This window comes from Ammospiza nelsoni, chromosome 1 (genome assembly GCF_027579445.1).
Source record: "Ammospiza nelsoni isolate bAmmNel1 chromosome 1, bAmmNel1.pri, whole genome shotgun sequence".
Lineage (NCBI taxonomy): Eukaryota > Metazoa > Chordata > Aves > Passeriformes > Passerellidae > Ammospiza > Ammospiza nelsoni.
The window spans coordinates 119174651-119317814 of record NC_080633.1 but is presented as its reverse complement, the minus strand read 5'-3'; the positions used below and the strand labels follow the sequence as shown (position 1 = coordinate 119317814).

The 143164-nt window shown below is 42.9% G+C and overlaps 3 protein-coding genes and 10 non-coding genes across 13 annotated transcripts; 9 read left to right on the top strand and 4 right to left on the bottom strand.

Moving 5' to 3' along the window:
* Positions 1 to 9317: 9317 nt before the first annotated feature.
* On the top strand, positions 9318 to 10715 carry CRH (corticotropin releasing hormone). Its single transcript, XM_059477246.1, has 2 exons — positions 9318 to 9550; positions 10066 to 10715. The coding sequence occupies exon 2, from the start codon at positions 10081 to 10083 to the stop codon at positions 10609 to 10611; it is 531 nt and encodes a 176-aa protein (XP_059333229.1). The 5' UTR covers positions 9318 to 9550; positions 10066 to 10080; the 3' UTR covers positions 10612 to 10715.
* Positions 10679 to 48148, bottom strand: TRIM55 (tripartite motif containing 55). The gene is made up of 10 exons (XM_059477233.1): positions 47847 to 48148; positions 47272 to 47444; positions 38826 to 38991; positions 37005 to 37100; positions 32911 to 33144; positions 31821 to 31843; positions 31604 to 31728; positions 30590 to 30819; positions 28454 to 28741; positions 10679 to 13210 (listed from the first exon to the last, which is right to left on the bottom strand). Exons 1-10 carry the CDS (start codon positions 48033 to 48035, stop codon positions 13091 to 13093), a joined length of 1644 nt encoding a protein of 547 aa, XP_059333216.1. The 5' UTR covers positions 48036 to 48148; the 3' UTR covers positions 10679 to 13090.
* Positions 48149 to 61874: 13726 nt separating this feature from the next.
* TRNAR-ACG (transfer RNA arginine (anticodon ACG)) lies at positions 61875 to 61947 on the top strand. The gene has a single exon. It is a non-coding gene; the product is annotated as a tRNA-Arg (tRNA).
* Positions 61948 to 65502: 3555 nt separating this feature from the next.
* On the bottom strand, positions 65503 to 65596 carry TRNAY-GUA (transfer RNA tyrosine (anticodon GUA)). The gene is made up of 2 exons: positions 65560 to 65596; positions 65503 to 65538 (listed from the first exon to the last, which is right to left on the bottom strand). It is a non-coding gene; the product is annotated as a tRNA-Tyr (tRNA).
* Positions 65597 to 67386: 1790 nt separating this feature from the next.
* On the bottom strand, positions 67387 to 67459 carry TRNAR-ACG (transfer RNA arginine (anticodon ACG)). Its single transcript has one exon. It is a non-coding gene; the product is annotated as a tRNA-Arg (tRNA).
* A 246-nt stretch (positions 67460 to 67705) lies between these two features.
* Positions 67706 to 67796, top strand: TRNAY-GUA (transfer RNA tyrosine (anticodon GUA)). Its single transcript is given in 2 exon segments — positions 67706 to 67742; positions 67761 to 67796. It is a non-coding gene; the product is annotated as a tRNA-Tyr (tRNA).
* A 4874-nt stretch (positions 67797 to 72670) lies between these two features.
* DNAJC5B (DnaJ heat shock protein family (Hsp40) member C5 beta) lies at positions 72671 to 101806 on the bottom strand. The gene is made up of 4 exons (XM_059483727.1): positions 101700 to 101806; positions 82776 to 82989; positions 78344 to 78518; positions 72671 to 72765 (listed from the first exon to the last, which is right to left on the bottom strand). The coding sequence occupies exons 1-4, from the start codon at positions 101804 to 101806 to the stop codon at positions 72671 to 72673; spliced, it is 591 nt and encodes a 196-aa protein (XP_059339710.1).
* On the top strand, positions 87453 to 87541 carry TRNAY-GUA (transfer RNA tyrosine (anticodon GUA)). The gene is given in 2 exon segments: positions 87453 to 87489; positions 87506 to 87541. It is a non-coding gene; the product is annotated as a tRNA-Tyr (tRNA).
* TRNAY-GUA (transfer RNA tyrosine (anticodon GUA)) lies at positions 91151 to 91239 on the top strand. Its single transcript is given in 2 exon segments — positions 91151 to 91187; positions 91204 to 91239. It is a non-coding gene; the product is annotated as a tRNA-Tyr (tRNA).
* Positions 95057 to 95145, top strand: TRNAY-GUA (transfer RNA tyrosine (anticodon GUA)). The gene is given in 2 exon segments: positions 95057 to 95093; positions 95110 to 95145. It is a non-coding gene; the product is annotated as a tRNA-Tyr (tRNA).
* TRNAA-AGC (transfer RNA alanine (anticodon AGC)) lies at positions 95461 to 95533 on the top strand. The gene has a single exon. It is a non-coding gene; the product is annotated as a tRNA-Ala (tRNA).
* TRNAY-GUA (transfer RNA tyrosine (anticodon GUA)) lies at positions 97286 to 97374 on the top strand. The gene is given in 2 exon segments: positions 97286 to 97322; positions 97339 to 97374. It is a non-coding gene; the product is annotated as a tRNA-Tyr (tRNA).
* On the top strand, positions 98465 to 98553 carry TRNAY-GUA (transfer RNA tyrosine (anticodon GUA)). The gene is given in 2 exon segments: positions 98465 to 98501; positions 98518 to 98553. It is a non-coding gene; the product is annotated as a tRNA-Tyr (tRNA).
* Positions 101807 to 143164: the final 41358 nt, after the last annotated feature.

Below are 143164 nucleotides of genomic sequence, written 5' to 3'. Positions count from 1 at the left end.
TCTCAGAGTAGATAAATGCCTTCTTTCCTTGCTGCCTGGAAGACCTCCTTGAGTGTTTCCTGGATCTAAATAGAGCTCTGCTGGAAATGTTGGTTGGTTATGAATCTCTCAATGTTGCTTCATGTTCATTTCTTCAATTTGAGATTTATTCATTAATAGAAATAGCAAAAGGATCCAGAGAGAAATCCTGCCTTTTAGGCACAATCACTGTAGTGGTGAAATTGGAGGGTATCTGGAGTCAGAGATATGTGCCTACTGCATTGTTCCTGCTGACATGATAAGCACATGATGGTGCAGTTCAATCACCTGTTGCCATTTAGGAGCCAGTTCATTCACTGATGCCCTTCTTTTCCAGTTCACCAGTTTCTTCTTACTGACATCTCCTTCCCATTGCTATTCTGCAACAGTCAGCCAGCCTCCATCACACAGCTCTGCCAAAAGCTCTGCCAAGACAAATAGGAGGAGAGTGTGTGCTTTTCACTTTGAGGCCAAAAAAAGTTTAATTACAGTCAGTGTCAAAGCCCTAGATTTCAGGATGCAAAATTTCATCCCCTCTGAGTCAAAACCAGAACCTTTTCCCATTCAGGATCACTAATACTGATAGGGCAAGCAAGAAACTGAGATGTACTCCCTACACAATGCCCAGGGATCCTTTTCCTTCCCCTAGCAGCAGAGAGACCCTTCTCACTCTCAAGCCTGAGAGCAATCCTGACTGAGCTCCAAGTGCTTTTGTGACAACCCTTTTACTGCATGTGTTTCCAGGTCCCTCAGAGTCCAAATCTCATGGCAGAGGCATTGCTGAGCCCTTGTCCTGGGGTGGCATCCCTTGGAGAGTCAGATGAGCTGTCTGGTTGAGCCACCAATTTTTCAAATCTTCCCCAGGGACAAGATACTCATAGAAAACTGAAGAGAGGCAACCTTAGGGAGTTTATTATTATTATTCATGCTGCTGTCTTACAGCAACACTCAAAGGTCAATGGCACTCACTGTTAACACCTTAAATTTGGCTCCTCTAAAATTATTTTTCACACAGCTTTCAGGGAAGGAACTGGAAAAGCCTTATAGGGACATTCCCAACCTTTGCATGCCCATATATGTGGCTGACTCAAAAGATACACTGTCAGCTCAAGTATTGCCTAAAATTAGACTTTATTTACTGATTACTCTTCTGATGTTATTTTTTAAGTTTAAAAAAGCTTTGGCTCCTCTGCTAGCATCTATCTTCTCCCATTTGAAAGCATCCTAGGAGGAGCTGTGGACCTGAGGCCAACTGTTGTGAAGAGGCAACTGTGACTCTCCACTTCAGTAGCTAGCTCAAAGATTTCATCCTTTCTCTGTCTTTTACAATGAGTTAGGCCATGACAGAGATGGGTGTTGGAGAGCTCTTGGCATTTACCCAGGTAGTCTTAGCCAAGTTTCAGTTTTACTGGTGATGCCAGGGCATGCACAGCAGCTGAGCCTCTGCTGCTCCAAACCCATGCACCTGCTCTTGCACAGACACGTGAGGAGCCACCAGCCTTCAGCAGGGCTCTCACATGAGATGTGACTGCTTTGTCAGAGCAGAGGGAAACAAACTTGGATAGTGCAAGCATCTCTGTGCCCATTGCCTGGGCTGGGCTTGCCTGTAACACAACCCATCCTGCAGCTTTGCTTGAATGCAGCATTCAAATGTGTCCTGGTGCTGGTTCTAGCCCAGTCTGTGGGCTTGGTTCTGGGTAGTGTTGGACTAGCTCAGAACAGAAGGCATTTCAGTGATAAACAAAATCAGTTGTATACGGCTATTCATTAACTTCAGTGGTAGGATTTGCAAAACAGTTCAAGATCTGTTTCTTATCAAGCAGCCTGATACCAGGCCTGATGTCAGGCCACTGGTATTCTGGTGCAGAAGAAGTCAAAAACTTAGTGCTTAGGAATATTAATAATCTATCCTACTAGATTTTCATATCCACAAGGATGGAACAGAAGGGTTCTTCATGACATCCCCAGGCCAAAGATACACCTGCTTCTAAGATTCTTGGAAAGCACTGGTTGTAAAGGGGCAACTACAATACCTCATTGCTACATGACTTTGCTCTTCCAGTATCAGGAGTTAAGAATAAAGGCAGTAAAGGCAGTATTTCCCTTCAGACTAAAATTTTCCTGTGATCCTGACAAAATAATATATGGTGGTGTGTGTGTGGCAGTGCCATCCATAGCCCCTGCTACAACATCTGTAATGATGAAAAAGCAGACAGAAACCACCAGTAAATAAATTGATTAAGTGCATGCTTTGCAATTACAGCAACCCACAGTGATATGGGGAGTGGCTGAAAAATGTGGAAATTTTGTCTGGTGGAAACTCATGATTTCTTCACTTATTGGCTGGCAGGATTTGTGTTTTTATTCTCTACTTTGATTCCTTCACCCAGTCTTTCATCTTGGCTGTATCCAAACCTACTCCAGACACTGCAGACACTGACTTAGGAGGACCAGACAAAAAATCCTGCCAAAATCCTAAGAGTAAACTGTAGTTTTGTTTTAGCATTGTCTTCTCCTAAAAATGTTTTCAAATAAAAACCACTGTTTCTCTGGCTTAGAGAAATGTTTGTTGATCCTGTACACCAGAGATGCTGATGAAAACCAACTTCATGTACCCAGCTAATTTAATACTACTATTTACTATAATGTACTGCTTGAATTGCAGTAGCACTTAGGATTCCTAGTCACAGACTAGAGCACTGCTGTGCTAGACACCAGGCAGGCATGGTACAAAGAGGAAAGTCTCTTCCCTGAAGAATTTGCAGTCTCTGGCATGAGTGTGGTCATTACAAAGACAACAATCTTTTTTTCCAAGAAACGCCTCATCTTGTTCATTATCCCTTGCAATTAGTCTCATGGGGCTCCACTTCCAGCAACATGCACCTGTTAAGTGCAGCCTAGTCAGAGCTTAGAGAGACTTGATTCCTCTATTTTTTAATGAACAACAAATGGTGCATTAGAGATGTTTGCTACTTCAAATATTCAGACATCTGAATTTCTAATTGTTTAGCATTAGTCATAACTTAAGTAGGACAGAGCAGGTTCTATATATAGCTCGTTGCCCAGCCATTCAGGATAGATAGTGTGTTTGTATTTCTTCCCATATTTCCTCTCTTGAAAGGAGTGAGAATGCAGTTGCAACATCTCAAGTACTCCAAATTGTTCTGCCCTCATCTCCTTTTCCCCCAGATATTGAGACTGTTTTCCAAATAATAACATTTTTAAAAAAGATTAATTCTCACTCAGTTCTTCTGGTGTTTATCTGGGGATTCTCAGCCCTGATGATATAGCTGGATGATGTCTTTAAGCTTGAAGTTTGGTGGTTTTTTATTTTTTTTTAAGCAACAGTTGAAGTCATAGCAAGATTCCAGGGCAGGAGTTGCCCTTGGTATCACAGAAGTCCTTTAATTTCACTGATCATTTTCCCCCTCTAGTCAGTTTTCATTTTTCAGTCTCATTCCCATGCTGTACATACTCTTACATGTGAATATATCATGTGTTTTACATTGCTGCATCCAGCTCTGGGGTCCTCAGCACAGGAAAGATGTGGATCTGTTGCAGTGAGTCCAGAGGAGGACCTTTAAAAGGTCCCTTCCAAGGCAAACTATTCTGTGATTCTGTGATTATGAAGGAAATCCTGGCTCACAACAAGCACATATGGTGGATGTTTTGCAACTGAATGAGGGTTTCACTTCCTGAAAATTCAAACTCCAGCATTTGTTCCATTACCCTCTTCTCCAACAGTGGGTTGGCCATTGAAAAGAACATAGATTCAGAAGTTTGCTCAACTCTCTTCTGCCTGGATGCTGGAGAAAATGCCACAACAGTTCAGTTGTACTCAAATATTTATCTTGAAATGCTGAAATATTTCTCTTGAAGGGCTCAGATCCATCACCCCAGCTGCGTGGTTCCCCCATGCTCATGACATGGCTCCAACATCAGAGCAAGATGCACTAAACCTTGCTGTTGACACTACTGGCTGATTAGTGAGAGCCCTGGTGCTGCACATAATAAGATCAAGGCAGGTCCTTGGTATTAGTGGGGTGTTTGAAGGCTGAAGCCATTTCTAGCCCAGTGGTCTTTCCCATAGGAACATCCCAGCTGGGCAGACAGACTCTCATCTGCTCCTGGCCATTTGTGGACAGTTCTTCACAGAGTTCCTGGAACAAGCCTGCCAACAGCCATCCATAATATGGACACAGCACTGTGGGCTCCCCTCTGTGCCCCCCTCCCAGCCCCACGTTCAGGGGCAGTTCTGGGCTCTAACCTCCCAGGACAGAGATGTTCCTGGGGAGAGGCTCTGTGGAATTCCCTCCCTGCCCTTCCCTGAAGGTCCACCCTGGTTTCCTCTCCTTTCCTGTGCCCAGTGCCCTCCCCTGGCTCAGCTCCCCTGTTTTGCTCACTGCAGCCATACCTTGCTGCCCATCGTGTCTCTGTGTCCATACCTCTGCCCCTCTGAACTGAAGTGAACCTGGCTATCCCAGTGGCTTGCTCCAGATGCAAACCCAAATCCTTGTCCTTGCCTCACTCTGCACCAAGGATAGACAGACAAACTGGGCACTCAGCTAGCCAGCAGAATTTCTTTCATGGCCAAATGTACACCAAGACAACCAGGAACACCAGTTGCTTGGATGTGTCTGTTGATGGATTTCCTCGTTGCTACCAATAAGTGTGAGATTAGCTCCTGCAGCATGATCACTCACAGCACAGAGGGCTCGTGCACGTGCCTGTGCAGCCTTCTCCAGCCCTTATTTGAGAGCAAGAATAGCAGCTGACAAGTCTTGTGAGGTAAATATAAAGGTCAGCTGTTGCCTCCCTGGATGAGGGCTGTCAGGAGGAGAGAGGCACAGCACTTTCCTGCCTGCTTGCTTCTCACAGCTCCTGCAAGTCCCTTCCCTGCTCAGAAGAAGAGAGCAATGCTGTGAGGCCTCCAGAAGTGCTTTTTGGTTCTTCCAAGAGGGGATGGGAGCAGCTCCTCCCCGTGTGACCCTCGCTGGTGGGAATATCCCCCAGAACAGGCAGGGCTTGGGGCAAAGGGAAGGCTCTGGGTGGGCAGTAGGGCCATGTCTGGGATTCCTGAGCAGTGCACGCTGCCCCTGCTCAACTGGGGCTCAGCCATCCCTGCCAGTCCACCCTGTGTGAGCTGCTGGGCACGGCTGTGCTCCTCCCAGACATGGTGGAACCAAGAGGATATTCCTGAGGAATGTTTCCCTCTGCTGGGATCCCCAAACCCATAAAGTTATGTCTTGTGAGCAGATATCTAGGATCAAGAGTATGAATATGAAGTTGTAAATGAAAATAGTCCTCTGGTTGAGCGAATGAGCTTGGTCTCAGATAATGCAAGATTCACTCCCGCTTCTTACACAATTCCTGGAGAGATACCTGATAAATTTCTTCACCCTCTAATGCTGTTTTCCCCCACTGGAAAGTTTGGGAATTTAAGGTGCTTTACTCTCTCTCTCTCACAGGACTGTAGGATAACCTGGTACAAGTTATAGGTGGAGCTCTGCTGTAAGACTGAGGTGCACCACAGAAAATCTCTGTGACAGGAGCATGTGATTTCCTTCCCAGAGCAAGGTGATTGAAAAATGAAAGAGAAATTAAAAGTGAAGGAGAGAATTTTGAAGACTTCTGGGGTCAGAAGCAAGGGCAGATACCTGAAATCCTTATCAGTTTAATTCTTCATCCTGATCTACAACACACTTTTTTGTATTTAATTGATTTATTTAGATTGATTTTTATAACTCACTTTAATTGAGGTTCTCTATGATTATTCTAGAAAACTCAGTCTGCTGTGGAATGATAGGCAAATGTATTTTGTTCTTAAAGTGACTTATCACCCTCAGGCAGAGTAAGATACCCTGAATTTTTCTTTTCTTTTTCTCTCACTTGTCCTAGAATCCATAATATTTATAACTATCAGACACAGATTTCTTTGTATCCAGACTACCAAAAGATGAAATGGAAGTGTGATGTACACATGATTGCTGGCATCTCAGATGAGCTGAGTTCACTTGAAACAGTCAGACTGTAAGAATGCATGTCTGATCACAGGGATCAGGAATGAAGGGCTACTGTGAGATGTGGAAATGTTTGCTGAACTCACCAATGCAAAAATCCTTACTGCCTTCTGACAAAGTGGTAATGAAACCCTGCACTGTGGTAGAAAGTTGATCTGCATCTAGCGTGTGTCCTTCCACGTTTGTAGCTGGACATCCTCAGAAATACCTGGGGTAAGAGCCATACCCTCAGTTTAACATCAGCCCTCTGCATTGCCATACTTAGCGCTGCTGATCTCTCTGCTGTGGTCAGTCCCTGAGGAGGGGATTCTTCTCACATCACACTGCTGTCTGAGAATCCTGTGGCCAGGCAAGGTGGCTGTCTGCACTCCCTTTATAGACAAGGGAGCAAGGTGAATGTCCCCAGGAGCCTGAAGGTGCTCTGTTGCAGTGGGTGCATCATGCTCTGGGCATGCTTTTGCTTCCCCTGAGCTACCTCAGAGCAGCTGTAATTGCTTTTCAGGAGGTGCCTGGGTTTGAGATCACCAAGGCTAAAGGGCAAGAGCACTCAACCCAAGTCAGAGGAGAGGAAATGGGCCTCAATAGTGCTTTTTATTTTGAGACAATGTTATTTTGTGATTCACTAAAATTTCTGTTTGCTCCTGATGTTTGCAGAGTGAGTCAAATATGAACACTTTTCCTATGAAGGGTATGCTAATCTCAAACTATAACACTAAACAAAAATCTCTAATCCAGATGTACCTGTTATCCTCCTTGCCTTCCTTTTTCACCCCTCTGGTGAGAAGCCAAGATTTCTTCTGTGGCAATCTCCTTCAGGAGTGACAGCTGACATTTCACTCAGAAGCTAGTGACTCTGGAGAAAGGACTTTTATATTCCTAGGCAGTCAGTTCTGCATTTGAAGTGCTGAGGGAAGGGCTTTTTGGTTTATGTACCTGTGATATTTTATATTCCTCATTATCAAGACATCCGACTGTCTCACAGTGTTCCCTGCATTGCTGCAAGCCCTCTCACACATCACTCAGGATCTATGAGCAAACTGGGGCAATAAGACCATGTTGGCTTAGAAACAAGCTTGTGTGAGACATTGCAGACCATGCTCAGAGCCAGGAGGGAGGAAAAAAATGGAGGAGAAGAATCTGGCAGGTTGTACAGGTCTTGTGAAAACTTGAGAACCCCAGCCTGATTCTAGCTTGCATTTGCTATACCTGGATTTTCTCAAGGGACAAAAGTGTCTGCCTAAAGAGACCTAAATAATATTGTAAATTATTAAAAACATAACATAACCTGTGCCATTTCTCACGGGCATCAATCTTTTGAAGAAGAGCAGCTCTGTCTTATGCAGATCTCATGCCTAACACAAAAAAATAATTGATCAAAATTCTTCTTTCTTTACCTTTATGGTCACATTATTTTAAGAGGCTTTTGTGTTTTTAAAGAGTCTGTTAAACCTAAAAATGGAGACGCTGTGATAAAACCCACCCCAGAGCACATCTGAAGGGTTTGAGTTTAATACGTACCTCTCACATTTTCCTTCAATTGATTGAACTTAGCTCCTGTTTCTTTGAACCTCTTGTTCTCACTGAAAGCCATGCTGACATGCTCTAAAAGCATACAAATAACTGCTGCTGTGACTAGCTACACAATATATTCTGTTCTGTAATACACATTTCAGTTCATGAATGCCTGAGCAAAAAGTGGTAATGAAGAGCTAAATGTCTGGTACTACTACTTGTTTTTCCATTTGTTTCTTCATGATGCACAAGATCTGATTCTTTGGCACTTTGCAAAAAGTGCATCCGAGGCTGGAGCTTGGTATAACTAAAATTGAAGTCTAGAGCATCCCTAAGGAGATGCTCAGAATTGGGCTGTGGCCAACCTCATACATTAAGTGGTTTTAACTTTGGTATTTTATTAAAGAAATGGAGTTCAGATGTATCACTTTGCATCAATAGCATGTGATCACCTGTTCTGTCCCAATTCCCCATTATGATGGGACACACTCAAGTGTGTGACCCCAGGAGTTTATTGTCTAGACAAGATAAAATGAATAGGGTTTCTGTAAAGTTCTCCAATTTAAAGGGAAGGATATGACTGATGTTTCAACTGAGGCAGCGGAGAAGGAGGACTGAGAGACATTGGCAAAGATAATGGGATACAAAAATGGAAGAACACACATTACACATGGAATGGATGTTGGGCAGAAGTTATTTCTATAGGCAGCACTTCCTCTTGAAGAGATCAGAGGGCAAGAAACCCAGGTGGAGACATTGATGTAATATGGCCTGGAGCCTGAAGACATACTGGTCATGGGAGAACACTTGGAAAAAGCTCCACGTGGGGTTAGGACAGGCTGGAGGGGAAGGCCTCAGCTGAGGAGGGCAGACAGGGAAAGCACCCGGCCATGGCGTCGAAGAGGTGGGGAAGATCAGCCGGTGGAGTGGAGAAGGGGAGCAAAGAGCAGGTGCTGTCTCCCCGCAGGCAGTGCGAAGGCAGTGGAGAGGAGCCCGGCCGGCGGGAGCGGTGCGGCAGCGGCAGCGGGCCCGGGCGGAGCAGGCGGCGCTGCCGGCGGTGCCGGGGCAGGAGGAGCTCAGCGCCCCGGGGCGACGCTCCCTGTCCGGGCAGGTGCTCCCCGGCGGCCCTGGCGGCTCTCCCGGCCTTCCCCGCCAGCCCGGGGCCTCTCCGCCCCCTCTCCCTCCGGCGGGGTCCCTGGCAGCTCCGGTGCCAGCGCTGCCCCGGGTCCCCCCGCCACCGGCGCCTGCTGTGCCTCAGCCCCTTCCCCGCGGGCTCGGTGCGCCCCTGCGCCTGCCCGTCCCGCGCTGCCCGGCCCGGGCCGACCCGGGAGCGGAGAGGAGACGGGAGCCACGCAAAACACGGGCCCCGAGGAGCCTCCCGCGCCCACCCGCCACAGCCGCCCCGTGCGGGCGGGCTCGGAGGCGGCGGAGGCCGGGGGGCCGGGAAGGAGCGGGGAAGGAGACGGAGCTAGCCCGGGACAGCAGCCCCGGTGCCGCTCGGGCCGGGTCCCTCCCCGCGGGCCGGCCCGTGAGTGGAAAGTTTCCCCGGAGTGACCTCTCATAGTACGCGCCCGCTAGGAAATCTCATTCAAGTATTTTTGTCAATGGGGTGGGGGGGGCATCCTGCTCCCCGGCCCCCGGCCCGGCTGACGTCACTGCAGAGGCGATAAATATCTGTTGATATAATTGGACGTGAGATTTGGGGTTGCGATAGCGAAACTCGGCCCATCGCCGCTCCGACGGGCCCCCATGATTTATTCAGCAGTAGATCGGGGCACGCAATCGGGCTGTCAGGGAGAGCGTCAGCTTATTAGGCAAGTTCTGCGTGATTCCAGGAGAGGGTCTAAGCTATAAAAATCCCGCGCCCCGGCTCTGATTAGTACCAAATCTGATCCCAAGTTCGCCAGGAGCCGGCTCCGAGGGAGAGCGAGAGGAAGGGACGCCGGGCACCGCCGAGTCCCGCCGCCGCCCGCCCTGCCCTGACGCCGCCGCCGCCCCAGGTAGGTGCGCGGCCGCGCCCGGGCGCGCAGCGGATGCGCTGCCCTGCGCTGAGCGCCGAGTCCCGCGGGATGCGGGGACCTGTCCTGGCCGCACAGGGAGCGGGGAGGTGGGGAACGGGCGCTGGAGCCCCACAGCTCGTGGGGAGAGCCGCTCCGCCACGGGCACCCCACGCTCCCCCGCGCCCCGGGTGGGGGAAGAGGAGCGGGTCGCGAACACGGGTGGAAGCTCCGCAGGGGCTCAGCCCAGCCTGATTCCCGGGAGCCGCTGCCGGGGCAGAGCGGAGCCGCCCCGCGGGGCTGTTCCGCGGGGTTCTGCGGGGAGCGGCCGCCTCGACGGCGCGGGCGGACGGGCCGGGCTGTGCGGGGAGCCGAGGGGCGCGGAGCGGCGCGGAGCAGCGAGTTTCAGCACCGGGACAGCGGCGGCGGGGACGCCCCCTGCCCGGCCGCCCGCTGCCCTCCCCGCCGCTGCGGCTCGGCTTTGTAACCCAACCCCCGTCCCTCGTCTGCCCCCGCAGGTTTGGGCCCCGATCATGAAGATCCCGCTGCTGGTCTCCACGGGAATCCTGCTGGTCGCCCTCCTGCCCTGCCAGGAGTGCAGAGCTCTCAGCAAGAGCCCGGCACCCGCCCCTGGGGCTCTGCACCAGCCAGATTTCTTCCAGCAGCAGCAGCAGCAGCGACAGCAGCAGCAAACTCTGCCCGTCCTGCTCCGCATGGGAGAAGAGTATTTCCTGCGCCTGGGCAACCTTCACAAGAGACCCCTTGGCTCTTTCTCCGCCTCCTCCAGCAGCACCAGCCACCTACAGCCCGAAGCCTCCGCCAGCAACTTTTTCCGGGCGGCGGTTCAACAGCTGCAGCAGCTGCCCGAGCGCTCGCCGGGGAACCGAGAGGACGGCGAAGCCGAGGGTGAGGCGGTGGAGAGGGAGAAGCGATCCGAGGAGCCCCCTATTTCTCTGGATCTGACTTTCCACCTCCTGAGAGAAGTCTTGGAGATGGCCCGAGCCGAGCAGTTAGCGCAGCAAGCTCACAGCAACAGGAAACTGATGGAGATAATCGGGAAGTGAAACGGCCCCTCCCCGCCTTGCCAAAGAGATTCCGCAGTTAGCACAAGAATAATTACACCGTCCGATGTACCATAGTGCTGCTCTGATGTCATCTCTTTATTTTTATATAGCTTTAAACCTAGAAGGGCGTACTCCGAACAGCCTCTGTCCCTTGACTAGCATGCACAACCGTGTACCAAGTGCAGAAACACGAGTGTCGTTTGTAACCTCCCTTACCTTTATTTATTTCTCCATTTCCCAGTTATTCTAGTGCCATCGCTACGTAGGGATGTGTGAGCATTGGAAGAAACGGTGCCAAGAAGACAGAAAACTTTTCTGTTAGGGGGCAGGGAGGTGGGAGGGGGAATCTCTGTAAGCTACTTTCAATCCACTTTTTTTTCCTGTAAACATTTTCACAATAAAACATCTTTTCAGCGCTCGGTCGATTTGGTTGTGTAAGAGAATGTTTAATATTTATATTTTTAATAAAAGCTGCAAAGTAAAGATGCCTTGATAGACTTTCTTGCCTAGACGCCTGAGGGCTGCTCCGCCTCCCTCGGCGCTAACCGGGGCGGGGGGGCATCCATGGACACCCAGAGCCGCGGGGAGCCCTGGATGTCCCTCGGGGATGTAGCTCCGTCTCCGCGGGCTCTCCCGCAGGCGCGCCCCGACGCCGCCGGCCCCGCAAGGGGTTCGCTCCGCCGCCGCCCTGGGCACAGGCTGCTCCCGGGAGTGGGAGGGCAGATCGGTGCCCCCGGAGCTGCCGAATCCCAGCTCTGCAGCCCCCCGAGGGGGCTCCCTGGCTCCTGCCGCTGTGGCCGGGATCGGGCGGTGGGAAAGCGGTGAGGCGCTCCCGCATCTCTTTTGCGTTTTCGCACCCTCCCCGCACCCCAAAAGGGCAGGTTCCTCCCTGCTCCGGCTTCCCCCGTCCCGACGGCCGTGCCCGAGCGGGGTCCCTCCCAGGGACTTCTAGGGAAGCTGCAGTGGGTGTGGAGAAACTTCCCGGGAGGAGCTGGGGGAAATCTCCAGGACGACTGGGAGAAAATAGTAAATCCCTCACCCCGAACCAAATCCCAGGGAAAAGCTGCTCCAGCAGCCGGAGGCGATGCGGTGGCGGGGCTGGGCGGCGCTCGCTCCGGGCTGTGCGAGCTCCAAAGCTTTGCGGAGCTCGCCTGTGCAGCCTCCGAAACTCTCGCAGAGAGTTTTCCAGGGAACGTTCTCCATGGAAAACAGAAACCAGCGAGGGTCGGTAGCAACGGGTGTCCGGGACAGGGGCTGACCCCACACAGCCTGCTGACCAGTCTGCACTGCCAGCTCACCAGCCCTGCTGGGGCACAGCGCAGCCTTACGGCCCCACACAGGCCCCTGCCAAAACAGGCAGTGAGGGATTTGGATTTGGGGATTTGGGAAAGATCCACACGTAACCCTAGTGCAGAGCTTGACACCTGGTCCCCTATGGCACCAAGCACTCCCGGCAGCTGCCAATCTCTTAAACACTGCTGAGTGTTGACACCCTACTCTCAGTGAGAAAAAACACAGTGTTGCCTTCAGTACAACTTGTAGAGCCTCTTTTAAGACACAAATTTGATTTCATTTGATGGCTCAACATCCGCAATGCACATGGAACACGACAGTCAGCATCTACCTTTACTATAGCAAGCACAGGGGCTTCAAATTAAACCTTGAGTGAGTACCTGTGGCCACCTTATTGCACCCTGGTTCCATGTAAGAACATGTCCCCTTCTGTACACACCAATGGCTGAGAGGACATGGGCACAGGTTACAGCGCCCCACATACTCAGAGATGTGTGGAGGTCCTGGCCAGTGCTTTTTGTAAGTGTCTCTTCCTCACTCCTGCCATTGGGAATCTTCCTTACAATTGTGTTTCTGCAAGCGTCATCTGTTGTGGTTTAGTAGGAAGAGCAAGTGCAAAGGAAGAAATGGCAGCTTCCTCCTTCCCTCCCGTGTTCAGCCTCCGCAGCCTGGGAGGCACCAGTGCTGTTAGACACAACTCTGACTTGGGGCTGCCAAGGACATGATAGTGTCACTGAAGTCACCAGCACTGACAAGCGGGGACGCAGGAGGATACTGAGGAGAAACTCTGTTTTGGCAAAGGATGCTACTAGAGAATATCATACCAGTATTTTAGCTAAGAACATTGGTGAAGTGTTTACACCTACATGGGGACGTGCCAACAAGTGAGTTACAAAACACTAGCAGTGCTCAGCCTAAAGCTGTAGTGATGCTTCTTCCCCCTTGGAAGTGAGAAAATATTGGAAAACACTCTGACTACAATACATAGAATAATCTGTCCCCATGCTCCCCTCCCTCTCAGGTCTGTCAGTTCAAGGGTATGGTGTGGACGTCAGCTGAGTTCCCAGGAATGAAACCTGCTCGGATGCCCCTTCCCAGGCCGGTTTCTTTGCTGACTGCAGCCAGGCTGCCTGCGCTCACGGTCCTTCTGAGGAGAAGCACACCAGAAGCCAGCCAGAGTGAGTCATCACTCATTCAGGGAGTTCAGCCACGAGAAGGAGAAGACATGACGAGCCGGCTCGTCACCCCTCTCACTGCTCACGGGAGCTTCCTCCACTCGTCCTTGAGGGTATGGCTCAGAACCAGTCTGCAAAGGAAGGAGAGGCTGATAAATGGAAGAGGAAAATGTGAATTGCATTAAAATCCCTAAGGCATCGCAACATGCAGGGAAACAGAATGAAGTGGGACAGAAGGGAAAAGGCAGGGAGCATGGAAATTTGGGAAGCTAAGACAAGACTTCTAACACCAAAGAAGTCAGAGGCACTTTTGCCATGACAATGTCTGAGGAAGGATTATGCTGGGTGAGTGTGTTGCATATGTGCAAAGGGCTTAGTCCTGATTTGGACCTCTGGAATATTATTGCACTGAAGGTGATAAATGCCTGTTCAGAAGTGATCCTGAGCCAGCTTGGCTTGTGTAGCTGGGCCTCCAGATTGATGTGAACCAGAGCCAAATGTTATTGCCAGTGCATTGCCACTCAAAATGATACTTGTTCTGCTGTTATGAAATCTGCCTTGGAAGTGTTTTCTTTTTATTTTTTCCCTTAAAATCTTCTAATATTTATTTCACTTCAATTTGACTCAGATGAGAAACAGGAAATAGATAATACAGAGATATAAACTTCAGTTTATATCCCTCTTTTTTTGCATAGGTATCCTACACTTACAGTAGAAGAAGGAATCTGGACATGTATACTGTAGCTGCTAATAAAAGGAATTTCTAAAATTAGTTGAGTATTTAACAGACCAGTGTAATAGGCAGAAATATTTTACTAATTCCAGATCCCTTTGGCAAAGAATGAAGACCGCTTTGTGATAGGATCAGAAATCCTATCAAAGATAAATAAAAATGTGTGATTTGCTAGGTCCTTGTGTCTTCATCATTAAAACCACAATTTAACTTGCAATACACAGGATTTTTTCCCCTTGTATTCCTAGATGCACACATATGTTATTGTGCATTCCTAAAATTAAACCAGCCACGCTGCCAGTCTTCTTTGTGTAGCTTACTTCTTTTTTAGCTTACTTTGGAAACCTCAGCATGATGTCAGGTGAACTATTTGATGTCAACATACTACTCAATAGAGGGAAAATGACAAAGTAGTGTCCTCTGAATTCCAACATCTCAGTCATTTATAGAATTGTCCTAAACCAGAAAGTTACTTAAGCAGTGTTGCTAATAGACACATCCAGCAACAGACATTGAAGCGGGGATGCTTTTGAGGAACTAAAGCATGGGATGGATGATTTTACTAAGCATTTTTGTAAGTACTTACTGTTAAAGTGTACTACAATAGAGTAAGTAAGAACTAGTGGTGTGTTAAGCATAAATTAGCTGTTGGGCTTCATTCCAGTTACTACCTATTTCAGTGTCATCAACAAACAAGACAGCATGAAGGTATGAAAATAAATAGATCCCTGTTTCTTTATTTATATCTAATTACAGTTCACAGTGCCATTTTTATCAATATCCTTGATTACTCTAAATTAAAACAGCCCTATTAATTTCAATGAAATATTATCTGAGAAACTGTTCTACTATTTGAAATGTGGACCAATCTTTGACTTAGATTCATATTTTCAAAGCAAGGCACTCATGGCGACTTACTGCAAAACCCAAACAGGCACCTTGCAGATGAAAATAGCTTTTGCTTACTAACTTTATGATGTATTTTATGGAGACCACAAGCATGGTGAAAACATGGGAGAAACAACTGTCTACTTGAATGCAAAAGCCCATTTCCAGCAATGCTGCTGAGAAGGGCTGTCTCCCAGGCTCATGCAAAAGCATGGCAAAGAATTGGGCCCAGGAGGCCAGATCTTCAGCTGAAGGCAGGTAACTAATTGAGGCCTGATTATAGGAGATCTGCCTCTCAGCCCTGGAAAGTGCTGATTGCAAATCTTTCAACCTGACTACAGTAAATACATGGCTCTGAATTATAAGGCATTGGTGCTGTCTTCATCTTGGTAGATGCAGGAGCGTAGGTGGTTTATTAGTCTTTTGTGATGCTGAAAACTTTGCCTTTGTTTTTGGAAGGGCAGTCAGAGTGCCTGGACTAGCTAAGAGTAATTTTGAATCTGGCTGTACAATTTTGTCCAAGCCCTCAGCAGTGTGTGTAGGCAGGCATGGTCCTCACTTCTCACCCTGTAAAAGAATAGGACTGCCAAGAGGTTTAAAACATAATTCCTGCTTTTTTTTTTTTTTTTTTTAAATTTTAATCCACACTGGTACCTTGCCATAAAGGAAGGCTTCATTTAGCACTTTCACTTGCTATTCCAACCAGCCACTATCCACAAATTTACAGTAAATCAAGACTAACTTTGAAGCAAAGAACTATCTACAAGTTTAAAGTTATGTTGAGTGTTTCATAGGATTTGGACCCAATATATAAGAAGAAATAAAGCACAATGCAATGACTTAGACTGGTAAGCTGACTGCATAACCCTGTTAACCAGCACTGCTGCTACTGCATTTCAAGCAAAACAATCTTTGTCTGCATCACTGCCAAAACTGTATTTCATAATGTGTTAACTCCTTCATATTTTGCTGCGATGACATCTTCCTGTGTCAGCAAAACAATGTTAGAACTCCAACACATTCCCACTGGGTTTGGCTGGGTGAAGCATTTGCTCCCTGCACCTTGCTGCGCTCAGCAGGCTGCTAGTCTGCAATACCTCCATGTGCCTTTCCAAAACCAATAATTTTCCATCACGCCCAGCTAGGAGTGAAGCAAGCACAAAACTGACAGTAGGGACATTACTTGGCTTTTAGGCTTGTGTTTTCACACCTGTGACACTTCAGTGTTTGTCTCTGAATCACACAGTGATTCTGTGCTCTGTTCTCTTCGTGTAAAACAAGAAAACATCAAAAGGCGCCAAGAGGAACTTTGTCCATATTATTAAGTCCATTCTTCCCTTCCAACAGCAGCTGACACGACTCAGAGTTATACAGTGTGCTAGAATTGTCCAAGAACAAAGATTTCAGCTGTAGATTTTACAGAAAAAGACCTGGTTTGAACCAGGCTGTGATTGTGAAAGACAGTGCAGAAGCAGGTCATTGGGATTGAGGCATTTGACCGCTCTGTAAATCCTTGTAATCTCATGCTGGATTATCTCACTCTCCCTGTTACTGCAACCCTACTCTGCTCCCAGAGTAAAGCTCAGTGCTGAGCATGGCACAACCCTTGCCACATGCCTTTAAGACAGTCCAGATTCAACACTTCATTGTGTCTGTCCATTGCTATTAGGTAACTTGTCAAGCTTCTACCTGAGCTTTATCTTTGCCTTGGCGATCTCCTGGGTAGGACTTGTTTTTCACATTACTAGAATAACAAGTCCCAACCCTTTGGGTCCCTAAAAGTAATAAGGAATAACTAAAGGGTTTACCTCAGATTACATTCATCACATTAGGCCAATGCTGAGAGAGTGCTGAATACTTACACTTTGATTTATGTTTTCCCTTGTGGTGTCGAGTGACATCAGATGGTGCTTTGAATAAGCACCAGGAATTTTCACCAGGCCAGCTCATGAAGTGGGGAGTGAAGTATACCATGCATGACTGATGGCTGGTTTTGTTTTTCCCATAAGCAAAGTCCAGGCTGGAGTTTACATGCCAGTTCTATGGAGGTGCTGAGCAACCACAACTCCCACTGAGCAGCCATTCAGCACTCCTCAGCATCTGGCATGCTAGAATTTGCATGAATAAACGGTATAAGGATCTCAGAGTTGGGCCTGATGAGTCGTTTCAAAGTTGCAAATATTCAGCATCTTTCAGTATTTGCTTCCTTAAGCAGGACTCTACGTAAATCTGTATTAGGTTCTTGTAAAAAAGGGTGTGGAGATGAGGAAAGAGGTCAGTGGGATGGTCTGTCATAACATTTTCATTTATTAGGTTCCAGCAGTTATCTAGTTTATGCTAGGAGAAAATATGTAGTTTAGGCCTTTTATATATTTGAAATACAGTGAAGTCTACACATTGATTTCTGCTTTACCAGCACTAACCTCAGCAGCCTTTAGGTACAAAGGCTGGGAACTGTATTGACAAACTTTAGTCATCCAGAAACAAGATATCCACTCAAGCAAACTCTGTTCATCCCCTCTAATGGGAGTGATCAGAGAAAGGCACAACCAGAGGGTGATTTGTCCCATGTTCAAAGAAATGGATTGCTCTCTGGAGATACCTGTTTCACTCTAGTGACTCCACACACACTCTGGGTGACTGGGTTAGACTACATCTGGCTTTTAAGCAATTATACAACAAAGATTCCAGCCAAGTATTTCAGGATATTAAAACACTCCGTGATAGGAATTCAGAACTTTGACTGCAGTATTATTTTATGAGATCACAAACTCCTAAATTTAGGAAGTCAGAAGGAAAGGTGAAGGGCTGAAAGGCTTCATAATCTACTTTAATGTAGATGGATGAGGCAGTTGGAAACAACCTATGTGAATGTTTTCTGGATCAACAATGCCACCCAAAACAGGTTCTGCTCCTTGGGTCCCCATTCACCTCTTCCTGCTTTGGTTCCATGGTTCACTGTCCTTTGAAGGGCTGTACTAAGAATGGGAATGTCACTGGAACAACATCTTTTTTTTTTTTTTTTTTTTTTCCTTTTTTTGAGGTGAAGGAAGATATTTTTAAACCTGGATCATTTGAATGATTTGATTTCAGCACTGCCCAACAAACAGCTGCCTCAGCACAAATGCCCTGTAAGTGGTGGCATCTGGGAAGCAATAAGAGGCAGGGCCATTTGGCAAAAAACTCCTGAATCACCTTTTCTGCCAGAGGAAAAACTGGATCCACACCCTTAGAGGCACATGCACTACCCAGTGCCTTTGCTGCCTTCTCTTTATCCAGCAGGAGAGCAAGGGTGTGTATTTGTTAGAAAGTGTGGGTCTTGGAGAGAGAAGCAGTGAAAATACAGGTTTCTTGCTTCCAGGGTTTCTGTAGCCTCAGAAAATGAGCTAGAAATTAAATTTAATTCCCATTTTTAGCTGGCTTGTTTAGAAACAACCCCCAATGTTGACAAGAACAGGCATGATTAAAAAATGCTAGCTGGTTGCAAAGCAATCACAGAATCTGTAGGCTATGTTTGTCTGCCTCAAATGTCAAGTGTTGCACTGCTGGCACTCAACACTTCCAGGCAGCGGAAACAAAGGGAGCACAACAGGTTATTTTTAAATAGTTTAAACTTTAGTTCAAGCATTTTGTTTTCATATTTTTATGCAGTCTAGCTCCTTCAGCATAACACCTGGCAGCTGTCACGTAAATCACAACAATATTGTTTCAAAGCTAAGGGGCTGCTTATTTTGCATGGATCTTTTTTATCAGTGGGAATCAACAGAGCATTCTCCAAACTATTTGTTACAATTACCTGCCACAGAAATACATAAGGTAGCAGTCAAAATTATATGCACAGACAAGCTCCATCAGACACAGAATTAGACATACCACTCTCTTAATAGTGGTCAGTAATGAATTTTAAAAGTCCATTGGGAGTAAATGACTTTCTTCAATAGATCATCACTATATTACAATTAACATTATATGGACAATGTCTAATGTAGAGTCTCTTACATAATGATCTCAAAGTGATAAAACATATTTCAGAGGAAAACAGCCCAACTGGCTTATTTTGGTATAGGTTCCATGCATCTCCCACGGGACATGGAGGTCCACACACTTGAACCTGTGGTGGAAACTGCATTAGAGCATGGTGTGGGAGAGCAGCTTTCTTCTCAGCATTACTTGGGACAAATAACATACAGTTCCCCTATAAAAGTCACCTATTTTTTTCATAACTCAAGGAAGAAAAGGAAGAAATAACATACTTGTGTAATATTTGACCCATTGCTGCACCTCATTGATCCAACTTTTTATTGAGAGTAATTAACAACATATTTGCATGAAATCTAGTCCTCCTACTGGGCAGGAAAATGAAGGAAAGCCAAGTGGAGAGTCTTAAATACACATGAATATTAAGGCTGCATGATCAGAACAGTCTGTCCTGCATTTATCCACACCATTCTTCATTCCTCTACGAGTGAAGGTTTTTTGGGACCTCCTGATCAATAAGCCTTTACCATTTCTGCTCACTTGCAGCCCTGCTGGAGAGCTGTCTAGCAAAGGAAGGATCCTATTGAGAGGCTGCAGGAGTAAGTGCTGGTCACGTACTACACACTGGTCACCAGCGCCAGGAAGCTACTCATGAATACCAGCTCTTCCCTCTTCCTCCTACTGCTGCTTTGTCACACAAATAGATAGGAATTCAGATTAACAAGTTTAATGTGAAGTAAAGACCTTCCAAGAACTTCTCCATGGCAGTAACCAATCTAATCCGTGTTGTAGAAACTTTGCTAAATAGCTTTCAGGGAGAAGTGGAAAAATAGTAGTGGTTTAACGTCCTGTCTGTCTCTGTCAGGCAGTCTTTCCTTTGACTAACGTGGACTTTGGTATTTCAAAGCTTTTTCTCCTTCTGCAAATGGTACTTTTGGAAATCCAATGAATGACACAGTGATAGTTCAGGCTGTGATTCACCCTGGAGCTCCATTTGTGGGATCAGATAACAGAGCCAGCATAGCTTTGAGGTGTGTAGACACACACATCCCATGCTTGGAGGCTCATCCCAGGCTGCTCACATTGTGAGTAACTGACTGCCCTAGGCTCTCCTAAGCCTGCAGGCGGTGAGAGTGGTGTTTGTGAGCTGTGGGCACAGTACAGCTTCTCTGAGAGGAAAAAAAAAGTGGAGATTAGGGACAAAAACCCAGATTGTCAGCTAAAGCAACCTGTTGCCATTCCTTAAAGCCACCACATAACAGAAGAAGAAAGTCTTGGCCACAGTTACAACATTTTTTTCCCTCATCAGCTGTTGCTGCTACCACTTTTTCTTTGTGTGCTCATTTTTCCACGTCTCCAGTTGCCTGAATCTGCTCCTTACTGCAACCACAGCAACTGAAGCTGTTATCCAAGCTATGACTCTGCTCCAAAACCCCAGAATTGCTCAGTGAGTAGCACTGCAATTGCCCAGATGGGTGTCTGTCATGTCAAATCTCACTTTGTAATCTCTGCTTGCCCTTTAGCAGTGCTGGCCTGCTTGCACAGCACTCAGCCAAGTGATGAGTGAGATATTAAATCAAGTTTCCTTCTGTCCATCTCACACTGTTCCCAGGTGAAGTCCAAGGAGCTGTGATAAATTCTGCTCATGGAGCTTTGGATTCAGTCACAGTTATTGACCAGGTATTGACAGGGCATGGAGTACAGATTGCAGTTACTGTCACCAGAGGCAAGCTTGGAACTGACCTGCATGTGGGCAGGCACCAGCTCAATTTTTCTTTAAAAAGAAATTTATTTATTTTATAAAATTAAATTTTGAATTTGTACATAAATATAAAAATGAATGTATTTTAAAAACAAATATTTTGCCAGATGTTGAAGAGGCTCATCAGCACTAATGGGGGAAATGACAGCTATATTTTCTTGGTAAGGCATTTTGTAATAGAATAAGTCACAGAGCAAGTGTTTCATCATGAACAAAAACCACTTCTGTGAACAGAAGTGCTGAGCCAGGAGTGCTCTGAGTGACTGATCTGTATTTCGATCACCACCTTCAATGGCTGAGACAGGCAGATTTTATAGGGTGCTTTCTAAATTGAAAAGAGCAGTAAGAAATTCAGATCACTTATCCCCCAGGACTGTGAGCTCCTCATTCTCTGCTCAGTCAAAGGCATGATGTCTCTGTTTGAACATGGTTTGAACATTTCAGCACCTCTTGGCTGGCAGCCAGGGATAACAGGTTTTTTTAATTAGTCACTGGCCTCTTACTTAATGACCGGAGGATTATTGCAAAGATGCCAGGAATATATATCACCTGCAAAGAGATACAAGATTGAATCATCACTCTTTGATATGTCTGTCTCCCCATTTTCCATTTAATTTTGGTTGCACATGGTCTTTATCTCCATTTTAGTCCCCCTGGTCTTTATCTCCATTTTAAAAGCCCAGCAGGTGGGCACTGCAGGGTGCTGCAGCCCAGCCCCTGCCTGCTCACAAGCCTGGAAACCCTGCAAGGGGAAGGATACCCTTCCCAAACATAGGGGTTCAGGCCCAGTTAACTAATTGCCACCACTGGGATTTTCAATCATCTGGGCTGGAATTTCAATGTTGATCTGTCTCTAATGCTTACAGGATACCAGTGCTGCATTCCAGAGGTGAGTGAGTGCTGCACTGAAAGGCCTGGCCCGTCTCAAGGCAGTAAGATAACTATGCAAATATCCCAAAAGCAGATGGTTTGTGTAGTTGTGACATACATCTACCACAATGTGATGTAAACCAGTAAATGTGATGTAAACCAGTTCATCCATGATTAAAAAATATTTTTTGTTTACATTCTATTTTCCTTTCCAAACTCCTTAACAATGAGCAGAACAGGTGATGCTTGGAGGAGGAGGCTGAATGGAGGTAGAATTCAGTATTTAAATGAGCTAGTCACAGAAAGACAATGTCTAGGTGAGCCTGGCTTTGTATTAATTTCAACAGGAAAAATAATTTTGTCCAAACTGTCATTGTGGAGATCCTTTTACTAGTAATAGACTGAAAAAAATGAAATATCCATAAATCAGATGGTATCTATGACTCACCAGACAAACAGCAGAGCAGACTATTTGAGGGAAAACTTCAGGTGAAGTATTTGCCACTCATATTAATTATGAGAAACTGTTGTCTGAAATCTGGTCTTAATGCATTGCCCTCACGACTCATCACTGCTGTCTCTGAATCACCCAGATAATTCTCAAAATTAAGGGAGAGGGAGGTGTTAAAAGAGGAACAGTCAAGACTTTGCTGATCTCCTCCGCATGTATTGCCAAACTAAGGGGAAAAAAATTCACCTGAAGTACAAAGTCAAGAAAGAAAATGGAAATTTACAGGCAAAATTTGCCACCAACTGAACATCAGCCTGAACGGCCACAGATGTAGCTGCTATCACTGAGTCCCAACTCACTGAGTCAAGCTACAGAGAAGCAAAGGCAGAATTTCCTGATTGTTAACTAAGTTTCTTGCATCTAATGTTTGTTCAGGTACAGGAATGCTCCCCTCCCCACCCCCCCCCCAGTGAAATTTAAGAGATGTTTAGGAAGAAGATTGAAACAGAGTTTGATTTGGGCTTCTACACCAGCTGATTCAAGGGTCTCCTACAAAAAGCTCAGCTTCATGGAGGACAGATGACTCATTTTCATTCAGTCAAACCTTGCAGATATTTTCTAATGGTACAGGAATAAACTCATCAATTTTCCACCTAAGGAAAGGTAAAGTACAGATATATAAAGACCTAGATAGCAAATATCAAGTTGATTTTTGCTGCCTGCAGTCCTGGATCTTTCATTAGCACTTAACACACTTGTTGCAGGGAGCAGAGAGCCTTTGCAGCAGCAGCTGGTGTCTTGGAAGAGAGCTACCTGGGCCATGCCTGTGGCTGATGCTAACAAACTTCTTGTTCTGCTCTGGGGGAAACTGTGGGAAGGTGTGTTGGGGATGGAGACCCTTTCTTAGCCCCATTCCTGCAAGATCCAGCCTCACAAGACTGCCTTCTCTTGAGCAAGAAATCCCTCTTGGGACAGCTGGCTTGACGTGGGTGCTTGTCTTCCTCACCTGAGCACATTGGCAAGACTGGGTCTCCAATTTGGTGAAGAGAACATTTCTTATTTGTGTTCTGCTGCCATGCTTGTGGAAACACTCCAGAGCAGCACTGTGCTGAAACGTGGGACCATGCCTTTTATACCTTGATGGAAAAGTGGAGGTATGTGAACAAAGAGCACAGTGCAGTCTCTTGGCCTTATTTTGGTTTTCAATGGTCTTATTTTGTCCATGTTGTCTGCACATTGACATGACAACCAATCAGCTAAAACTTAGCCATATACTGACTTCTCTGATGTGATTTAAAGATGTTTCTTGGGGAAAAAAAAAAAAAAAGAAGGATCACCAGCTGAAATTAAAGTATTCAGCAGCAGGGCAAAGAGAGCTACAGTACATGAATACAGAGAAGACTGTCCTTATGGTAATTCTGGCAGATGGCATAAGGTTGCAAGAAAGTAATAGAAAATTTTAAAACTAATGAAACAAGATTAGCATAGGCCATTCCATTAGTATTTCTCCTCCAAAACAGTTCAGTCCTGATTATATTTTATATCCTCGTGGAATTAAAGAACTGTACTTGCTGCCTGCGGAGGGAAATTAGATCAGGCTACTGTTTGTGGATGATTAACTTGCATTTCATTTCAGACTAAATGTATATACACTGGAGTCCTTTGGAGCCACAGACAGACTCTTTTCTTTTCTGAATTTGAGCAACGGGATGCAGGGTCCAGTACTTCATTTTAGCTGAAATAAAATGGGTAACCACACACAGAGCCAAACCAAGACTTTAATGAATGCTCACAAATTTATATGGTTTCACTCCATGAGAGATGTTGCCGACAAAATATGATCAGGGAAAGTTGTGAGACTCTGTTTCTCCCTGCTGTCTGTGTCACCCAGCACTAATGCATCCCTCCCCATGGAGCCAAGGCAGTTCATTGATGCCATTCCTGCTCCCCATGCTGTAATCATTTGCTGCTGGTTGTCACCTCCTGAGGCTCAGATCTCCCCAGCTTCAGACACCGGGCAGGGGCAGCTGGGCTGGGAGCAATGTCACCTCACACTCAGCAGGCAGGTGGGACAGGTGCCAAGGGACAAGCAGCAGCTGCTGCTGAACTTGCTCTGACTGGAGATGCCTCTCTTTCTCTGTCAGAGGCAGAAGCAGCCCGTGGTGACCACACTGCTGACTTAGGCACTCCCCAAAGGAGGATGAAGCTGTCTGATGCAGAGTTACCTATTTTGTTCCTGCTGAATAATCTTCTTTTGGCCTTTCTTACACCAAACAATCTGCACACCTGTGGGCTGTGGCTCTTGTTGCCTTATCTCTGCTCTCACACTCTGGAGGAAATTTAGAGATGCATCAATACAATTTCTTAGAGTGACATGACCCTTAAATAAAGTAAATGTTGGGAATTAATAGGGGAACTGATCTCTTTTTGCTGCTGAAAAACAATGAAAACCCTATTGGTGCATTCTGTTAAAAGAGCCTGAAAATAAATTATATGCTGCTCTTATCATGAGAGTCATGCAGGTTTATATTATTATTATAAATAATTATACAGTTATTCAAAGTAATTTTGTTATTTGGCTTTTGGGGCTTATCACACAAAGGAACAAGGGCAGTGACCTGATCTTTCATATGAAAAATGAAGACACATAAACTGTCTAACCAGACACCTCACTATGCATGGAGAATAAAACCATTTTTATGCAAATAGAATCTGAGACCAAAATGTCTTTTTCCTTCACCTCCTTTCTACTTCATTATTAAATAAATCATAAAGATGTCACTAGAGACCACACAGAAAGAGGTCTCGAATAGTAGAAATAAGAGCTTTCTGCCTTTATCTATTTTCAATTTTAAAAGGTATTCTGAATTTAAAAAATAGGGAGAGGGGGAAAAAAGCATGCCTGATTTCCCAGGAATAAAAACAACCTCTATGTCCTTTAGTAATAAAACAAGTTTTCAAAACCAAGCACAAGTAAATGAAGATTAAACTATGATCCATGAACTTAATTGAGATTCACATTGTCCAATGCCCTTCAAATTCAAATTACTACCAGACAGTGAATATTTTTGGCTAATTTATGCAACTAAAGTGTAGATGATAACTTCTTCCCTCTCCCTTTTAATTATTTTAATTGAGAGATATTCTTCAGTCATAGTGCTGGAAGTTCTGCACACAAAAGCTGAATAATAATTTGTCACTTTTCATAGATGCTCCATATCATGTACAATGCTGAGACCACAGTGCAGAAAGTGAGCAGGGAAAACCAATCATCTTTGTGTTGAAGAATAGATTAACACTGAATTTGTCTGCCATTTGAGCAAATACCCAAAGCTAACTACAGCTGGTTTGAGTCAGGTTTTTGGTTTTCAGTAAACAACATTGAATATCCTGTTATAATACAGAATTCTCTGTAGATCAGTCATATCACACTGAAAATTGAACACACATGTATGTCTTACCTAAGGGGGGCACAAATTTGGAGCTGGAAGATAGTCATGGATATTGTCTACCAAAAACGGGGTTACTCCAGAAGAGATGTTAAGGAATAGTTAAGGTTTAGATTACAGAGTTTGTATTTGGGACAACTTCATGTGGTAGTGAAGTTCTTAGTCCTTGACCTTGTGGATATTTCAGATCTTAATGTGACCTAAGGAAAAAAAGCCTTTGTCTAGATTGGGTGGGATTCCTGTAAATGCTGCATTTCAGGGCCATGATTGGTGCTCCATGCTCACTGGGAATGTGGGAGAGATAGCTTTGAATGGCAGTGGGACGTGAAGGGAATGTGGGGTGTGCTGTGTGAGCTGGGGTGTGAGGAGACCCTTTCCACTATGTCCATGGGGACCTCTGGAGAGTGGGGCTCGAGCCATCCACCCAGGGGAGCACAGGTGATTTGCTTTCTGTGGTGATCCTGGCAGCAGGATTGTTCAGTGGATTTGTTTTCCTGACCTCAACCCCTCTGATGCCAATTATTACTCTCCAGCTCTTCCTCCCCTACTTGTATGAGTATTCTTCATATCTGTCAATCAACAGATTCTCCATCCTGCTGGTCATCTGAACAGCAACTGAAATACAAGCCCATATATCTGCAAGAGTAAATGTCTCTTTTCACTTTGAACCAGGGAGATGCAATGTTTAACCATGCAGGAGTAAGCTGAAGGGTGGCATTTGTGATGAGGAAGAAATGATTTAGGCAGCTCGTGTTGTGAACTAGCATGATGTTTTTGGATAGGAAGAGAGGGGAAAAGTCCTTTAAAGCTATAGAGGAACATCACCAGATACACTATTTGAGCTGTTAGTTAGTGGTAAAATGAAATATTTCCTACCCATGAAAGTACAAATCATGTATTGAATCAGATTCCAAAGACGATGTAGTATGATAAGAAATGCCAAAAGTGTTATGCAGAATGCTAACTCCTGTGAGAAAATAAGAAGAGTGCTTCACCAGTGTTGTCATCACATGAAGTACTCATTATCACTATGTTCTGTCAAAAAGCTCTGTTTCCACAGCACTTTTCCATGATATACTTTAATTGGAGGAAGGGAGTAAATACAGTGGTGTGAAGAACATCAGCTGAGGTTTAAAAAAAAAAAGGGAATATAGCACTTCGGAGTGGGTTGAGTAAAATCACATGCAGGAAAAATACAAAGTTGAAGTTCACGTAGCTGAAAATTATCACTGCCCCATGACAGCAGTCATTTCCTTTGTGACATAGACACATCTCAGCTCAGATCCTTAAACCTGATCACAGCATCATCTCATGGCATCACTCTCACTCAGACACTCTGCTCTTTCTATTCTTCTGTACATTTCTGCTTCTTGTGCTTTCCTATCTCTTGCTGTGTCTCCAGCCCATTGGCAATCCCATCCTCAGCTGTTTCCCCTGCTCCTGTCTCCCACATCCCCAGAACCATGAGCTACTCTACTCAACATCCTCCTCCTCCTTCCAAAATGCCAGTGTCACCTGTGATCTGGAAAATAGTGAGATGCAGCAACCCCAAACCCACATGCCAACAGGAACTGACATCTTCCTATGTGCCTGTTTTTGCTCCTGGTACTCAATGAAGAAAGCTGGGTACCAGACTGCTGTTGTTTTTCAGACAGCTGCCCACATCAAATTCAAGTTTTGTTCCTTTTCTTCTTGCTGGGGCTGAGGGACACAGACCACACTTAGGCAAGCTCCTAGGGAATTAACCTAGTACAGAACTTACCTACCTATGGTGAGCTTAGGCTGCCTGGTCATCAGTGAAACTAATAAAAGGAAACAGCTCTTAGGAAAGCTAAGAGGAGACAATAAGTTTCACTGTGAATTTCCTTGTTGCCAGCTCATTTTGAGTATACTTAAGAAAACAATGTCAGAGTAGATTTGATAATTTTAAAGTACTTTTTGTTTTAATTCCACTCAAATATTCCCAAATAAAACCCTGACTTGAAAAATAGCCACTGAAATTTAGTGGTCAGATGTTGCTTTTGTTAAGAAAGTCAGCAAAGTCAGCCACCAAATTCAAGTATCACTGACTGAAGCCTCTAGCAGAAATTCCCCTTTTATCATATCTCTGTTAATTCCTTCTCTTAACTTTTTGCCTGGAACATGATTGTTTATCTATTGTCATACAATTGCAGCCTATATAGCTGCTTATGTATGCTATATAGTCTTCTCCAGACTTAAAGGAAACAGCATGAAATACTTAATACCCACTTTTTCTTTCTCTCTCTCACAGACACAGACACACAATCTCCTCTCATTGCACACATATGGGTAATTGCTTTGTTAAAACATGCAGCTAGAACCTGTAAATTACTGTGGTTTGTTTTATAGTGCTGCTCATGGGCTGGTCACCAGACACTGGAGCAGGACCTGGTGTAGTGTGCAAATCCTTGCACAGCTCCCTCAACTCTGTTCCTTGTGTCTTTGGGCCATGTGGAATTTGTATACATGTGCTGAAGGAGGATTATTCAAATTCAGGTTATACCAATTCTAATATTGTCATTTTAAGGAAAACATCCTCCTGTACTCAACACATCAGTATCTGTTATCCCATCATGCTGCTGAGTGTCTAACACTGAACTGAAATGTATTTTCTTCACGCTCTCTTTTAATCGAGTCTCAAGAATCCTTGGAGCAAACCCTCTGCCACAGATCTGAACCCAGGAAACCACACTCCTTACTGAGAGGCAACCAACCACACAGGAAGGCTCTGGGTGTTTGCATAGCTTCATGTTCACATGGGGAAGCACTCCAGGTGCAGCCACAGAGCTGCAGAAGGCAAAGCCAAGCCATAGCTGCTCAACCAGTCACGGTAGGACAGCACATACACGGACTGTCAGCAGGTAATGAGAGTAATCTCATGCACAGGATTTCTCTGCCACTAACACATGCAAATATCTGATGTGCAGAGACATCACTGGCCTCTCCAATAGCTCCTGTGTGTGAGTAATTTGGATAACAGCTGGCACAAGCAAGGTGCACTGGCAGGTAAGCACAAGCAACCGCCAGCATGCTGCTTCGAAGCTACAGTCAGCCTGTCACACATTGAACCATCTATAAATCCAGTTTGTGCTGCTTTCACATGTTTGAAATTGCTCTTATTCTTTAGCATGCAGAGGAGAATGAAGCCACATTTTCCTTAACATTGCTGTTCCCGCCTTGCTGCACGTCCCAGCCCTCTGGGGTGACTTTGGGAGCACTGACCTTGGACGTCGCTGCAGTGGCATTACTTTCCTTACCACTCCCTGCTGCACTCTCCTCGATTGTTGCTGCTGTCGGGGCTTCTGCCTTCTTTGCACTTGTTTCCAGAGAAACAGGAGTCCCTACTTTCCCCAGCCCGCTCACCGGGCTTGAGCTCGGGCTGCTTGGTTGCCGTGACTGGGACTTGTACCAGCTAGGGTAAAACAGGGGATCCGTGGGTTCTGCTGGGGCCGGCACTTGAGTGTCAGACTCGGGAGTCTGTTGAGAACCACTCGGTGTCACAACAACATCCTTAAGCAGGACAGATAAAGAGAAGAACAAGCAGAGCGCACCACGTTACCTTCCTGCTGTAGTCACATTGTTCTGCATGTTGTGTTTGTTAGATAGCACTGCAAGGCATAGGTTTGTCCTACTAATATGATCTGAAAGAATTGCAATCAAAATGCAAAGCAAAGGCAACTATCATTTGAATAACACAGACAACAGAAAGAAAATAAATGAACCCAAAAATACAACAGGAGGGTAGAACTAGCTGGGAAGGGGGTGCTAACTGAGAAAGGAGTGAGCAAGGGGTTCCTCAATTCAGACAAACCCTCAATTCAATCCTAAAAACTTAAATTCTGCATAAGAGTCTCACGAGCCCATACCAGCCATGAATGACAGGTGTAGGTACCTTCAGATGGCTTGTTGTGTTTTAGGCTAAGAATAACACTTTTGCCAAGGAGTCTGTTGATACAAGCAGCAGAATAAAGGGAATACTGGAGACAAGCATTTGCCCACAAGCTTTGCCATCAATGCTGTAAGCCAAGCACTGTTGCTCTGCCAGGAAGAGGAGCAGCCAGATGAACTGCACCTCCACCTGCATCAAGCTCTTGGGGTTTCTGCACACACAGTCTGCTATCACCACTGCATTTCTGCTTTGCCTTTTTACACCAGAAGGCAAAAACTCAAATACAGGTATTCCCCACACCACAACACCCACATACCATGTCTGACTTCATGCCTGACTATCGTAATGGCATTTTACAATTTCTAGAGCAGCATGCTGTACCTTTCTCACCTAAACCTAGAAATTAGAGAATTCTTCTTGGTGGGCAGAACTGCTTATGCCTAGTTCTTGTTTGCATAAAACCCTGCATCAGTCAAGGAGCAGAAGTTTAGTTAAGTGAGCAAATCTTCAAATTTTGATTTAATCAGTAAAGCCTGATTTAAGAGCATCATCACATGACTGGTCAAAACTCACACGTGTGTTTCGATCAAAGAAAGAATGAATCTATTATATTTATTTTCACTTGTTTTAGCTAGGGAGCTTCCTACAATCAAAGAGCCTTTGTGTGCTTTCTTGTTTTCACATAGGCCTTCTCAAATATATTCACAGCAGCCTTTACCCCTCAGCAACTTCACTGAGCAAATTGTCTAAGAGGAGAATTTGTTAAGTTAATGTTTTGCAAGGCAAACTAAAGTAGCACATGAAGCATATTTTTAATGTACATCTTTTAGAATATGCAGCAATTATAGTCTCATTCTAATCAAATTCCCTAACAAAAGTGTTGGCCTAAAATATTCACACCCTGAACCTGTTTGCTGTTGGTTGTAAGAGGCAGTTTCCTCTCCTGTTTGGTGTACGATATTCCTGCATCTAGCTAGACATATCCCAGGGATGATCAGAGCAGAAGGCAGCAAGCGCCATTCACAGAAAACAGATTAGAAGTATAATCTAAAAACTGGTGGTGGAAAGCTTCCTAAATCCAGAGGGAATGCCAAATTCTCTTGGTATAAATATTTTAACAATCATCTCATTTATAACAGTTAGTCTGAGTTAAATCACAGCAAGCAGAACATTCATTGTAATGCACTTAACTCCCAAATGGAGTCTTTTTTATTTATCACTTATGTATCCCCTATATATCTTAATTTATCTAGCAGCTAATTTTTTGCTTATCAAGTGACACATGCACATGTTGAAGTAAAGTTGCATACATGTGTACAAGGGCAATAAATAATTTTGCCCTCCAGTGCATTGACTCCCTTAGCCCTGCTCCTGAGTCATGGTGCCCACAGGACACAGGGGAGCATTTCTGGCTCTGCCAGGTGCACTCAGCAAAGCTGGCAGGGCAGTGGGGCAGCACAGACATTTACCTGACCAGCTGGGGCAGCCAGCACTGTTGCTGGAGTGGGTGCAGCCTGGGGCTCTCCCCCTGCACTCTGTGCTTCAGGGTCCTGCTGAGGTGCCTGTGGTGCTCCCTCTGACTCTTCCTCTTCCACCTCTTCCTCCTCTTCCTCCTCTTCCTCCTCTCCTGATGACTCTGTGTGGACTTGACCCAAGCCTTCGCCATCCTCTGTCTCCTCTTCTTCTTCTCCCTCCTCCTCTGACAGAACATGTGTAAAAGGACAGGATGAGCACCATGAGAAGAGTTCAGCCTTTAGGTAATTAAAAAGCCATTTGCATTTGCATGGCAAAGTCACTGACAATCTTCTGCCTGGCAGAGAGGAACCTGCTCCCACCAGCCTGGACTGGGCACTGCCATGGACCTGCCAGCTTTGGGGCAGGGAAGACACTGAACACACACGCTGGGGAAAGGGAAGACACTGAACACACACGCTGGTTAAAATCTTAAGCTGTCCCTTTCCAGAAATTCCTGTCAATGCAGTTATCCTCATAAGGAATGTGCAGCACAGCCCTGCACATTTTTGGGGAGAGGCTACCTGGGATCTGGCACAATCTGTCATGAGAAAAGTCCTTCTTCCAATTCTAGGTATATGTTTGTTTTAATGCCATTGAAGCTGTGCTCATAATTCTTTACTGGGTCAGTGCTTTGAATGCATGATTGGAAGTCTGAGATACCAACATGCCTAAACCAGACTGTCAAACTTGGTCAAACTGTTGCTTTTGTGCCATCTGACAAATCCTGTGGTCTGCAGTCATGGCTCAGGTTGTTTCCAGAGGAAGGCCTCTAACACTGCATTTTCTTTTTTATAATCTCACTAGTTATCCTAAAAAATGTGCAGGGCCATCCTAGCACTTCAGAGAAATAAACCTAGATTTGATTATAATTGATACAGAATGCTTTGGTTACATTTTGGCATAGAGAGAAATATCTGATTTGAGCTTTCCTACTCAGTATGATCATTTTGGTGAAATAAATTACATACCTCTGTCAAAATCAATTTCTCGTATTATTTTTTCTTCTCTACTGAGGTTCACTGTGAATTGGTTCATATTCTCATACCCATCCTCTATTTTTTCCATTTGGAATCCTTTAGAAGCTTCAGTAATTCTAAAATAGAAGTTGGTTATTGTCACTGGATTTGAAGATAAATTTATAAATTGTGATTATAAAAAACAAGAGTCTCAAGTTTAAATACTTACTTTTGTAGCAATGTTTTGGCATTCTGTAGAAACAAAAAAGAAAAAACTGAATTCATAAATGATTCAATTTTCTCAGAGATTTTATGCATTGTGAAATAATTCTTACAATGTCAGCTTTTAAAAGCACTAATAAGAATTTAATAAGTGACAGCCATGACATCCACGAATGAGATGAAATTTGGATGGTAATTAGCATACAGCTGAGTAAACCTTTTAGTTCTTCAAAGATGTTTTAATTAAAACAGGAATATGATGGGAAACATGTACAGTTGATAGGAATAAACCCCAAAAGGAAATTTTTTTCCTCCTTTTTTTTGGTTGTGTTTGTGGTGAAAAGCATTTGGTCTGTTACCCTCTTTTGGAGACACAAAATTCTATTTGTCTTGGAAGAATATTGTACTCTTCAAAGGCAATTATTTGATGAAAGTAAGTATTGGTTATTTTAATTTGGTTTTGTTTGTGGTTGGTTTGGGTGTTTTGTTTTGTTTTGTTTTCTTTTCTTTTGTAAAAAATGCCCTCCCAGCCTTTAATATAGAGGAATTGTAAAATTGCAGGACTGAAATTCCACACCAATGAATTCATTGGATGGGCTGCTAACGGTTCCCTGCTCACCTCTCTTAAATTTACAGTAAGAAAACAAAAGACAAAAAAATAAATAAAGGTATCAAAATGTAGCTTAGCACACAAATTATTGAAAAGTTAATAATTTTGTCAATTTACAAGTGAAACCTATAATTCTCAGAAGATCATGTACACATGAACATTTTGTCCCACCATGGTATTGGTGGGAAAATAAAGATTACTTGGAAAATGTTTGAATTTCTATTTCTTCCAAGGGGACCAGAAATTCATACACAGGATAGTATATTTTGTTGCAAATAGCAAATACTTGTGTTCTTGATTTGGATACTATTCACAAGAAGAGTAGTTATTTGTCTGAGCTGATTCAGGTGTTTAAAAAAAAATGAGTTCGTATACATGATCACTTGAAGATAAATGAACTCTGAATGGGCCTACAATTGAGAAATACTTAAATAATATATCAATAAACCCATCATTCTTTTTCTGTCTTGATTTATAGACTTTATACCTGCAAAAACACAGCCATTTCTGGTTCTTCCATGAACTGGATTCCTGATTCAACCAGTTTTGAGACAGCTTCCAAGTGATCCGCATACTTCTTCATCAGGGAGCGGACGTGTTCCAGTTTCTCCTCTTGGGTTCTAGTGATTATTTGTGTCATCTCATTTTTTCTTTCTTCCAGTACAGAATAGAGATAATCAAATTTTTCACACAACTGTTCTTTCTGTCGTTTGCAGCATTCCTGTGAATCATTTGGTTTATGTTAAACATGTTATGTTCTTAAAAGGGTTTCTATTTTTACAGTTACTTGGAAGCATTTTCATCAAAGAAATTCCTCTTTCTGAACAGTGCAAAGGATTCTGAATGACCCCAGAGACTTTTATAATTTTCAAAGTCCAAGCTGTTGGAACAAAAGTTTAAAAACTCTTCTCAAACTCTGAGTTTCAAGCCACTGAAAGCCCCCAAACAGGTTATTGTATAACTTGTGAGTCTGATAAAAAAAGTAAAAAGGTATTTATGATGTCTGTAGTGATACATCAAAGTCTGCAGAAAAAGTAAAAGCTCCCACCGTATTAGCAGCTGGGTCCATTTGCGTGAACAGAATGGTTTTAAAAGGAGTGAGCATCTCAAACAGCTCTGGAGAATTTTCTTTTTCTGCCAGAGTACCTGGAACAATCCTGGCTGGGCTTGATTTTCACATACGCCCTCTTAAACTCTATTTGGGCAAGGGGTGTCCATTATGTTCCATTTACTGTGCACTGAATGAGGTAGAGGTTCTGCAAAGAAAATGGGGTGTGACAGAAGCACAAAGACAAGAAGGAGGAATCAGATTCCAACTGGATGTTCAGGCACTGATTTTCACATAGTTCCTTGAGACACTGCTATTGTCCCTCCAAGCAGAGAGCAGCATCTTTCACTAAGCTAGGAGGATGGGTTTGACGACTGCTGCATTGAGCGCTCTCTCACAAGAACAGACTGCACTTGTGAAGGAGGATTTATGGGGAGGAAATGGGGGATAGATTATATATAAAGTCTAAGGTCTACCAAACAGAAGTACTTGAGTCATCTGTGTGCCCCAGGGCATGACTTTATTGTGGTTAGACCTGGTTGTGGATGGTGTTGATTATTTAAATCTCTTTCCTAGGAACTGAGGCTGAATCGATTCCTCATCTTTGTCCCTTGAGGCATAATGCTGAGATTCTGGCAGCACAGGATTATTAACAGCCCCACAGAACTTTAGGTAGTGATAAGACTTATTATTCACAGCACTTGACCAGAGAGAATCCCACTTTTTTCCTTGACTTTCAGCCAGAGCTCATTCCTATAAGTGGTATCATGAGCTCTGCATCAAAGGAGAAAGCCTTTCAAAGATCTGCATTTGGCTAAAATTCACTGTCTGCATGAGGGCAGAGAGGGGATTGAATGCACATCTTGATGCATTAACCCAAGTATCCACCTCTGCTTCCCAATGAGGAGGGCTAGGCTAAACAAGCACTCCTTGCGGGGGGTACAGGCTTGTCCTGCCCTTCTGGGAGTCCTTGTCACTTCCCAGAAATTCCTGATCAGTGCAATTACAGGGTGGGGTTAAGGAAGTTTTCAAACCAAGTGGGTCATGGTTTCTGAGTGTCCTTCTATGTTCAGATCTCAAACAATCTTCTCCCACTCCTCTCCTAGCTTTCTCCCCGAGAGATGTAGTTCAGATCATTTGGAAAACAACCTTAATTTTGAGACAGGTGTGTGCTATCTTTGTCGTTTGACACAGGACAAATGTTAGGGGAAGAAGAGCAAGCAAGCAAGCAAGCTATAGCAGGGTGCTCTGAGAGATCCTTCCCTGTCTTTAAGCACTAATAGATGGTGTTTCCTGCCAGCAGATATTACAGAGTTGTGAATCTCATGAGTAAGAGTGCAAAACAGGTTTCTAACTGCAAATGCTGAAATATTTCTGAAATATTATCTTTCTGCATAAAAAGTTCCCATATGAAGCCTCTGCCTGATGGAATTACTCTAATCAGATTCTGTGTAATGAAAGAGGTTAACAAATACATGACTTCGCATTCTAAAAGGTTCTCAGCCTTTTTGTTTTTTAAAGCACAGCTACATCAAAAAGAAAGGAGTCTCCTTGCTACTGAGCATGAATCTCACTGCTTGTTCCAAAGGACCTGTATTGACTGGCCTATGCCCTTAGCATTTGAAAAAAACACTGTAATTTTCCCTTTGTTATTAGACTCATTTACAGAGCCAAACAGAACCTAATTATTGATTATAGTTTTCCGGTATTTAGCATTTTAAATTCCTTTCTCAATTTTCAGTATAATATGGGAATTAGGTTGACTCTTCAATCAGTTAAAAGCTGTACAAGTACTTTATTGCTTTTCTGGTTTTTAAGGTTGGACAGGAGCAGTGGCTAAATGTAGAACTGTAGACTATTACTTTTTCCAACTAAATGTAAAATGATTTTCTGCTAAAGCGGATATTTATTGTTCTCTACAAAGTGTTAAGCAGAAAGAAGAGACAATCCTGGATTGTGTTATTTCCATGTGTAAACATTTCTGAGTTCCAGCTGTAGTCTCTTGTCTTCAAGGACAAACTGATATTAATTAAGACAAAGCTCTTGCATAGTAGGAAATGTGATTTGCTTGAAATCATGGAAGCGCCAAGGTGAACTCTAAGATCTGTTTTCTGCAATCTTTGTCTTTAAAGGTGAAAAGCCTGATAAAACATCAGAAGGTAAAATGGCTGCATTTTCTTTAGGCTTTGACTTTAAAGGTTAGATTTTAAACTGAGTGGATGACTCTGAGGAAGCTAGTTTCAGAAACTGTTGTATTTTTAAGGTATTTTTAGCACAGTGTTTTCTCCATACTTCAGACTAGGTGTTTGAAGATTTGTTTCTGGTTCAGCTAGTTCAGCTTAAATGAGTGTAAACTTTTGCTTTTGTATAATTCAAATTGCTGCAGTTAACCTACTTGAAAGGCTTATTTCTGTCTGCAAAGTCCTGATAGCAGCCAATTTCATCCTTGCAGTGTGAAGGCTTCCCAGCTACAAAGTTCTGACTGCCATTAATGTGCTCTCTCTTTCACTTGGGCCAATGGATTTGTGTTCTTTAAAACAAACTCAGACATTTTCTGTTCCTTCTTGCTTGGAATTGTGTGCATCAATTGTATAATTGTTTCTTCTTACTAACTAGAATCTGTACATCTTGGATTAACTTATTTTTCCTTACCATTTCTCCTTTCTGCTCCATCTCTGAAGGATCAATATAATTCTAATTGGGCTGAAAGGGATGCTACTCCTTCACTAGATGGTTCATCAAATTCTGATCACAAAATCAATTCATATGAACTCCTTTCAGCCTGTTGTTCTGTGATGCTCAGATTGGTCAAAGTTGATGTTTATATTTGCTTTGCTGATGTAAAGCTCTCAGAGGAAGCGAAAGCCACTTCTGCTATTGAATAACACAAAACTGATTCCAGCTCTTCCAGAGTGAGGCCTTCACCAGAAAGTCCAGTAAGAACCCAAACTCTTCTCTCTCATGAGCAACAAAACAAGACTCCTTAAAGGACACCATATTAAAACACCACTTCTGTGCAGAAGGCAAAGCAACCAAATAGAGAACAAATACTGACAGACCTGTGAAGCATGCTGTGCCTACCCTGTGGCTGAGGCTAAGGCTCTGTTCACAGGACCTGTCAGACTTCAGTCTAACTGGTCTTTTATGTAAAGATCTTAGATGGTCTTAGATGTAAATCTAAGAATCTGATCTTAGATGTTAAATGAGCTGGGAGTTGATGGCATTTTGTGGATCTGCTTTTAACTTCACTGAGGTCCTATTCCACTAAGAATATTGAGCAAGACTTGCTGATATGGATTATCCTTACTCTTTATCCCCCACCATATAGCAAAGGTCAGAGGTGCTGAGCAGGGTATACCCTTTGGTTGGGACAGTACATCTTGGTAATGTACAAAGCCACAAGGAATGGTTTAGTGAAACAATGTGGGAATGCATTTGGGTAAAGTCAGGTCTGTTGAAGAATGATCATTGCCAGAAGTTTAAAAGATGCAACATCACACTGAAATAACAGCATTTAAAGAGGTGGCACCTACCTCAACCGACTTGCAGGTCTCCTCCAGCTGCGTGACAATCCCTTGCATTCTGTCATTGCTCCCCACCAGGACTGCAATGCCATCACTCAGCTCAGACTAGACAGTAAGGGCAGAGCAAGCAGAAGGGTGTCAGGTGCTGTCACAGTTCAGGGTGACACATCTAACAATGGGGAGCAGGGGACAAACAAGCCATACCCAGGATATTACTTTGTCTTTCCACCAGAACTGAGAGAAATTGGAGCTTAATGTGCCCACAAGATACCTGCTTGTGTTTTGACATTTGTTTCCTCCCTCAACACACTATGAAAACAGGGATATTTTGGAATTTTTAATGGAAAAGAAACTGTGGTTTGGAAGAGGGAAGAACTTTCTCCAAGGAAGAAAGTTCTAGGAAGTTCTTCTAGATACTTTTGTCTGAAGTGCTGTTTCAACAGGCCCCAAATATTTCCTTTGGTTTTTTTGAGGGAAAAGACTCTTGAGGGGTTGTTTTTTCAGTGCCTGGCTCTAGCCACACCACTGTGGTATTTCCCTGAGGACTGTAGCTTTTGGCTTTGAAGTAGAGAGGAGGTGACCCATGGACCTGAAGTGGCCAATGTGTTACAGAGTCCCTGGCGTGCAGGCAGTGGGGCTGGGGTTGTGGTGAGAGGGGACAAGAGAAAAGGAGGAGAAGAAGGCAGAGCCTGAGCCACTGGCATGAGGGAAACAAGTGGAGGAAGAAAATAATCCCTGAGTGTGGGGATGGAGATGACTGTGAGGTAACCCTAAGAGAGACAAAGAAGCCAGTCCTAGGGCACTTGGGGAGGGTGATGGGGAGTGCAAGGGGCCCTTGGCACACCACTGTAGTAGCAGAGACAACTGTGTTCGTGGCCTCCACAGCTCTGTACAGGCTCCTCTGAGGCCTTCACAGCTCTGTAAAGCTCCTTTGAAGCATGCATCCTGCAGGCTCCAGGTTATGCCTCTTATCTTGGGCATGACAGCCCCTTTCCATGGGCACTCTGGAAAGGAAGACACAGCTTGCAAATCTCCATGCAAATGAGTGATTGCGGGCTTGGATTCAATCAAAAAAACTTCTCCTTCTTCTCCCACCTCTTTTTGATTGAAAAGGATGTTTTTAACTCCTTTCCTAAAGTAACTCCTCATTTGTAGTTTACATGCACACATGCATCTGTGTGACGAAGTTGGAGGCTGGGATTGCAAACTTGGCCTGTCTGATTGCTTGCCCCACTGGGGCCTTCCAGAAAAATGAGCTGTTTATCTCAGGAGGATAACCCAGTGAGTCAGGTTTTAAATTAACACTGTATTAAAAATAAACAAGTCTTTTATTGGTGACAGCAAGGGCAGAAGATGTTAGGTACATCCTGTGCTGCCAACTATTGAATATTCCTTCATTCACTTGCAGGAGGAGGTTTTTCACTTAACTTTTCTTAAAAATGGCATGCTTAAATGTAAAAGTGTCTGACAGATAACTATTTGATTTGAAATGGTCTGTTCTCTTTCCAGTTCTTAGTGTTGAAAATACCACTTGTTTGTCTCATCTAAAAGAACAGCAAAAAAAGGATTAGGAACTCGAAAGAGAAATCCTCAGCTCCATATCAAAACTGGGATAAATTGTAGTATCTTTTTGTGTGATCTCTCATAAATTTATTTTCCTGTGTTTCTAAACAGTTTCTACAGATTTATAGCAGCCTTTCAGTCACACACACAAGTGGCAAAGGCAACCCCAAACCCTTTTGGAAACTCACAGGAAGGTCATGGGAATACTTTCCTGTTGATGGTCCTGTCAGTTTCTTCAAGTACTTTGAGAAACAAAAAGATATTTACCTTCTGTTGCTGGTAAACACTTGTGAGAGGAGCGACCTGACAGTCTTTGTGGGCACCAAAGATTTTGCACAAGGAGCAGGTGGGCATTTCACAGTTCAAACAATAAATATTAATCCTCTCATCTTCGTGCTCTTCGCACATTGGCTGGTCACACTTCCTTTCAGGTCTGCAAAAGAAAAGATTTGTTGAAAACAAAGATGGTGCTCATGAGTTTCTGATATCACCACTTAGAGTGTTAGCATGAAATATGGTACATTTGTATAGCAGCATCCAAGGCTGACTGAATAGACAGAGTAGACTTAAACCTGCCCCATGGGATGACTAAAGAGACAATGGTATAGCTTAATGGTACAGTTTGATACAGCTCAAATGGCACAACATGATGTGATGATAAGACAGCAACATGACTTCATATGGGGATTCCCATATGAATGAGGAATGTGACTGGGAGTGTGACAGAATGCTTGCTCATATTTAAAAATTCAAATAACCTCACCAAGCCTGGACTCAGACTACTCATGTATTTTAATTAGCATGTTATCTAACATCTGTCTGAAATATGAAACATATGTAATTTCTTTCTGGTTCATCATGCAAATTGCTGTGCACTTGGCTTAATGCAGCAAAGCTGTTATGGGGAAGACTGACTTTAACCAAGAGTTGAAGATGCTGATGAACCTTTAGGCCCTTAACTCTAAATCTCTGCTGCTGAGCTTTGTGAGACCCTGGTCAAGACTGTCAATATCAAACAGCACTGGGTCCTTACAGCCTTTCCATTAGGCCAGCAACCAAAACAAGGTGTCACACAAATTGATTTCAGCCAGGTGGCACATGTCTAACTTTACAGTGTCAAATGTTTTAGCAGTAGTTTATTCATCTGTACCCAGCAGAAAAGGCATGGGCTACACAAGTGTTCTTCTCCTTTGCTAAGCTATGAACTGTTGCCACTTTATAGCTCAGTCTGATCTTCTCTTTACCAAAACCATTTGGCTGTATACACACAAGTCTGCACAACCTGCTATCTTAGGATAATTTAGTTGTAGCTTCTTTCAGATGAGCCACTTAACCAACATTCCCAGTGCAAGTGACAGCTCTGGTCTGGTGTGTGTGGGCAGGGTGGTGCTTTCCTGAGCCCACACTTCAGGCTTAACACCCTGAGCACATCTGTGCAAACACATGAGAGTGTTAGCATGTGGTACAGAAGACAGGGACCAGCAGACTGATGGAAAGAGTGTGTCTGGGATTCAAGCCTTCAAAAGCCACCACTGTTACTGGCGGCTTTTGAATATTAAATATTTTAATATTTAATATTCAATATTAAATATTTTCAGCACAAATCATTATCCCTTTCTGCTACTGCTTAGAAAGAGAACTATGACTTACCTGTAGCAAGTGGAACAATGTCATCAAATAAATCTTTTTTCGTCATTAGAAATGATGGAATTTAATGGAATTACATAGGAACCTTTTTAAAGCCTTTCTACAGAGCTCTGTAGCAAGGAGGCAACCGGCCATTTTATTAAAGCATAAAATGTATGGGAAAAATAATTATTTTATATAACATTACAGTAGAGATTTTCCATACTGTTTGGTAGAATGGATACAGCATTTATTTCTTAATGACAAAGTACAGATTTTCCCTTCTGAAGGGAATGGAATATGATCAGTAAGATGCATTAGAAAAAAAAATCTAGCAAGAAACAAAATGTCTTACACATTTGTGGGGTTTTTTAATTCAAGAGTGCCCTGGGATTTAAATGGTTCATAAGGAAAATGTGATATACCAGAATAAAACAAGACAAACATTTCTGAAGAATGCCTGTATTATTTGGGTCAGATTTCCAGCATTCATTAACATAAGGCACTTTGTCAAATCAAGCATTGTTTCAATGCTAGTCAAAAGAGGTGTGTCTCCTCCATAAAAGATGCTTTACATTGTTTGCAGATTACTGCAAACAGCCCCTAATATATTCATGCCATAGTGCACCAGTGGGAGGGCCCGTGTGAGTGCAATACAATGAATTTCAAAGTGATTAATTAAGCCTGAGATAGCAGCTCTTCCTGCAAATATTTACAAGATCAGAGCCAGAAACTACTAGAATTTTATTGGACACTGGAATGGTGCCACATGCATGAAAGACACAGTACACAGAGCAAAAAGGTGACGGTGTCAAGCAAGTTCAGCCAGCAGCAGCCAACCTTCAAAGGTGCCGCAGAGAGCTCAAAGCAACCTGGCAGAACTCCCTGAACTAGTGGGGCCCTGAAGACAGTGTCAGAAGACTAGAAATAAACAGATTTACAGTCTCCTCCCCAGGCAGTGCAAAAGGAAAGATTTTTAGCACACCACTCCTTGACTTCAGACAGGATCCTCTAGATCTGTGTTGGGGTAGCAAAGGCTGGAACACAATATCTAAGTTTAAAATGGAGATTGCTTCTGAATGGGAGATTAAAGAGTAGCTGATAGGAAAATGACTGCATGACTTTAGTTACAGAAAAGATTAACCACATCTGTGTTGGTCACCAGAGAAATGTCAGGTTGCTGAAATGTCCTGATACCTTTGTGGTCTCATTCTTGGACTCTTCTTTTTGAGATGCTAAGCTTGTGTTTGACTGCCAGAGGCTTATTCTTTCCCACTGAAATTGTGTTTGGACCACACCTGAAGAACTGACTGGGTCCTATTCTGAACTGCCCAGTACATGAAGACACTGCCATACTGAAAGGAGTCCAGAAATGAAGATGATTAAGGGTCTACAGCAGCTCTCCTGTGAGGAAAGGCTGAGAAAGCTGGAACTTTCAGCCTGGATAAAGGAAGGTTAAGGGGAATCTTAACAATGACCTTAAACTTATCAATGCCTTTGGTTATCTAAATACCTGAATGGAGGGTGTTATGAGGATGGAGTCAGGCACTGTTCAATGCCAGGACCAGAGGCAATGGGCACAAACTGAAACATGGGAGGTCCCCTCTGAAGATCATGAAACAATTTTTACTGTGAGAGTAACTGAGCACTGGCACGGGTTGCCCAGGAGGGTTGGGGAGTTTCCATCCTTGAAGATACCCATGAACCATCCTGGGCAACAGACACGGTCCTGGGCAACTGGCTCCAGGTGGCCCTGCTTGAGCAGCAGCTGGTTGGACCAGATGACCTCCAGAGATTCCTTCCAATCTCAACCACTCTGTGACTGTGACTGGGTGAGGCAGTGCAAAGTTGCTGGACACATAAAGAAGCACACTTTAATTAAGGGCATAGTAAGACCTTAGGAAAACTGCTGTTAGAAAGCATGTTTTCTGTAGGATTTTTCAAATCCAAAAAGGCTTCTACTGAAGTGCTGAATCCAGTTATTATAGTGTTTTTACTGAGAATCCTAAGACAGGAAGGGCTGTAGCCCTTTCTGTGGCATCACATCACCTGGTGTTTGCACCTGGTCAGGGGATGGAGAGGATCTGCATGGCTCTATGAGGCACAGCCAGGTCATTAGTAAAGATATGAAACTGCATTTGCCACAGGATCAATCTTGGGCATACAGTGCAAATGACTGGCCTCCACCTGACTTCATGCTGCTCACAACGACCCTTTGAGTTCTGGTAGTACAGCCAGTTTTTGGTCCAGTTCACTTTCCACTTCCCACTGTCCACTCTGTCACAGGAGACGGTGTCTAAAGTCTGGATAAACAGTGTCTACTGCTCTCTTCTCATGCACTGAGTTAGTCATCTCACTGTAAAAGGTTTTCACATTGGTCATGCTGATTTCCTCTTCATAAATGCATGCTGACTATTTCTAATCACTTTCATGTCATTTATATATTTGGAAATGGTTTCCAGGAGGGTTTGCATGAAATACTTTCTAGGGATCAGTGTGCATGACTAGCCTGTAGTTCCCTTGATTCTCCTTCTTGCATTCCTTGAAGATTGGAGGAACATTTGTTTTCCAGTCTACAGGAAACTGTACCAATTACCACTGTCTTTCAAAGATTATTGAAAGCGACCTTGCAATAAGCTCCTTCATCACTTATAGATGCCTCCCATCAGGATGTCCAATTTTTTTTTTTTAAATATTCTCTAACCTGATCCCCCTCCACCAAAGGTGAGTGTTCCTCGCTTGAGAATTTCCCACTGATCTCAGGGCACTATGATTCCATAAAACTCAACAGAATAGTGAAGTCTGAAGGCGAGTACATTGGCCTTTTCTACATCCTGTGTTACATGAGGCCCTGCTCTGTCTAGTAGTGAACTCACACTTTCCCTGATCTTCCTTCTGCTGCTGATGCAGCTGTTGAAGCTCTCATTAGCCTCCATGTCCCTCATCATAATCAGTTCCAGGTAGACCTTGGCTTTTCTAACTTCATCTGCATGTGCTTGGGGAGTGTCTCAAAATCTTGCTGAATCACCTGTCCATCTTCTTTTTGCTTCTTTTTAATTTTTTTTTCTTTAAATCAAGAGCTCTCTCTTAATCAACAGTGGTGTTTTGGCACCATTGCTTGAGTTCCTGTATATGGGGATAGACCATTTTGACCTTGGAGAAAGGTGATCCTTGAAAATCAACCACAATGATGGACTCTCTGAAAAGCAATGAAAAACCCACCAATACCCAGGGTAGAAATGGGGCTTGAAAAATGAGAAGACTGTAGAAGTTCATGTGGACATAAGGATTCCTGGATCTCTGTAACACTATTATCATGGATGCCCAGCCCAAGAAAACTATTGGTGCAGGTGATCTTGGGGCTTTGTCTTGTGGGGAGCTGGAGAAGATCCAGATGATCCCACTCCTCATCTCCTTCACTGCATAGCTTGTGGGGCTCCTCCTCTCTTGGTGACCTTGCTCAGGGAGCAAATTTCCCTGGCCCAGCCTGTCTGAGATCCCCTGCATCCTGGCCTGGAGAGACACATCCTGCCTTGGGAGTTTGGGCTAAGACCCCGGAGGTGTCAGGGACAGACACTTCTGGTGGTGCAGGCTATGGAGCCCTGCAGGACAGCAGCACCATCACAGAGCCCATACAGGCTGCTGTCAGCACAGCCTGGTCCCTGCTGCACACTCTGCTCCACCTGTGCTGGGGGCTGCAGGGACAGCCTGTTCCTCAGGCTCTCCCTGGTAAGTGCAAGGCAGAAAGAGTGCTCGACCCTACCTGATCAGGATTCAGCAGGTAACAAAGCCCAAAGCATCTTTTGATCTGGAATAGCCAGCTGAGATCATTAGAACCTGCCATATTTCACAAAAACTCACAGCCTCCTGTTGCTACCCTTTCCTGGTGACAGCAGGGTTCCTGATGTTCCTCAGATAGTTTAGGTGATCAGCAGCCTACAGATTTTCAAAGACTGGTTTAATATTTAGCCAACTCAGTTTCCACTGTTTTCAGTCCTTTGCTGTCTTTTAAAGCTTTTTGCAAGCCACCTCCTGCTAAAGAATTCTTCCGTTGTGTTGCTAACGCATTCTAAATTGGGCAACAGGCTATGCTGCCATCAGCTGGAATTTGATGAGCAATGGGATAAAAGACCATATGATGTGATACTTAGTAATAGGAGGGGCTGCATATGAGGGCTTAGGCAGACTCTCCCAACCTCAGTCCAGCTCCTGCCCCAGTTTTTATTTTAAAAAAACCCCAATTCCTTAATTCAAATAGAAATTCCAATTACAAAATAATAAATAAAATAAAATCAAGCAACCAAACATTTTGAAATAAGCTAGTCAAATCTTTCTCCCTTTACTCTCCCTTTAAGTTCCATGTGAAATGCAGATGGGAGCTGGCCTCATTCTGGCACATGCAGTTTGAGTGAATTATACCCACAGGAGAACTTGGGAAGAGGTTCCTGAATGGGAAGAGGTTCCTGTCTGGAAATCACATGTGCCAGTTTGAAGGGCTGTCTTGGGAAGAGCAAGGAGGCAAAGATCACATCTCACCCTTCTTCCTATGTATCCCTGCCAGACCCCAGTTGTCACGATGGAAGAAACTGGTATAAAAGGAAGAAGTGGGGAAGACTTGATTTCTCTTGACTTTTTGCTTTCAGTGGGACAGCACTGGGAGAAGCCCTGAAAGATCTGCTCACACTCTCCGAGGAGCCCAAGGAATGTTAGGCAGAGGGAGATAAGCAGCTGAGGCCCACAAAGGGCTGAATAGTTTAGATAATGCTGCTATGCATTGCTGCTACATGTAGCCCTGACAATGACTTTCATTCTAAGGACATACATGAAGGTAAAATAAGCACCTTAACAGATTAAATAAACAAATCTTTTGGACAAATATATAAGCAAATCTATGTTTTTGTGGGTTTTTTTCCTATTCTCCTGTTTTATTCATCATGCATTTTACTTTGTGGAATTTAAAAAAAAATCTACTAAATCTATTCTCACATTTCTACTTAACTGTATTTGTTCCAATTCCCCATGAACTACACAGGAAAGGGGACCTGCCCTTTTTTGTTTGTTTGTTTTGTTTTGGTGTTTGTTTTTTGTTTTGTTTTTGTTTATTAAATGCAACTGTGGGCTGAAAAAAAAAAGCAAAACCAAGGAAGACATGAGGCCACACATGTCCAGCTTATTTGATGAAAAGCAAAGTCCACCCTTGCAGCTTTGTTGATTCATTTCCTCTGAGATTTTCCTGACTAAAATAATGTTTGAGTATCAATGACACACACGGGGGCAGCTGACCTTTACTTGGCATGGAGCGCAAAGGGCAGCAGAAAGGACAATTTTAAGCCAACTTCGTGCTCTCCAGTGCTTTGGAGCTCCAACCTATGCCCAGCTGCCTCAGAGAGATTCAAGCAGTTGAGAGTAGCCAAAGCCATGTCAGGCTCTAAAGCGTTCTCTCTGCTGGTTACTCTCCTTCTCTGCTGGAGGAAGCATCCTCAGCCATCCCAGGGACTGGGTTCTGTTGGTTGTGCCCTCCTGCACCAGTGATGCCATCCCTCTGTCCCTGGGAAATCCAGCTCCTTGTTGTGGTGGGATCAGAAGACTGTCATGGAGCATGGCCAGGATTTCACCTTCCAGGTGAACAAAACACCTTGCCATACAGAACCAACTCTAAGGATCCATGCCGGTGACAAAAACATCTTCCCTGGGTGAGAGCTCCTTGCTTGGCGGTCTTGGGCCAGGTTAACTCCATCATAGAATCACAGAATTATAGAATGGTTGGGGTAGGAAAGGACCTGAGAGATCATGTAGTTCCAATGCCTCTGCCTTGAGCAGGGACGTCTTTCACAAGCCCAGGTGGTGTGAAGTCCCATCCCTCCTGGCCTTAAATGCTGCCAGGAATGGAGCATCCACAACCTCTCTGGGAAACCTGTGCCAGTGCCTCACCACCCTCATAGTGAAGAATTTCTTTCTATATCTAATCTAAACCCACTGTCTTTCAGTTCACAACCTTGTCCTATCACTTCATGCCCTTGTCATAAGTCCCTCTCCAGCTCCCCTGTTGGCCCCCTTTAGGTACTGAAAGGTGCTCTAAGGCCTCCCCAGAGCCTTCTCTTCTCCAGGCTGAACAACTCCAACTCTTTCAGAGGAGAGATGCCCCAGCCCTCTGAGCACCTTTGTACCCCTCCTCTGGACTAACTCCAGCAGGTCCATGTCTTTCTTGTGCTAAGGACTCCAGAGCTGGATGCAGTATCCCAAGTGGGGTCTCATAAGAGCAAAGTTGAGGGAGAGAATTATCTTCTTCACCTTCCCCCCAGCTAAGTTCTCCACAGTGGTACCATGAATCCTACCCATCCCAAGGAAATAAAGATGAGAACACATTTTTTCTGTTTCTGGATCCGTCATACATAAAATGCAAGAAATTACCATTCAGGAGAAATCATCATTACCATTACTTTTTAGAATTGACCATTACCATTACTTTTTAGAATTGACCTATTTCTCTGCTCTAAGGTCTTGATTCTTGTGCACAGCCACACAGCTCTGAAACATATTGTTTACCACTCTTCTTTCTCTTTTATGGACTCATAAATAAGACTTGATTTTATAAGTTCACATCCCAAACTGACAGGAAAAGAGATATTTTTAACAGAATTTTCATTTGGCATTATGATGCAGGGTACCTTCTGTGTGAAATTCAGTTTTTTTTCTGTTTGCACTATCTGTACCTCAAGATTTTCTAATAAGATTTGAAATCCTTTCCCTTCTTTAGCATGAGAACACACAAATAATTGTCTGGACTGTTTTTGCAATAAATGATGTTAACCAAGATACTTTTCCCTTAATCATGTTAGTAGCTGTGCTGACCTCAAGGGCCTTGATTGCATGGGTAAGTGTTGCTCATGTGAATAAATATGGCCCAATCCTTTGCTGTAAGTGGAAGCAGGGAAGCTCAGCATCTATTTGGACACAGTGAGAGCTGACTTCATGGTGCAGCAGACAGTGAAGCATGGCAGCACAATCCCTTTCTGCTTTTCCAAGAGACAAAGCGACTAAATCAGCGTCATGTGTGTCCTCTGAAGGACACGCATTCCCCTGTTACCTTGTGGACTCCTGCTTGTAGATGTCAATGATGTTCTCCACCAGCAGGTTCCTCTGCAGCCCGTAGACGCCGTGTCGGTCCAGGACCACCTCGTGCCTGCAGGAGGGGCAGCGGAAGCGGCCCCCTGACGCCACAGTCGTTCCTCCCCTGGTCGGCAGGTAGGGGTTAGAGGCCTGTTCTCGCCAAGCAGCACAAGGAGAGGAAGGTACGGCCGTAAAAAATCATGAAAGCCTTTTCCAAAAGCACCAAATGGTAGGAAACCATTTGTCACTGTGCCCAATGAGAGGGTAATTACGACATGTCACCCCTGGGAAAGCACCTGGTGGCTGCTGGGCGAGGGGCCAGTCCCTCAGCTCATGCTCGGCCGTGTCACCACAGCCAACAGGTGGCACTTTCACCTGCTGGGAGCTCAGCCCTGGCACCCAGATACATCAACTTTGGCCTGAAATCACTCCCCCACCCTGTCTCACCAACTGTTAATATTGATCCACCAAAACATGTTAAAAAATTTTCTTTCCCATTCATTCCAGCCAGTCCTGCTTGGGAAGCAGAGCTGTCTGTGGGAAGAAACCTACCTGGAAGATGTCACTGGCACATTTCCGACAGAGGTTGTGCTGGCAGGGCAGGATGACCACTGGCTTGGTGAACATCTCCAAACAGATGGGGCAGATCAGCTGTTTCTCCAGGTTGTCCATAGTTTGCTGCTCTTTGGAGAACGACTTGTAGCTCAGGGAGGTGCTCATCCCTAGCTTTTCCCGGGGCATGTGCTCAGGGCCACGGCCTTGTGGAGAGGTTTTGGGGTTAATTTCCCCTGAGATAAGTCCAAGGCTATCTGTGATCAGAGGCTCTCTGTGCTGCTCGGGCCGGAGGACATTGTTTGAGCCAGGGGCCGAGCAGAGCCGGGGCTGTTTTTAGCAGCGCTGCGTCACGAGCTGCCGTCCTGCCGTGCCCATATATGCGCGTGAGAGCAGGACGGGCTGGGACAGGTGACAGCTGCCAGGGAGGGGGGAGAGGCCCTGGCTCTCCTCACTCACACATGGCAGCCTTCACCCCTTGAGGAGTTGTGGGAGTGATAAGCAAAGGCCATCTGCTCCCTTCCCTTATCTTTGCGGGTCAATGGAGACCGAAGGGCTTGCCCCAGCCTGTGCAGCCACATCCTGCAGCCTAATGGACATTCTGTTGTCAGTGGGCAGCCACTGAGGCAGGATGTCATTTTGCCATGTGTTCTGGGGGCTCCAGGATCCTACCTTTCCAAGGTGTGAAGTACATGTGGTTACTGGAGAGGACAATAGGAGTGATGGCTGCTCTGGAGCTTGAACACTTCAGGGTATAAACATCTTGCCACCTTGAAAACCAGACTGTCAGACAATTCAGACTCGTTGTGAATTGTAACATCTGTATTGTCTCACCCTTCTCATGAGACTGAAAGTAGAATAAAAGTTTTTACAAAGCCTCTCAGTTGCCCTATCTCTGGGTCAGAAAAGGGTATAATCCAACACCAGACAAACAAAATTGCCCGCCTATAACTGTGCTTGAGTTTGTTCTGGTAAGATTTTGGTCTCAGGAGCTATAACATAAAAATCCAACGTGATTTTGTGCCATTTGTGCACATTAATTCCATGGGCAGGTTAAATATGCATGAAAACATTTGAATTTTCTGATGAGAAAAAAACAGAAAAAATACAGTATGAAAGGCTTTAATTTGTGCTGCTAGAGGATAGATACTAATGGTATATGCTCTCTCTCTGATAGTTTGATTCAAATAGATTTTAGTTTTGGGCACTGCTGTGTTTATATCTGTTTATTAGACACTGATATCCCTTTCAGCTTGGCACTTGTTCCAGAGTTATTTTTAAAATGACAATTTCCCAGATAATTTGTGACATGTGATGCCTGATCTTAAGGGAAAGCCATCTGTGCTTCTAGTTGCCAATAATTTATCACACAACTGTACAAGCAATAAATATCTCATCTTCAAATTTAAGCCAAAGTCCCCACATTACTGTATAAAATCACTTTGCCACCTTACTGTACATGTAATCAGAATATTTTCTTCTCTTTCAGACAATAACTACAATACTTTCTCAGTTCAGTGTCTTGTAGAAACCTTTAATGTTTATTCTGCCTTATGACTCTACAGGGCTAGCATCTGAAAAATGCAGTCGAGCAGCTGAGTGAGTGCCCCACGCACCCAGGGACAGACCCCCAATTCTAAAGCAGGGCCCTCAGTCTGCATGCAACACCAGTCTGGAAACTGTGCACTTCAGGAAAATATAAAAGTGAAGGTTTTCATTCATTTATGCACAAAAATGAATACTATCCTCTGCATGCAATTGTAATAAAAATCATTAAATTAAATGTATTATTGACTATTTTATTTTCAGTGCCTCACATGCTTCTTAAGTATTTGAGGGAACTCCTGTATTCATTTGCAGCCCACCAAGCTGAAAATTCCCCTGTGTAAACTTACACACATTTGTCAGCAGTCCCATAGAAACAAATCGATTTTTCGAAGTCTTGCATTCATGGGAAATTAGTCACAGCTTAGTTAAACCCACCTGAAATCACACCCTTGCTTCGACTGCCTGGTGTGGACAAGAGCCTGGAGTCCAGTGGGAGAAGCTGCTCTGGCAGCTGAGCTGTGGACAGCTGGGGCTTTTGGCAGGGCTGGCAGGGAGCCCTCCCTGGCAGCAGCAAGAAGATATTTCTCTTCTTTCCCCGCCCTCATAGCTGGGTCAGAGGTGACTTTTGCATCTGGAGGAATCTGAATGCCTCATTCTTGCCCTCCTCCTCTGAGTCAGCTGCCCCTTGCACAGCAAAACCTGCTTCAATAAGGGGCTCTGAATTAGATGAGGAAAGCCATCCTCATCTGGCAGGGCAGGAACTTCCACCTTACTGCACAGGCAGAAACAGAGAAATTCTGGAGGGAAAAGCTAAAGGCTAGAAATGTCAGCACACAAAAACACCTGCATATGCTGATGTAGGGAAGGGGGTGTTCATGGCATGCAAAAAAAGCCATGCTGGCCCTCTGGAGAATGAACCGAGGCACCTCTCAGGGTTTAACATGCCTCTGGGATGTGATTCTGGTGATTTTATACCTACCCATGGTAACCCCCAGAAGCATTCTGTTGTGTGGCTGAGCAGGACATCTGATGCATCTGCAGAGGACATCTGGTGACAACAAGGGGAGGGACAGAGTGCTGCTGGTTTTCCCTTTTCTGTGTGCTGAAGCATGCTGACATGGAACAGGTAACAAACAGCACAACCAAAAAGAGCAGTCAATAAAACAAAGATAAACCCATCTTTTGCAACCAGGCCCGAGCTGAAATATTTTTCTGGCAGGAACATGTAGTACAGACATGTGAGAAATTAGTACAGGCTTTTCCAACAAGGTATTGTGAACCACAGCAATAAATTACAGGTAAAGAAATGCAGAGGTTTGACCACACTTGCAAAGGCAGGAGGAGAAGTGCCAGGAAAGCCACACATTGTATGACCACTCTGCAAGAAGGGGGAAGAGAAGAGCCAAGTCCAAGACACCGAGGAGAAACAGGAAGATCCTGCAGCTGGTCTTCAGCAGGGACCACTTAGGATAAGCTTCAAAGAACTCGCACTGAGGAAGAGCCTGGCACTCTCCTGGCTCTACCTGGCATCCTTGTCCCCCTCCTCTTCCTCTCCTCCCACTTCTGCAGGGGAAGGCCACGAGTACACACTGTTGTCCACCTCTGAAGAGCCATCAAGTCAAGCCATCTCTCAAGGGACAAACAAAGGGCAAGAGGAATTGCTTTAACACTCCTCCTGGACAGAAAATGTGGATGTCTGCCAGCCATCACCAAGAAGAAATAATTTTTTTTTTTTTCAGTATTGCTTTTCTGGGAGTGTTACCTGGCTTTGTTGACATGACCAGAACACTAATTCCTAAATATAGGCTTGCTTTCACAGACATTCCTTCTAACTCCTCTATTTTGCAGCCAAATAACATCTTGTGGTCTGTGGACTAATGGCTGGAACCTGGAAAGCTGGCTGCAAAGCAGTGGGCTTAGGAGAGGGATTTGGAGGAGGAAAGAGAGGTTGAGTGATGTCCAGGTTCAGGTTTCAATGCCATAATGACATCTCTGGGTTTTGCATTCACAGAATTCCCCTCTGCAACCTCTTACCTTGCACCAGAGTTGTGAAGCTCTTGTGTGTTACTCAGAAAATCAGCCCTGTGGCTCTCTCGCATGACTGGAAAACAAAGAGAAAAATCATATTTTGGCCAGAGGATGCTGTCAAAAATATGCTCCCACATGAGTTGTTTCTCCAAGGAGCCTGCAGAGACAAGGTGCTCTCTGCAAGGAGCAGACTCCTTGTCCAGGCATCCTGTCCTGGACATGGTGGGTGGTGAGAAGCATCCTGGTCCCTGTGGTGACAGTTCCTTGGCCTGCTGCCACCCCACCTTCTGCCTGTCCTGGGGCATGAGCGAGCGCCCTGCCACCCAGCCCAGGAGCTGGCACACCTCTACACTGGCAGCTGCCTAAAACAGCTGGGAGCTGCCCATCATTCTCTGGGCATGGATCAACACCCACCCCCACCCCAGCAGCTGCCTCCAGCAGCTCCCCACACTGCTGAGGCTGGTGGGACTCACCTGCAGGCTTCCCACAACAGCCCAGCTGCTGGAAGAGGACAGAGCTGGTGGGTGCCTGAGCATTACAACATCCTAACAAAAATGAGGTGGCCGTCTCCAATTCTGCCTACCCAAATGTGAATCTTAAGGCAAAATTATGATGCATCCTTCCCCTCTTCCCATACTGCTACATCTGCTTGTTGTTCGGGCTGAAAAGATTTGCATTTTTAGCCAAGCATGCCTCGGGGAGGCTAGGGGAGGTTCTCCATCAACCTCACCTTTTGTCTGTGCCCATTTACCCTGCCTGAACAGTCCCAAGCACCAGCATTCCCACCTACAAGCAAGCATGCTGCAGAGGCTCAGATTTCACTTACATTGGCAACAACTTCATGAGCCGACAAGGTAGCTATAAGATGAAGCCCTCCTACCTGTACAAGTGCAAACTGCAAATTCTATTTTGCATTTCATGATTTTATTGTGATCGATATACATGCCATGATAAATACCGAGACTACCCTTGTGTGTGACTCAATTTATGCAGCCAAAGAAAGCCCCTGCAACAGAGACATGCGCTTTCAAAAACACTTGCCTTTGAGACTGACATTTTTTCCATTCAACACACACACACACACATATATATACATATATATATATATATATATCTGTCTTTGTGTACCTCATATGTGATGACAGGCCATATGTGGTCAGTATTTGAAGACCTTCTAAAAACAGTCTGAGGGCTGTTTTCAGATCTCCTGGAAAACAAAGACCAGCACAGGAGATAATGACAGCTTTAGAAAGTTTCTTTTGCACATATGAAATCACAGCAGAAGAGGAAAGCTCAAAGCATTTCCAAGGGTGAGTCACTGGGAGCACATCAAATGTATGGGGCATGAGGCTTCAGGAACCAGCTACAAAGACCAGACAGAGGGAGGATGTCTGCCCTTTTCTTTTTAATAGAGGATGGACACTGCCCTGAGCTGAACTGTGCTCAAAAGCAGCCCTCTCTGGGTATATCCATGCTCAAGAATCTTCTACAGTTTGTAGCAAACCAGGAGAAACATGGGATAAAAGGGTGTATGAATTAGATAATAACTTCTGTTTCAAATGAATCAGTGGTACCAACATCAATTATAGCAGATAAACCTCAGAGATTTGGATTAAAAGACCCTGAAACAGTGAGAATCTGTGGACAAACTGCATCAAGGACTCTTTTCTGCATGCTGCCATTGTTGTGACACCAAGACATGAGGTCACTGCCCCACCTGTCTGCCTGGGAGAAGGAAGATCCTTTGGCTTCCTTCTACCCTCCAGCAGTGCCAGCAAGCCAGAATGAACTTGTCACCCAGCTTTAGGGGACACAGGGAAACAAAGCCCTCCTGAAAGAAAGTCCTGGTTTCCTCAGAGTCCTCAATATCAGGATGAGAAATGGTGCTCAGGCCATACCCTTCAGACAGGCAGGGTGACCCTGTGAGGTGATTAACATGAGGCATTTACCATGTTCCTTGCAGTTATCAGCATTGTTTAAATTCTCAAAATCAGTGAGCCTGGAAAGACCAGATGTAGGATAACAAACATGAGATGAACAGTTCAGCACCTCCCCAAACCACATGCAACTTTACAAACCTGGAGATTCCCAAACCCTTTTCCCCTCCACACATCACTGCAAGAAAGAGATCCATATTTCACAGCCAAGGGATAAAATATGTCTAAAGGACTGGGGGAAGTATTGCATGTGGGAAATAATAGCACTGCACTACTGCCTACCTATAAATAGGTCCTTTCCAGGACTAGGGACAAGTTTCACAGATAACAGGAACAGGCTTGCTTTTCCACACCCCCAAACCTACCCTGCAGTGAAAATGAGACATGAAGAAAGAAAGGGTATAAGTAAAACAAAAGCAGTTAGAAAAAGGGGAGAGCACACCAGTTAGAAAAGTGGGAAAATCCCATTTCCTTTTGAAGAGCAAGTAAGCAAGTACTTTACTGTTTTAACACAACCCTCTGCTTTTCAAATGCACCCCTGACCCTTTCCCTGCTACTTTGTCATTGCAGCATCCCTCGGGAGCCTGTTTGTAAAACATGGCTCGATATCTCCCCTACTAGCAGAGAAGTGGGAATGGTGAATCCTCCCCAGGTACCTGCATTTTGTGGAATAACAGGGATGTTTGATTCTGGAATGCAGGAGGTGGCACAGCAGGGGCAGTGCTAGGGGGCCTCCTAAGCATACCAGAATTTAAGGAAAAGGGAATTGCAGAGCTTTAACAACAGGAATTTTGACTGGATGACAGATTTGTGTTCTGCTCTGGACTTCACAGGCCACAGCACTCCAAACCCCACTGCTGCAGCCCCAGCTCTGTCAGTAGGAAAGGAGAGTGATGTTCAGTAAGAGGGATTTGTGTTTCACGGCACAGATCCAGCTCAGGCTTCCCAGCTGGCACCAGCTTATCACTTCACAGGGATACAGCCCTGTCCCAGTGTCAGGTTTCTCCCTAGCCTTGGTCTGCTTGACATCAGCCACTCTTGATGCTATTTCAGTATGCTCTCCATTGCTCAGCTGGAAGAGAAGAAGACTGCAGATATTTTTTTTCCAGGACAATGCTCAGGTCCATAGTTCAAAGGAGAGACTGATTTTAAGTTTGTACTCAGCACAAACTTTATACCACATCAGAGACCTGCTGAGACTCCGTCCCAGCTCCCCAGGATGGTCTAGGTTATGTTCTCATCCAACCCCATCTTGAGGGTCATTCTTTCAGGACAGAATAAAGATTCAGTGCTTGAAGATAAAGGGTCAAATATTTCCATATTACAGCTAAAGAAAAATATTGTGTGTGGGGGCAGAAAAGTTTTCACACAGCAAGTTGCTACCAGAACCAGGAAAGTGTCTGTTTATCAGGTGGCTGGTGTCAGAGGTAACAAATGTTCTTAGCATATTTGGGGTTTTCTAAAATTCTTTTGTTTTCCTTTTATTTCCTTTTGCTATATGCCCTGCAAATGTTTTCAAGGCATATAGCAAAACCAGCATGACTCTTCATTCCTGAGAACCAATGCCTTTTTTTCCCTTTTGAAAGTCAGATAAGAAGAGAAAGTTTTCCTTTTGGCCATTTTCCAGTCAAGTTCTTCCACCCACTCCTTTAAATGAGATTTTTGTGAGCATAGGGGAGCACAGCAGTTGAGAGAGAGATGCAGGCATTTGCAAGGAAAACAACAGGAAAAGCCTTCAAGCCAGGCACTTTTAGCTATGATCAGAAATGCCATCCACTGTGACATTGTGTTCATTGTACCAAGCAGCAGTTTATTGCATTAATGTCCTTTTGAATTATCACTTCAGAAAGCATCTCAAGCACGCCGGCCCATGTGCACACACGTGGCATTGCATCACCCTCTCCCCACACCAGGCTGTTCCCTTCTGATTCTGGCAAAGTTTAGGGAATGCAAGGGAAGAAAGGGTGCATAGCAAGTCCTTTCACCATAGCATAACTCAGATTTTGTGTGTCTTCTAAAAGGCCTTGACAGAGGTGGCAGCTTTGCAGTAAGATTTGTGTTTTGCCTGCTGACTGAGGATGCACATCTCTCACTGCACAGTTCTACCCTCTGCAGTCAGGATTGGGCAATATGAACTAATAGTTCATGGCAACAGACAGCACCATAATTGTCTGATACGATGATCTGGGTGGAAGACAAAGAGCTGGGGCTGGCTGTCTTCCTCTCCTTCCGAAATTCCCCCACTGATGCAGCCAACAGAGCTTGTCATCAGCCTGGAGGGTGACCCTGCTGTGACCCCAGCCATCAGCACAGGGGGAGGCTGCCCCAGCACTGAATGTAAGGGAAGGTGTGCTGCTGGGAGCTGAACGTGCTCCTTTGTCCCACCACTGTGGTCGCGAAGCTGGGAAAACAGGGCCCACCCCACATTCCCTGTCACTGCACCCTTTGGATCAGGAAAAGACAAGTGGGGGAGAGAACAAGCATATGCAGGACACAGGGAGGGCTGGGATGTGGTGGCAAAGCAGAGCACAGGATGAGTGCCAGAGCTGCTGTGCATTTCCACTGTCACAGCATTTAGAGCTGCACTGCTAATGGAGCCTGCAAACAAGGAGAGGTAGTGTAAAGACAGAGCCTCTGATGGATCTGCTTATTGCAAGTTTTGCTTCCTCATGTCACTTGTGTTGCTTTTTTTATAATGCTGTGGGGTCAGCTCCCTTCATCTCTATCCTGTTGTAGATGTGCAGAAAATCTTACTTCAGATAATCCTCAGGTAAGAGGTGACAAGCTGGAGCAGTACCTGGCCTTGTTCTGATGCTTCTGATAATTCCAAAGCCTGTAATGCAAACATGAGAGTGATGATAATAGATTTATGTAAGAGTAGACTACAAATCACATCTCTTCCAGTTACCCATGTAGTATGGCCTTGGTGCTATTTCCATCCCTAATCAGTGCTATGAAGCACTTCACAACAAGCTGACAGCTTTGCAGCAGCATTGTTTTGTGCACAAAATTTGTATTCAAGGCGCCTTTTGGGCCTTGGTTCCCCATATCCCACAGTGATACAGCTGCTACTTGCCATCATGCTGCTGGGACTGGGGCTGCTGTGAGATCCTGCTGGGAGTTTCTCTCTGGACTGCATCTCTCATCTTTTGATAGCTCAGCTCCCAGGGTAGAGGGCTGCACTGTTTTCAGAGGAAGCCTTAAGTCACTAGCTCTAATTACAGCTCAGAGGAGAGGGGATCTTGGCAGGGTAAGAAGATTTCTACTCATCACTGAACTTCTTGTTGTATCCCTGACACATTGAGGAACCTCAGGAGTCATACTCAGAGCCTTTGTCCCATTCCACTCCAGTGTCCACAGCTGCCTTTGCCAGCCGAGGATGCCTCTGCCATCCCTGACCTTCATCAGAGATATTCGCCAGGGACCTCATTTCTGCAGCCAAAATGGGGCAGGCATGGCTGTTGCTAACCTTCAGCATTCCAGAGAACATGGCAAGGAGCCTGACATGTGCTAGGGGGTCACAGAGTAACAGTTCACTGTCCCCTTCAGCTAGCAATGTCAGCAGGCAATCAGTAACACTGAAATCCCACTTAATCCAGAAGAGATTAATTAAGAATGGAAATAAAACAATTCACCCCTGACAAAACCATTAATATCCATCCAAAATAGATTATATTCATGGAATACTTAAAAAACTATACAGGCTCTTATCCTTGTTGATCTTAATTGGCAAGACCTCTCACCCATCATCAGGTGTGCAGGTGATATTCCTGAGAAGAGGCGATGCTTCCTTAGAAGCCTTCTCTGCATGTACCATCTCAGGTTGCATTCAGTGGGGTACTCCTGGTATGTCAGGTCTCACAACTAGTCCCTTGGGCACCTGAATGTGTCCAGACAAGATGCTTATTCCCAGAACTGAAGCCATGCATTGTTCCCTTTCAGGGAAGTATTTCTCTTTAACAAGCCAGGTGTCATCCTGTCAGGCAGGAAAAAGGTGCCAACTCTCTCATCCTTTCTCTGGTGACTTTTTTACATGTTTCCATGTGAAATGTTTTTTATACCTGACCTCACAAGGTACATGGAGATGGAAATTGAAAAACAGAGCTTCTCAAGGAGCCAATGGGGAGAGCAGGAAACTCCACTTTTCTTCATCTTGGTGTTCTCAATTTTAGCCCTTCCCTCACTTTACAGCTTTCTTAGGGGAGCATGTTCAGCATGTGGGAGGCAGAAAGAGCCTCTGACCCAAGCCTGGTGTTGTCCCCACTCCTCCCTCCACCCCAAATGCTGTAGGAGCCATGCAGGAGGGCAGAAAAGTGTTGAACCTTTTCTTTCCAGTTTAGGGAGCAAACTGTGCTGCCAGCTGGCTAATGGGTATCTCTGCAAGGTCTCTGTGTGAGGCCACTTTGTAAGACTGGCAAGAGAATGTTTGAGGGAAGTGGAAGATGCAAAGGGAAAAAGACACAAGAGGATAAGGAAGGAGACTGTGTGCATGCACAGCTGTAAGTCCTAGGCTCTTGTCTGCATTGAACAGGTCCTTTAAAGGTGATTTCTCATGCCCAGCACAATGCCTCCACCTCCTCTGCTACTTTGTAGCACCACAGCATCCTGTTTCTCATCCTTGCCACATCAACCTTCATCTCCTTTACCCTCTCCCATGAAGGGGTGAACTGTCTGACCCTGTCCCTGAAAAGACAAGTCCCATCAACCAGGGAGCAGCCTCTGCTTGAGCAGGCAAGGACTGCTCCCCTTGCTTCTGTTCCCAGCACTAGCTTGAAGCAACACATCCCCTCCAAACCAAGGCTCACTAGGCTCACACACTTTGCTGTATTCTGGTTTTGCCCACCAGAATAATGACAGCAGGCAGGGCAGAGAAGACATGTTTACATTATTCCAGAAGAAAAAAAAAAAAAAAAGAGAGAAAAAGAAAATAGTGGCATTGAGATATCAAGCCAGTGCTTTTCCCATGACAGCACTCAGGCTTAGCATTGGAGCCAAGGTATTGTTAGCTGGCCAGGTAATGCTAAAGGAATGAAATCATTCTTGTTTTTGCCAAGAAGAAAGACTATCCTGACTCTTGAATAGGGAAGAAGTAGGAAGAATTCTATACCAAATTAGTGAAATTCTCAGGACTAGAAGAATTTGGGGTTTTAGCACAAAAATTTTTAGAATGTGAGAAGTGCTTTGTTCCCCCACAAGGAAAAGTTTCTTGGTCAACACAGCCTGAGGTGTGAGGTGTGAAGGAAAGTAGGTTGTCTGCTCCTTACTGTGTCAGGAGGGCCTGCAGCAAAATGCCTGGATATGAGGGAATAGCCACGCTGATTTAATCTTCAAAGCCAGTAAATGGAGCCTGGTTTTCTCTCATTTCCCCACCTACCTCTTTTATAAGTTTATCTCTCTTGGCAACTGAGTACATGTTTTTATTTTCTTTTTGTCTTAACCTGTCTTGCATTAAGTATGATTTCAGTGTAATTGGAGATTAATGACTTGTTCCTTGCCAAAGGATGTGGTAAAACTCCACGTAGACCTTGGGGCACCTTACCAGCACTCTGAGTTGCCAGCTTGTTCTCCATGATATCCAGAGCATTGTGAAGCAGATATCCACAGCATTGTGTGCAAACATCCACAGCAATGTCCCTTCCTTCAGCTGCAGCCCCCGTGCTCTCCCCTGGACAAGAGTCAGGCAAGGAGAAGTACGGAAGCATTTTAGAAATGTATTGCCCCTTCTCATTTCTAGCTCTTACATGTATTCACTCCCTTATTGGTCCACCAGCCTGATTTCCCAGCTCTGGCTCCAGCTTTCTTTAGGCATTTGGAGTGTTTTTTATGACCAAGGCTTTGTCTCAAACCATTCGTTTCGGCTGCAGCCCTCTCTATGGCTCAAGCAGGGCCCATCTCACTGGGTCCTGCTTTCAGAATTGCCAGACACCAATTGCAGCTGTTTTGGAATGCAGGACATGCTGCATTAGGCAAAATGGAGCAGCCTTGTTTGCTCAGAGAAATTCTGTTGGAACGACATGGAAATCCATGAGACTACCCTTCTCTAACATCATTCTCCATCCCATCACTGCAGGAGGGGTAGCATCCCTGGGATCTCTCAGCTCATGGAAGCCCTCTATCCTGCCTGGCCTGGGTGTGCAGTGGATCATCTCTCTGGCTGCCAACTGCAGGAATAGGTGTGAGTCCAAGATGCCCAAGTAGAAAAAGGCAACACCTCCACCCCTGCAAACTCTTGTTTGCAATTACACCCTTCCTGTTGTTATACACCCACCATCCATTTGTACACACTCACCCCCATTCATTCACTTGGTGGTTTTCCTGGTTAATTCAGGGGAAAATAAAACACATTTGCAAGAGAGAAACTATTTGCAAGTCTTTGCTTATGAAGGATATGCTCCTTCCAGTTTATCACCCTAGCACTAGCCTGCACTAGCCTGAGGCAGTCTGGAAGAATTTGACCTCATCTTCACTACCCACCTTACTTGCACCTCCCAAAGTAAAGTGAGAAAGGACAAAAATGAAGAGAGATTGGACTGAATAACAGGTCTGAAGTGAGCTGTCTGTGGACATAGACAGTGGCTCTACCTCTCATCTACTGAATACACTCCCCACTTCACTCCTTGCTCCCACTCCATGCTCTTTTCTTCATTAGCTCAGCACAACCCTCCTCCTCCAGGCTGCAGTTTGGCAAGCTTCTGCAAGAGGCTGAGCTGCCCTGGCCAGCAGGATAGAGCAGTCTGGGCTTCTCACACAAGGTATGGTCCCCTCATTAGCCCCATCTGAGCTGATTCACTTCACTGACCATTGGAAAATTACCCACTTTGTTGGATTGTCATGGTGATTCAGGTGCCTGGAGTGCCCACACACAACTATAGCTAGATCAAAGCAAGCTCTATACTTCAGAGCAGTGGAGAACAGGGGAGCAGAAGTGGGACCTCTTTACTTTGGACTAAAGAGCTGCCAGACTGGCTCATCCTCCTTTAAAACTTCATCCTCAACTTCCTTATTGTTATCCAGAACATAATTAATACCTTCAGTACCCCAGAAGATAATCCATTACTTGAAGGAGCACTCACAAGCAAGTTAAGCCAAAAGCCATCACTTATCACAGTAGTCAGGCAAAATCACTGCTGCCAGGAATACAGTAGCAGTGCATGTTCAAATAGGGTTGTGGTAATTAACATCTGACTCCAACAGCTCCCAGCATTTTCTGTGGCAGCAGGTTGCATGAATCCCATCCTGCTTCTAAGGAATGGGAAAAAATGCCATTCATGCTCTTTCCCAAGCTCCCTAACGTACAACACTGGTTAACTGTTTTGGTTTGGTTTTCATTGGCCTAATAAAACTAAGGCTGAATATGCAGAGCTTTTTTTCCAGTATCCTGGCTCTCTCTGGTACAAACCTGTTCATAAAAGCCTGAATGGACAACTGTCATGCCAGAACTCAAACATCAAACAAAGGCTACCATGGGAAAGAAGCTGGCAGCTCACTGACATCAAGTTATTATCAGTAGTGGATCAACACATTTGACTGCCACAAGGTAAGCAAAGGGCTCAGAAAAGCAGGCAGCAAGTGTCAACCAGAGGCCCTGAAGCTGAATCCAAAATGTCATAAATCGCCATCTCTTCTTGGAAAAGCAAAATCTATTTTGCATGTGATTGATGAGTAAAAGCTGGAAAACAAGTTCTGTGACCTCGTGGCCTTTGTGGAGCATATCAAGTGACCAAGACCACACAGCCACCTCTGTGAAGCACCAATGTGATGCTCTGTAGGAATTCAGAGGCAAAGCCTGTTCAGACAGTTCAAAGAGCATCACCTCTGGCATCTGAGCTGCAGGAAAAATTTATGGGGTAGAGACCAAGAGTACAGGGCAGGAACCAACGTGTGGACGTGAGTCAGGTGTGTTGTAACAGGAGAGGTACTGGTGTGACAGTGGCGTGAGGGCTGCCTGGAAGATGGGGTGCTGGTGCTGGCTGCCTTCAGAGATGCCCTTATCCCTCGGGGCAGATCAGCTCTGTGTCAGTCCTAGCCCTCTAGGCTCTGTCTGTCTGACCTGGGGTCCTTCCCGGAGGCAGGACCACGGGTGGAGTGAAGGCTGGTCTGCTCCAGAGCTATGGAGACAGCAGATTCCTGCTCCTCCCACCAGCTGGGATTCCTCCTCCAGACACCAGGGGAACAGGCAGGCTCTGCTGGCCCAAATGGCTGCTGGGGGCAGGCAGACAACAAGGGCATGACACATGTGCCAGAATTTGGGAATTGGATGACATTATGATGTTTTTCCTGCTTTCCTTTGAGCATAGATATTGCAGCAGGTGACGCAATGGGACTTATTCTCAGCTTGCACTTTCAAAGTTTCTCCTCACAGTGAATCAATATCAGGTACGGAGCTTGGACACGGCTATTAGGATTTCCACTGTGCAACCTCTGCATTTTGATGGTGCTGGGCATCAGAAAGGGCGACCCCGTGTCCCTTTGGGAGATTATAGCACCACCCTCATGCACAATCAAGAACAGCTGGGGGCCAGTGGCGCAATGGATAACGCGTCTGACTACGGATCAGAAGATTGTAGGTTCGACTCCTACCTGGCTCGTTATTTTCAGTTTTACATTCTTTGTCGCCTTCCTAACCCCAGTCTTACCCTAGCTTCCCACACAATCACCTCTGTGCATAAGTGGAGGGAAAACGGCAAAACTTGAGTAATTAAAAACAAACCAAAACAATCTCAACAACCAAGCAGTTCAAAAGCTGGAGAGGTGATTTTGTGTTCATTTACTTTGATACCCAGACATCCTGCTCATTCTACTTGGGAATTTTTGATTGGGTCAACTCCACCACCAAACAGACTTATTTTTGAAAAGATAATTTATTACATGGAACTTTCCCAACCCCAATGGGAACTTTCAATATTTACATCTATTCCCAGCATCTTCCAGTTTTCCACTGTCACACTCCAGCCTGGCTGACCCTGGCAGATGCTCATTTATCCATTTATCCATGCTCATTCCTCCTGCTGAAACGGGGCAGAGGAATGCGCCAAGGAGATAAAAATAATGTCTAAGTGCCCAGGATGTGAGCTGAGAGAGCTGCTGATAGCTGGGTAACCCTGAAATCCCACTTAGATCAGGCGAAGACTACCTAAGGAAGTGTTCTTGTACTTAGGGTACAAAAAGAAGTATGTGTTTACAATATTCAAAATACATACACTGACAAAGAGCTCCTCAATAAAGGAATAATAAAGTTTCAAGTACTAACAAAATCAGGAAAGTGCTCTCTTATTTCCAGTGGTTTCCTACCTTTGCAATCAGCAGAACATCTTCTCTATGAGTGTGCCACATATCTCAAACTGCATCCATCAGCAAGCACCTTGTTACAGAGGAACATTTTCACCAACTCTCCTTTGAAGTCCTTCAGGCAGACTGAAACTTTTTACCCTCATACTCCTATGAGATTTATTATGTTTTCCCTTTCTCCAGTAAAAGTGACAACTTTTGTTTGAAATACAAACAAACCTTTTCCTACAAGACAGGTCCTGAAAATTTCCTTTCTGTAGCAGCAGGTGTCCCCCCTGTACCCATCAGGCTATTTAAAATCCCCTCATCCCTTGATTGCCGGAAGTGCCCTACTCTGGTAACCAACCCAGTGTATCAGAGTGAAATGTTGTATGATTGGGGTTCTTATAATCTTTGGCATCTTCCATTATTAAGTGATAGAAATGATTGAATAGACTGTATACACAGAGCTCATTATTGGCCCTTGCTGGAGACCAGATACAAAAATATTTATACACTTGCAGGTGACTGTCAGTATTAACTTGCACCTAAATAAGTATTTCACAAGTTACACTATTAAGCAAGCACTGAATAGTTTGCTACTGTAGTGAAAAGCATTTAGTACCTTTAGATCCATGAGCGTGTCCTAGAAGAATGGGAAGCTGAGCCAAACAGTCTCATGAATGTAACAGGCTGTAGCTTAAGAGACAGAATAGGTGCTTTGCATAAAGGAAGTTCTGAGACCAGGACATTTTGTGAGGGTTTTTGGTTTTGTTCTTTTTCTTTCCTGGCTTTCATTATCCCTCAGGAGTATTACACTCTTACACAGAAATGCATGTCAATACTTTCTGAGTGGGTGGGAGAGAAAAAAATATCTTAGAGGTGGAGACAGAGGGAGAAAGGAGATGATCCCTTTTCTTGAAGAAAGTATGTGTGTGCTTTTATTTTGGAAGCGATCCTTTAGAAGTGAAAAGAGTTGCCACTGAATCAGTGAAAAGGAACAAAGGAGTTTAGAGACGTATATACAGGAAGGGGTGAATCTTGGGAAGAAAATAAATCTCTGGCCCTAAACAGAGTCTGTCCCACACCAGGGAACGGCACAGGGATGTGCTTTTGGACTGTGGATTCAGATTTGACTGCTAGTGAGTATGAAGTTGTGGGGATAACCGACAGCTAAGGAAATAGACATGTTTCCTCAATTTGTGCTCACTGAGATGCCTCTGCTCCCTAAAAGGCAAGTTTTCATGCCTGGTTTCCTCATGGGACAGCTCCTGAGAGGGATACACTGCACCATGCTGGAGAAGAAGGGAAGAAAAGGTTGTTGTTGGTGTCTGTGTGCATGTCCGCACGCATGCACAAAAGCACACTAATTAATGAAGGGGTATCTGGGGCCAGGGATGTAAAGCACAAAGAGAAGCAGCGTGCAGGTCTGACTCTTCCTGAACTTCACAAATCTGTTTCCCTGCTGATAATCTTGTTGGTACTATATTCCCACAGAGAGTGGGTCCTCCTTGCTCTCATATCTGAAATCTACCCCAGAGAAACACTCCCACTCAGAGAGAAGACTCACCCAGGCTTCTGTTGAAGGAGAAAACTTCACTTCCATTCTCCCCCTGCTATGCAGACAGATTTGGACACTTTCAGACACGTTTACTCTCTCCAAGCCAGGAGCTGCTGCCAAGCATGTTTTTCTGCACCCCACATAGCACCTGCAATGGAAAAGAAGACTTGAAGGAAAAAGGAACAATAGAACACAGGAGAGAAAAAAGCAGAGTATGAGTGCTGGCTTTCTTATTAACTATGTCCAAAGCAAGCCCATGTCTGTCTGCATTAAACCCCTTCTGTGTAAGGACCTCTATGACTCCTCTCCCTCTGCTCCCCATTCTGCTGGAACATCCCATGTCACCCTTTTTGGCACATCCAAAGGACCAAACATCACATCTGTCACCCTAAGTCAAGAGACAGTGGAGGACTTTCACCCACTCCTATCAGCTGGGGTGCTCACAGCCCTGCTTTGTAAGGATTATCTGGCACCACAGAAAGCCCAATCAGGACAGATTGTTTGGCATCACATAAAGCAACATGCAACATGAGGAGAGACTGTCCAGAGTGGAACACAAAGGATCACCAGGGGAAAGAAGACCTAACAAAACTAGCTAAGACTGAACTAAGTTATTTTATTAATTATTTTTGGCTTCATATACAAGCATCCTAAATAGATATTATTAAACTGAGATGGAATCTCATTAAGTCATTCATATAAGTATCTCAGAGGTGGGTGCCATGACTCTTTTCAGCCAGACTCTTTTCAGCAGTGCCCAGTGATGGGACAAGGAGCAATGTCCATAAACTAAAATTCCAGCTCCGTAAAGAGAAATTCCAGCTCAACATGAGGGAGAACTTCCTTACACTGAGGGTGGCAGAGCACTGGAACAGGCTATTGAGGGAGGTAATGGACTCTCCTTCTCTGGAGACATTCCTGTGGATGCATTCCTGTGTAAACTGCTCTAGGTGACTCTACCTCAGCAGGGGGGGGTCTCCAGAGGTCCAATCCTAACAATTCTGTGGTTATGATAATATATTATTTATTAAATCTCATTAAATAATAATTAATAATAGTTTTAGCAAACATAATAATAATAATATTTTTATGGAAAACAACAAAGCACTTCCAAAAGCATCGCTGCAAGACGTATATCAGTATTTACTGTAGGGCTGCTATTTCTTTGTAGTGTTTTCTCTTTTTTGCTTCCCCTCAGGAGAGAATAAAAAAAGGTGAATTGCTTGAATCACACGTGTTTGTAAACGGCTCTAGGAGCGCCTTCCTGAGCGGGAGTGAAGCCGTGCTCCGGTCTCAGAAAAGAAAACTTACTGTCTCCTTCGAGCCGGAATCGAACCAGCGACCTAAGGATTCCTGTGGGGGGGGACGGCCTCTACAGTCCTCCGCTCTACCAGCTGAGCTATCGAAGGGACACGACCCCAGCCCCCCAGCGGCCGCACAAGGCACCGCCCAGCCCCGCCCCGCGCACAGTTCTGCGCATGCTCCCGGCAGCCTCGGCCCTCACGGGGGCGAGAAGCGGGAAGCGGGTTCGGTCACTGGGCCGCGGCCGGAGCTGGGTGTAGGGGTCAGCTAATGGCGTAATGGCGCCACGAACTCTCCACTTCTAACTACGAATGTGGAGAGTGGAGGTTGGACTCTGCCTGGGCCGTGTGGTTTTTTGCACAGCCGTGCGTCGAGAAGCAAAAGCAGGGCCCTTCACAGCAACACACACGCATCACTTCCAGGTGTTGGCAGCACTCATGAGATACCACAGTTATTTATTCATATTCCTGTGAACCACTTCTTCTGGGACATGCGAATCCACACGCTGCTTTGTCCAGTTCTGTGGGATTCAGCACAGGAAAGACATGGAGCGAGTCCAGAGGAGGGACACCAAGTGATCAGAGGGTAGAAGCAACTCTCCTGCGAAGTCAGGCTGAGAGAATTTTGGTCGTTCAGCCTGGAGATGGCTCCCAGGAGACCTCAGACCACCTTCCAGTACCTAAAGGGGTTCCAGCAGAGCTGGAAAGGACTTTTTCCATGGGCATGTAGTAACAGCACAAGGAGTAATGGCTTTGAACTGAAAGAGGGTGGGCTCAGACTGGATAGAAGGAAAAATTTTTTTACAGTGGGTTTCATGAAAACACTGGAAGAGGTTGCCTGGAAAGGTGGCGAATGTCCCCTCCCTGAAAACATCCAAGGTCTGGGGCTCTGAGCAACCTGATTGAGCTGAAGATAGCTAGTCCCCCTGCTCATTGTGGAAGCAGGTAACCTTTAAAGGTCCCTTGCAACCCAAACCATTCTGTGATTTGATAACTGGCTACTCTGAAGCTATGGTGTGCTCTTCAGTCTAAACATTGGGAATGCCTTCTTTGCCTCTCCTGCTTGCAAGCTCTTCTTCATACACTGCATAGCCTTTATGTAAATGAAAAATGTTTGGGTTTTGTTGCAAAATCACACACTTTTCATGCAACTTCACAACACGGATCTTCTTGCACTTCTGAAGACTAAGGGATAATTAGAATGTAAACAACATTCTTGATCACAGCAGGGTTGTTTGCTGCCTCCAGAGACCTCCTGGTTGTTTTCTTTGATGTCACCTGTGGCAGTAACCACAGAATGTCAGGCCAATGTGGCATACACTGCTCTGCTCCTCTCCCAGGGCCAGGTTTCTCCCCCATGTAATGTAATGGTGTGTTAATTGGGGTAATTTGAAAAAAAAAATTGAAAAATTTAAGTCTACAGTGGTGTTTTGCTTTGGAAAACACAGCACTACCAGGCAGACAAATGGGGTTAAATCACAGAATTTTAAGGGTTGGAAGGGACCTTACAGATCATTTGGTCCTTACCTGCCTGTCAGGGACAGGGACGCCTCTCACCAAGACACACTTGCCTTGTTCAGGCTTTATCAGGCGTTGCTCAAGGCCTGATCCTCATCCTGAACACTGCCAGAGCTGGGAGCCCCACAGCCTCCCTGGGAAACCTACTGCAGTGCCTCACCAGCCTGACAGCAGAGAATTTCTTCCTGATCTCTAATCTAAATTTCCCCCCTCATTTTGTACCTGTTGCTCCTTGTCCTGTCACTTCTGTTCCTGACGAAGTCAGGATGATGAGATCAGATAGAAAAAGAAAAGAGAAATCTAAGAAGCCAGGATGATGAGATCAGAAGGAAAACCATAGCCCCCTCAACGCACGATCACGGCTAGGAAAAAAAACAATGCGAGCCAGGCAGGAGTCGAACCTACAATCTTCTGATCCGTAGTCAGACGCGTTATCCATTGCGCCACTGGCCCTACGCAGAGATGTGCTTTCCCCACCGTTATGTAGAGTTGAGAGCAGGGGCGCCGGGCGTCCCCCGCACCTCCGGGCACCCCTCACAGCCCGGAGCCCGCCCCACCCTTGTGACAGGGGGAGCTCCCGGCGTTCCCGCCCTGCCCCGCGACCGGCCATCGGGCCCGCCCGAAGACGCTGCGTGTTGCGCATGCGCGGGGCGGGCCTGCTGCGGTCTTGGTGCGCGGCGGCAGTGTGACTGGCAGGTCCCTTCGATAGCTCAGCTGGTAGAGCGGAGGACTGTAGCGGTTACGCCCCACGGGAATCCTTAGGTCGCTGGTTCGATTCCGGCTCGAAGGAGACGCCAAGTTTTTTGTTTTCCCCCTTCCATCCAAAGATCAATCTTTAGCAATTGTCTCTTTAGCCTTTTGCAGATACAGTTGCTTTTCTAGAAGAGTTCCAGCCGCATCCTAAACCGAGCCTGTGCGCTGTGTCTCACTCTCAGGAGCGACTGTTCCTGCAGAAGCAGAGAATGCTGGGCCTAATGCAGGACTGCCAACACTCCTGAATTTCCAAAGGAAAACGACATGTGTGCTCATACTCCAATGTGCCACAAAGCAAGTCAGTGCAGGAGGATACCGGCTGAGATCCCTTTGTCTCATCGCAGTTAATTAGGATGTTGAAATTCTGAAGGTCATTTTTCCAAGTCTCCTCTCTTCCAAATGTCTAGACACTGTTTTTACAGCATAAGGCTGTATTTGTACATGCTGCCACAAAATGAACACATTTTCTTATCCAGCCAAATGAAGTGTTCAAGTCTAGGCTGGACAGGACACATCCCTGCCCATGGCTGGGGGTTGGAACTGAATGATATTTAAGGCCCTTTCCTACCCAACCCATTCTAAGATTAGCATGTACTGACTCTCTCCTTTAGCTGAAAATTGTGTGTCATTCCTGGGTCTATCTATTATAGGAGTCAGCTACCACACCTACAAGTTGTCTTGTCTTACTGCCTTCCCAACCTGGGATGGGTGAAACCGGCACAAAGGACTGAGCCCTCTTGTACAAAACCCTCTACCTATTCATCTCTCCAAGTGAAAGGAGAAGCCAGATGTGATGAGGGAGCTGACTTCAGTTTGTGGAGGGAAGGAAGGGGGTTATGGTCATCTGTGGTCTTTCTCCCTGGTTCATAACAGCACACTCTTTTCTACAGGAAATTCTAACATAGGAAAAATATCAATAATTTTAACTGCGCTCAGTTTAGCGTTCTTCTTCAATTCTTTTTAGTGATTTTATTCTACAAAGAGGCAGAGATATAATTCTTTTTGACTGAAATCATATCGGTATTCATTCTTATACAAGGTAGGCAATCAAACTAAGTGACATGCAATTATGTTTGAAGTTTTTTGTATTAAGCATTGTGGCTTATCCCACAAACTTGTTGTGAAGAGTAAAAGTGCACAAACTGCCTAAATAACTAGTTACATGGTGGTGCACCTAAATTGTCTATGCTGCCTCTTCTGTTTGGTGTTTTGAGTGAATCTGGGTATGTGATAATATCTAAGCACACAAAGGAACAGATCTCTGGGATACATACAGCCAAAACAGCGGCCCCTTGTCCATTTTTCAAATGCTTGGGCTTTTGTGGTCACGGAGGCTGGATACCAACCTAGTGACAAATATTCCTGTCTTGTACCATGCCCAGATATTCTGGCACTCTGTGCTGGCTCTTGAACAGATGCAGAGTGTGCTGCTGGATGTCTCAGGATGTCTGCTGCTGTCCTCAGCAGCACCATGGTTCCCACCTCTGCACACACCTTTTGCTGGGGGAAATTGTTCCATATGGGCACTGATTCCAGTGAAACTACTGTGTTACATCACTTTGTCACACTGATGATTTCTTTTACAAGCATTCTGCATTAAGTAAAGAATTTAAAATGTGAGGCCAGGGGTCTGTCTGCTTTGCATGGGCGGACACATCTGCTGCAATCCAAGAGCTAGTTCCTCTTCGGGGAAACCCTGAGCTGCCATTTGACACTTGCCAAGGAGCAAAGCCATAACTTGGGCCAGCTGTCTCAACAGCTTCTCTAGCTCTTACTGGAATGAAGTTGTTGGTGGTGTGGCAAGGTAAAGGGAGTGCTACAATTCATACATACAACTTTTATTAGTCAGAATGATTGACAGCCAAGGTAGATTTGAATACATGGAAGTTTATATATAAATAAATGTTGCAAAACAGAGAAAAAAAATTGAGAATCTGTACATTTTGAGAAGATTTCTGGGTGTGCAACTGAACTGTACACAAAAGCAGATAATGCTAGCATGTGTTCATGTTAGGAACTTTTCTGAAAAGCAAACAAAGGAGCAAAATCACATTGAAGAGGTAAGTCCTGAAATCCTTTATCATTCTATCTCCACATGTCCTCAGAATACTGATCTTCACATCAATGAGAAACACAAATGCTCTGTTACTTTAAAAACTAAGTTACCCATTTGAAATTAAACCATGAGTTCAGACACTCAGATCTTTAAGCTGCAGGTCCTAGACAACTCCCTCAGAGGCTTGGTCACTGGTTTCTTCCAAGATTTTTTGCTAACTGACATGCTAACAAATGTGTTGTGGCTCTTCTGTACAGAACCCTGTGTCTGTAAAACATGCAGCAGCTTGTCCATCTTTGCTTCACACTGTGAGATCCAGCCATAAATCTTTCCCAAGAAAAGACTCTCATTTAGAAAGTGTAAATAAGAACCACATGACTTGTGGTACATCTCAAGACCATGGAGAAAATTTCCTTGGTTTTGGTGAACTTTGGGTCTGGCCCTATAGACCCATCAGAGATGTTGCATGTGAAAAAATTCCCCAATTGCTTTTGCTATTATGGGATTTACTTCTTCCTCCCTGGCTTTAGGCCTGCTCTGTAGCTGTTGTTGAAATCAAGGGTGCAATTCCCAATGACTTCCAGGGAAAAGTAGGATGGATTTCACATGGGAAAGGATTCCACGTATAAAACATAGCTTTACACTGGACTTTTCTCCCAGTGTCTCTTTCAGCTCTCTGCTGGAAATAGTCACTAGGTAACATTTAGACATTTTCACACTAAATTTCTCTACCAGACAGTGAAACTTAGCAAATTACTTCACCTGCAGATTTGTTATGTACTATGTGCTCTCCCTACTCCTTCACTGGGGACAACAATGTCCCCAGAGTGTTTGCCCTATGCTAGAACAAACACTCTGGAAAGGGGAGAAAGGCAAAAGAGGAGTGCCAGTCTCTGGGCTCTGCCCATCTCACAGCACCCCAGTGCTGTCTGATCCATCCCCCTGACGGGAAGATGTACAGCACTCGGCTGCCACTGGAAAGATAAGCCTCTGGGGTCATGTCTCCTCAGTGGCAGGATGGTGGCATCTGCCCCCTCCCCTGGCACCGCTGGGTTGGATGGGCACATCCTCAGTGGGCAGGTAGGATGGTGGTCTGGAATTACGTACACACGAGTGGTTTCCAAAACCATTGCAACTGAGGGCAAAGAGGAGCCTGTGGGTAGGAGGGAAATGAGTGCCTGTGCACTCTGGCCATGTCAGCATCTTCCCTCTTTTCTGAAGCAGAAAACCAGGGCCATTTGTGAAGGCAATGTGCATGTTGGCTGTCCCCAGTGCCTGCATCCAGAGAACAGATATGTAACTTGAACAGGAAGTAATGGTCTTGAAAATATCCTTGTGTTATGGAACTTTTAAAGAAACACTGAAAGTAGTATGTCTTGACTTTGGACTTACAGCTGGTTCTATAAAACACATTCTTTTCCCAATATATTTAGCTGAATGACATTTGATGTCAAAGGCAAGAATAGAAGGAAGATAATAATGTTTCACAACTGCAGAATCCAATTTCAAGCAAGGGAACAACAGTTTCAGCTTGTTATATATTCACATGTCTGTATAATTTAGTGGAACACTGTGACCCCCCTTTAGACCACAGCATGCAAAAATAGCAAATACACAAAACTGACAATGATTGATGTAAAATGATCAATAAGAAGAAATTCTACTGCCTCAGGCTTAAACTACTATGTCAAATCAGTGAAGTGCTAAGCTTAAGATTTAAGAGGTATTCCTTTAGCTCTTACAAATTAGTGGCCTAAGTTCTTCATGCTCCCTTTAGCCATGGCCACATGTATGTCCACTCATTTGTGCAGTGGTGCACCTGAACACACACCTTATTCCTGCCTCTTTATTTAAAATCATGCCATGTGCTCTTAAAGCACCTGTGCCTGGTGCAGAAGGGAGGTTTCAGTCTTACCCCAATGAGCTGCTGAGGAGGACGGTCACTCCTTTGCTGCTTGTTTCCCTGCCAAGTCCTTGGTGCTCCCACAGCCCCAGTGCCTGTGCTGGCGTGGTGGCTCCCAGCCCAGTGCCAGCAGGGCAGCAGGGCCACAAGCCAAGGGCACGGCACAGGGAGCCAGCTGGCAGAACGCTGTTGGCTGGGAACCAAAAGGAGGAGCTTTGCCACAGGCCCCTGGGAGGAGGAGAGAGGCTCTGAGACAGCCCAGGGTTTGTCTCATGGGTTTGCAGCTTTTGCTGGGGAAGACAACAGAGCCTATGTGTGCTTCTGGATGAGGCTCCTGGATTTGGAGTGACCCGCACTGTAACAACCATCAGAAAAATCTCCTAGCACTTTGTCTTGGTTCAGGATTTATAATTACCAGAGCTGGGTCCCAGCAAGCCACTAGCTGCCCTCCAAAGAGCACTTCTTCTCTGGGAAGGACAGCCCCATCTGTCTTGCTAACAACTTTCTCTCTGAGACCTGCTAAAGAGCACTTCTGGGGCTCCCTCACAGGAATGTTTCCCATCCAGCAAAACTGCTGCATCCAGGGAAGGTTCCTGGGGCAGGGAGGTACAGCCAGGGTGTCCATAAAGGGACTCAGGACTGTGTCTGGGAGGTGAAACTACAGATGCAGGCAGGGAGAAGACCAGCTATCTCAAAGGGAATATTATTAGAGGGAAAGACAATTTGAAGCTGTGAGAGACCAGCATGCTCTGTACAGGCCGTGGGTATCTCCATACACCGTGCAGATATCGACCTGTTGGAAGTAGCATAGAGCAAGATTCTGCCTTGGTAGGAAATTACTCTCATGTTACTTTTTATTAGCTTAAAAACTACGAACACAGGCTGCAGGACTTATCTCATGTTTTTCTCACTGTGAGACTCAGTGAGAAGTCCAGCAGGTCCCTGGCCTGCCCTAGGACTCAGTGTGGTAGCTCCGGTGGCTGTCCCCAATCAGTTGTGTCTTCTCAGTGACGTTAGTTGGCTGAAGCGTAATAGGAGTTTCTCCATCTAAATTGGAGAGGAATACAAAGATTACTTTAAGAACCCTTCACTTGCTACCAAAGTCAGATTTCTTGTTAGCACCACAACATTTCATTTGCTCTTCTGGTTACAGCTTAATTTGGTTTCACAGACAGCTGTGTGGGTACCAACAAGGTGACATTGCCCACACCAAACCTACAAATGTTCTTCCTCCTAGTCCTCATACAATGGCAGGTTTCTGGGTGTTGCTGCTGCTGTTAGACTGGACACTTGCTCTGCCTGGTGCTTTGCAGAGCTTGCAGGCTAAAGGTTCCTGCCTGTTCTAATAGCAAGTGCTTGTTCCTACAAATGGCAGAATATAATCAGAGCTGTTGTGAGTCAGCGAGCACTAACCTTGATAGTGTTTGTGAAAATGGGACAGAAATGAGTCTTGAAGAAGGCAGAGTTAACAGTAAAGAAGGAGGAGGGTTAAAAGGAAAAAATATGTGAGCAGTAATAATAATACACTTGAGAGGAGAGAAATCATATCTATCCTGAAAGCCAGCTAGTTAAATAAAAATGTTAAATTGAATTTGAAATCTTATGTAATGTATATGCAATAGGACTCTAGGAATTACTATTTTAATGAATTTGGAACTGCCAAAACTTCATATTATCACTCTATAAATCCCTACTGCTGTGTACTTTCTCACTCTGTGCAATTTTGTGTTTACTTTTCCAATATATCTATAAAATTCATTTGTTGTAGAGTGGAGGAAAGTAGAAGTGAAGTCTTTACAGAGTTCCTTGATGGCTACTGTGTTCCATCTGATAAAGAACAAGATTTAGTAAGTGCAGTAAGCCAGCTTCTTCTGGGCCTTTTTCCAACCCACATGTTTTTTGGAGGGAGGGAAGTACTCAAGTCTCAGAGACCGACTTTTACAAGTTCAGCCATCTTAGTGAAATGTTTCATGTATGAAAACTTTGGACTGTCTATATCCTGATACTAACAGAGTCTTCACAGTAATCGAATACAAATTATTACTTTTTTTGCCAAATGACCAACTGTTCAGGGAAAAAAATCTCATCTGACATTTCCTTCTGTTTACATGACAGTTGATGGGATGAATCATGGGCAAAAGATGTAATGTACAGGAGTAACTTAACCCAGAGCAGGAATCTAATTGCATGCCATACGGCTTCCACTCAGTGGGGGTAGAACAACTTTGACTCTGTCAAGGTGAGAGGCAAGAATGATTAAATGCCAAGCAGCTTCTCTGTATGGGCAATTCCATATTTAGACACAAGGTCAAAGACAGACGTGTTTCATAACTTCTAAAAGTATATGAGTAATTAATGCTTTGAGCTCAGCTCAGGCTCATATTAGTTTGGCAGTTCCAATCCATTTTTAAGCTGCTGTGTGTTTTCTAGATTTCTGAGCAGCATTCTCTCCCGCCTACTTCTGCCTCCAAGTTGTTCATTTTCGGGAAGATTGTTGATGGAGGGCAGAGATTAGCAGTTCATTTTGCTGTGATACCCAGGTGTGCAACAGGAGAGCAGGACCCACTGCAAATCTGTCGTGTTGCCTCCAGCCGATCTGCAGACAGCTCTTAGCTGACACCCTCACCAAGCATTTTGCTGCTTGCACCCTTCTAAGACTTATTATAGGGTTTTTTAGCAGAACAGGGACCCATAGAATAATAAACTGTACAAATATAGTCTGCTAATGGCAAGCTGCAGAATGGAGGTGAGGCAGAATTCACAGTTTAAACTGCCTTCTATAGATAGCTCCTGCTCACTGTTCGCCTACATTTGTATCATATGGAGTGTGGAGGAGACAATGAAGTGATAAAAACTTTTTGCTTCTGAGTTGGGAAAGTATTTTTTCTACTCAGGTTCTTTTATTCTTGTCCTTTTTTTTTCTCTCCCAGAATTCATTTTCTGTAAAATAAAAGTTGGTCTAGAAATGCCTTGCTTTGTTCCTACAACGATAACCGAACAGGAGAGAACAGACCTGCCAAACTGCTTTGAGTGCATCATTACAGCCTGAAGTACAAAGGCAATCCAAATTCCAATGTCACCTCCTCCGGGAACACAAAAGTTAACAAAAATTTTACCATCAACTTCAGTGGAAGCAAAATCTGTCAACCTGCCCCATGTGTGTGGGAAAGTGTTGAAGTGTTGCACGTGTCTGTGCTGCAGGCAAGCGAGTGATACTTCCCTCTGCCAGTGCATTTTGACAGGTTACCTGTAACATCATGGCAGGATACCACAGATTACCTTATTTTGCACCTTTCTAATGTCATGTTTGATCTGAAACACCAAAAAATGTCATCTTTAAAATGTAATAGCCCAAACATAACATTTAATTTTTGGTTTTCTGCTCTGTATTAGGTCAGAGTCTTCTGGTTCAAATCAATAATTATGAGGAGAAATCCTTGTAAGCTAAGTATATGCCAGAGCTTGCAAGCCCCTAATTTCCTTTAGTTCTGATGGTCATCTTACCCCTGGAAATACATGCTGTAAAATGAGGCTCTCAAGGGAGACCTTGAACTATCTGAGCACTAGATCTAGTGACATTTATTTGACTTAACCCTTCTTCTAGGGGAATATAAATGCCCCTAGAAATTCTCTTTTTCTAAAGAAATAGCAAATCAACAGAATTGAAGCCTTTGGCTTGATTATGTTGATTTCAGTGGCAACTCACTTTGCTCTTACATTTTAGGGAATGGATTGCTGAACCTTTGGCCTCACACCTCTTTCTTTTTCAATAATAATTATGTTTTATGGTATGTTCGTTCGATGAATGAAATCAACCGTGTAAAACCTTAATTTTGTTATTGAGAGTTGTGAGGAACTGAAAAATTATTATAGTCATGCCAGTTTGACATGGCAGTTTGACATTTTAGTTGAGGTCTAAATCTCAACTCCTTTGGGCAGTGCAGCCAGCAGCAGGGAGCTCCCACTGAGCACAACTGCTAAGGGCTCAGTCTCAGAGCTTTGTAGCATCAGGAATTTTGATGCTTTATCAATGATGCATTCCTCAGAAAACAATGGCTGATTAAAAAATATTTGGATAGTTTTAGTGGGGCCTTAGCTTGAAAAATCTACGTTTGACCTCAGTGAGAAGTTCTGGTTATCAATACTGTAGATGCTGGGGACAGCAGGAAGCAGAGAAATTAATTACTGGCTGGAATGCTCATTCTGTGCTCAGAGGGAATGCAAAGAACTTGGATCCTAATAGAATCTCCTCTTCCAAAATTAAATCTGCTGCACAAGTGATTCTGAATTACACAGTTTGTTTCTGAATTACATACAGGAACATTTCTATTATTTACCTAAAGGAAGGCATGAGTATTAATTTCTATGGCTTAACATTCAAAAAAGCACAGTCTTTGCTATTCTAAAAGTCAGCTGTGTCTTTCTGGCCAGTATGCCTGAAGTTGGGATGACAAAGGAAGAAGGAAGAGAGGAAGCACACTTTGATCTGGTTGTCATTCTTTTTTTTTCCTAAATGCATAGCCTGTTTTCCTTTCAGCTGCAGGAAAGATGCTCATGTTACTCTTTGTCATAAAGCTTTTATTTTATTCCTTATATGTTGATCTCTTTTAAAATAAAGAGAATTCTGCTTTACTGAGACTTGCTGGTTTTGATTAGGAGGAAAATGTAGCCAGACTGAAGAGGAGGGTAGGAAAGGTATAAAAATCTAGTTTCCTTCAGACCCTACCTATGTATTTAATACTGTCTTCCAAATACTTAAAACATGAAATTCCATATTAGGTTATTTTTTCAGACTAGTACTTTGCTAAGCATTTAAAATTAATTTTTAATTTGGTCTCAGTGGGACTTGGTGGGAGTAAAGGGATGTCAAGGGGGCCTAAAATTAAAGCACACCAATACCTTCTGGTACCTGTGCCAGAAGGAAAGAGCACTGGGGAATTTTGTTCTGGATTTTTAGGGAGAATTAAAATGAATATAAACCAAATTAAAAATAAACAAATTAAGAAAACAGGCAGAAATTAAGCATTCTGATTCTTCAAAAGTCCATCCTTCTACTTTAGACTTGGCTTTGGTATCAGAGACTCATGAAGAACAAGACCCACTTTAGATTTGCACTGTTCGGGTGCCTAATGTAAAGTTTATTAGTTTTGTCTCACAGTATTGTGGTTATAAAGTTTTCACAAGTAGTTTTTATTGCCTTTGCAGAGACTGATTAAGTATGATCAGTTTTTAAGCTGACTGTGTTTACCTTGATATGCCTCAAGGCAAAATCAGCTTAAAAACACCACCACACATTGGCATAGCGGTTATAAAAATAGCATTTGTTTCAACCACTACAAGTGTTTTGTTACATATTTATGGAAGGGTAAATTTGTGTGAAAAGTTGGGGGGGGAAAAATTTCTTACTGCTATGGGAACATGACATTTGCAATCTGGCAGTGCTATTTTAAGCATAATAAACATAAGAATATAACAGTTTAAGATCTTCTATAACAATGGAAGAGAAAATGAGTGAGCTGACTTAGGTCCTTCCTCCTAAAAAACCCATAATCTTAATCATAGTTTATATACATTTGCAACTGAAAAGTGTCTTCAGTCCTTCCCTGGTACCTTGGGTTCTTATTGCTGGAGCACCTGTACATATCTATCCAGTTTTAGATGTTTCTGCTTCCCCTGAATATGAAGACAAAACTGCCCGTCTTTGGCACACTGGGACAGGACTCTTTGTTCAGAGCATGCATCCCATACTAGTGCCAAATTAGGAAATCACCTCCATCATCCCTTGGCATAGCCAAAACCTGAACGTGCAGCTGGGGGAATGCAGCAAAGGCAAAAAAAGAGGCTGACCTGCTGTGGAGGTCATTCTGCTGCCACAGGCCCATGTTCCTGGCTCCTAAATTCCCTGTTCCTCTTGCCCCTAAGTTAGCACTTGCCCGCTCCACCATGAAGCACACCAGAGAATTAAATGGGCCAGGAACTACAGACATTTTTGAGAGGATTAGTTTACACCTGGATTTTATCCAAGGCCTGAATAAGGTAGAATTGTTACTGCAGAAGAAAGTGAGAAGCTTAGGGGCTTTATGGGAGAGGGACAGGATCATGATACCTCCCATGCATGCTCTCCTGGGTTACTGCACAACCTTACTGTTGGAAACTTGGCATATTTTCTTGAAGCCTTCTCTTGAATGGGTACAATATCCACCACAAGCAGGGATAAATTTTACACAACTAAAGTCTGAATGACAGCTTATTCAGGTCAATCAGATGTGACAGGCACCAGTCCAGCTGAGCCTAATGTAGGAATATAGGATCTAGGATACGAAGGAATGTGGGCATGGAGGCTAGAGGATGAACATTGTCTCTTAAAATGAGCCCTAAGACATTTATTTTGTAAGTGTCTCATAAGAGATACAGGAGATGTTTAGTTGTAAGTGCCATAAGTTTGGTTTTGCATTAATGCATAATTTGGGAGGTTCACTGTGTTGTGGTCTTTGCTAGAGTGAATTGGCACGTCTCCACTGAAGTCTGGAAGCAGCCTCAGCATTGTGAGCAGAACATCTGGACTACAGGCTTTAAAGGTTGTTTTGAACAGCTTTGCCACACAGTAAGCCCCTACAATACACACCTCTTTCCATGTCGTTCTTAATTTGCTCTTCCAAATCTTCTGGAGACACACAGAACTCCTGCTGTTCCCCCTCGGGTGCCTTTGGTTTGCACTTTCCACAGCAGCAGTTGAAGCAGCAGCAGAGGCAGCAGCAGAGGTAGCAGCCAGTCAGCAAACCACAGACTGCAAACAGGCCCTGGGTTAAACACAGCAGGATGAAAGTCCTGTTAGCAGTGACCTTCCCCAAACTTGTGGCTGTCTCTTACAGCTGAAGGCAGAACTCTGGTTCCTAAGTGCTTGGCACTCAGAGGAGTCCACCTGTTGTCCCTGTGCCTGAACAAGGGCCAGGTCTTCCAAATCCCTTCTCACCCACAACTTCCTATTTGTCACTAAGGACCAAATCCACAAAGAAGACACCAACCAACAGGCCCCCACATGCTCAAGGTTTCAAAGTCTGCTGTTCTGCTGATGGCCCTCAGAAAAACTCTCCAGGCAGTATGCAAAACCCTACCCACCTTAACATGACTCATTTCCATCTTTAAAATGACTCATTTGCCCAAGATCATTTTTGCAAACACTTATTTACTGGCAAGCTCTTGTCAACAACAAAGCTGAGAGAAAAAGAAGCAAAGACCCAGATGCATCCCACATAATTTTGGCCACTGAAATAAGGCATCCAGTTTAGGACTGGATGTGGCTGCTATGGACTCCCCACACAGTCAAAGAGAAGTTAAAAGCCCTTCCAGGGGAAGGTTCAGCTATAAGAGTATGTGAATTGCCCATTGTGGGTGCCTCTCTCTTGCCCCATTAGCTTGTGCAGGACCACACAGGTGACACCTCCTAAATTATAGTCCTCAGACTATGCATCCTTGATCTGGGGACTCAGGTAGCAAGAAGTTCCCACCTTTGATCGCTCTTGTCTGCATGGCACAAAGCATAGAGGATTCAGGAGACCCAACACAATTGCCTGGGGCCAAGACCAGAGATCTTGGAAAGAGTCAAGAGCCAGAAAATTTATATTTACAGAGCTTTCTTCCTTCAGATGAAGTCAGTGCCTGGGTTCACAGCACAGCTCCCCAGATGTTCAAGTGTGTGCTGCATCGCAGCAATGGACGTGTAGGAGGGGAGCTTTTAGGCTGGCATTGCCAGTCCGTGCTCCATGAGGATGTGACAGCAGCCTGGCTCCTGACCCAGGGTAGGTCCAGGACTACATGGAGATGTTTGTGACACAGAGGAAATCTCCATGGACACCTCTTCATGGACATAATGGTATAAGAGCAAAGGAAAACAAGTGACATTCCTGGAAAGCAAATCAGAGCTGATATGTAGAAATAAATGGAAAGAGAGTAGATTTAGATTAGGTATTTGGGAGGAATTCTTCACTGTGAGGGTGATGAGGCAGTGGAACAGGTTGTCCTGAGGAGTTATGAGTGCCCCATTGCTGGAGGTGTTGAAGACCAGGTTGAATCAATCTCTGAGCTACCTGCTCTAGTGGGGGGTCTCTCTGCACATGGCAGGGGCTTGGAACTGGATGATCTTTAGGGTCCCTTCCAAACCAAACCATTCCATGATTCTCTGAAGGTGTGGGTAAAAGCAGCACAGCTTTGTGGTACCAGCTATATATGGATTGGAGGTACAGCCTGGCTTTAGCATGACAGTTTTCCAGTCTGCCAAGTATTTGTTGTGTTCCTAAGACAATATGCTGCTTGAGGAAGAAAGTAAGCACAAATGTCAGGATATTGTCAAACTCAGACAATGGAGCTATGCAAATAAAATTATGTATGCATGTCTGAGCTAACATTAGTGGGGGCTGGCTGGGGCATCTTTGAAGGTAATAAGACTATTTATATGCCTAATATTAATATGAGCATGTATCTAGAGTGAGCAAGGTGCTTTTAATGAAAAGAAGGACTCAGATTTTTTGTCATAAAATGCATTCCTTCTAATGGACAACTGAAACAGTGCCATAATTCCCAGAATAACTTATCTGACTGTTTATCATTTATGCCATAATGAAGAATAAATTACCACAATGTATAGAATGAAAAAAAAAAAGAATGGAAGTGCGTAGAGGGGAAAACACATTGAGTTTATTCATGATACTTTTAATGTTTCAACATTTCTTGTGCTTATATTATCATAGTTGTTAAATCAAAAATCAGATTATATATGTTATCAATGAACTGTCTTCATGGTAGAGGGTGAATTGGTTTTTGCTAAAACAGTTAAACAAACAGCCTCTATGCCTGCCAGTGGAGAAGTAATTTGAGCTCCCATTACCCATGTCTTTATATTCCCAGTTTAATATGCCTGCTAAAAAGTCTAGCACTCTCAAAAAGAACAGTAATTTTAATTTTTCATTTCTCCTTTCATTTGAGTTTCTTTACTGCTAATGATAAAACTCCTTGCAACTGTCAGATTTTCCCAGTATGACTGTGCTAAGGAGAGGAATGTGTGCAGTCAATGAGGAAGATAACAAGCCAAGGCTGTGGTCCCTACTGTCCTCCACCAGGATGGAGGAAATCAGGAGTCCAGAGGTCATCTGCAGTTGATGCCTCAGACTCACCTAGTATTATGATGACCAATATAAAAATTTCAAATTGATCCAGCATTTGTGCATGAGTTAAAAACAAATGAGAAATACTAAGAGCTTGTCTTGCAAATAAAAAAAATTTTAAAAAACCCCACAACCAAACTAACTAACAAAACCACTTGGTGGCCCCTTTATGCTTTGGGGGTGAGTGGCAAGATTTTGGGTTGGGGGAGGCATAGAGAGACTATCTGTGATAATCCTCAAATGACTCTGTATACATATTTTAAATTATTTTGTGAAAAATTCTTGAAAACCAGGAAGCAGTGATTACTTTGCTCTTCATGTCTTGTCTCACCTCTGGGATACAGCTTGCTTGAAGCAATCCTCACATTTCTCCTTTAATTGTTAGGGACTTATGAGCTTCTCTCTACTCCCCACTGCTCTCTTTATGAGTCAAAGCCACAGTGGTTATTTCTGTACCTGATTTTATGACCCCAGAGGATTTTATACTCCATAAAATCTCCATTAAAGATCACCAAATAAAAGAAAAATAGAAGTTAAAAAAAAAAAAGAAACAGTGAAGGAAATCTTTTTTTCCCAAAAACTGTTAAAGGACTCCACACTGTTGCCCTCTCAGCGCTGAGACCACCTAACTATGACAAAGAGGCAGAAGGAGAGGGTGGGCAGCAAAGACAAGAAGGAATGATCCATCAGGAGATGACAGCAGCTACGGTGGGGTGTCCAGCCTGCAGCAGGAGGCAGCTACAGCAGCTGCAAGCAGGCAGCCTCCAACCAGCCTCTGAGGGGCAGCACCTTTGCAAGTTTGATTTAAACACCAGTACTTTATTCATTGGTTTCATGCACTGTTCTGCTTTTGAGCAGCTTCTGCCTCATCCTGATCCAGAAGTCAAATTATGGTTTCTCAGACCCCCAAAGTGCCCAAGTGACTTCCCATCTTAAAGGGGAATGTGGGGCAATGCAGCACTGGCCTGTTCCTTGCTGAACAGAGAATTCTGTGTTCCACAGTTCTCAGATAAAAACTGTCATCACATTGCTTCAAGCAGCACAGATCATCTTCCTGGGTATTCCGTCACAGCCCAGCAGAGAGCTTTCCTAGGCTGCTGTGGCTGGAGACAGGTGGGATGGAAACTGCATGGATTTTGCACATTTGCAATTCTGTGTGTTGCACATCTGTAACATTTCAGTATTTGCAGAAACACTTGAATTTGATATATGCAAACATCAGAGGACACCAGTGTGATAAGGGAACAAATGAACCCAGCTCCTTCATGAGTGGAACAGCCCATTTTGTGTTTTTTCTTGAGCAATATGCAGGGTTTTGTTGTATCATTCTCTTCCTGTCCTACTCTCTTCCATTCCATTCTTCTAACCTTTTCTTTGAGTTCCTTTCTCTCACTCCATCACCAAGGCACATATATCATGCCATAATCATAGTGTTATGTATTATTATTGCTTACTTACATTGTGTGCTATATATAGCAAAAAAGCTAAATTTGTACCTTAATAATTAATTAATTGGTTGTCACATAAATGGGACTTCTTGTGCTTGACTAATGAGTCATTTTTATTTAGTCATTACAGAAAAGAAAGTCAAAATTAACCTGGAGCACTAGATTCAAATCTAATTAATGTCTGAAAGTGTTACAAAACATGTACTATAATTATAGACCAGGTTAAAAAAAGAGAAAACTTTCTGTATTAGTGCTAGTCTGAGCTTATGTTACATTCTGCCACTGTCAATTTTCCAGATAATTTTGTTTCATTAAGTTTTTAGTTTAGAGTCAGATCATACTATTTTTTAAGCCTGTAGAGAGATCATGTGTTTCAGGGGCTTCCTTGTGTATGCAATTGTCAGTGTGCATTGTAGCATTTGATTTCCAAAAGAGAATAACAGCTTACCTTTGCCCACCAGCTGGAGAGCATGAAGTAGGTGTTAACATTTTCCTCACCAAACTGTTCTGCCACGTAGAGCCCTAATGATCCATACTTGTCATATATGTTTCGCTTGGACACATCAGTCAGGGTTGCATGAGCATTGTTGATCTCTTTAAATTTTTCTGCAGCCTCTGGATTGTCTGGATTCTTGTCAGGATGATATTTCAGAGCCAGTTTTCTTAAATATGAGATACAAATACAAAAAAAAAAAAAAAAAGAGAAAGAAAATAAGTCATCTGCATATGTGCATGTATACAGACGCAAAACATTGCAAAAAATATTTTCATAGAGTGATAATAATTTTGAACTGTCTGTTCAGCCTTCTTTTTTCCAGCTCTGATGTACTCAGTGGAAGAAAAGTGGCACAAAGGAACCAAACATGAAAGTTTTGATGAAAGAGGTGTGCCTATTACACTGAGAATGAACTTTGTGTATTGATACCTAGTCAGCTACTGTGATAAAGTAGACAGTGATATATGATGAAAGCACAGATTGCAACATGATAATAAATCACAGGCATTTGTTGCATTATGATTGCCAACTCGTTTGCATCATTTAGCAGGTTTTAGCAAAGATAAAGATTTTTTAAAGGTTGTTTAAAAGCACGATGATCACACTGCTTATCCAGGCAACATTATTTTCTTTATAGCAAAGGAAATTCTGTGTTCAACTGCCTATCAATAGTAGCTACATTAAAATGTTGTAAACAGTGTCTGTGTTTGCAGAAGCCCAGACAGTGATGATGGAGAACACAGTTAGGACTTACAATAGAAGGGAAGCATCTTTTTGAAGCACAAGGTGGCAAAGCATAATGAATTAACCCTGGTTTCAAGAGCCTGTCTTTTGGCCTAGTTCCCCACTGCTGCACTTCTGAGATAATCCTTGAAGGAGTAAGAGGGAATTGTCATAGGATCATCATAGGAACCATCACAGAATGGTTATTTTCACAGGGTCATGGAGTGATTAGGGTTGGAAGGAACCTTAAAGATCATCTAGGTCTGGGCCCCCATCATGGGCATGGACAGCTTCCACTAAACCAAGCTGTTCACAGCCCCATCCATCTTGGCCTTGAAGACTTCCAGGGATGGAGCATCCACAGCTTTCCTGAGCAAGCTGTTTCAGTGCCTCGTGACCCTCACAGTAAAGAATTTCTTCCTAATATCTAATGTAAACATACTCCTTTTTTGTTTAAAGCCATTGCCTCTTGTCCTATCACTTCAAGCCCTGGTAAAAAGTTCCTTTCCAGCTCTCTTGTAGGACTGCTTGAGGTACTGGAAGGTGCTCTAAGGTCTTCCTTGAGCCTTCTCTTGTCCAGGCCAAACAACACCAATTCTCTCAGCCTGTCTCCATCTCTCTGGTTATCCTTGTGTCCCTTCTCTGGACTTGCTGCAGCAGGTCCATATCCTTCTTATTTTAGGGTGCCCAGAACTAAATCCCTGTGTGGTGTGAGAGTGGAGTAATGCCAACTAGTTTGGGCTGCTGATGCCATTGGAAGCCTCTACTAGGTCAGGGTTTGTCACTGCCTTTTGCCCCTGACTGTACTCAGCACTGTGACATTTGAGGGGAGGCACAGCTTGAAAAGTACAGTGTGTGACTCTTGGGTCACAGCACTGGGGAAGCACGGCACCGAGAAGAAGGGGTGTGCTTCCAAACATCGTGAAGCACTGGTAGTGTCAACTCACACACACTTGCAAAACAAGCATAGACAGAAGTAGATATTTTCAAAAATCGCCACTCCGAGTAAAGAGGTTGCAGTCTCCAGGACATTTATTTAATGACTAGCGCTGACCTCTAGTGGCATCAAAAGTGACTTAGTTGTGTTTTGAGCTGATGCAATCACAGCCAAGCTACGTTTCTTTTTGTGAATATTCTCTCCAAATATTTTGAGAGCTAGCCATAACTGCTGTGACCAAAATAGTATTTGTGGTGTGAAGGCAGTGTGCCTACACTTCCTCTAACAAAGTTAACCTCAGAGTAGTCCTACCTGATTTCCTTCTGAAGTCCTACAAGATTACTCCTCCAATAAAAAGGAACTGCTTTGTTCCTGAAGACAGTTCCTGCCTGGAAGACATTCTGCCAATATCAAGCCTGATATCAGCCTGGGAACAGCTTCTGCCAATTATCTCTTCAATTCTCTTGCGCTCAAGTCACAGAATCACAGGTCATAAATAACTCCTTAAACATGTGTCTAATAGCATGAATAGGATTGTGTTCAGTCATATTTAATACGCTGTGCATATTGCACCTTAAACACAAAGTTTTGGTCATGTTTAACATGTGTCCTAAACACAATAAAAAATTAAATATAGGAACTGAAAAAATAAGCTAAGTCTTGCATGACTAATGATATTATGTGTCATCCAAATGTTTAAATGAATTATGCAATCTATCCCTTTTCTTACCTGAAAACAGGCCCCAACAATTAGAAAACAAAAGAAAAAAAAGAAAAAAAGAGAGAAGTATTACTTTCAGAAACCCCTGAATATTTGCAGGGATCGGACAATCAATTTCCAGCCTTTCTTTCTTTCTTTTCCCAGAGACCCAAAGACATCTTCTGGCTGACCTACATCCCAAACAATCTAATAAAAAATAAGAATTTCAACAGAATGACCTTTAAAAAGATGAAACTCATTAGTTGCATTCTCACTTTACCTAGTATTGTTTTAGACTACTAACAGGATTACTTTCAGCAATTAACAAAAGATAATCTATGTTCTTATTTTAATTTTGGGACAAATGTTCTCACTAAAAAGAGTACATTGCCAAAACAACTCTCTGCACACTGAGATGACATATACTAACTGAAGATGATTTAGCAATGGGAACAAGATCTAGATATTAGCAGTGCAATTCATACAAGTAAGACAAAGGACTCTGTTAGGTCCAAGGACAAAAACTATGTGAGATAACACAAAATACTAGGTATATGGTACTGTGGGTACCTGTGAGTCCCTGGAAGAGTGACATTCCCAGTTAGATAATAAAAAGGATTCATTATGACAAAAAAAGAAGAAAAAAAGTAGAGTGTGAAATGAACAAAGGAGTTTGTAGGCTACTTCCTATACCAAAACCATGGGTTTATGTCCATTCATATTTTTCTCATGGTGAATGACGTTCTCCTTCACTGCCTTAGGATCACTGCCCACTGCAGCCCTCCACAACAGCAAGCAAGTTTGGGAGAGAAAAGTCACTGCAAACAGAGAAACAGCTATCCCTCAAGATAGATAAGTGTGTCAAGATGGATAAAGGCTCTTATGAAAATGAAGTGAGTGAAATAAACTCAAGACCTCTGTCAGCGGTGGCTTAGGTTGAAAAGCAAGATCAGGCCAGGATCAGACACAGGGGTGGGTCTGATGAGGGGGCTGTTGAATGAAGATAGCAATATTTTGAAGACAGGAAAGAATGCTCTATAGGGTCAGACATGACAACACTATGAAGTATCAGAGGATGTGAGTAGGATTAACCCATGCTTCCTTTGATACCTCAGCTGGTAGAGCAGAGGACTGTAGGCTCCCTGGCATGGCCATCCTTAGGTCACTGGTTCAGGTCTGCCTCAAAGGAGTCACCTTTTGCCTCTCACATACATCCCACACTGGCACCACTGCCTTTTTCTGATCCTGCTCAGGAGGCTTCCCTTCAAAGGGCTGTCCAGCCATGAGCTCTTGTCTGAGGCTGGGGAAATGACCAGGCAAGGCATTTTCTGGTGAACCCTTGGGCAGGGGATGGTGATTCTGACCATGGATGCTGTCTGCAGTCACCTCCAGCAGGACTGTGAGTGGGTGGGTTGGTGGTGGGACAGTGATATGACTGGGAGGCACAGGGCACCCTGGGTCAGGGCTGGGTGCCTGGGAGGGGAGAGGAGCTGGGTTAGAGGCTGCAGGGAGGGGAATTAGCTCAAGTGGTAGAGTGCTTGCTTAGCATGTGAGAGGTAGCAGGATTGATGCCTGCATTCTCCAGTGCTTTTCATTCCCTCTGGTGGGGACACAGGGCCCTTTGCCAGGGATCCATCTATTCTCTGGGGGCTGTGGGAAGATTCAAGGTGTGCCCTGGACTTAAAGAGCAGGATGACATCCAGGCTTGTATCAAGACTTCCAGGGGCAGTTGGGCAGAGGAATTGATCTTCTCCCTCTTTGCTTGACAGCTCTCAAGTATCAAGTGAAGTACAGAAAAGGACATCAATGGTCTGGAACAACCTTAGTGGAGGGCTACCAAGGAACTCAAGGAATTCTCTTTAAAGACAGACTGAGGCGAGTAGGTGCTTTCAGTTAACAGAAAGAGATGTTCAGAGGACTTACACATGATGTTCTAACACTCTGTTACAGAACAGAGAGATGGCTGTTATTTTGTTTTTCTGTATGCTTGAGCAGAGGGCTGAAGATAGCAGAGTGAAAGGGAATGAAGGGAAAATCCACCAGGATACAGATAAGTTCTGTGTGGCTGTGAGGAAGTTAATCTGTAGAGGATGATGTCCAAAGAGGTTATGGAGCATTTCTGTTTCTGGTTTGTATGATTGATGGGTTGAACAAGGTTTTGTGATGTCTCAGCTGAGGCTGTTTGAAGGAAGATGTGGTAATAGAGGCATGATGGTGCGCTGCAGCTTGGGAAAGTGCTGGGCGAGGCTCTGGGAACAATCCCATGCTTCCTTCGATAGCTCAGCTGGTAGAGCGGAGGACTGTAGGCTCCCTGGCATGGCCATCCTTAGGTCGCTGGTTCAACTCCGGCTCGAAGGAGTCACCTTTTGCCTCTCACACACATCCCACATTGGCACTGGCACTGCCTTTTTGTCCTTCCCAATGGGGTCCCCTTCAAAGGGCTGTCCAGCCATGAGCTCTCATCCAACCTTGAGAAACTGAGCAGCCAAGGCATTTTTGGTGAAACCCTGGTCAGGAAATTGTGGTTTTGAGTACAGGTGTTGTCTGGAATCACACCCAGTAGGAACATGATCAGGTGAGTTGTTGATGGTGTGACAGTGATATGAATGGGAGGCTCTGGCTTTGGGTGCAGGGCATGCTGGGTCAGGTTTTGGGTGCCTGGGAGGGGACAGAACCTCAGTCAGAGGCTGCATGGAGGGGAATTAGCTCAAGTGGTAGAGCACTCACTTAGCATGTGAGAGGTTGCGGTATCGATGCCTGCATTCTCCAATGCTTTTCATTCCTCTTGCTTGGACCTGTGCTGCAAAGAGGAGCTCAGCATCTAGGACTATGTCCATGGCAACGTGGGCTGTGAATTGAAGGAATGGTTTCTCTCACTTTGTTCTGAGTATGATGGAAAGGATCCAGAATATTGTGCCCATCCATGGGCCTCCATGTATAAGACAGACATTGACCAAGTGCAAACAGCTCAGAATAAAGCCTTCAGGACACTTGGAAGCAGGTGCACTTGCCCTTTGAGGTGAGGCTGTTGAATGTAGCCTTGTGCAGATCTTGAAGAAGAAAGGGCTGTGTGGGAGATAAGCAAGCACTTATCAAAATGCCTATCAGGAGGTTATTGATTCAACAGTTAGGCCTTTTACTGTGGTGATTAATAAAGGAAAGAAAAACAACAGGCCACAACTGAAGCAGCAGAGGATCCATTTTTTTATCATCTATGAGACAATGAAAACCTAAAAAGAGTTAATGTCCCAAACACTTGGTAGCAGAGGAAAGGACTGTTTCCATACTGATGAGATAAGGTGCAGTTAGAAAAGAGCATCTTTCAATGCAGTATAACATTTCCTTGGATCAGCTTCCTTATCTTGGGTAACTATCTCCAAAACCAGGTATGAGACAGAACTGCTCTTGTCTCTCTGACATCTGTGAAGGGAATTGAAACCATGAAGCCCCCAACCCACTTCTGAAAAGTTTGAGAATAACAAAATGCACGTGCATGAGGGTTAGTCTATAAATAGCACAACGGAGATGGGTGGGGTGTACAACCACCACCCGAAGGAACCGAACCAGAGGCACCACTGGAACTCTGGCTGGTGATCCAGATCTTTTCCTCTATGTCTATCTTCTTCTCTTTCTTTCTTCTTCTCTTCCTCTTCTTAAAAGTTTAAATTACTGCTCCCATGGGCTGTACTGAAAATTTTGATCATTGCTGCCATAGGCCATTCGATTTATAATAAGATTTAAACTTATTCAACTTACAATAAAGTTTAAACTGCTGCTGCCATAAATGAAATTTTCTAATTGATTGTTTGGCATTATTTTGCTTTAATTTAGCCCAAAGGTATCCCGAGTGTTACTTGCCTCCAGGACTGCCTTCTAGGGACCTGATGTTTTACAGCTATCCCAGAAAAAATGGTCCAAGACCACCTTCTCAGGACCTGACACCTCTTCAGGTCAGCATGGTAGGAGAAGAATGTTGCCCTGGAGTCTCCATGCTTGGAGGTTGGTGTGATCTGACTGGCTGAAGTCTTGAGCAAAATGATGGGATCCCTCATCTAGGGCTGCTTGGAGGAGAAGATAGATATAGAGATGCCCTGAGGACTCATTCAAACTGATTGCTTTGAGAACATAATCATGGAGGCAGAGCAGAGAGAGGACCCTGATACTCTGTTGATATCTGCTGGTGTAGTGGAGAGCTGCTGGTTCTCTCACATGGTGACCATTACATCTTGTGTGTGTAGTAAGTGACAGAATAGGCCTGAATAGCCCTCACCAGCCTCACGTGGCGTTTGCACTTCCAGCCATCAGCACAGGAGGTCTCCTTATGTCCACATCTGGGCCTTCACTTTCTTTCTGTATTAAAAAGCAGGAGTCCTGGTCCCTAGCTCAGTAATGGCCACAGCCATAGCACTGTCAAGGCACAGTGACCTTGGATCCAAACCTGATGTGCAGATGAATGTCCTGCATTGACCTAACCCCTGGCTTGTCAGTCTGGACCTGCCTGTCAGTCACTGGACATGATCATCACTCCGACCTCTGCAGTGACTTCCTTGCTTGCAGTTGTCCCTGCTTTGTCATGGTGATAGTGCCTTCCGTTCTGGATTATTGCTTCAAGTGAGCCACCATGGCTGTGCCTATCCTGGCCAGGGTTGTAAGCTTGAGAAGCAGTGTGAAATAAGTCAAGTCTCTTATTTCCTGCAGAGGAGGGTCATGTAAATCCAAGGGAGTGGTGTGAGACTGGAATGATTGGATGATGGTGTAATATTTGAGGTATTTAATCTACATGCTTCCTTCAATAGCTCAGCTGGTAGAGTGGAGGACTGTAGGCTCCCTGGCATGGCCATCCCTGGGTTGCTGGTTCAACTCTGGCTCAAAGGAGTGACCTCTTGGCTCTGGCACACATCCTGCACTGGCACTGCTGCCTTTTGGTCCTGCCCAGGGGGTTCCCCAGAATGAGCTGCTCAGCCATGAGCTTTTGCCTGAGATTTGGAAGATAAGTGGCTAAGGTATTTTTGGGTGAACCCTGGCCATGGGAAGTTGATTCTGTCACTGTTCTTGCCCATAGTCACCTCCAGCAGGAAAGTGAGTGGGTGGGTTGGTGGTGTGAGGGTGGGATTATTAGGAAGCCCAGGCTTTGGGTGCAGGCCATGCTGGGTGGCTGGGAGGGGAGAGGAGCTGGGTGAGAGGCTACAGGGTGGGGAATTAGCTCAAGTGGTAGAGTGCTTGCTTTGCTATGTGAGAGGTAGTGGGATCAATGCCTGCATTCTCCAACACTTTTCATTCCCTCTGGTGTGGACACAGGGCCCTTTGCCAGGACCTGTGTGTGCTCATAATATATCCAGAATGCAAAGAACAAGATGACATCTGGGTCTCCATGGGCAATTTAACAGAGGTTTCTCCCTCTTTGCTTGATAAACATCAAATGTCATGTAAAGTATTGTACCCCGTTTGGAGATCTTCTAAGCAGAAAAACAGTCAAAGAGAGCTGTCTCTGGAGTGCCACCAAGAATCTCAAGGAATGGAGAAGTTTCTCTGTGTGGATGGGATGAGGAGAGTGGATTTGTTTAGCCTAGAGAAAGAGAGGTTCAGAGATCTTTTGACTTAGATCTTTTGACTTAGGGGAGGTTTCAAAGTAGAGTGGCCATATGTGTCATCTGCTTGGGGAGAGGGCAAAAGGCAGCACAGTGAAAGGGAATCAAGGGAAAATGCAGCAGGACATGGGTGAGATCTGTATGGCCCTAAGGAGAGTCCATCTGCTCATGAAGAAAATGATGTCCAAGGAGTTTTTGGAGCATTTCTGTTTGTGGTTTGCATGAGTGATGGGCTAAAGTGTTGAGCAAGGAGGTGTGATGCAGCAGCTGAGGCTGTTTGAAGGAAGATGTGGTAATAGAGGAATGATGGTGCACTGTGGCTTAGCAAAAATGCTGAGTGTGTACAGGGTGAGGTCCCCTTAGGAATGTGGCCATGCTTCCTTTGATAGCTCAGCTGGTAGAGCGGAGGACTGTAGGCTCCCTGGCACAGCCATCCTTAGGTCGCTGGTTCAACTCCGGCTTGAAGGAGTTGTCTTTTGCCTCTCACACACATCCCACACTGGCACCATTGCCTTTCTCTGATCCTGCCCAGGGCACTCCCCAGAATGAGCTGCCCAGTTGTGATCTCTTGCCTAAGCTGTGGGAGATAATCAGACAAGGCATTTTTTGGTGAAACCCTTGGGCAAGCAATGGTGGTTCTGACCATGGGGCTTGTCTGCAGGACTGTGAGTGGGTGAGTTGGTGATGTGAGAGTGATATGAATGGGAGACCCAGGCTTTGGGTGCAGGGCACCCTGAATAAGGCTTTGGGTGCCTGGGAGGGGAGAGGAGCTGGGTCAGAGTCTGCAGGGAGGGGAATTAGCTCAAGTGGTAGAGCGCTCACTTAGCATGTGAGAGGTAGCGGGATCAATGCCTGCATTCTCCAGTGCTTTTCATTCCTCCTTGCCTGGATACAGGGCCTTTTGGTGAGGGTCCCCCTATCCTCTGAAGGGTAAGGAAACCTGGGAAGCCAAAGTGGAGGACAGCATCCTAGACTTCTCTAGGAACAAGGCCTCTGGATTGAGAGAAGGTATTATCTGACTTTCCTCTTCATTGGATAGATGCCATTTAGTCTTGTGTACCTGTTATATATAGGTTGATGTTGTTTTTTTGCTATAATAGAACTAATTTTCTTCCTAATATCTGTGTTTTGGATTCAGGGTGTGAATAATGTTGGTTACGCACCACTGTTAGAGACCTTGGTAAGCAGAGTTTATGCAAAGCCAAGGACTTTTCTGCTTCTTGCATCATCCGATCAGCAAGGAGACTGGGGGGCACAAGAAACTGGGAGGAGACACAGATGGGACAGGTGGCCCCAGCTGATCAAAGGAATGTTCCATACCACATGACATCAGGCTCGGTATATACTAGGGAGAAAGATGACTGGGGTCAGTACTTATAAACTGTCTGTCTGGGCATTGTTCTGCAGGTGTTGAGCAATTGTGTTGTATGTCACTTATTTTGTGTAATCTCATTCTGTTGTTATTATTATTGATATTTCCCCCTTTCTTTTCTGTCCTTTTGAACTGTGTTTTTCTGAATCCACAAATTTTGCTTTTTTCTCCCAGTTCCCTCCAAAAACCCTCTTGGGGATGGGGTGTGTGAGCAGTTGTGTAGGGTTTAACTGTCTGCTGGGTTAAACCACAACACCCCTTTTTGGTGCCCAACATAATCTTTGGGCTTGAAGGGTTGAGATAATGACAAATCTGACTAGAGTACATTAAAACAAATTTCTTTTAAGCATTCATTATATTACAGTAATAATAGCTAATCCTGATGTTGATTTATTTACTCTCAGAGTTGAGAGTAAATAAATTTCTATTCTCAGGGTTGGGTTACATAACATCTTACTTGCTCTGAATGTTTCTTGTTGTGCTGTTTATCACCTCTGGGGGCTGGGCTAAGGTTATCATGTTGTCGAATTTTTTAACACTGGTTTAGGATATGATAAAATTGATGGTCATGAGACTAATTTATTTGTAATCAAGTATTGTTATCTTCTCCATACTTCTAGGGCCATCTATTGGCAACTATTCCTAATTACATCCTTTATCTTTCCTCCTAGAGGCAATCTGTGGGGCATACACTTCCCACATCTTCCCCTTCTCCTCCAGGGTAATTACAATAGCTCTTGAGAATTCTGAATATAGTCAGGATGTTCAAAGGAGAATGTTCTTATTACTATGTCTCCTGATTGTATTTCAGGCCTTTTTTAGAATTAAACAACTATTTGAGGGTACCACCCAGATAACAGCCCTGAGCCTGAGCATATATAGTAGCAGGATGTGTGGGATAGTACAGGCAAGTATGTACAACAATGGGCATCTCAAATATTCTGGAATTTCATCCCCAAATAAGTTCAGAATCCTGAAAAACTAGTGAAATATTTGGAAGAAGTATGCTGCCAGCTTGGTAATTCCAGAGAGAAAGATATCGCTGCAACATGCTGGGGCCTGGCCCATGCCTAGCAAGTCCTATTCAACACTATTCAGTATCCTCAAGGGGATAAGGTCTTTGGATCTGATGACAAAATGTCAGGCACTTTGGCTGTCCCAGTCCCAGTGACAGACACTGCATCTGGACCAAAGGACCCACCTGTACTGACACCATCTTCACTGGAAGAAATATTGGAAATAGAAGTCAGCTCCTTTAGTAAGGGATGAAGGAGCCTCTTCTAAGAGTCAGCAGCAGGAAGAAGACTGATCCAAAGCAGGGCCAGAGAAGAAGAGGAGGAAGAGAGGTGGCTGCAGACTGAGGAGGAAGAAGAGAAAGAACTCATAAATGAGGTGTTAACCATCTCATCCCTATATTATATAGGTGGTCTTGGTCACACCAACCAAGACCCCCTGATTCCATGTAAATGCTGATTGGTCAGCTGGGAAGCCCTGGAGGGATCAGCAGGACTCACTCACCCTGTAACAGTTTCACATGGCCACTGTGAAAATCTGATTGAGAGTGGAGACCAACAGTAGATTATAGTACCTTGAACAAAGCCATGCTGCTGCTAAGTGATGCCATGCCAGACAGGCCAGAACTTCAATTTAAACTGGAGGCAGTTTGTATCAAAGGCAGCCAGATTATGGCCTGGCACAATTAATATCACTAGCATGTTTTTCTCAATCCCTTTGGCAACAGAGTCAGGTCACAATTTGCTTTCACTTGGAGGGGCATCCAGTACACCTGCCGTAGAACTGGAAATCCAGCCCTACCATTTTCCATGGACTTAACCAGACTGCACTAGAGCAGGAACACCTGCAATACATTGATGACTTCATCATATGGGGAAACGCAGCAGACAGAGTTTGTGAGAAGGGAAAGAAAAAAAGGAGTTGGGAGGAGTTGGGAGGAGTTGGGAGGAGACAGCCAGAACAGTTGACTCCAGGTGGCCAAATATTCCCTACCATATGGTGTCATGCTCAGTATATACATGAGGGGAAAAGATGGCTGGGAGCTGCTGCTCAAGAACTCACCGGGCATCATTCATTGAGTGTAAAGCAACAGTGTTGTGCATCATGTGATTTGTATACTTTAGTTCTATTAATATTAGAGTTGTTATTATTATTGTTGTTCTTGTTATTTCACTTTCCATTTCTTTTCTGTCCTAATAAACCATCTTTTTCTCACCCTGTGAATTTTACTCCCACTTTGGGGAAGGGCATGAGTGATCAGCTGTGTGATGTTTAATGGCCTGCAAAATAAAGCCATGACAGAGCCCAACTTTATGCCTCTGTGTAGAAGACACATGTGGACCATGTGCAGTGACCTCAGAAAAAGGCCATCAGGATGCTTGGGAGCAGGTGATTCCACACACAAGAAAGGACATCAATGGAATGGAGGAATCTCAGTGGAGGGACACCAAGAACCTCACTGAGTGGAGGGACTGCTCTACATGGATGAGCAAGAACAGTGAGAATGTTGAGACTGTCAAAGGAGAGAATCAAAGGACTTAGGCATGATCTTCATGCTTGTAGAAGATTACAGAGTAGAGGAAATGCTGTCCTTTATCTGATACTTGAGCAGAGGGCTGAAGACAGCACAGTGAAAGGGAATAGAGGGAAAATGGAGCAGGATCTGTGTGGCCATGAGAAGAGTCTATCTGTAGAAGATGATGTCCAAGGAGCTTTTGGAGCATTTCTGTTTGTGGTTTGCATGAGTGATGGGCTAAAGTGTTGAGCAAGGAGGTGTGATGCAGCAGCTGAGGCTGTTTGAAGGAAGATGAGGTAATAGAGGAATGATGGTGCACTGTGGCTTAGCAAAAATGCTGAGTGTGTACAGGGTGAGGTCCCCTTAGGAATGTGGCCATGCTTCCTTTGATAGCTCAGCTGGTAGAGCAGAGGACTGTAGGCTCCCTGGCACAGCCATCCTTAGGTTGCTGGTTCAGCTCCGGCTTGAAGGAGTCACCTTTTGCCTCTCACACACATCCCACACCATTGCCTTTCTCTGATCCTGCCCAGGACACTCCCCAGAATGAGCTGCCCAGTTGTGATCTCTTGCCTAAGCTGTGGGAGATAACCAGGCAAGGCATTTTTTGGTGAATCCTTGGGCAAGCAATGGTGGTTCTGACCATGGGGCTTGTCTGCAGGACTGTGAGTGGGTGAGTTGGTGATGTGAGAGTGATATGAATGGGAGACCCAGGCTTTGGGTGCAGGGCACCCTGGATCAGGGCTGGGTGCCTGGGAGGGGAGAGGAGCTGGGTCAGAGTCTGCAGGGAGGGGAATTAGCTCAAGTGGTAGAGCGCTCGCTTAGCATGTGAGAGGTAGCGGGATCGATGCCCGCATTCTCCAGTGCTTTTCATTCCTCCTTGCCTGGATACAGGGCCCTTTGTCAGGGATGTATCTGACGTCTGGGGAGGCTGTGGAGAAATATATGGTGTGCCCTGGGTTTGCAGAGAAGGATGACATCAAGAGCACTATGGGCAGTTTAATGGATTAATTGCTCTTCTCCCTACTTTCTTGTGTCCTAGGTAACCCAAAATGTTACCGCATTCCATATCCATCTGTGCCCAGAATTGTTTCTCTCTCTGCAAAGCCTTGTGGCTGGAAATGGAACTGCAGGGCTGTGGCATTGCCAGGTCTTCCAAAAGCCTGGATCTCTCAGGTATATCTCTCTGTTGCCTCTTGGTTTTTGCTCTTTCCTTTTCGTTCTTGCGGGGAGAGAGCTGAGGCAGAGTGGGTAGAAGTTCCCCTTGGTTTTCTTTCCTGAGAGGGTTGCATCAGACTTCCAAGGAGCCACATTTTGTGGTCCTAGACTGCTTCAAAGCAAATTTCACCTGTCTACAGTCACAACGTCGCACCAAGAAAAGCTCAACAGCCCCACGCGGCATGGCTGTTCCAACCTGCCAGCAGTGTCCAGTGGAAGTGGGAAAGCACGGAGTCTGAGTCGCCCCTGCCAAATGCCTGCTGTTTCTCCTCATGAAAAGGTGAAGTCCCTACGTGAGTTCTAGCTGGATTGAGTTTCAGCTGCTGGAGTGCCTTTTTTGACAGAGCTGCTGCCACCAGAGAGATAGGAAGGGCATTTGTCTGGTTTTGGAATCTAGATTTTCTTTTTGTTTTGCCCATGTTCTCAGCTGCTTGTTGTTTAGGGGGAGTTTTTTGCAATCATGGATGTTCGGTATCTGTGTTGTTTTGGGGTTTTTTTCTCTCTTTTTGTTCTCTCTGTCCACAAGCAGTCGAAAGAGGGGGAGGGTTGCCGCTGTCTTTGTCTCTCCACATGCAATCCTTCATGGAGGGTGCCATCTTGGGCAGAGGGTTTTCTCTGCCACTTTTAATTTCTCCTTGTTTGCAGGGAGTCTGTGAGATTTAGAAACTTTGCAACTAGTGATTGTTATTGTTATTTTTCTTGTCTGTTGCTATTTCACATTTTTAGTAAAATTATTTTTCATTTAGATCTACTCATGTTCTTCTCTACTTATTGATGGAAGGGGATTGGCTAAAAATAAATGGGAAGTCACTAGTTTTAAAGTGTCTACTCCCTTAGCTTGACTAAAACCCAGACAGTTTGGCAGTTCTCAAAGATCAAGCCCGGTATGGAAAAGGACGTTAATGTAATGGGACAACCTCAGTGGTGGGCCACCAAGAATCACAAGGAATCACTTGATTTCTCTTTAAGGATGGGCTGAGGAGAGTGGGCATGTTCAGTTTAAGGAAAGAGAGGTTCTGAGGACTTGCAGATGACCTTGTGGTACTTCAATGTAGGCCACAAAATTGAGAAATGGCTATAATTGTTTTCTCTTATGCTTGAGCAGAGAGAAAAAGACAGCAGAGTAAAAGGGAATAAGGGAAAATGGAGCAGGACATGGACGAGCTCTGTATGGCCATGAGAAGAGTCCATGTGTAGAAGATGACTTCCAAGGAACTTAAGGACATTTCTGTGGTTTGCATGAGTGATGGGCTAAAGTGTTGAGCAAGGAGGTGTGATGCAGCAGCTGAGGCTGTTTGAAGGAAGATGTGGTAATAGAGGAATGATGGTGCACCATGGCTTAGCAAAAATGCTGAGTGTGTACAGGGTGAGGTTCCCTTGAGAATGTGGCCATGCTTCCTTTGATAGCTCAGCTGGTAGAGCAGAGGACTGTAGGCTCCCTGGCACAGCCATCCTTAGGTCGCTGGTTCAACTCCGGCTTGAAGGAGTTGTCTTTTGCCTCTCACACACATCCCACACTGGCACCACAGCCTTTTTCTGATCCTGCCCAGGGCACTCCCCAGAATGAGTGCCCCGCCATGAGTTCCTGCCTAAGCTGTGATAACCAGCCAAGGCATTTTTGGGTGAACCATTAGGCATGGGGATGGTGATTCTGACTATGGGGCTGTCTGCAGTCACCTCCTGCAGGACCATGAGTGGATGAGTTAGTGGTGTGAGAGTGATATGAATGGGAGGCCTAGGCTTTGGGTACAGGGTACCCTGGGTCAGGGCTGGGTGCCTGGGAGGGAAGAGGAGCTGGGTGAGAGGCTGCAGGGAGGGGAATTAGCTCAAGTGGTAGAGCGCTTGCTTAGCATGTGAGAGGTAGCAGGATCGATGCCTGCATTCTCCAATGCTTTTCATTCCCCTGGTGGGGACACAGGGCCCTTTGCCAGGGATCCATCTGTCCCCTGTGGAGATTTGTGGCATGCCCTGAATTTACAGATAAGGCAGGCCTCTAGGGTTGTATCAGGATTACTATGGGCAGTTTAACAGAAGAAATTATGCTCTCTCTTTGCTTGACATTCTCAAGGATCAAGTGAAATACAGAAAAGGACATCAATGGAATGGAACAACCTCAGTGGAGGCCTGCTAAGAATCTTAAGTAACTGATAGATTTGTCTTTCAGGATCAGCTGAGGAGAGTGGGCATGTTCAGTTTGAAGAAAGAGAAGTTTGGAGGACTTGTTGCAGTGCTTGGGCATAGGCTACAGAACAGAGCAATGGCTTTAATTTTGTTTTGTCTTATGCTTGAGCAGAGAGCAAAACACAGCACAGTGAAAATGAATCAAGGGAAAATGCAGCAGGATATAGATAAGGTCTGTGTGGCTGTGAACAGAGTCCATGTGTAGAATATGATGTCCAAAGAGCTTATGGAGCATTTATGTTTGTGGTTTGCTTGAGTGATGGACTAAGGTGTTGAGCAAGGACGTGTGATGCAGGAGCTGAGGCTGTTTGAAGGAAGATGTGGTAATAGAGGAATGATGGTGCACTGCAGCTTGAGAAAGTGCTGGGTGAGGCTCTGGGAACAATCCCATGCTTCCTTCGATAGCTCAGCTGGTAGAGCGGAGGACTGTAGGCTCCCTGGCATGGCCATCCTTAGGTCGCTGGTTCAACTCCGGCTCGAAGGAGTCACCTTTTGCCTCTCACACACATCCCACACTGGCACTGGCACTGCCTTTTGGTCCTGCCCAGGGGCCTCTTCAGAATGAGTGCCAATTTGTGAGCTCTTGTCTGAGTTTGGGAATACTACTGCCCCAGCAGTTTTGAGTGAGCCCTTGGGCAGGGGATGGTGATTCTGAGCTCTGAAGTTGGCCAAAGTCTTCTCCAGTTGGAATGTGATTGGGTGAGTTGGTGGTATGAGAGTGATGAATGGGAGGCTCCATCTTTGGGTGCAGGGCACCCTGGGTCAGGGCTGGGTGCCTGGGAGGGGAGAGGAGCTGGGTCAGAGTCTGCAGGGAGGGGAATTAGCTCAAGTGGTAGAGCGCTCGCTTAGCATGTGAGAGGTAGCGGGATCGATGCCTGCATTCTCCAGTGCTTTTCATTCCCTTTCATGGACCATAGGTACTGTGGTCCTTGTGGCTGTGGGGAGCCTTGGGTGCACCCAGAGGCTGTATCAGGAGTAGAACAGGCCATTGGCATAGGCATGATTAAGCCATTATCCCTCCTTGCTTCATAGTAATTAAATAGCATTAAGAGTGCTATACACATATTCTAATAAATTTCTTAATCACCAATATAGCATCACAGAGGTGTTGACCTTTTGGAGCAAGTCTAGAGGAGGCACACCATGATTAGATTAGAAGGATGGTGCTCCTTTCCTGGGCAGGAAGGCCAGAAGAATTTGGACTATTCAGACTGGGAAAGATAAATCTTTAGTGTGACATAATTGGAGCTTCTCAGTACTTAGGCAGGGTCTACAAGAAAGCTGGAGCAGGGCTTTTGACATGGGGGTGTAGTGATAGGACAAGGGGTAATGGCTAGAAATTGAAAGAAGCAAAGTTTAGATTAGACATTACAAAGAAGTTCTTCACTGTGAGGTTGGTGATGCACTGGAATTGGCTGCTCAGAGAAGCTGTGGATGACCTATCCCTGGAAGTGCTCAAGGCCAGACTGGATGAGGCTTTGAGCAACTTGGTCTAGTCTGAGCAACCCTGGGCAGAGGATTGGAACTAGATGATCTTTAAGGTCCCTTCCAACACAAACCACTCTATGAGTCTATGATTTTCTTGTAAGTAGTCTATCAAACAGGATCTTTTGAAACTTCTGAAGAAAAGAAATCCAGTATCTATCTCTCTGCATATTACTTCACTGTCAGACAGGAAGCATAAGACAAAGTACAGTTTCATTTATTATGCCAAAAAAAAGATTCTAAAATTATTTTTGTATTATATTGAAGATAGATCTCCTTTGAAATTCTGCTGATTAAAAGCCCATTAGCTTTACTCCCTGATAAATTAGATTGTGCCAAACTCCAAATAAAATCACAGAGTCATGTCTGTCATGTTTATTAAAAAGCAAATTTTGCCCTGGGCTGTGGCGTATAATTAACAGTGACTTAATTAATAATGGCAGGAAACTCAGAATCAGGTATGGCTGGTTTTCTACCTTGTACTAAAGAATACCATTTCAGCAGCAGATTTTTGGATTAACATAAATTAAATTATAATTAAAGCAAATCTATGAGACTGACTCATCATTTTATCTTGCAAATATTTACAGCTACTCTATTAAAATTGAATCCCCCTGACATTTCCACTTTAGTCAGAAGCTGCCTTTTTTTTTTTTCTCTAATTACTAATAAAGATGGAGAAAGCACCACTGTCAGTTTTGCCATAGATCACTGTCTAAATCGTCCATATTCATGCTCTGCATTAAATAGAGTTTATTGCATTCTACATTCTTCCATGGCAACTTTCTCCTTTGGGGATTTCCAGAAAATTAAATGTAAAAGCAACTGAAAAACATGAGGTTTGAGACTGAAGATGATTTCTATAGACAGGCTGTACTACAGGAACACAGAAGGTGCAAATCATAAGTGAATTTGATATCATAGTATCCTTTTTTCCCAGTGATATAATTATGCAAGACAACAGAACCGTGGGATGTCAACAGTTCTCCTTCCATTGTATGAAGAGTTTGGACATTCACTACTTTTGCCTTCATTGAATATGTGCCTTTAGGAGCAGAAAGCAGGAGAAATGCTATTTGTTCAAAAACATGGAGGACAGAGTCTTGCCAAAATTCAAGCTAAATGATGCAAGTAGATCTATTTCATAAACCTTTTGTAGTTCAGATATATTCTTTCATTTGATAGGAAAAGTAAGCTGTGTTAAGTTTGCCTGGTAATACGATGCAACCAACAGCCAAAATTACGCTGTAATAAAAATTTTACAATATTTATTAAAAGTGCAAGTACATGTCTGACATATTTCAGTGTCAAGAACATCTACTTCATGGGTGACATTAAAATTTTTTTGTCTTTCAACAGCAGCTGAGCAAATTTAAGGGCAAAATTACCCATAAACTCTTCTGGTCTTACTTCTAGGTCTTGTTACATTTCAACAATAAAATATTTGACACGATTTTGATAACTTGTGTTTGCCTCAAGCTATTCTTAATGTCCTCTCTTCTTTTTCAATAGAGAAACTAGCATTCCTGTGCCAGTATTTTTCAGTAGCTGGTTACACTCACAGTTAAAACCATGTACCTCTTTTTCAGCTCAAATAATTTTCAGATCCTGAGCTCTGCTTTTGGTTATGTCTGCCTTCATAAAGTGAACAACTATCTCACACCTAGCAATTTTCCCCTTCAAGGACATTACACACTCTAATCAAATAATCTTTTTCTTTTCTTCTAAATAATCTTCTTTTTCTTTTCTGACAAGATAAACTGATTGAACTCATGTCTCTTACTCTAGTTCTCAAATTGTCATTACAGCACTTGCATTAGCTTTACTTTTCAATAGACTTAGGAAAAATACTAACACAAGAACTGGGTGCAGTATTCAAATAGCCCAGGTTAGTTTATCCCAACAGTCTGACCTCTCATTCATTTAGATTAAAATATTTCAGATTATTCACAGACTACTTGTGGGATGAAATCAGTAGATTCACATTGCTTCATCTCTAATCCTTTTCAGGCTAACAAATTTGAAAAGAAGAAAGGATTGCGACAATGAATGTCTACTGTGCAGGTAACTCAAAAAGTTTTGCCATCATAATCATGCCAGACAAATAAGCACTTTTAGACCTGTTGCAAAGCACATTTTACATACCTGTAGGACTTCTTAATCTCATCGTGTGTTGCTCCCTTCTCTAGTGCCAGGATTTCATATAACGCTTCACCCGATGTTGACAAAGCACGTTGCCTTTGTTCAGCCATGACAGCAGAGCATTACCAAAGCTGCTAATGTAGAACATCATTTAAAATACCAGGGATTGCAAGTATACAGAGATAGTATTTCTTACCATTCATTTTAATAGATTATTTCAGGCAGCAAAAGGTTAAAAATACATGAAAATGGATCTAGAATAAAATCTCCTCTATATTATCTTCTGTCTTTTAATATATTTTACAATTAGGAAAAAAATGAGAAAATGGACAAGCAGAAACTAAAGAACAGAAGCTTTTGTGTTGGGTAGCACTGTTCATATTAAAGACTTGATGTTGCTGTCACTGAAATGAATAGATAAATTTGCTATAGCATTAATATCCAAACATTATATTTCCACCTTGTTTTATTTGTGTTTGTTTACATTTTCCTTTACTAAGTCTTCGGAGAATTATTCCACTATATGTTGAGGTTATTGACTTTTTACAGCGAGGTAAGAGCACTGTACCTCTGAGTATTACCTAATGCAACGAAGTGAAGAATTTTTGCTTTCTTAACACAAGGGCTCAGGTTCAGTCTAACCAATCTTAGGTGCTTAAATTGTGATTAAATTTGAATCTGAATCAAACTAGACTCCTTATATTGTCAACAGACATACAGACTTCAAGAACAACTGGCCAAGCGCTTTCTCCCCATTATCTCCACAGTGTGCTCAGGATGACTTGAGTATTGTGTCTAGTTCCAGGGCCTTCAATTCAGGGAGAACATTGAGGTGCCAAAGCAAGTTCAGAAAAGAGCAATGGAGCTGGTGAAGGTTCTGGAGCACAAGTCTGATGAGGAGCAGCTGAGGCAGTGTAGTAGCTGAGGGGGTGTTTGGCCTTTGGCCTGGAGAAAAGGAGGCTCAAGGGTGAGGTTACCACTCCCTACAACTCCGTGAAAGGAGATTGTAGCCAGGTGGGGGTTGGTGTCTTCTCCCAGGCAACCAGCGACAGGACAAGAGGACATAGCCTTAAGGTACACTAGGGGAAGTCTAAGTCAGACATAAGAAGAATTTATTCACGGAAAGAATGATTAGATATTGGAATGGGGAGGTGCTGGAGCCACTGTCCCTGGAGGTGTTTAAGGAAAGACTGGATTTGGCACTTTGTGCCATGGTTTAGTTGACATGGTGGTGTTCAGTCATAGATTGGACTTGATGATCTTTTCCAACCTGACTGATTCTGTGACTCCCAACCACGGCCCTGAGAACCAGTGGAGTGAATCTGGACCTACATGATGAGAGTAGATACCAAGAATTGACCCAGGTATTATAAAAGTAACTTTATAAAAAAATTGTTCATGGGAAATACTGATATCTATCAGGGTCCTATCTTACTTGAAATACAAGAGTTAGGATTGAATTAATGATAAATTTAACATGGTACCCTTAAGTATAGTGCAAGCACAGACTGACAGATTTAGTCCACTTCAGATCTAATATTTTTTCCTTCCTTTTTTGCAGAAGAGAAGCAGACAAACCAGTGATTCTTCACTGAGTGGTTTGACTACTTCTTTACAGTGTGAAGTTCATCCTTTTGGATTTGAAGAATGAAACATTTTTAAACCAGGCCTTGCTAATGCTAGGCAATGACACAAAGAAACTCAAAGAGCAAAAACTCCTTCTAGCAGCTTTCCAATATTTAGAGAGGGCCTATAAGAGATGTGGAAAGGGACTTTTTACAAGTACATGCAGTAATAGGACAAGTGGGAATGGCTTTAAGCTGAAGGAGGCTAAATTTAGATTAGATATTAGGAATAAATTCTTCACTGTGAGGCTGGTGAAGCACTGGAACAGGTTGGCCAGAGGTGCTGCCCCATCCCTGGAGGTTTTCAAGGCCAGCCTGGATGAGGCTCTGAGCAACTTGATCTAGTGGAAGGTGTCCCAGCCCAGGGTAGGGAGTTGGAACTAGATGACCTTTAAGGTCCCTTCTAACTCAAACCATTCTAGGATTCTACATAAACCACAATTTAAACCACAAGATATAGATACCTATGATTCATAAGAGAAAGCTACAGCTCATTGATGGCAGACTTGCCACAACAAAACTTTCATCACAACTTTCTTTCTTTGAATGTTGGCCCCCACTCCAAATGTTGAAGTGATCACAGAAAAAGCCTAAAAGTGAGCTGTAACCCCAGTCATAAGAAGAATTTCTGTAAACTAGCTTTGTTAGGTAAGATTACCCTCCCTTTTATTACACCCTTCTCATTGCTGAGCTAGAGACACTATCATGACATTATTCATATATTATTTACTAAGCCACATTTTGGTTCAGAACCAATCATGTAACACTTTTAAGTTCTTTGGTATTATTCAATATGAAAAAGAAAATCAAATATCATGTAAGTACACAGAGAAACATAATCCACGTAGTAATTCTGGCACATAGTATTTACTTTGATGTTTTCTTTTTCTGATCAACCAACTCACAATTAAGGGTTCTTTGACCTGCTGAAAAAAAATACCTTTCTACTTTTAAGTGTGGTAAACAATCCCTCAATTAAATGTATTGAACTTTTGGTTTTAAGTTAACAATTAGAAAATGAAATTGCACATGAGTATCTAGATATTACTTTACCACCTGCAGTGGTAAAATAAAACACATGCTTTTTGTTCATGATGGCATGCCTAGAGGATATTTAGCATGATCCTGGGATCTATCCTGGCACTGGAATCATGCAAAGCACATGAAGCCTGTTAATGCACAAGGTAATGGTAGTAATCATGTGGAGTCACAGATATACAGCATTAGTTAAAAATCTGTGACATAATGCTGATCAGCTACCTGACAGCCCTGAAGCATAATCCAAAATTAAAGTCATGGTGGATTTAATTTTGAAGAACTACAAGGTCATGTAATTTGTACTTTCTCATAAAATAATTTTAATAACCTAGTCAGCTATGGAAATTTAGACTCAATAGACGATTCAGTCTTCTAGTGATTAATCAACTTGAAGCTTTAACTTTAGCTATTCAAAATTATTTCTTACTTATTTAAAGGAGTCCTATAAAAATACTAGAAGTGCAATGAGACAATACTTTTCTAGAAAAAGTTAAACTCTCCTTATTAAGGAAGATGTAACAGTCACAATTTTAGTACTAGATACATTCCTCATGGCTGAAATTACATTAGAATCCTATTTTTGAGCTACTTATTTTTGTTCCAGTAGAACAAAGTCAAGAAGATGTTGTTTTCTTCCTTGAATGACAATAAAACTATTGTCATTCTAAAACTAACTCTTTCTGTGCCGATTTTACAGTACCCAGCATTAAGCATCTTATACAGAGGTTGTAATAATATGCCTTTTTTTCTTACAATACCCATAGTTCATTTGGATTGGTGCTGAAAAATAAGGCAAAGTTATTCAAAGAACATACCTGCTCCAAAAAGTGGTGGCACACAGGCTGGCATGTATAAACTCACAACATTATGAGTTCAATAGCTTGATGTCCTTATGCCAATATCATCCCAAAGGAAAGAAGCGAGTGTCACCAGAAGTGCTGTTCCACAGGAAGCAGCTGCTGCTTTTCATCCTTCACAATCAGGGTTAAACAGGTCAGTGGAGTCTGATTACGTCTTTTGTTGTCCAGTATCCAGCTGGTTATCTCTCAGGAAGATCTATGAAAGAGCAAATAAAACATTCATGAGTCTAAAAGCTGATATATCCAAGAGTTAATGACACCAAAAAATTTGGGACAACTGCGTATTGAGTTAGTTCTTCTGTGCTTTACTCCTGATAGGGTATTGAGTTTGTCTTTTTTTTTTTTTCCCATGCAGATATATTAAATTGTTTTAAACATAAAACAGTCTCTTGCCCTAAATTACACTTTAAAACCAGCCATGGCTTACATTTACTACACAATTTATTCCAAAACAGGATTCATTGAAGAAGTCCCTTTAGGTCTTAGTCCTGAGTTCTTGTAAATTTTTATATCAAAACAGAAAGTGTAGGATGTTGACTTTTATTCTGATGGAGTTTCTCCTCTTCCACCATGAAAACCTGGAGAGCCATTCCTTTCCATTTGAAACAGAGAAGACTATAAATGCTAGAGACTTAAAAACCTCCATTTTTCTTGGTATATCATCCTTGGAACCAAATAGTTCATCCTTTGCACTCAAAAATTTCCTAGATCACCCAATTCCAAACCATATCCTTTGTCCTGTGTTGGCTTTGGCTGGCTGTTGGACCTCTACCCACCTCACACCATCCACCATCCCCCCTTCAACAGAATGGGAAAAGAGGATAAAGTGAAAAGCTCAAAGATCAAGATAAAGATAGGGTGATCCCTTACCCATTACTGTCATGGGCAAAACAGACGTAACTTAGGGAAAATTAATTTCATTTATAACTAATTAAAAGAGATTTGCATGGTAAGAAAGCAAGACAAAAATTGAAACACCTTCCCCTTGCCAACCTGTTTCCAGGCTCAAATTCGCTCCTTCATTCACATCTATCCCCCACCATCCATGAGCAGAGCCAGGAGGACAGGAATCATGGGTTGTATAGTTAAGATCACATGAAGTATATATCTATAAAGTATATTTATAATGTTATATATATATTTATATATTTATATATTTATATATATATATAACATATATGATACAATTATGGTCAAATACAGAATAAGTATGTTATGATCACATATATATAAAGTATATTTATGATTATAGAATTATGACCATATAAAAACAAAACAACAACAGGATAGCTGATAAAAAAAAATTGTAAACTGGATGCTTTTCAATGTGAAGCATATGATTTAAACATTTCTCTGGTTCTTAGGTATATTCTTAATTTCAAAATTTCCCTCTAATTTCAGCTTCCTATGGGGACAAGGCAAAGGATATTTCAATCTAAAATGTGAGTGATTTTCATAGTTATGAGAAGTAAAAATAGCATAGTCAAAGTACCTTTCCCAGGACAATAACAACAGAGTAGGTATAGCTAATTTTATTGCATTGCATGAACACAATAAACCAGATTATTCAATCAACATGCTTGATCGCTATCTTTGAAATGATTTTATAATTCTTGCAATACAAACCAAAACAAAATGTACTCTTTCTAACGGTAAGAAGAAATTTAGGGAAAAGAAATAAAACCAGGCAGAAAATAAAATCAGTTCCAGGTTATCCAAATCCCTTGTATTTATATTCATCCTATTACAAGATCCCTGCTCTGCATTCCTGGCACACACTGGGATTTGCAGTTCCGTGTGGATGCAGCTCCCTCTGGCGCGCAGAGCCGGGACCACTCCGCAATCTGCCTTGCTTTTCCTGCTAGCACTCCTGATTTCTTTGAAGGAAACGAACACAATCCCAGTAAATCTAAGGAGTTTTGTCCTTTTTGGTGTTCTGTATCCTTAACATATTCTAAAGAATCTTTAAAAGACTCAAAATTTGCTGAATTATCATAAATCTTTTTGTCAGATCAGCCATGCAATTTAGAAGAATAACCAGATAATTTATTACCTGTTCACTCTTCTCATTAATTTTTATGGTTTTTGTATTGCAACACCTGATGGTGCACCACAAGACTACTGTGGCAGGCAATACAAAACTAAAATACAGTTCTAGTCCCAAAGGCTCTTCTATCTAAAAAATCTGGCTTATACTTTACATTTCATGTATACATTGCATGTATTTTCAAACCAGGCAAATCAGAACGTGCCTGGAAATTCAAAGTTGAATATCAGACATAAAAAATTTGAAACATGGCCCAGACAGAACAGGAGGTCTGGGGTTGCTTCAGAAGCCTCCAGTTACACATAACCAGAGCTAAGGACTAAAGGACTCTGAGTCATTCCAGTCCTTCCTCCTACCACTCCCTCTTTTTCCAGGCTCATAGTGAGTTCAAGAACTTAAAGCCTGGAGCTGAGATACACATGCATGAAGGTACTGGCGTCATTGCTTAACAGTGGTGTGAATTTTAACTTCCAAGGCAAGGAAAGCCAATTTCAAAAAGCTGAATTACCTTCTTAGTTTGTTGAATCTGATAGGGTTAATACTGACAACATCAAAGCATGTAGGAGATACAAGTGATCAGATAAAGCACCCCTGACCTTTATGGAGAATCTACAGCTTTTGACTCTTTCTTCCAGTTGTGGCAGGAAAAGAAAATCTCAGATTTTACTTTGAGGAACTTGGCAACTGAAATAAACTGTCTTGACATGCTTCAGTGAAGCCAGCAGGTTAAGGGAGACAATCCTTATCATCTACTCAGCACTGGTGGGGTCACATCTGGAGTGTTGGGTCCAGATAAGGGCCTCCAAGTACAAAAGAGATGTGGACATACTGAAGGGAGTCCAAAAAATGGCCACAAGGATGATGAAGAGACTGGAGCATCTGTCCTGTGAGAAAAGGCTGAGGGAGCTGGGACTGTCCAGGATGGAGAAGGCTCTGTGGGGGGAACTCATCAATGTATACAAAAGTCTGAAAGGACAGTGCAATGAGGACAGAGTCAGGCTCTTCTCAGTGGTGCCCAGTGCCACAAGCAGAGGCAATGGGCCCAGACTCCAAATTCCCAAACATAGGAGGTAGTCTCTGAACATCAGGACACACTTCCTCACTGTAAGGATGACTGAGCACCATCACAAGTTGCTCAGAGAGGTTTGGAGTCTGCATCCTTGGAAATACCCAAAAGTCATCTGGACATGGTTCTGGGCAACTGGTTCTGGGCATCCCTGCTTGCTTTCCCGAAACCTCCCTGCTGTAATTACTATTATGGCTAATTGCTGTGCCTTGTTCAACAAAAAGGTGGTCCACAAGGAGGTTGGAATTTATATTGGTGACTGAGCAGACATGCCAAGAGAAAGAAGGCAGGTGAGGATACTGGAACAAGAACTCTTGCTGGCTGATGACTTTTCACTGGTGAATGAACGGCAGTCTGGGAAAAAAAAAGACCCAACACAAGTAGAGCATGAGGATATAAGTGAAGTATGGTAGGCTGATAATATGTGAATTCAGAAAGGGTGTATACAGGGGTAGTGTGTTCTAGTTTTGCAGGATTTTTCCTTTGCTCTGGTGATACCAATATTTGTAACATCCAGCTAAGAAAGATGGTCAAAGGGTAAATGATGGAGACAGTGAAAAAAAAAAAAGAATGCTTCTGCCAAGATGTGCTGGGCCTCTGGTTAAGGCATGGGGATTGATTTTTGTTAAGAAGGAAGAGTACTTCTGAATTGCTATATCCCCAGATGCTCTTCTTATAATCTCTTTTTATCCAGATCTGTTTCATATGCTCCTGGACATCTAGTGCCCTGTCTGAACTTTATTGCATGCTGTTAGATTTTCCAACAATTTTCCAAAGAAAAGAGCATTGGATTAAGGTCCTTTCTTCAGAAAAAGACTTTTTAGATGTCAGTCAAGCCCAACAATTTTACAGCAAGAAGTTACATTCCTCTCGCCACATTTCTCTGTTACAGAATAGTTACTGTCATTATGGCTTCAAAAGCAGTAACAGAATTGATTTAAATAATATGATTGCATTGCATCCATTTTTAAATACATGGAACTATATTTGAAGGAAGGTATTCCATCTGGTAACCCATCTGCAACTCCATCTATACATGAAGTAAGTATTCATAAGAGAACATTCATATATTTGAATTCTCTGAACATATTGTGACCTTCTGTTACTATTCACATAGAATATCTCAATTTAAATATATCTTGGGTTTTTAATATCTTTAACTGAAGCACTGGAAAAAAGTAGCAAACTCAAGAAGCAGGAGCCTTAAATGAACAGTCAGTTACATATTTAAATTTCTCATGCCTTTCCATGGTCAGTTTGACACAAAGAAGCAATCCAGACCTATAACTTCCTTGTTCATTCCAGTAAACTCAATTCAAAGCTTTGGCAGACAACTTAAGTGACAAGACATAAACATTTTTTTTTTCCTGGCAATTTAAACTAGAGGCCCCTGACATGATGTTTTAAGTAATAATAATAGACTTAACATTTTCAACAATTTACTTGGGAAACACCAGGGATTTTATTTCCATCTGTGGTGTATGAGAAATTTCTGAATATCCTCCCCAATTTAAACTGGGTTATGGAGGTAGCCTTAACTAAGATGTAAATCACAATAATCTGTCCATCTTTTAATTAAAATAGGAAGTTTATTTAGCTTTGACAACTCAGAGGTGAGTTTTCTAGGTCTCCGAGTAAAAGTGAAATAAGAGAGTTCCCGAATTCTTTATTTTGGCAGTGCTTTGGTAATTTACTTTGCAAGTAGCTGTAGTGCTTTAAGGCAGTATTCTACAACTTCTTATAGTAAATTTACAAATCCACAGTTCTGGTAGCAAGGTTATTCATTTTAGCATGGCCTAATCAGCTACAGCAAAGAATCAGGAAGATTAGCTTGAGCAGTATAAATAAGTGCTTTGACCTATTTCTCAGGCCATTTTACCAGAAACATATTAGGACACAGCAGTACCACATCTTCACAGTACTGGTTCTTTGGGAATCAAGACTTGCTTTTTGTCCTACCCAGCAAATACAACATTTCTTCAGCACCAAACAGTTCTCCCCCGTTGTTCCTCCTTCACATAGTTTTCATAATTCACCCTCTGACATCTCCTGCAGTCTTTGTCTATGCAAGCTCTTTCTCTACCCTGCACCTACCATTCAACTGTTCTCTCCAAAATTCCTGCAAGCTGGCTGCTTACGTAGATAGTTCCCAGGAGGGAGGGGATGCAGCAGGGGAGATAGCAGGCAGTAGCCATTTCTCTCTAAAGCTTCATTAATCCCCACATTGGATTTATTGCCCTGTCTTAGAAATGCTCACTTAATTGATGCCTGAGAAAGGTAAATTCTTTCTGAAGTGCTGATGAGTAACTATCTTATCTAGAGCCAGAAAGGAATGCCTGTTCAGTGGTTGAGTTACAAGTCAAAGAATTAAAGCAAAATGCAATCCCAGTTGGGGAATTACAGATTAACAGATGAGAAGACAGAAATCTAAGTTATTTTTCTTTCCTGAATGTTACTTACTGTGAGAAAGTAAAAATTTTTTTAAGTATTTCGTTAGCATAAATATTTCACCAGTAAAGTAAATAAGCAAAGGCATAAACATGAATGTTATTATGCACATAGCTACTGGAAATATTTCACAATGGTCAGAAGACTAACATTTCAGTAAATTAGTAGCTTCATTGTTAACCATTTATCACAGCTGTTCTTAAGAGTTTTTTTCCTCTCTTTGTTATGACAAGACCTTTCAGCTGGAAAATAGTCAGAGCTGAAACTCAAAGTCTGAACCTGTGGGATCACAGTTGGCTCAAGTTAATCTTAAAGCTGCCAGCAAAGGAGCAGTGCAAACTTTCACTGATTTTCTTTCTTGCTATTATTTTTTTCCTTAGTTTTCAGCAAAATCAGCTTTCTGGTCTGAGTCATTCCACAGCTGGCATCATTACTAGAGCTGATGCAATGGAAGCGGTGACATCACACCTTTTCAGCAGCAGTAAAGCCTTACATTGTTTTCAGCTCACCACAGAACTGCACCTTAAGAAGGATACAGGAGCCAGAACACCATACTTGCATGAAGCACAAGTAAATTCTGTGGAAAATAGCACAAATAAGGAGAATTAAGACTGCTCTGGACTTAGTCTGTGGCTAAAGGATAGGCCAATGTTTAACTATATATTAAACACATTGGAGACCTCTGCTGCCAGCTTAACACTGCCATGGGTACGTGACACAAGGTGCTGTTCTAGTTGAAATGTGCTCTGCCAATTCAATTTGTTCCAACAAAACTCCGGCAGGTTACCTTTGCCCCAGCAGGATTAGTGCTGCAGCAGGTATTGGTTGCCCACACGGCCCTAATGCTCTGTGGTTCCGGCCCAGTGCATTTCCTCTGCAACCAGGATAAAAGCAGACAGGCGGCAGAGAATCCTCACCGAGCGTTCTGCTAATTTGACAGAAATGTAATCATGTGCCCACACCTGATCCAGATCAAATTTGTACTGCTGGGTGATGTGGCATGGCCCAGAGCCAGCGGTAATGATTGTGGAACCACAGCAGCCGGCGAAGGCTTCTCCTGCAGAGGAATTGCCTGTGCAGGAGACTGCACACAGCGAGTGTGGCCTATCGCTGTGGAAACAGCCTGTGCAGGCTCCCCAAACATGCCCCGATCCGCACAAAAGAGCCATAGCCAAGCCCTTGCCAAACCACCTTTCTTTCTACCCTCAGAGGCAGAGTGCTGGGTTAGCTTCTGACTGAGAGCATTAGGCACGGGAGTGGAAAAAAAAAAAAAAAAAGGAAATTACATGTCTGAGGTTTTTCTTTCGGGCAAGTCTCTTATAAAAATAAAGGAGTGTACAAATGTCTTTGTTTCCCTGCCAACTTTTATAAGAACTAATTAAGACCAAGAAGAGCTTCATTTTCCTGTTTATTTCATAGAGAGAACAGCTAATGAATTTAACCTATTGATGATTTTGCAGCTGCCTGCTTTAATTTGCTTATGATTGGGAAACAAAAAGTTAGTGTAACAGCAAAGAGCAGCCAAAGGCGGTGAGCGGTCACTGGTGCGTGACCAGTGATCCAGCTGTGTGACCAAATTTCAATTAGGCAGCTGTGACAACAGAGCACGGGCTGTCCTTCCGAGCAAGAAAACAGAACTGAAATTAAGGCCACTGCTTAGCACTTGCTTATTTTCAAGTCGGCTGATTTGCCCATAATAAGGTCAACATAACCATAAAGGTAGAGACTGCTGACATTTATTCTCTGCCAAAGAACATCTTGAACTTTTCAACTTTATGATTTATTGATTGATTGCAATAGAAAATTCAGGCCACAAAATGCAGTGGTAATTGCTATCAATAAATGAGAAATTCCGCTTTACCTGAAAACAATTTTCAGAGGGAAATATTCACAGGCCTTAACATAACTCGTATTTCTTAGTTCAGACCAGTGGATTACATGGCATTTATTATATCAGGAAGTCCTATGGGCTTTATGGAAATTGTCCAGAGTTCAATAAAGATTTTTATGATTGTTATAAATTCTACAAAATAATTTTTAACGTCCTTTTGATTCTGAATGTGAGATCCCAACCCTCTATAAATCAGTGACAGAACTCACAGTTGAGATTGACAGAAAATGAGCACCCAATAATTTGCAAGTCTGATTTATAAAATTTTCCATAAATTACTGTACATGACTGGGGAACCTTATGGGTTTTACTCACAATAAACTTTATAATGTTTTTTGGTTTTTTTTTCCAAATGTGGCAGGGCGAGGATGATTCACTTCAGAGGAAGTGAGTTACTTAATTTTCTTGCTTTCCTTAAAAAAGAGCTCTTCAAACTTTTACATGTTATTTCAAAACAATTTGCAAATATTAGCCAGGGATTCCCAAACTCTGGTATCCTAGCAGCAGACTACCTAAGCTACTTAAGAAGGCATGGGAACTACTGCTGCCCTGCTGCACCATCAGTCCCCAGCCAAGGTTAACCCTGCAGCAGCTTCTGCATGAAGCTTTGTACAATCCTAACAACTGGAAATTAGTTGTTTCAAATAATAGGTAACTCTCAGATTTCCACTGTTAATTTTATTCCAAAATCACAAATCTGAAGCTGCGGAGCTTTTTCTGGGAAGCAGGGCAAAAGCCCTTAGAGCAAGTAGAAATTGGCCACCAGAATTTTTGGTTGGAATGTAGCAGTATTATAAAGACTTATAGGGTGTGGATGGAGTCTGTGCCACAGAAAGGGGAAATGGGTTGCTGCAGAGTGCATGTCAAATCCAAGGAGAACAGGATCCATATTATGTATCACTTGGTAACATTACTTGGTCAATATATGCTGCTACTGTCTCACATCACAATCTTCTTTGCTGGTGCCAGGCAATAGCAGATTTCACCCAATTTCCTTTTCCTATTTAATTTGAAAGTCACATGAAATTTAAATTAATGTATTGTTACAAATTGCATAGAAAACAATGGTTTTTCCTACATTTGATAAGTAGCAATTATGAATAAGTTTGCTTGATGAACATTTGTTTATTTTTTCCAACTAGTGTTTAGAAAGATCTATTTCAATAATTGTTTCCACAAACGGACATTTATGCATACAGATATGATAAAGTGACAAGGAAACAAAAATATAACTGAAAATTGAATTATAAAGCAATTTAAGCTTTGAATATATTTGCTGTTTGGGAGCATAGCTTCAGACTGTACATTTATCCACATTTTGCAATAAAACAGGCACTTGTAATGCAAATAGTATTGAGTTGCAGTGTACTAGTATTAATTCTGACTTCCAACAAATTAAATTCTCCCATTATCTGGGAATTGATTATTTTGGCTACAGATGCAACGACATGTCATTTGCCCACAGATCATCTATTTCAAGATCACAGCAAGATAAGCAATCTTTCGCCAAATTAAGCTTTTGGGCCTGTTCTCAATTCTTCATAGTCTGCAGAAATGTCAGCACTTCTATTGGGGTTTTACACTCATTCCATCTTTTAAGACAGGGCTTTCTACTTATTTTGTGTAGTCAGAAGTTGGGTGTGTAAGTAAAACCTCCTGCATAGAACTAAACAGACATTATGGTTTTTCCTGGTTTTAGGTATTCTATAAAACATGCTGCCTTGCAGGTTTGGAACAATTTGCAGACTAGCACATTTGTTCAGATTTTATACATTTTAGTATGAAATTTCTTATTGAAGAGTTCTATTAACAAACATCCTGAGTCCAGGGTAAGATGAAACATTATAAAAGCTGCTTATTTTCTTAGGCCTATGCTTGTATAAAAGTAGTCTAGAAACTCCTAGTAATGTAATTTAATCTAGAAAACTGCTGACATGGTATTGATTTATGTAGATTTAACTGATGTTCTGACACGACTAGAGGGTGCTCTCCATAATCCCAGCTCAGCAAAGCATGTAAGAACACGCATAAAATTAAGTATATGCTTTAAACCACTAACACTTTATGCCAATTAACCCATATTTTCACCACAATTTCTGCTATGCCTATCTTGTATCATAAATATATTACATAAATATTTAACATATGTAATATATTCCATACATACATTACATATTGCTCTTATCTGTTATATATTTCAGTATGTTACTCACGCATTCCAATGAATACATTTCTGTGAGATTTTAAAACTAGATTTTCTGAAATGAACCACTTTTTAAATTATGTGGTATCTGAGTAACTCCTTACATAACACTGATTTACACCATGTAGGTGAGTTTTTATGACACAGATGATGTGGTCTAAGGTAGGCCGACTCCAAAAGGGGCACTCCCACTGCTAGTTACGTACCTGCACCTTGAACCAGCTGTGCTGTTTGGCTGGTACCACGTTTTATGGGGGACGAGGAAGGGGGGGTGGGGCTAAGAGTAATTTTTTTTCCAGTTTAGCTCTCTAAAACTCTCTTGGCTTTCTCTAGAGGTGAGCATCAGTGCTGGTAGGAGCAAACAGGCAGGAGGAGTGAGACGGAGGGGCATGGCCTCTCTGCACAGCAGGATCTACTTTAGCACAACGTGTATTAGCAAAATGTGCATTTTAAAACCACATTTCCAGTGCGCTTCACACCATTGCAGGGCTCAGCCTCTTTGTTTTACTGCACTACTCTCCGCTTCCCCACCCCCTCCCCCATACAGCTTTTAAAACACAAGACTTGTCTCTAATTAACTGCAAAGCTGCTTTTAAGAAATTGATGAAAAAATGTTCTCCTAATACTCAGACTCTCTTTTATCTGAACATAAAAGTTTATCAGAGCTAATCCTTTTAGTATGCCCTAGTCTTACAAGAACAATTTTCTTTCTTTTGGTCAAGACAAAGGAGCGGAGGAATTTCTGTAAACTAACCCTCCCATCACTTTGTTGCATTTTTGTTGACACATTGGCAATATTCCTTCCAGTTTTAATGGCATTAAGCACATAGAAATTTAGTGAGTTGTAAATGTGACAGGATGCCAGTCACCTTTTCACAATTGTTGAAAACAAAAGGTCTAGCAAAGAATAAACCTAAATAAAAGCAGGGCTAGTCTCTTGAAAGTAATCAAATCTTTTTGCTGCATTTGTTCAGGTAGTTAATGGGAAGACTGGCAGAATGACAGATGTTTTTCCAGACTTGCAGGAGAAGTCATGCTAATGCTAACCCTGACACATTCTTTCCTTCACAAAGAAATGTCAGGATGCTACATGGCAGAAAAACAAGAGTAGCTTCAAATTTTAATCCTCATGCTTCTATTGCTGTAGGTTTTGATAGAAGAGCAGTTCCACCAATGAGCTGAAAAGGAAGAAAAAATATTTAAATCCTGATTAGTTTCTGAAGCAAGCTCAAATTTAATGGAGAAACTGAGGTAGCATGCTTAAGCATTTTTTGAAAAGGCAGAAAAATAACTGCTTGGCATATAATGAAGACATTTTATTTGAATACTAATTAGTATCCAGTTTTACTACTAATGTGATCTTCTGAATGAGATTGTTAATTCTAATAGTAGTTAATATTAATTTCAATTTAACTTTTTTGTGAGGGAATAATTGCACACAATAGCCCTTCAATAAAAATAAAATTGAATAGTAAAAAAGCCAAAATGCAAGAGGAATGTAGGTGTAAGAGAAAGACTGTAGGTTCCTGTATGTAGTCATCCAAATTTTCAGAAGTGCAAATGCTGCAAGTTACTCCAATTCCCATTTCTGATTTGCTTCATACACCAAAGAGAGACTGTTGTTAAAGTGTCCTTTTGTTGCTAGAAATTTTTCATTAATTTTAGCATATATAAAAAAGCAACTAGTCTACATTTTCATACAAATAAGCTTCTGCAACAAGGGAGTGTGCTCATCTTTAATACAACCAGACATAAATTAAAATGTTCTTTGTCTGAAGAAATTCTAGTGTTACTGCCAGCACTGGTCCTATAAAAACCAGGACTAGTTAAAGCTCATGCTTGATTTATTTATTTTTTTTTAATTAGGAATTGCATTAGCTGCTTCTCCTGTGGGCTCATTTCACTACAGAACTTTCTGCAGAATTAATTCAGTGGAAAGCCCCTTCTGCCCTAGAAGATGGCAGGACCCCAAGAAAGGCCTAATTTTTGACCTATAAACAGCAAAGTGCTTTCCTGTGATTTTTAACAATACAACACAATGAGATTAGAAAAACTTTGTTGCTTCAGCCGGGGTGGTAAGCAGCAACTTTAGCTCATTATTTCACTTCTGTCAGCATTTGATAGTCTCAGTTTAAATATTACACAACATCTTTAGTATATATCAATAGGCCAGTAAAGGATCAGCTGTAACATCAGGAATCTTTTGACCTTAAATATGACTTCCAAATCCAAACCTAACTCTAATCCATAATTATGGATAATTTTTTATAAAATAAAAGTCAAAATTGCTTTACAAAATCCTTGCAAAGACTGTGTTGAAAATTACACTTTCATGTAAAGAAATTTAGAAGGATGTGCAGTTTTAATGAGGTACTGAGGCATAAAACATAAAAAAATAGCTACCAAACAAAACAAAATAAATCACTAGATTTTCTAAAGATAGAATGGGAGATTGATGCTCTACAGTTTATCATGGAGGCTGCCAGGTACTGTACACTGAGTGGCATGCTAAGAAGTGATTCATCTGGTGAATGTGCAATTAATTTGCTACATCTGTTCATAGGGGTCCAAACCCACCTCCATTACCAACATAAAAAGCTGTGAATTTTCAGATTCTAATAACACCATTAAACTTATAAGCTGCACCTCGGAAACTGCACCTGGGGTTCTCATATCCTCCCACTCTGATATTAAAAATATTCTGCACATCAGCTGTTATTATTCATGTAAAAATGACACAAAGAGAAGCTTTCTCCACAGGCTTAGGCTGACACCAACGCCCTTAGTCATTTAAACTGTAGTCTAAGGATTTTTGTCCAGGTAAATGCAATCATCAGAACTCCACTGGCTGAGACCAGTTAAACTGTGTGCACTCCAGCAAAAGCTTTTTAGAAGTGCATTTAGAAAGAATTATTCCCAGTCATATGTTCAGTGGAGTTAGAAAAAGCTGGCTTTGAACCCATATTAAATTTGTGACAGTCTGTAGCTGTGTTTAGAACTGAATTTTGTTAGCCTGTTTCCACAGTCAGACCTGTTCCTGGAGGCTATAACTTGTCAGTAAAATTCCAGTCTTAAATTAAGCATAGAGGATGATTCTTGGGGCTGGAAGAAAATTAAAACTTGAAATGCTCTGGGATCACTCTTTAACTTTCTCCTCCAGCTTGCTGGTTTTGGCATAGAATTGGTGCATATCTATTAGCCACTGTCAGCTTAGTGAAACTGAAGTTATTACAAACATTGAAAATATTCTGAACAGGTTTCAATATAATACTTAAAATACCAGAAACTGAAGCAAAAGCAAACAAGCAGTCTGCCCAGACAAGTCAAACCAACTCTATCTGCCTCTCCAGCAGAGTGACAAAACCTGTAGCTAATGGGAACACAGCCCACGTGACTTAGCTTGTCCTCGCTGACGCCGTCCCTCGCCACGGCCCACCCTGACAGTGCCATAAACACCATCACATATCCCACTTCATCTGATTGCCTGCACAGACACTCACTGAAGCACACTTAAACTGGGAGAAAGGTTACGCCATGTTCCTTCCTTTCAGTAAAGAGAAAGACGACTTCAAAGAACAACTTGAAGGGCCTGCTGTCTTTCCCTTAATTATTGACTGTGAAATTAGCCTTAGGCAACTACTCTCCAAGTTAAGCCTCTAAAGTGAGGAATGATGAACCTGGGCCCTAGAAAAGATAAAGCTATTGCAATACGGGTGCAAAAAATGACTGTAAAACATTCCCAGAGGAGTTAGCATGAGTTGACAGGATATACTGAATACCATTCTTCAGATCTCTTCCAGGTCTTAGACTAACTCATTCATGGAATTTTTACTGCTGAGCTGTTTTGAGAGCATGCTTATTAACATTGCAGATGACAGAGAGCCAGGAAAGTCTGAAAGCATATTGAAGGACAGGACTAGTATTCAATCTTGACCAACCAAAAAAATGGGTTGAGGAAATCACAGTACACTCAGGTGAAGACAAGTGCAAGTTATCACACTCAGGAAGAATGAACACACTGAGGGGATGATGCAAAGTTCTGCAGAAAATATCCAGGGTGCAAAGTGGAGACAAGAATGTTGTATTGCCCAACAACTCAAAGGAGCCCAATGCAGACCCAGGGCAAGGCAGAGGGAAGGGACACACCAAATAGGGAGAGAAGTATATTTCAACTGAGCTGCCAGATGTCTGAAATTCCTATGGAAATATACAGTATTCACTCAGACAATAACTCTGGGTAGAAGAAAAGGACTATCTGGTCATATGCCAAAGAGATGACGAAAACAATGTCTAAAAATGCATTACTGGGGATGTAACAAACAAAGACACTTTTTACTTGTCTAGAGAATAACCCTGATTTTTAGACTACATAACTTCTTCAGGTAAGAATAAAAGCTAAAGCGTCTTGTGCTTGTTTTGATCATGTACCTGTACAAATAAATATTTCCTCTGTTCTCAGGATGTTTTCAAAATACAAGCACATTATGCCTTTGAGGATGCTTGTTTTCCATTTTGTACAGAGAGCACGGGAAAAGCATCCTCTTCTGCTCAGACTGTTCAGTTCTGCTAGTGTTAGCTGGGTGTGCCCCAGAGAGGCACTCTGTGCTGTGCAGTTAATCCTGCAGAATGTCTTGCCGGAGTACCTGTGTGATTTCTTCTTTTTACTGTAACCAGGAAACTAAACTAACTCTGATTTTGTGATCTTCCATCTCCCCAGTTTCACAAGTGCTGCTCTTTGTGATAAATCCGGCCACCAGTAATGCTTCTTCCTTGCTAGACAGCACCCTGAAAATAATAATGATGTGTAAAAGACATTAATGCAAATGTGAAAAGAAACACTGAAACATTATTAATGCTCCCTAGATTTGAATATTCTAATTAGTAGCTGTATCTGTCATGATAAAGAATTCACAAGACACAGGGCTTACATGGCTGAACTATGGCACCTCACAATATCCTTTGATGCATTTAAGACATGCATCACCATGGTACTCAAAGAACTCCATGGTTGAAATTTAATTCAAACAAAATACTCTGAAGAAATACTTTAGAGTTGTTTAACCTCTATGACAAAAATCAATAAAACCCTCTTTCTTTTTCTACAAGACCTTAGTGAGTGGCAAGTGAAGACAACAGACAGAATAGGCAGAATGTAAGTCACAGAATATGCATTCTTTTTGCAACAAATGTACTTAGGCTGAAAATATGTGACTTACCCCATAATTTTAAGGCTTTGTCTGTCCTCCTGAGGTAAGATTGGGGGTTGGAACTAGATGATATTTAGGGTCCCTTCCAACCCAAACCATTCTATGAGTCTCTAAGAGTTTTTCTCAAGAAATAACATCAGGCTAATATTAATAATTTCTGTATTTATCAAAAAATAGTAATTTGTGTACTGAGTACATCTCACCTATGGAAACAGTCACTGCCTGGAAAATCTATGCTTACTTCATAATAATGTGTTTCAGTTTCCTTAAAGGTATTTGTGTAACATTAATTAGAGATCAAAGATAATCTGAGGGCCAACACTGGGTATGTTATTTAAGGATATACAGTCTCAGACTGAAAATTAAAGTGTCCTTAAAGAACTAATTTCAAATAGTCAGATGGAAAATATGTAGAGCTGATAGGAACCATAAAACACACTATCAATAATCTTCACTTATAGTTTGACCATACAGGATTGCAATTTACACTACTTATATTATGAAAGTAAGAATATACCTTTTTTTTCCCCTAAAAAACATGGCATATTTTTGATGAATTGAATTTCAGATTGACTAGAATAAAAATCCATCCTACCTGAGTATACAGAAAACAAATTCTTTTTCAGTAGAAAAGAACAAAAAGTAATTTTGAAAACTTATTAGGAGAGGGAAATCCTGACACCAGTGAAGCTGGTGGAATCCTATCAGTAACTCGAATGCACTGCTGATTTAATGTAAGCAGGCCAAATATGAGTAAACTTTCAAAGAATGCACAAGAAAACCTGACATGTCTTAATTACTGGGAAAAAAAAAAAGCTGAGTATGTTATTTTACTTTGAACTACTGTGTGCTTATTGTATTTTGAAATATTGCATGCACGCATTATAAAATATTGAGAATGCTTGTGAGATTTTTATTTTTTTTAAAAAAGGGAAAAGCAGTTGAAAAAAGCTCTTAAGATACAGCAGTTGATCCATGTCCTCCTCATGTGTCCATATGTTCTTCTGGCTATCCATGAGACAAAGTGGGATTACAGCTCTGCAAAAGAATGAGGTGCATTTGTTAACTTCACAGCTCAAGGTGAAATGGCCATCAGTCCACATGTATAAAACTACTTGCTTCTAGAACTAGTTCAAACAGATGAAAATCCTCCATAACCACCTATTCTTTCCAAATGGGTTCCTCCAAAGCTGTGTCATTGCCTATAAATAACCACTATCATGTGAAATCTAAACCTTTCTGCCAGTAAGCAAGCACTGAGAAGAACAATGTATTATGCAAAATTAAATCATATGAATCATTTTGCAAAATCTGATTTTTAAGTGGGTACAGGCACTTCATATATTATTCAAAGAACAGAAACGTTCCCTTACCTATCACGCTATATTTAGGATTTTTTTATGATGGAGAAATAAAAGAGATGAAAGGATGGGGGAAAAAAAAGCAGTTACAGAGAGACAAAGGGAGGCTTAGTCCTAAAAGAAAAAAAAAGCAAAGTTTATTTCTAGGTGTCCCAGCTAATATGATGTACATAGCTATGGACTAGTAGATCATGTCATGGATAATTCCTTTTCTCCCTTGAAGTGCAATTCTTGGAATTGTGGAATTGTGTTGTTTGCAGGAACCTTATTTTTTATGTCAACAAAAATTGCATGGTTTTACCTCTTCTTCTTGCAAAAAATCCCACCTCTCCCCACTCTAAAAATGAACCACAAGGATTCAAATGCAAATACAAGCTCCCCAGTGTATTGCATTTGATGGATGATGCATTTTGAAACAAACCTATCTTTCCACGTTTGATTTTCAAGCAGCTGTTCAAGGCCAGCCTGTACTGACCGGTGCTCAGCCTCCCGAAGGAGCAGCCACAGAGTCCAGATCTGACCCTGGTGACACCACAGTCCCCTGAGTGCTGCTCCCCAGTGTCTGGCCACAGCCTGTGGGATGGGCAATGGGGAACTGAGGGCTGATGGACACAGAACACCCTGAGTTGGAAGGGATCATCACAGTCCAACTCCTGTCCCTGCACAGCAGGACCATCCACAAGAGTCCCCACGTGGTGAGAGCATTGTTGGAACACTTCTTGAGCTGCCAGGCTGTGACCACTTCCCTGGGGAGCCTGTTCCAGTGCCCAAGCACCCTTTGGGTGAAAAACCTTTCCCCAGTATCTGACCTAAACTTCTCCTGACAAACCTCCTCCCATTCTCTTGGGGATGACATGTTATGACACGGGGGCACTGAGTCAAACTCTCCACTTACCACTGTTCTGGCCCTGGGGTTCCAGGAGCCCTTGGGTCTCACCCAAGCAGTGCTGCACCTCGGGTACTGTGTCCAGTTTTGGACCCCTCAGTTCAGGAAGGTATTGGGGTGCTGGAGCAAGTCCAGAGAGGGGAAATGTAGTGGCTCAAGGGTCTGGAGCACGAATCTTAGTAAGGGCAGCTGATGGAGCTGGGGGTGTTTAGGCCCCTGGGAGGGAAGGAGGCTCAGGGGTGACATTACAGCTCTCGACAGCTCCCTCAAATGAGCTTGTAGCCAGATGGCGGTCGGTTTCTTCTTCCAGACAACCAGCGACAGGATGAGAGGACACAGTCTTAAGCTGCATCATAGGAGGTTCAGGTTGGCCATTAGGAAGAATGTCTTCACAGAAAGGGTGACTAGATAGCGGCACGGGCTGGCCAGGGAGGCGGTGAAGTCACCGTCCTTGGAAGTGTTTAAGGAGAGATGGACGTGGCACTCAGTGCCATGGTCTAGTTGTCACGGTGGTGCTCGGTCACAGGTTAGACTCGATGCCCCTCAGGCCCTGCCCGGGCCGATCCGTTCCGTGGCTCCGCGGCTCCAAGAGGAGCTGAGGGAGGGAGGGAAGGAGGGCGGTGCCGCCCCCCGCCCCTGCGAAGGCGCGAGGGGGAGGGGGCAGGGCGCATGCGCGCGGCGCGCGGGGCCCGCCGAGCCGCCCCTGCCTGCTGCGCGCGGACGGGGAGAGTGTGGGCAGCGGTGACGTTATGACGCCGCTCTGCGCGTGTCGCCAGCCGCGCGACCCACGCACGGTCCGCCGGGCTCGTGCCTGCTGCTCCAGCCGGGCCGCCGCGCGCGGGCGGGGCGGAGGCGCCATCCCTCCTCCTCCTCCTCCTCCTCCTCCTCCTCCTCCTCCTCCTCCTCTCCGTTCTCCTCCTCCTCCTCCCCCTCCTCCCCGGGTCCCCTCTCTGGCGGCCCGGCCCCTTCCCCTCGGCAGAGCGGCGCCTCCTCCTCCTCCTCCCGCTCCCGGCTGTGCCGGACAATAGGGGCGAGCGCGGCGCGTGTCTCCCCCAGCGCGGCCCCCGGCCCTCCATGCGCGGCGCCGGGCAGCGGGGCTGACAGCGGCTCCCGCCGGCGGCAGCGCGCCTGAGGGAGGGAGCGGCCGCGGGCTGCGGGCCGGGACTCGCCGCCCCGGGCGCTGACAGAGCCGTCCCGCTCCGCCGCCTCCCCCTCGCTCCCGCCGGCGGCTCCCGCCGGGCTTTGGCGGCGGCGGAGCACAAAGGCGCGGGGCCCGGCGCGGCCCGGCCCGGCCCCTCGGGGGGCGCGGGGGCGGCGAGGAGGCGCCGGGCCCCCGCGGGGCTTCGCCGCCCGTCCTTTCCCGCTGCGGCGAGCCCTGCGCGGGCAGGTGCGGCGGGCGAGGCCGCTGCCCCGCGGCGGGCCGGCGCACCGAGGCTTCGTCAATGGAAGTATGTTACCAGCTGCCCGTGCTGCCGCTGGACAGGCCGGTGCCGCAGCACGTCCTCAGCCGCAGAGGGGCCATCAGCTTCAGCTCCAGCTCCGCGCTCTTCGGCTGCCCCAACCCCCGGCAGCTCTCGCAGGTAGGCACTGCCGCTGGGCCCGCCGCCCTTGCCCGCCTGCCCCCCAGTACCGGCGCGGTGGCGACAAAATGCAGCATTTAATATTTTTATGACTGGTTATTGGCGAGGTTATTTATTTAGCATCGCTTGCGATGCGGACGGTGAGTTCCGTGGGTTTTTTTTTTTTTTTTATTTCTACAGCCAGTGGGTTTTTTTTTATCCTGTAATTTTTAAGCTAGGACTGTGTTTAGCTCTTTTATTAGCTTGGGCTTTCTTTGAAGGGTCCAAATTTCCTATGGGGTTGCCAAGAGCTGCAGCGACTTTACTGAAATGGTCAACTTGCACTGCAGTGTTTTATTTGGGATGCTCTGCTTTTTCTCTCTCCAAGTATTGAGGCTTGGCAATTTGTCTAGAAGAAGACAAAGATCCTTGGCTTTTTCGTTTCCACGGTATTGCTCCCAGCCCGTATTACATCAGTCACAATGTGAATTGTACTGTATTTTGTTTCATCTGATCGTGTTGGAAATACTGTGAAAAAGGTCATTATAACTCTCAAGACAAAAGGCAGGTTTTTCTTGTGAACACTGCCCTAAATTTCTGGATGTGCGTTAGTATGGTTTCCCAGCACCCAGTGATAAAATTATATTCTGGCGGAAGTCTCTGGAGAAAATCTGGAATTATGGTGGAAAGCATATGTTTTAGTGGAGTCAGCCCGTTTTGGCTTCGAGGGATTTCCTATGTCGAGATTGAAAGGTCTATTTAAGTGTTGTGAAGTATGTTGTCCTTACAAAGATGTTGTCTTTGCATGTGTAATGGTAATTTTTTGTTCTGTACGTTTTTGGTGTATCTTATTAAGTTATTCTACTTTTTTTTTTTCATGACTTGCTGTGCTACACATACGTCTTTGTGGAAAGTACAGGGCTGCCAGTCGCTTTTGGCTTCTTCGCCTGTTCTGTAGCAGTGGAGCTCTGTGTGTGTGTGAGCATTAGGCACATGCGTATGTATGTTTGGACAGGAAAAATCAACAAAATACTGTGTTAATGACCAGGAACTTGAATGCATGTGGAAACAATTATTAGCAGGCAGATGAAGATGAACATATGTTGGCAATACTTCCTTCCCTGATATACATGTAATAATTGCCAAAAAACTTTGGTTTTATGGCACATTAATTTTCCATGGCAAAATTAATTTTCCATGGCAAAATTAATTTTATAGCAACCAGGTTAAGATCTTTTCCATTTGTACTGCTTGTTCTGAGCTGTGCTTGGTGATGGTGGCTTTTCCATATATATAAGTCCTCTTGAAGGTCCAACATTTCGTTCTGTGGAGATAAGAGTCTCCCTTCTTTGAGGCATTCAAGGTTTTCTGAAAAGGAATGGGCAGAATGGTCAAGGTGATACATTGTATTTCTTTTTGTATGGTCTCCAGAACAGGTGATGCATGAAGTGTACACAAGCTTACCAAATTACATCTGGTATTGACATTTAAAGTGCTTTTTCGTTAACTTTCAAGCTTCTCAATGGATTCCCTATTTTCTGGCTAGTATGCCGCTCAAAGAAGAGGTACTTGAATAACCTGTAAAAAGAGAAACTATGTGTGCTTAACCAGGTAGTATTTTGTCTGCATAAACCAACAAGTGACCAAGTTTATGCAGTAATAGTAAGAAATTAGGATATTTAAATGAAGAAGCCTTTGCTGTTATCTGACATCTGATTAGCTTTACCATTTTTCCTCTTTCCTTGAAGTCTCCTGCAGACAATAGGAAGTGAATAGGTCTGCCAGACCTGCAATCACGGGCCTGGTGTAAATGATGGACTAAGAAGGATCACCAGTGAGATTCGTGATTCTGTGTAACTTGTGAATGTAGCTTCACCTTACAAGTCTTTTGTGAGACATTCCAGTTTCACTTCTGTCCAAACAGAGCTGAACCCTTAGCAGTTTGTCATTTTCAGTCTTCTGCTCCAGCTAGCTTTGAGCAATAGGAGTAACACTGGAGATATGTACCCAAGGAGCTGATATGTACAGCCAGCATTTTACAACTAAGAGGCATTTAGCAGATTTTCTTGTAAAATGTAAGGCCTTGAAAATTACATTCCCACTTACAGATTAAAAATGACTTGACACGATTGAGTCATAAGGTGTTTTAGGCTTATCCTTCCAGCAAGAAGGTATTTTATATAGGAAACATACATGAGATTGATGCACACTACATTAGACATAGCATTTAATTGGACAGTCCTAAGCAGGCAAATATTTATCTCTTAATTTATTAAGTAGAATTTCAGTTTTGCTGCAGTTTCTTTGTATGGATTCAAAATGTTTTCAAAATTCAAAATGTATGTTGTTTTTTTAAAGCTTAAATAAAGTGGTGCTGGAAATGACCTCGAGGATTCTGGTTTACTCCTCTCAGCCCTAGGAAGGATAAATTGTACTTGCAGCATTATTGGCAGATGTTTGTCTAATCTGTTTGCTTAATCTATTTTTTAAGATATAGTCTTATGGGAGGCAGTGAGTTGACATAACTCATTATTGCTGAAGGTTAAAAGCCCTGACATTGGGCACGTGTTATTACTGCTTCCTCTATGCCATCTCTGATGCTTGTCAGGTGTTTGCTCATTCAGTTCACTAAAACAGCACAAAACTAACACAAGGAGGAAATTTGGCAGCTTCCTGCCATCACTTTGAATAAAAGAGGCTTATTGAAGATTTTCAGAACTGATTTAAAGGAAAAGATGGCACCGCTACACTTTTGAAAGTCATAAAAGTTTTAAATATTAGAAATTACTCAATCTCACTAGTCAACTGTTCTTAATAGTGCTTAACACTTCTTGTCATAAAACAATTCTTTCTTAATACTGGAAGTCTTAGTTGTGGTGATTTGCACCTTTTACTGTATGCAATAAATGAAGAGAAAGGCTTATTCCTTTTTCCTTGTAGTTTTCTTTTATGCATTAATGATTTCCCTGTAGTCTTAATTTTTGTCAATTTCAAAGTCTTTACAATAAAAATAATAAAGGTAACATCTGGAGGTTATTTGTGATATCTATTTTTTAAGTCCAGTCAGGTGAAAAGCTGCTGTTGTATGGGTATATACAAATGTTTCAGTTAATAATCCTCTTTAAATATTAAATAATTTTAAGTGCTATTGTTAAAAGCTGGTTTTGAGGGTATTTGAATGTGTAAGTGTGGAAATTACCAGGATATTTCACATTGATGAGATTTGAATTTAGGTTCACTGTGAGATCAGGTGGATGTTAACTAGTACCTTGGATCATACATTCAGGGTGTTCATTCCATATATTACAAAATTATGTTTTTCAAATTAAAGCTGAGCTTTCAAAGAACAATTTTTATTGCCTCATCTAGTTTTTAACTTGGGTTGTTAATAGAAGTTAAAAAGTTTCTAGAATTGTACTTACTTAGTGTGAAAATTCTTAGTCTGCGTTTTTATGAATAAGAATTTATAATGAAAACCACTTCACAAATGTAGCTGCAAGCTACTTTTAGATTGCCCTGCATTGCACTCCCCCTCACCCCACGTTGAATTGACATAAACATATCTAAATGAGTAAGAAAACTTTGGCCTAACCTGCTATTTTTGACTCATTCCCATCTCTCTACTTTGTAACTGGTTCTGCAGTCTCTTTAGTTCCTCCAAAAATGGCATCAATGATATCTAGTAGCAGTGTCTGAATAGAAGTAAAGATCTAGCTTGAGGCTTTCTGTTTTTAAATGATTGAAATTGATGATGACAAAGAAAGATATGTCCTAATGATGAAATTGCATGAAGAGGGAATGGAGCAAACAGTAGAAGACTCCATTTGAATCTCAGAAATGCAGGCACCCTCTGCACCTGAAGTGCCAAGTGCTGCTGTGCACCAGGCAGTACCATGGCCTGCAGCCTGGTATTCAGTAGCCCAATTCATGACCCTTCTTTGCATCTCCATTTCATGCAGGTGAGCAATGCAGTGTCAGACTCGGTGACTCTCATACCTGAACAACAGATTGTACATCACACATATGGAATCCTATGGAATTGGCTTGGGGGATGAAGTGGGGGGAAAAGTCACTAAGACCAGCTAGAAATATACTGCATTGGTTGATCCTTCAGTGAAAAGTGTATCCTTCCACTTTCCCAGCATTAGCAAAGTGCTTAGACTACCTTTTTCTGCATCACTGTCACCTGATGTGATCCAAACATGTTTGCACGTAGCACAGTAAGTTAAAAGATGCAGTTGAGAGGAGTATTTATATGGTCTGGACGTAGACACTGGTCTTTAATCCCATGGTTGCACCTTTTTGCTGAGAGAAGTGTTGGCATGACCTATTTTTCCATTGCAGCTGCTCATTTCTACTGCTCATCTTCCTCTTAGTTGTGTCAACTTATTTTTTTTTCCTTATTTTTTTCTTTTTTTTGATCAGGTTATTTTTCAGCCATGGCTGACTCATAGTACAGTTTCATAAATGATTGTGACTGTTAGTGAGGAGGAAGCAGCACACCACAATGCTAGACTAGGAATAGAAGAGCAGTAGAGCAGCAGAAGGAATGCCTTACATTGGCCCTACTACTGAGTGTGAAACCTTGCCCTCAGCCCCTTTCTTTTCTCACCCACCATTTTTCATAACTTTTCTTCTATACCTTTCTAATTCTCTTCATCAGTGCTTCTCAATTGCTGGCTCTTTCGTTAGATCTCGCCTGCCATTTCCCGTATCTCTACTGCATGAATAATTAATGAGTTAAAATAATGAAATAATTTTCACATTGTGATTCCTAGCCTCTGGAATGAATTCTGTGTTGCTGCTCTGCTTGCCATTCCCTTCATCTTGTATTTATTGTGTCTGGTTGGTGAGATTGCATCTATTCATATGAGAGGGAGAGACTGACGCTGACTCTACACACAGCACAGACAAGTTCTGAGTGAGGCTTTCATACACTATAGTAATTTTATGTGGCAGTTCATTTTTAAAATGCCCTGAGTTTTATGACCAATTAACTTTTCCATATGTTCTAGTGTAAAGCAACATTGGTACTTCATTCAGCAAAAAGGTCATAGCAGCTTCTTTCATGGCCTATAATTGTCTATGTATTCTGTAAACAGAATAATAGTTTAAAGTCCTCATTAATTAGATTGTCTTAACTCACCAGAAGTCAATTCTCCTTTGTCCAGATTGTGTAATAGTATGTGCTTTGTATGAACCTCAATTTTTAGATGCTATCTTTAAAGAGAAATTGATTTGAAAAGAGAGATTATAGTTATGTGCTCAAGTTGGGAAATACGGAATTTTAACCATAAAACAATTTTACAAGAAGTCAGCATTAGTATATGAATATTCAATATTCTATATGAACTAATTATATAGTAATAGCAGGCAAATACAGGTTGTTGGAATTCAGAGTGTTTTCTGTGGGATGTCTGTTTCGGCAGCTTTCCTGAAAAAATCCCTATTTGCTAGGTAAGTGTGTTTTTCTAGGTTGGATGAGAAAAGCAACAGTGTCCAAACTCAGTTAATTCTGAGTCAATAAGCTCAGTTTTGAGTTAATAACATATCATAAAATAATGTAATTTTTCAGACACGTCCGTTCTACACTTTTGGAGCATGAAAAACAATGCTGAGGACATCTGCATTATGAATCTTTATTTCTTTAATTCTTCTGTTTTTAAAAAGCCTACAGTGGAAAAAAATTGCTGGTAATAGAATGGTGATTTGTTAGAACAGTTCTCTATCATGTCAATGACCATTGGCTTCTTGTTTTCTTGTGTTTCCCTCATCACTTGGTATCTGCAGCTTTTCCCTGGTTTTCTGCTGAAATTGTAGATTTCTACCCTAACTCAGTAGTTTTCTTGCATTGGAGATCTCAGATTCATGGCTGCATTTCCAAGTCGTGCTAGGTTATGGCTCATATATATGAAGCACCTTTTGGATTGGAGCGAACCTGTTGTACTTGCTTTTGTTCACTGCACCTGTGTGGGAATAATGAGTAATTTGACAGCTCAAGTTAGTTTGATGGTTTGCCTTTCTTTTTGTTCCTCCCAGAAATGTGGAACCAGAGTAGCTTGGTTGTCCTTTACTATGTAAATATTTGTTAACACATGTCAATATTTTCCTCATGTGAATTTATACAGTTGTGTGTCTAAGATACAGATTCATGTATCTTATGATTGAAGGAATGTAGTGTGTTCTGTTAGAATGTCTTTTCTTTGTAAATGAGGGCATGAAGATGGACAGGCTAAAAATTGGAATCTTAATCTTGGTGGTCATATTACATAAAGCATTTAGTGTAAATCATAATTTCTGTGCATTCACAGCTGAATGAAATGTTCAGTTCTGCTTGAAAAAAGTCTTTTATATAAGCAAGCACAAATCCATGGTGTAGGCATGCATGTGCATGTAGGGTCTCACAAGAAGTGTGTGTCTGGGACCAGGACTTGAACACAGACTTCTCAAGTTCTAGTTCAGAGTTATGCACAAAATCCTGCCTGGAAACCTTGAAAGAGTTTGAATTTCATCAGATTTGAATTTTTCTTCAGTTTGTTCTGATTATGTCATTAACAAGTAACTGCAGTGTAAATAACCACCCTGTGTAATCCAACAAGGCAGCCTGCCAAAGAAAAAATGTCTTATTATAAAAATGCAGTTATGGGAAACTAGATTTAGGGGTTAGTTGGAGTGTTGTTGTGTTGTTTATTTGTATGTTTGTGTCCTGGCTGTATTGTAAGGAATTTGTAGCCAAATATTTTGTTTTCTCTCTAGTTGAAAATAAATTTGTGGCTGTTATCTTGCCTTCCCTGCCCTCCTCCCTTCCATACCCTGAGAATTTTTTACTTCTGTTACAGCAGCCTGACTCCTGTTTTCCTCCCACTTCCCCCCTCTTTGTACACCTTTGATATGGCAATCTGATTTATTATCTTCCTGACCACACTCCCACAATAATTATAATTAGAGATTCCTGGAGTCTGCTTTTTATCACAAGGTAGAGGGTGAATTCTTTTCTCAGCTTGTAGCTGAAGTTGTGAAGGAGCCAAGGTTTGCAGCAGGCCTTCCTCCTCTGCCTGTGTGAGCAATCAGAATGTGTGCTGCCTGTGTATGCAGCAATGAGAGTCTGAAGAAAGGTCTGTATTAGTAGAATATTTTACTATTTCTTCCTCTCCTATCTGCCAGATGAGATATGTGGAAAGAAAGACACTGCTTCCTTTACCAGTCACAGGGATTTTTTCCTGTTTCTCCCCCCATGACGGACATAGCTGGAGGCTACTCTGACTAATAACACTGGATATTTAATACATGTGAAATACAGCCTGTTGCCCCCTTTAGGGCAAGGGGTCAATTCTATCCCACAGGGTAAAGAAAATCAAAGGAAAATATAAGAAACTTATTCCAAGGCTGTGAAGGAAAAAAATCACAATGGGAACTTAGACTTCAGTAGGTGGATCAGCCTTGGAACAGAAAGGATTTAGAAACTGCGTGGAATTTCTCTCTGATGTGATGGCTCTTAGTTGTCTTAAGAATGGAGATACTTGTGGTGTTGGGATGATGGCAAGCAAGTAACTTTGCTAGGGACTCAGTTATATCTAGATCAGAAAAAGTTAACACTCCCACAAAAACTGCTTTGAATAGAATACTCTGGTAGTGGAGGAAGCATCGCTGTCGTGGCAGGAGCGGCACTGGCCGTGTTGCTTCTTGCTTTGTGTTTGTAGCTAATACACCCCATATATTGATGCTGCAGTTGATCACATGCACAGGAGGAGGTTTCATGTTTAGTCAGGCATGAACTTGCACTCCATTTTCTTAAACTTTCCAGTAAAGTTCATGTGCCACAGTAATCTCTTGAAATGTGTGTGTGTGTGACAGGGGTGTGTGTCTTATCAGTAGTGCCTTGTCTTCTCTTTTGCAATGGTAAAGTCCTGTAACCAGTTTTCAAAAAGCCTGTAACGCTTAAATTTCCTTGATTATTATGTGTGGAATTTTAGACTTCAGCTGCAATAATTGAGCTTTTTCAGGTTTTGAGCAAAAAAAAAAAACCTGTAGTTTTTTTATAGCTGCAAACATAGTGTGAAACTGCTAAATAATAAATGTCTATATATGGATGGTAAAGGTCAGGTTTCTTGATGGCATTGTTTATTATGAGATTTAGACTGTACATTTGTAATGGAGTTCTGCCACTGTTCTGTTTCTTCTGTTGTGAAGTCTGAGCTACATTTCTTTTAATATGACAATAATAGGAATTTCTGCACTTTACACTTAATTTAAACAAAATATTTAATAAGCGTGTCCTAACTTCTTTTCATTTGGACAAAAATAAACTGATTATATTTTTGTCCAGATAAAACAGTGTTTAGCTCACAAATTGGTAGACAAAATGGTAAAGCTTTATTGCCTGAATTAAAACCAAAAAATAATCTTGAATTTTTAACCTTGAGAAGCTCATAATGTCCCAAATGCTAAAAAAATTGTTGTCTCCTCAATATTTTTTCCTTTTCTTTCAAAAAGGATAATGGTTGTCCTTTGCATCTAGTCCTTCTGCTTATATCTTTGTCACTTGAGATTATTGCAGGAGTTTTGCAACCTACCATAAGTGAAGACTAGAAATCCAACCTAGCAAATTGCAGGTACTAAATTCCTGAAGTTTTGTGTTGGGCTTGTACTTTGGGATCTGTATTGACTTTCAGGTTCTTTTAAGGAGGAGAAGGGCTTCATCTCCATAAGGGTGTTGAATGGTTGAAGCTATAGTTACCTTGTGTTTTTTCTTTTCCTTGTGATATTGTGATGTTATTTTTGCTATGTCCTTCCATCTTAAGTTCAGGCCTGAAGGGATTTTTTTGTTTGTTTGTTTTAATTAAAGGCCTCTGGTTAAAATTCTTCACCTATCACCTTTTGATACAATAGACTGTAAGTGAAATAATCAGCTGTGCACTATGAGGCTAATCCATTTTCATGAGCTTTTTAGGAAAGATGATTTGAGAGGATTAGACAAGGAGCAATTATTCATGATTGGCTGAATAAATAGAAAAGACAATTAAGACTAATGAAGTTTAAGACATTTCTCATCATTCTTAATATTGTTGTATTTATATGAGAACATGGGAAAGAAGCTGTATGCTGAAAAATTTGATCGTTTTGGAAGCAATTTGTGAGTCAGGAGATCAAATTTTTCTCTTATGCTGAGCGTGGGTGACCAAGGGTCTGGGTAAGGTGGGAGAAGAGAAAGGTCAGTAAGGCTAGAAAATGCATCTTGAGCTCATTTCTCAGTGTAATAATACATGTTACAGAAGGTTTTTGTTTCTGACACTCCTGAAATTAAGATTGTAAACATTAAGTACAATGATTTTTGTGTTTAATGTGTCGTGAGAAAGAGAAGGGCAGTTTTTTAAATTCTGCCTTGACATGTAGTAATGCTGTGCTTGGTGCTTGGAGAGGCTTTGTGGTTGATGATTATTGTTGACAGGAGCCATAGTTTTTATTACTAATATTATTTTAAATGGAAATTCTTTTTCAGGTATGAGTTTTATTTAATGTCTGCAGTCATAGTTCCAAGGTGCTTTTGGTGTTAAATGTAGAGGCAGTATTGCTTGCACAGTAATTGCTTTTAGCTGCCTATCTTTACTCCTGCTCTAGTGCTGACAGTTGCACTCCTCTGACCCTGTGGAGAGCTGGTTTGCTGAGCTGCAGCAGCAGAAAGCCCTTTAATTTTTGTAGCAGTAATTTTCTGCTCATTTGTCTCTCCCTGGTTTTCTTGCAGGATCTGAGGAGTGTTGGTGCACGGGAAGGAGCAGGGTTATGCGGGCAGAGGCCACCCAGAGTGTGTGGCAACACTGACTCAAGTTGTTTCCATTGCAGTTGGAGCAATGTCCAGAACAGCTGAACTGTGTGGAATTGTTTCGCTTTCTTGGCAAACAAGAGTGGGCTGATTAATTCCGTGGTGCTGTTCAAATTAAGTCATGCACTGTATTCAGGTATTTAGTATTTCCGAAGACGCGTTGTGCACTCTGTGTCTTTTATCTATTATTATTCACATGCCTTCAAAATCTGTAGTTTCATCTTTATTAGGTGAGTCCATGGTTCTGTGTGTTTCAGGTATTAGATTTGGCTTGTTTGAACACTTTAAAAGGACTGTTGATAACTTTTGAACAAATTGATTGTACTTGATTAAGTACATTAAGTCAAAAGAATCTGTGGGGTTTTTTACCTGTAAAACATCCAATTTCAAAATTTGGGTTGTTTGACTTCAAATTATGAACCATTTTGGTTTTCTTGTCTGTATGAGTAGTGATTTAGAAATAATGTATAAATGAAAGGTAGTTTTCCTGTGAAACTGGAAGTGTCTTTCCTCTCTGCATATTTTTAATGAAAAGTGGCTATGGTTGCTAGAGTTTATAAATTAAGTATGTGAGAACATGAGGCTCAATCCTGTCATTTGTCTTTGGAGAATTGTTTAGCATACTTAAAAGACTTGCTAGTGTGTGTTTGTATGTGGGAGTGAGTGTGTATATATATAAATATATACATATGAAAATAAATATATTGATATATATGAAAATGTAACTGAATAAGGATATGGTGGGTGCTGTGTAGGTTCAGAAAAGTGTAAAAAACAGTACTCATTGTAGCATTTGCTTCCATGTTGTCCTGTCTCCATCAAGTCACAAGACAAAATTATATCTGCAAGATAACAATTTTGGTAATATTTGTTGCTCTCAGTTGACCTTTTTGATCTTTTAAGTAAGAAATTATACTTACTAGATTGCTAGCCTTTGTCAGTTATAGTGAAGTTTTAGAAGCTTTTGGTCAGAATGACGTGTTTGTTGTACAGTTGAGAGTGTTTCAGGATGATGTCAGGTAACTGTCGGGATTCTTCTTCTTAGTCCTTTTGGTTTTCCTGGTTCCAGGTTACATGTTGTTAGATATCTCCTTCAAACTTTGTAGAGCTTGCCCTGAAGTGTGTCTTAGGCCAAGGACAGTCTACCATAATAGCTGTTCTTTATGTTACTGAGTTGCCAAATCAAACAAATCTGGATTGACTGTGCACATGTGTGCACAGTTGTTCAGCCATCCATTTCTGCTGAATTTAGTAGAGATCACAGGATGCTGATTATGTTGATTGGCAGAATTATTTTGAGTCGTGTCCTGAAGTGCATTCAGTCCTGTGGAGGTATTTGTGTGTGGGTTCATTAGAGGCCTGTGGGGAACTCAACCCCTGGCCTAGGAGCAGTGCCTTGAGCAAGTTGGGATGGCACATGCCCAGAGTCTGCCCAGAGTAGCACCAGGAGAACATTCCTGGGAACTGTCAACATACAGCAGATAAAGTAGGCCATACTGCCTGATACGTTTGCTGGATAGTGATAGCGGAGAAGAAGCTGCAGCAGTAAATGTATTTGCTTCTATGTCATGCATGCTGGCATTTGACAAGAGAATGGATCAGTAGCAGATGATGGCTCCGCAGCTGAAGTAAAATTTGAGGATGGAAAAGGTGATGTGCATGGCTGTCCTCTCTTAGTAACTTTTCATCTTTGCTGTAGAAGGTACCTCATGAAGGTTATGCCTGAAATCTCCTTTGTAGTATTTGTGAGAGCAAAGACTGAGGACTGACCAAAGGCATTATGAGAGATGTGCCACCAGTGCCTTTTGGGGTTTGTTCCTCTTGGGAGAAGGTGAAGATCAGATAATTGTGTGACGTGCGTGATAGCAGAATATTACCCCGGCATGAGATTGTTGTGAAAACAATGTGGTTTTGTTGAATGCACACATTGATCCACATTTGTTTCACCCATTGTATCCTCTTCCCTCTGCTGCCTGCTTTGCAGCATTGCTTTCTTTGTGTTAGTACATGGTGGCTTAAGCCCAGATACAGCCTCTCTAAAACCTTCCGTGAACGTTTTAGGTGTCTTTATGAGTCCTGGTGCTTCACTTCACTCTAAAAGTGCCAATGGAAATATTTGGGAAATAAAGAAGATGGACCTATTGTGAAAGTATTATTTGTTAGAATAATATGTTAAAAGGTTTTAAGCAGGTTTCTGCTCTTTAGGGCTTCCACTGATCAGTGCTTTGGGAAACAGAAGGAAGCGGCTCTTGTCAGTAAGAGAGAGCTGCGAGCTTTTAAATCTTCTGTGGACACCTAGGTGGGTATGTGTGCGTGTGTAATAGTGCTGTATGCTTTCATCCCTGCTTCTTGTGACCCAAGATTCTTTGCATGTGGATATGGGCTGTGCTGCTAATTCTCTGCAGGGAATGAGGAAAAAAAAAGATCATGTGCTGAGTATGGCAGTGCCTACACAGTAGAGGCCCCCAGTGAGGCAGTAGTTGCTGAGTTACAGTTTCCAACATTGAGCTTGCTTCTCAGTTGCTTCTTCAGTGCCTCTGTATTAGTTTTTTCATCTGTGTTGACAGATTTTATTCTTCTGTTCCAGTGGTCTTTTAAGCCTCTTGTGGATCCTCACAAGGATGTGAACAGCTTTGCATGTGTCTGGTCCATGGTGTTTTCTCATAGGTGCTGTTATTATCTGTGCCTCCAGTTTGGGCCCCCTATGCTGCTGCCTTGTCTCAAATTCCAGCAGATCCAGGACTGCTGACTGCATGCAGCTGGGATAAAGGGGCCGTGTTTGAGGTGTGCCTAGCGCATAATTCACCAGCAGCTTCAGCAATCCTGCTTCTGGATGGCAGGCTGACTTTGGGTGGGTGCAGGTATGAGAACTGTACTCTAACTATGGGGTGACAGGATCTTTCAGTGTGGCTGTTAAAGGGCTTAGTCATTTGGAAAGAGGAGTAGTTTTTACTTGGGGTTGAAGGGACTTGAAAAAGGAAGGGCACAGGGAAAGAGAGAGAATCCTGGTTTTGGAAGTGGACCTCATTCTACTGAAAGTTCAGATGGAGACTTTGTTTACAGTTTCTATTTTCTGTATTTTTTTTCTTAAACTATGCTCTTCCTTTGACTGCTGTCTCAATGTCGAAATCACCCAGTAGGGAATACAGGCCTGAAATAGCTTACAAAGGGAGGCTGTGGAAATGTGGTTTTGTCCTTAGTCCACAGATTAGCAATTGGAAAGGGTTTGGTAAAAGTACCAAGGCAAGATGTGGGTTAATTAGACCCATAACAAACTGAAATAATTCTAAGTCAAGTTTCATCCTTGACCTGACAAAACTTGGTTACATGCAAAAACGGAATTAATATCATATCCTGTCATTGCAGTACTTTCTCAATACCTTTTTTTTTTTAATATTCAATCCCAGGCATCCTGCAGGTTTTCACTGTTTTATGAGTCCATGGTCCTACACTTGCTGTTTCAGGAAAGTGAAACATATTAGTGACAATTCCTTGGTGCATTCAAGACTGTATTGTTTGGGTTAAACAAAGATGGAGATTTGCAGTTTGCTAGGCAGGTGAAATGGCTGTGTAGTTAACATAGGTAATTAGTGAACGGATTATGTTTTTTAGTTTTCTAGTATGCAGGTGTAACCCCTATGTATCAAATTTTTTTTTTCCAGTTTGCATTTCTGAACTAGCAAGTTACACTTACTTGGCTAAAATGTGCATGGGTTGTCTGCATTTTAAATCTTTCCAGTACTGTTCTGAAAAATAATGCTGCAGTAAAATTAAGTCAAAGTACTGTTAAACCTCTGCTGTATGGCTGAGAAAGAAAGATTGTAGGTGAGATAAGGGATGTGGTTTTCTCTGCCCTAAAAGCAGTGACCTCTCATGTCCTGTGTGATCTGGTTGAAAGGCACTGCTAAGTGTCCGTCTCCTTCAGCATCTGTGTTCCAGCCTCAGCTACACAGACACACAGAAGTGCTTCCTTTCACTTAGATGTTTTTGGAATCTCTCCTCTTTCATAAGTTCCCTTTCCTTGTCTTACTGGCTCTCCTATAGGCTGTTTTGTCTACTGTAGAAAATGGGAGTTCTGCTCCTATACTTTAGAAGGGAAGAGGGACTCATGCTTAGGGAAGAAGGGTCTGGTTAGTCTGTCATCCTTCATGCTGCTGTTTGAGATGGAAAAGAGTTGAGCATGAACGCAAATACTCCGGGGTCTGAGCATGTAAATGGGGGCCCCAGAACCAGTAGTAGAGAATTACTGGGGCACATACTGCAATAAGCGTTAGTGCTGGCCTCTTTAGTGTTACTTTCACTTTTAACTGCAGTGTATTGCTTTTTCACTGAATGAAATGAATGTGTTTAGGCTTATTTGCGAAAAATTGCTCTGTTAGAGAAGGATATGTCTTTGATGATAGCTTTTTTATGCTGTATCTCCAAGACTTTCTAAGTCTTCAGCAGCAATCATGGGTTATTCTGATTACTGGGAATGTTTTTTGCTATGGAGAGCAACATGATGTCTTCTTATTCTGTTTTAGACTAGAAAGCATCTCTGGTTTTAAAAAGTTTTCTTAGTAATTCATAGACACTAAAGTACTCTTGGCATGATACACAACTGCATTTATCTTTCATGAATGTTCACCTTCCTGAGTATATTTCAAGTATTTAAGTATCAACTTATTATTTGACTTATTAGTAACCAATTTGAGGAAAGGACTGTCAAGCTGCTTGTTTTTAAGGCTCTAAAGCAGTGTTTGAATGAAACTAGCTAGTGGACAGATGTGTAGGATCTGTGCTCAGTAATGCTGAGTCTTCATCATGTGTGTAAACTCCAGTAATCTGTCCTTCTTACTCGCAAGATGAAGCACATAAATTTAGTATCTCCTACTTTCTTGTCTAAGAATGTTGGTTTGTCTTTCAACTTCACAACTTCAACTAGAATTCATCAAGCAAACGTGGTATTTAGAAGTGTGAGCTGTACTTTTTGATATTAAAAACACTGAGGTAAAATATTTCAACATTAGTGTGAAGGAGAAAAAAACCTGTATGTGTAAAACTAGTAGGAAGGCCAGGCAAAAGGCATAGCTGAGTGTGTAATTTAAAAGGAAAAAAATATAGGCGGGGAAGAGGATTTTCATGGGTAGATTTTTCACATACTTGAGAGAGGAGTTCCTCTGTAGTGGTGTTAAGAACTGTACATTCTTTACTCTTGTCCTTTGATTCATTGTAAGGGTACAAAGGTGGCCTAAGTGCAGCCCTCTGGCTTCTGTTGGCAGTGGTAAAGGGACAGATGAGGTTATTGATTCATTCTCTGTGTCAGGCGCACACTTCAGCAAGAAATAAAGACATTAAAACATGATATATGAGGATGGACAAGTTTTGGAATGAAGAAATTTTGGAATTTAGAATTTTCAGATTTGCTACTTTAAATTGTCCTACAATCATCAAACTATGGCAAAAAGGTGCCTTCTTAAAGATGATTAAGGAGTTTTAGGTATTCCAAGAGCAGCTCTTGAGGCTATGAGGCACAAATTAATTCTAATTAGCCCATGGTGGAATGTGTCATTGAGGTTTTTAAAACCTGTTCTATATGGTAGATATCCCAGCATGTTTTTCAAGATGTTTCACCATGTTAAAATCCACACAATACCACCTGGAGGGTTCTTCTTTAAATTGCCAGTCTGCTCGGTGATGTGTATCTCCAAATCCAGCTGACAGCTCAAAGCTCTGAACATCTGCAGTGACCACATTACATAAATGTGCTGGCACGGCTGTCGGTTCCTCCCACGCATTCAAATGAAGCTGATATGGATGTACTGTATCTTTTTAATCAGCTTTGTCCGGCCATCTAGGTGATTTGTCTTTGGAAATGATGTCAGTTACTTAAGAATTTGTGGTACCTCATATATAGGCAAGGAAAGTGTGCTTGTAAGAAACTGAGCAGGAAGAATGAAAGCTGAATAACCTGGTGATTAAGGTCCTTTCTGGCAGATGAGACCTCCATGATGTTTTCAGTATTTTGTCTCTTTCTGAAAACTGTTTTCATGGTATGCAGGTAAGTGAAAAAAAAGGAAAAGTTTTTTCCTGAAGTGAACTTCTAGTCTGGTAATTTTTGGCGGTGTCTGTTACTTGTTGTTTGGAGAAGTGAAGTAACTGATTTTATGGGTAGTACTATCTCTGTTGGTGTTGTCTGGAATATAAGGATGGCCATGCAGAGAAAGTGTACAGAGCAGTGTTCCAGAAATTGTATCTGGACTAACAAATGTAACAACTCCAGTTGCAGCTTGAATATTTTTTTACTAAGAGTTTCGAAGGTCACATGAACTAGTTAAATACTTTCCTTAGAAGTTAACCCTCATACCTGTTACATAATTTGATGAGTTCATTATATTTGCAGATCAGAATGATTTAAATAATTTTATTTAAAAAATGCTTTTTGCATCATGGCAAATAAAAATTATTTTTGTATCCTGTTGTTTTCATTCAAATACAATAGGTGAAGCATCATAATAGCAGCTATTGGAATTTACTTTTTTTTGTTACTAGGCTTTTATTCTTAGTAGTGGAGGTCAGTTGTTATCCAGTCCCTCACTTTTTAGCTTTTATTTCAAGCTTGCATGTTTTCAATACCTTAATACTTCAGATAAAATTCTCAGTATTTCTGTAACAATTAACTTTTGTTAGTGTTTTTCTGTTTCTGTGAAAAAAGTGGAAGTCTAATGCCTCTAAATTGTAAACATAGGTAGATGTTGTGTCATAAAATTAATGGGTGATTTTTATGTTTTTAAATGTTTTGTGCTTTTTAAAATAGGTTTTTATCTTATCCATTCCATTATGACCAAGTATACTATTCTGATAGTATTTTGACATGGTTTGGTGCTATTCCTGAAAGCAGTTCCTTGATAGAAGATTTCTAAGAGACTTTGAGGATCTTCATTTTGGGGGTGGCTGGGGGATGGAAAGAGCCTTGCTAGTTAATGCCTGACTACATCTTTTCTGTATTGTAATGAAAAACTTTTTGTGGGTATTAATGATGTCAGTTCCATCAGCACACAGAGTGTTCTTTTGCCAGCACAATAAAGAACCTAATGTAAAGTCATCACACACCTTCAGAATCTGGCAGCCTTGACGTCTTGGAGGCCTTCATTGTGTTATATGAGTTCAGCTGTGGGCTGTTGATTGTTGCAGAAATCTAGACAGGAGCGTGAGGGGGAAAAAAAAGAAAGATGTCCTACTTGAGTTGGGTTTTGTAGATTTAAATGCAACTATATCAAGATACTGCAGATAGTTTTATCAGTTTTGTTAAAGATTGAACTGTCTTTATAGGTACTGAATTATCCTTTTATATCAACACATGGAATGGCCATGTTACTTCACTGGTCATAATTACAGAATTGATTTACCTTTTAAGAAGTATCATAGTTCTTGGCTATTTGCAAAGCTCAGGATACAATCTGTATAATGCTTGGCATTATGAACTTTTTAGCTTTTTTTTCCTCTTGATTTGGTGATTTTTTTTTCATACTTTAGTGTTGAATACTTTTTGGTAGCTTGCCTGTCAGTCTTGACCACAGTTACAAAAAAGTGGCCTAGAAAGCAGGATTGCCTCCCTCCCAACTGTTTGTCCGTGTGTCCTCCAGCCCACCCCATACATTTTTTAGAAACGTGTATTGACAACAAATATGCCACGTTATTGTTAGCAGGACTGTTGTCACTCTAAGGGACACACTGCATGCCATTGATTTGGTCTGATGGAGTTTGACACCACCTGCATTTTGGAAAGAAAAGGTCTCTTACCTACATTGAGGTCATGCATGTGTAGATCAAGGAAATGACTCAGCTGGGATTTTCTATTGGAGAGAGGGGTTTGGAATCAGAGCAGCCTCCTGCACATGTGTAGCAGGCTTTGACATGCACGGCTTTAGCACACACATGGAGGCAGTTCCCATAATCATAAGCTGAGAGTCTGTTCTAGACTTTGTGGTATCAAATTATCTCAGTGACCAGAACTTGCTGCTGTGCTCAGCATGATGCCAAGTTGCTCTCTGAAGGATTTTCATATATCTGGCACTTCAGATTGATAAGTATAGGAAAATTGGAAAGTTACTTTTAAAAAACTTTGCCTGGACTGGTGTGCGGATGCGTATGCGTGCCTAAATGTAAAATCAGAGGTGAAAAAATAATCTGCTTGTTGAGGGAGGCAGGAGTATGCCTGACTTCACTTCTGGATCCCTGTTTGTGTGGACTGTGAAGTGTTGACCAGGTTTCTTCTGGATTAAGCAGGTGGTGGTGATGCTTAGCTCTGACCTGCAAGTACTTAATTGTCATGAGCTAAAGAAAAGCCTGTGAATGTTGTCTTCCCCTTTCTGAGAATACATGTGCTGTTGAGGTTGAGATTTAGGAATTCAGTCACTTCTCACAGCCTCTGTGGAGAGGTGAGTTACTATTCTGGCTTTGCAGAATTCTTGCTTATATTTCAGGAGAGGTTCTTGTGCCTCACTACAAGCCAGGCTTCCCCAGCTTTGACAATGATGCAAGTCTGATTGTGGTTCCTTGAAAATTGTATTTGTCTCAAAGATTTGTTCAGACCTCCATCACCTGCCATTTTTTAATGTCTTAAGAGCAAACAAAAATAAGTAATATTGGTGTTAAACTTTCTCTCCTACTTTTAGTCTTATCCACAGCGTAGCAAGGAGGCTTTCTGTTCAGTTGTTCATTTGGTTTCTTATGTTTCACCCTTTATGTTTTAAATAATAAAAATACTGTCAGTTATGGAAATCACCACTCTTTCAGTTTTTAAGGGAGTTTATCAGAATGGCTTATATGTAATTGTTAGGAGAAAAAAACAGCAAAGTAATCAATCAGGAAGTTTGTCAGAATGTATTTTATGTGCAAAACATCTAGGAAAAATTAAAGCAAAATAAATAAGTATGCAGTGGTATTTGTTTAGAGAATAAAAGTTAAAAGCTAAATTCCTCTTTCAAGGGGTTCGTGATGTAATTTAAAATATAGAGAGGAAGGGTTTGAGTGTTGCTAAGCTTTGGGTGTTTTCTAGGAAAACCATTTTATATGGAGTGATTACCATGAAAATATTGTGGGAATTTCCAATAATCTCATGTGCTGGTGGAAGATAACTTATTGTCCCTTCATGTGGTTTTGTAGGGGATATTGCTGTGACCTTTATTACTTTGCATTGAAAGGCATTTTTTAGATTCTAGTTGTCTTTATTTTTTTTTTCTGTGAAAAAAGGGAAAAGTATTAGCATAAAAAAGTACTGGTTGATGCAAACTAAAATTTATCTTGCGCTTTCACAGACGTACACTGCTTTTCAAACAGTATTTTTCTGTAATATAATAATAATAGTCACAATTCTGATTTCAAAGCTGTGTTTTCATGGTCTTCCAACATTACTTGCAATAAAGATTTTTTTTTCCCTCCAGTTCCTCATTTCAGGAGCCTTGCATTTGTATGA

What these genes read in the sequence shown, in the direction of transcription:
- TRIM55 (XM_059477233.1), bottom strand. Translation starts at nt 48,035, where the DNA reads ATGCCCCGGGAAAAGCTAGGGATGAGCACCTCCCTGAGCTACAAGTCG. An exon ending in AGACCTGCAAGTCGGTTGAG is followed by an intron (nt 33,145 to 37,004) that starts GTAGGTGCCACC and finishes AATGATTCACAG; the next exon opens with GAATGCTGCAAACGACAGAA. An exon ending in TGGCTGCCCCAGCTGGTCAG is followed by an intron (nt 28,742 to 30,589) that starts GTAAATGTCTGT and finishes GTCCTGCTTAAG; the next exon opens with GATGTTGTTGTGACACCGAG.
- DNAJC5B (XM_059483727.1), bottom strand. Translation starts at nt 101,806, where the DNA reads ATGGCTGAACAAAGGCAACGTGCTTTGTCAACATCGGGTGAAGCGTTA. An exon ending in GAGATTAAGAAGTCCTACAG is followed by an intron (nt 82,990 to 101,699) that starts GTATGTAAAATG and finishes CTCATATTTAAG; the next exon opens with AAAACTGGCTCTGAAATATC. An exon ending in TCTCCAGCTGGTGGGCAAAG is followed by an intron (nt 78,519 to 82,775) that starts GTAAGCTGTTAT and finishes TGTTTAACCCAG; the next exon opens with GGCCTGTTTGCAGTCTGTGG.
- CRH (XM_059477246.1), top strand. Translation starts at nt 10,081, where the DNA reads ATGAAGATCCCGCTGCTGGTCTCCACGGGAATCCTGCTGGTCGCCCTC.